Source organism: Bos mutus, chromosome 14 (genome assembly GCF_027580195.1).
Source record: "Bos mutus isolate GX-2022 chromosome 14, NWIPB_WYAK_1.1, whole genome shotgun sequence".
Lineage (NCBI taxonomy): Eukaryota > Metazoa > Chordata > Mammalia > Artiodactyla > Bovidae > Bos > Bos mutus.
The window spans coordinates 21,904,684-22,041,701 of NC_091630.1; the positions used below are offsets into that span (position 1 = coordinate 21,904,684).

The 137,018-nt window shown below is 38.5% G+C and overlaps 1 protein-coding gene across 2 annotated transcripts; it reads right to left on the reverse strand.

Annotated features, from left to right (window-relative positions):
- Positions 1-13,297: 13,297 nt before the first annotated feature.
- On the reverse strand, positions 13,298-103,312 carry LRP12 (LDL receptor related protein 12). Of its 2 annotated transcripts, XM_005894615.2 has the most exons (7): positions 103,179-103,309; positions 64,056-64,112; positions 34,595-34,730; positions 24,425-24,627; positions 22,189-23,293; positions 20,513-20,645; positions 13,298-15,601 (listed from the first exon to the last, which is right to left on the reverse strand). In XM_005894615.2, the coding sequence occupies exons 1-7, from the start codon at positions 103,255-103,257 to the stop codon at positions 14,735-14,737; spliced, it is 2,580 nt and encodes an 859-aa protein (XP_005894677.1). In that variant the 5' UTR covers positions 103,258-103,309; the 3' UTR covers positions 13,298-14,734. The 2 variants fall into 2 exon arrangements, with proteins under 2 accessions (XP_005894677.1, XP_005894678.1); XM_005894616.2 differs by lacking the exon at positions 64,056-64,112 and having other exon boundaries at positions 103,179-103,312.
- Positions 103,313-137,018: the final 33,706 nt, after the last annotated feature.

The following is a 137,018-nucleotide window of genomic DNA, read 5'->3' on the forward strand; positions in this document are numbered from 1 at the left end:
GATGCCAGCTTCTGGTGTGAGTCTGGACAAGTCACTCTCAGGCTCCTCAAATGAAACATGAGGAGCTAGGTTGACAAGAGCTTGTTAGGCTTCCCTGGTGACTCAGACAGTAAAGCATCTGCCTGCAAAGCAGGAGACCCAGGTTCGATCTCTGGGTCGGGAAGATCCCCTGGAGAAGGAAATGGCAACCCACTCCAGTAATCTTATCTGCAGAATCCCACAGACTGAGGACCTTGGCAGGGTACAGTCCAGGGGATCACAAAGAGTTGGGACACGACTGAGCAACCAAGCACACACACAATTTACTCATGTGAGACCAAACTCTAATGCCAAGTTCAAATCCTGGCCACACTTGGGCTTCAGGTTACACAAACAGATGAGCATTGACTCCTACCATCACAAAATTCCCACATCCATCACTCTTTACACCTCTAGCACTTCTGACTGGGGGCTACAAAGCTCATGCAGACTGTTAGCTAAATATTGGGGAGTCATCCGTTTTTCCTCAGATAGCTCATAGCATGAGCTTGAATAAAAAGCTCCTTCCTCTAACAAGTTAAGAAATGTGGGGGGTCCAGGTCCAACACACCAACATTGACCTGCCCTGGGGGGAAACTTGCAGGACGTGCCACTGAGATAATCCAGGATAATCTTTCCATTTCAGTAAATCCTTCACTTGGCCACCTCTGCAAAGTCCCTTTTACCATAGAAAGCAACATTCCAGGGACAAGAAGGACATCCAGGTATCTCTGGGGCACATAATTCAGCCAATGTCAGTGCCTATCATTGTCCCCCTTGAACAAAAAGATGCCACAGCTCAGAGGTTTCTTCTGCCCTTTTGCCAGCAACACTAATATGTACATCCAGAAACTCCTGCCCTTTGACCTCACTCATACAGTGCTATGGCTTCCCAGTTATTTTGAGCTTTCTTAGCAAAATATTTTTCAGCAATGTTATAATACTTAAGGAAATAAAGGAAGTGCCCCCTTGATTAGAAAGAATATGAGTGTGTGTTAGTTGCTCAGTCGTGTCTGACTCTTTGTGACCCCATGGATTGTAGCTCGTCAGGCTCCTCTGTCCATGGGATTCTCCAGGCAAGAACACTGGAGCGGGGTTCCCATTTCCTTCTCCAGAGGATCTTCCTGACCCAGGGATTAACGCTGGGTCTCCTGCATTGCAGGAAGATTCTTTACCGTCTGAGCCACCAGGAAAGAATATAATAAAGTAAGGTTAAACACCTTGTACTTTGGAGCCAGACTGCTCTAGATTTGAGTTCTGGCTTTATCATCTGTCATCTGTGGATTCTTGGTTAACCTTCTTAATTCTATGCCTCTTGATTTTTTTTTTTTTTTTGAACAGTGGTAGCAACCCATAAGGGCTGTATACTTTAAATTAGGTAGGTCATGTAAAGTCTGTAGCACTGTGCTCATCAGATGTTATTTTTAACCAACGGTTTCATTTCTATTCTAGCATTTTCTTCTTCTTAATAGTTTCACTTTAAAAAAGGTTTATTTATTTATGTTTGATTGTGCTGGGTCGCCACTGCTGCTCTGGCGTTCTCTGGTTGTGGCGAGAGGGGGCTACTGTTCCTTGCGGTGCTCGGGCTTCTCATTTCGGTGGCTTCTCTTGTTGTAGAACACAGGCTCTCAGGGTGCAGGCTTCAGTAATTGTGGGGCGTGAGCTCAGTCGTTGTGGCACATGGGCTTAGTAGCCCCTCGGCATGTGGGGTCTTCCCAGACCGGGATCAAACCCATGTCCCCTGAATTTTGATGTGTATTCTTTACCACTAGACCACCAGAGAAGCCCCATAGCTTTGCTTTTTAAAATGTGAGATCCACAATACTGATCTTGAGGAGAATTTTTTCCAGGTTTATTGAAATATAATTGACATATAACCATTGTATAAGTTTAAGGGCTACACAGAATGATTTGATGTATGTACATGTTACAGAATGTTTACCACAATAAAGTGAGTTAACGCAGCAATCACCTCCCCATTACAGCTTTGTGTATGTGTATATGGTGAGAACATTTAAAATGAACTCTCTTAGCAACTTTCAAGTGCACAGTACAGTATTGTTAACCGTGGTCACCATGCTATAGTTAATGTACATTGTCCCCAGAACTTATTCATCTTGTAACTGGAAGTTTGTACCTTTTGACTGTCTTCCCGCATTTGCAGCCCTGCTCATGGCAGCCACCCATCTGTTTTCTGTTTCTGTGAGATGCTTCGTTAGATTCTACCTATGAATGATATCATGCAGTGTTTGTCTTTCTCTGACCTGTTTTACTTAGCATAATATCCTCACAGTCCATTCATTGTGTTGCAAATGGCAGGATTTCCTTCTTTTTCATGTCATGGAATACAGTTCCATTTGTTGCCACTTCCCTGGTGGCTCAGACAGTGAAGAATCAGCCTGCAATGTGGGAGACCTGAGTTCAAGCTCTGGGTTGGGAAGATCCCCTGTAGAGGAGAATGGCAACCCATGCCAGTATTCTTGCCTGAAGAATTTCATGGACAGAAGAGTTGGACATGACTGAGAGACTTAAAAAAAAAAAAATTCCATTTGTTGTCCTGTAACAAATAGGCTGTCAGATGTTTCTCTACCAGAGACGGGTTTATTTGGGATCAAAAAGAATTGCAATTTGAGTCTCCAACCATGGTGAGCCACAGGCAAGTCTCGCAGGGTAAGGGAAGGAGAATGCTTTTGTAGACAAGAAAAGGAAGTTGGATTCAGTAAACCAAGAGTCCATGGCTTTTCACTGGCTGAGTTCTTGAAAGGAGAGGAGTCTTTACTGCCCCAGGCTCTGCTATCAGCGCAGGATGTGAGAGCTCCCTCTCTGGTTTCCCAATTCTATTTGATTGACGTTACTGCTTATTCATTTTTATACATTGAGTATATATATGCCACACACACGCGCATAAGAGGTCACAAAGAGTCAGACTTAGTATATGACACACACACACATACACACGGGTTACAAAGAGTCAGACTTAGCAGCTGAACAACGATGACAAGTATATGCCAAACTGTTCTATCCATTCGTGTGTTGATGTCTTGACTTCTGTGTCTTGACTATTATAAACAATGCTGCAATGAACACGAGGGTGTAGAAATCACTGTCTTTGAAATTTCATTTTGACAAAGTCTTTTTAAGAAGCAAGAGGAAATAATTTTTAAAAGGTATTTGGACTTTGCTACATAGACCAAATAGGGTTTGAATGTTACACTTCATATATTTATTTTCTTAACAAACAATACAGCATAGAGAGTAAAATCCATCTTTTAAAGTGTACAGTGCTATGAATTCTGAGAGAGACAGGCACTCATGTGACCATGCACCACAATCAAGATAGAAAATATTTTCATCACCCCAAAAAGTTTCCAGCGGCTTGTTTGCTGGTGAGTCCTCTCACCAGCCTTGGCCCCTGGCAACAAGGATCTGCTTTCAGTCCTTTGTATTTTGTTGACTTGAGACTTGAAAACAAAGTAAGCTGCAGGGTATCTTCTGGAAAGTTTACGGTCTTTGGTTCTGCAACTTAGTATAAAACTATTCCTATGCCCTGCTCTTGATGCTGTCAAGGTCTAAAGCTAAAGAAATTCAAGGCGACCCTTACTAGCATTTACCTCAACTTTCTGAGGAATCCTGGGGGGTCCTGGGCGTGACCTCAGTTGCGGCTGAAGCAGGGATAGTAGGTTCTGTTCTGGAGTCCTCAGGACACTGTCTCCAGTTACGTAGATGGACTGATGCCCTGGATGTTGAAGGAATCAGGGTTCAAGGAAGAGCATGAGATACAGAGAGACAGTAGTCAAGGGGCAGCTCCTTTTACCCGCACATGTTCCACCCAGGAGAAGGGGCGACAGAGGGTGAGATGGGTGGATGGTATCACTGACTCAATGGACATGGGTTTGAGCCAACTCCAGGAGATGGTGAAGGACAGGGGAGCCTGGTGTCCTGCAGTCCATGGGGTCGCAAAGAGTCGGACATGACTTAGTAACTGAACAACAACGGCAGTCCCACCCAGGCCCGTGCCCTCTGAAATAGAACCTTTCTGTGTCTGTCCTGTCTGTGCCATCTTGTTTTATACTTTATTTCTCTGATGTAACTGGAAGGGAAATTATGTTGTATGGTGAAATCTCCCTTCTATTAAAACTTTTATCTTAAAGACATCTCAGGAGAAAAGTTACTGTTTTTCAGTGAGAGATATTGAGCATCAGCCAAGGCAAACAGTGAAAATATGGTTTAAGGTCAAGGATAATACCAACTACCTATCTGTTGCATAACTGTGTACCTAAGGGCACTAATCTGTGAGTTTCTGGAAAATGAAAACTGCATGGTATTTATCTTTGTATTCCAAGACCTATCACAGACCACAGCGGTACATAAGGAGTTCACTAACTTCATTTTCACCTTGTCAACATCACATGCAAGATTCTATGCAGGACTTTTTAGTACTTGGTTTGTATCAATAAGAATTCAAAGTTCATTTGAGTGTTATGAAAGCAAGTATTCAATTATCTGTTGAAAAATAAATAACTGTAATGCTGAAATAAACCACTAAAGCGGTTTCTTGTAAAGCCCAACTATTTCTTTGGTCTGCTCAGTAATTTGCTACAAATAAACAGTAAGCCACTCCTTCCCAGGTGACTCAGATGAGAAAGAATACACCTGCAATGTGGGAGATCTGTGTTCAATCCCTGGGTTGGGAAGATGTCTTAGAGATGGGAATGGCAACCCATATTCCTGCCTGGAGAATTCATGGACAGAGGAGACTGGTGGGCTACAGTCCATGGGGTCACAAAGAGTTGGACACCACTGAGTGCCTAACACTTTCACTTCTTTCAAGCCATTCCTGGTGAGCTTTTATCTCTGTTATGGACAGCTGTTATCCTTTAAAGTTGGAAGGGCAAACAGCTTGTTATCTTGTTCTCTTGAATATGACTAATGCATCCTTGGTGGACATCTGTAATGTACAATTTCATATTACGAAATGATGACTTTCTAGAGTTATCAAATATAGTCTTCACATTATGATTTAATGTGAAGTTTTCACATTATGATTTAAAGAGCATATAGCTTGAGCATGATTACTGAGTGTACAAATATTTATGGACTATTTGTTGAATTTTAATACACTGGGCGCTGGGCTAGGCAAGGCCCTTGTATATGACATCTAATCTCTATAGAACTCCATGAGGTAGGAATATTACTGCTGTTTTACATATGTAAAAACTATGGCTCGGAGAGATTCATTGCCAAAGTAATATAGTTAGTTACTCAGATCTCAAAGCCAGTGGTACCCCCAACCACTTCATTATACTGCTAAGTAGATGAAGATGATACATTTTGTCTCTAATTTAATAAAACAACTACTTTTCTGAAAAATAAGGAAGATTATTCGTAGAGTAGTAGCTTGTGAGTGCTAAGTCGCTTCAGCTAAGTCTGACTCATTGTGACCCTATGGACTGTAGCCCGCCAGGCTCTTCTGTCCATGGGATTCTCCTGGCAAGAATACTGGAGTGGGTTGCCATGCCCTCCTCCAGGGGATCTTCCTGACCTAGGTATAGAGGTCCTATGAGAGAAATATAAATATTCAAATAAAATTTGGTACTGTAGTGAAATGGAGAAAAGTTTTTGAAAATTGCTTAATATGTTACCATAATTTTTGAATAGAAATAGCTTCTTTGTATTTCTTTTATTTATACTTGCTCAACACATGTTCTAAGTCCACAGCATGTAACCATATATTGCTTGGTCTGGGTTCAATGGAAGTTCATAATTTTGGCTTTTTTATAATAAAATAAAGAAGTCTATGCTAAAATGTCACTCTTTTGTTTAGTGAATCTACCTTTCATTGAGATATAGCCATGTAATCAAGAAAAACAGGACATATTTCTTACTATATGAAATATGCTCTTAAAACTCTACTAATATACAAAATGCATAACACTCAGTGGAGGGGAGTTTGGGAAAAAAGATCATTTTAATTTGGATAATGAGTCTGTAATAATGACAATTAAAATTTATTTCAACCTCTTATTTCTTTCGTTTAATCCTTAAGCATGTATGTTATCCCACTTTCCAGATGATACAATAAGATTTAGTGAGATCGAGTGATTCATTCAGTTCTAAAACATCTAAAGTAGCAGAACCAGGATTCAAACTGTAATGTGTCTGACTCCAAAGCCCATGCTTTCCCATTACACTCTATTATTTTCCCTTAGTAAAGCTTACATGTTCCTTTCTGGGAGGATATTAAGCTTCTTTGGGTTTTAGCCTCTCGTGAGCACATGGGAGTATTCCTTCCAAGGCACATATGCAGGTTAAGAGGCAATAGGCAGGACTGAACATACAACAATGGACTGGTTCCAAATTGGGAAAGGAGTACATCAAGGCTGTATATTGTCACCCTGCTTATTCAACTTATATGCAGAGTACATCATGAGAAACGCTGGGCTGGATGAAGCACAAGCTGGAATAAAGGTTGCTGGGAGAAATATCAATAACCTCAGATATGCAGATGACACCATCCTAATGGCAGAAAGCAAAGAGGAACTAAAGAGTCTCTTGATGAAAGTGAAAGAGAAGAGTGAAAAAGCTGGCTTGAAACTCAGCATTCAAAACCTAAGATCATGGCATCTGGTCCTATCAATTCATGGCAAATAGATGGAGAAAAATTGGAAGCAGTGACAGATTTTCTTTTCTTGGACTCCAATATCACTGTGGATGGTGACTGCAGTCATGAAATTAAAAGACACTTGCTTCTTGGAAGAAAACCAATGACAAACCTAGACAGCGTATTAAAAAGCAGAAACATTACTTTGCTGACAAAGGTCCTTACAGTCAAAACTGTGGTTTTTCTAATAGTCATGTACAGATGTGAGAGTTGGACCACAAAGAAGGCTGAGTGCCAAAGAACTGATGCTTTCAAATTGTGATGTTGGAGAAGACTCTTGAGATTCCCTTGGACAGCAAGCAGATCAAACCAGACAATCCTAAAGGAAATCAACCCTGAATATTCATTGGAAGGATTGATGCTGAAGCTGAAGTTCCAATACTTTGGCCACCTGATGTAAAGAGCCAACTCACTGGAAAAGACCCTGATGCTGGGAAAGGTTGAAGGCAAAAGGAGAAGGGGGTGGCAGAGGATGATGTGTTAGATATCTCAGTGACTCAGTGGACATGAATCTGAGCAAACTCTGGGAGACAGTGAAGGATAGGGAAGCCTGGTGTGCTGTAGTCCACAGGGTTGCAAACAGTTGGGCATGACTTAGTGACTGAACGATAACAACAAACCATGCATGCCCTAAATTAGGGCAAATTACTCTTGTCATGTTCTAGCACTGGTTTCCAAAGTTTATTAATTCTCAAACCACTTTTTTCAAACAAAAGCTTATAGGAAAGTCCAAGATATAAACAGCTGGTGCTGGAAGACATGATCATGTAGCCTCCTTTATTGTTTATGGAGCACTCACACTGCACTTCACAGTCACTATTCTAACTGGCTTTTACATACATTGTCTCACATAATCTTCCCAACCACTGTTGTTATTCTCAACTTCAGAACCTGTGGAGGAGTTAGGAATGTCATTCTCCATGGGTGAGTGAGACTCCTACCACATTTGCCTCACGGAACAGGAAGTCAAAGGAGTCAGGCCAAGGCTGGTGCAGTTGCTCAGAGACAAGTGGCCTGTTTTCTTCTTTCCCCAAACCCTCAGAAGGAGGCTTCTCTCCTTCTGGATGTTGAGTACACACATTTGCTCCAGTGAGGGGACTGAAAGTGAAGTGAAAGTTAGTTGCTCAGTCGTGTCTGATTCTCTGTGACCCCCATGGACTGTAGCCTGCCATGCTCCTCTGTCCATGGGATTCTCCAGGCAAGAATACTGAAGTGGGTTGCCATGCCCTCCTCCAGGGAGGAGGGACCCAGGGATCAAACCTGGGTCTCCTGCATTGCAGATTCTCTACCACCTGAGCCATCAGGGAAGCCACTAATTATCCTTTCTACAGGGGACTAAGTGATCTAAAATTACTGCTGTTCTAGGAGACCCCTGAAGACCCTTCTCCAGATTCAGTCACTATGGCAATTTCCTCAGATCCCAGGTTCAGCAAGGTCCTGTCTCTTGGGTCTTGGAACTCCCTTGAACTCATCACAAATGGGCTGCTACGGTTTCTTTTCCCTTTTTCTTGCTCCCATTCTGATGTTTATTCTGGGTTGCTGGTTCACGTTCATGATCCCAGGGGAAGTGGTTGCCCTCAGAAGCACCCAGGAAGCACATCTTCATGATCTTCAGAAACCATGAGTATTTCTGGACCTTTCACATACAAGATCTCATCTAATTCAAGCTTCAGAGATGTTTTCTGTTTAACATTCAATGACAGTAACAGCAAAGATGTAGTCCTTACGATAAGCCAGGCACTGCTTCAAGAGCTTTACATACAGTAATATTCCAAGAGGCCCGTCATCCCCATTGATAGATGAAGATCTAAAGCGCAGCGTGATTAAGGGACTTACTGAAGATTGCATGATAGGAAGGAGTAGGGCAGGCAATGTGGCTGTTTTTATCCACAACATTGCCTCTAAAAATAAAAAAAATATGTTAGACTCTTGCGAGTCCATGGACTGTAGCCCGACAGGCTCCTCTGTTTATGGAATTCTCCAGGCAAGAATACTGGGGTGGGTTGCCATTTCCTTCTCCAGGGGATCTTCCCAACCCAGGAACTGAACCCAGGTCTCCTGCATTGCAGGTGGAATCTTTACCGACTGAGCTATGAAGGAAGCCATAGGTTACAATAACATATAAACTTAGTTGAAAAATATTAATAACATTAACATTCATACTGCCTAAATATGCTTATCTAAATTTGCACCAGTGCTGTGGTTTCTCATCCAAATACACTAAGGCTAATTGTTGTATTTCTAATAACCAAGATATGCACGATTAATGTACTTGACATATGACAGAGGAGCTGAGTTAATGTGATATCCTTTTAGCAAATGTTTTTTTAAAACATTATTTATTCTTGGCTGCCCTGGGTGTTCTGTGCTGCACATGGGCTTTTTCTAGTTGCAGTGAGGGGAGGCTACTCTGGGTTTTGGAGTGTGGGCGTCTCACTCACTGCAGTGGCTTGTTTTGGAGCACTGGATTCAGTAGTGGTGGTGAGTGGGCTTAGTTGCCCTGCAGCATGTGGGATCTTCCTGGACCAGGGATCAGAAGCGTGTCCCTGGCACTGGCAGACTCCCAACCACTAGACCACCAGGGAAGTTCACAAGTGACCCTTACTGGGACCGTAGCACTGTTTTTCTGCTTAAGATATTAATTCTGGCAATTTGGTGTTTCTTACGCATCAGGTACTCTCCTGAGATGGATTACAGATGTCACAAATTCTTGGCTATGTCTACTATGGAGTGGAGTCTATTTGTCTTTCTGTGGAATCTGGGTTGGTTTTAGTGGTTTGTTTGACCAACAGAATACGGTAGAAGTGTTATTTTGGCCCTTCTGAGAGTAGGTCCTAAGAAGCTTGTGCAGAGATGTCCATCAGTTTTTGAACAGGGGCCCACTTGAGTAAAATGGGTCAGGCTGCGGTCCTTTTCTCCCTGGAATTCTGGAGGAAGGGTCAGGGAATGGCCAAGCAACCTGAGTGGCGAGCAGCAGGCAGGTCACCGCAGCATCGCTGGGTCTGTGGTAGAGACTCAATGAACACCTAGTGAATTCACTCTGCTCCTTTTCCCTTTATTCTAAACGTCGTATGCACTTATTTCCAGCTTAACAATGGATGACAGTGGTAAGCAGTAGTAGCAGCTGAAACCCCAACGTCTTGCTGGAAGACTCCTCTCATCACGTGCTTATGTTCTCAGTCCTAGTGAGTGACATGAGCTCAGGCGGGGCTGCGACCTCTGAGCCTGTGTGACACAGCCCTGTGGTTGCCCCTCTTCCTTCATACCAACACTGGAGCTCTGACGGACAGACTGATAAGACAGAGTACAGGGGAGAAGATCTAAATGGTACATGATATACTGAGTAATATCTAATAAAATCTACATCCTGTAAACAGGGAATGTACGTCAAAAAAAATGATCCTGGATATTAAAAGTTAAGGAAAGATAATAAACTCCCCACAGTAAATATAATACACATAACATTCTCTGATTCTGATGCCAAAAAAAAAAAAAAAAAAAAAAGAGAATAAAGCAATCAGAAAACAGTACCAATACCCACACCGAATCTGCTATTATTTGGTAAAACAAAAAACAATACATAGCAAAAAAAGGAAAAAAGGCTTCTTTTATACATCTTGTGGGTTAAGGAGGAAATAAAAACAGAACACCTGGAATATAAAAGTAATGACAACACTAATACACCTAAGTGTTTTGGCCTATTTAAGCAGTGCTCAGAATTAAGTTATGACCAATCTAGACAGCATATTAAAAAGCAGACATTACTTTGTCAACAAAGGTCCATCTAGTCAGGGCTATGGATTTTCCAGTAGTCATGTATGGATGTGAGAGTTGGACTATAAAGAAGGCTGAGTGCAGAAGAATTGATGCTTTTGAACTGTGGTGTTGGAGAAGACTCTTGAGAGTCCCTTGGATTGCAAGGAGATCCAACCAGTCCATCCTAAAAGAGATCAGTCCTGGGTGTTCATTGGAAGGACTGATGCTGAAGCTGAAACTCCAATACTTTGGCCACCTCATGCGAAGAGCTGACTCATCTGAAAAGACCCTGATGCTGGGAAAGATTGAGGGCAGGAGGAAAAGGGGACAACAGAGGATGAGATGGCTGGATGGCATCATCAACTTAATGGCCATGAGTTTAGGTAAACTCTGGTAGTTCGTGATGGACAGGGAGGCCTGGCGTGCTGCAGTTCATGGGGTTGCAAAGAGTTGGACACACTGAGTGACTGAACTGAACAGAATTAAATCTCATATTAATAATTAAGAAAATATAAAAACGATTAAATTGAATGCTAACAAGGAGTTAAAAAAACAACAACAAAATAAGGAAAGCAAAAAGTAGGACATTTATTTAAGGAAATCAATTAATTGGAAAACAGAAAAATAATAAAAGAGACACTCAAAGCATACCACTTGGGGTGAAACAAGCAAACAAAAACAGCAAATTAGGCCAACTACTAGCTATCTTAATTAAGAAAATAAGGGAGCAAGCATAATACATACTCAGGGGAAAGAGCCACACACACAAAAGAGGAAGGGGTAACTCTGCTCACCACTGGGAAATGAACTTGAAAACCTGGACAATATGGATGGTTGATGGTCCTAGCTAAGACACAGAAACTACACACACCAGTTACCATAAATACCAAAAGAGCTGTTAAAGAGCTATTTGCCAAACATTGACCAGCACCAGGTAATTTCACTGAAATCTTAAGGAAAATTCCATTGTTATGCAAACTGTTCCAGAACTCAGGAGAAAGAAAAATATTTCCAATTTACCAGCATAAAATCAATAACAAAGCTTCTTAAAAGTAGTGCTCAAAGGTGCATGCACAAACACACACATGACTAATTGCACTGATGAATACAGATGCAAATCTAAATAAAATATGGAATAATCTGGAAATACATTGAAAGAGTAATACATATGGTCAAGTAGAGTTTATTTCAGGAATTTAAGGATGGTACAAAATATATTAATAAAATTCATATTAAAAGGTCAAAGGAGAAAAATCATATGATCATCTCCATAGAAAATGAAAAGGCATGTGATAAAATTCAACATGCAACCTTGACTAATTTTTTTAAAAAACAGGGGTCAACAGATACTCCTTAATATGATTAACTAAATGTATATATCTCAACCCAGTTCATTGTAGCCAATATATTTTAACATTATTCTAGAAATACTAGACAATGCAAGCAAGACATAAAAAGAGGTATGCAAACTGGAAGACATGACTGTATAAATGGAAAACACAAAAATATTAAGTGAAGTACTATTAGAAACCATAAGAAAATCAGAGTCTGGTAGCTGAGTAGAAAACATTTTACCTTTTGTATATACTAAAATAAGACTAAATTATAAATCAAAAGGACTTCCTTAATAATGGTAACAAAAATAATAAAATTTCTTAGAACTCTTGAAGAACATTACAAGATCTCAGTAAAGTCAAACGTGAAGCATCTTCAAAGGAAACAACAAAAAGACTTGAACAAATGGGAGCCATTTTTGGATGGTTCAGACAGAATTTTTAACATGATAATGATGTCAAATTTCCCCAAGCTGATCTATAAAACTGTCAACAACAACAACAACAACAAAGTCCTATGGGTTTGTTTGGTGGAACACAAGAGTTGGTTCTAAAGTTCAACTGGAAGAATAAGCAAGAATATTGGAATAGTTAAAAATTACAGTTATTAAAACAGTGGAACACTGGTACAAAAAAAGAAAGGCAGGCCAGCTGAAGAGAATGGAATGGGAGTCTAGAGACATATCCACACAATATGAAAATCTGCGATATGATAAAAGGGTCATTTGCAAAAGTGAGGAAAGGACAGATTTAATAAACAGTCTTGCAGTCATTAGGTAGTTACCTAGGAAAAAAAAAGTGGAGCCTTAAATTCAAGACAAGATCAAGTGTTTAAACGTGAAAAGTCAAAAAACAGAAATACCCAACTTTACTTTTAACCTTCAAACAGTAGTAGATATACCTTGCCTTTGAAAATAAGTGCAGAAGAGAATGCATAGTATGTTACAATTTATATTATATCATATAGCATTTATACACATGGATACATTTATGTATGTTTATGGTATTTCTGGGGGGTATACAAGAATGTAGTGTTTGTACCTTTTTCTTTGAAAGGGAACTAAAAGATGAGTGTCAGGAGTAGGAGACAGACTTGATTTTTTTAATGTTTAAACCAAGAAGATGTATTAGTTAATTTAAACAAAGAAATTAAAAACACATGCCAGAAAACAAAAACAAAAAACCTATACATAATAGTATATAATTAGTAGGACCCAAACAAGGTTAATTTGGTAACCCAAATTCTGACAGTAAAATATTGCATAGGAGTTTAAAATGTCTGAAAATAATATAAAAAGAGAACTGCTAGAGTTACTGAATCTTCTAAGATACGTCAATTTTTTCAAGGGCAAAATAATATTCAGATCCTTAGGGATTTTTACCCTTGAGAACTGGTATAAGCTACTACTTTATGATAAGAGAGTTAAGAAAGACTATCTCCCTTTTTCTTCTAGACATACTGCATATTTCATGGCCTGAATTTGTATACACACCAAATAAAAATAAACAGCAACTTCAAGTTAAAAAGTACCTCAAGGCAATACAAAAAAAGTAATTTTAATTTTTGATACATATTAAAACATTTCAGTCAGTTCTTCCTGACAGCATAACACGACAAATACACAAGAAGGCAAACATGCTTTAAAATGACATTCAGCAAAGTATTTAAAATTTAATAAATAGCAATAATCACACACAAATACATTTTTCATACTCAATCATTAAGCTACTAAAACAGACAGCTAAAAAATAAATAAATGGGAACTGACAATAAAAAAATATGCGGGGTTTTGCAATTCACTTTACTTTAAAAAGGGAGGTGATCTGAATGACTTCTTAATTTGCTTTTCATGTAGCATGATCCTCCTCCTCATGAATAAAATATATTGAAAAAAATCACTTTCTTACAAGAATGCAGTCTTTAAATACAACAAATAAATATGAAACCAGCAAAGCAACCTCAAGTTGTAATAAAAATGCCCCCTCAACCCCCCAAAAAGCTATGGAAATATAGTCATCATGATAGCAAATAATAGTATTTAAAGTGATAGTGCTTCTGCACTAAACTCATCTGAGACCTTAATATGATTTTTAGTGCAAATCCCTAGGGTCCAATACAAGCATAACCCTGTACCAGGGAAAGACATTACCAGTTGGAACTTATCTTGTACAGTTTTTGTACACATAAAGTTCAAGATTTAATGCATAGTAGAATATCTTCATCTGCTTAATTTGTCCTTAAATAGAGATGAAAAAGAAATGACTTGGGATTTTTACCATTTGGTCTGTACCATATTAGAATATTAAAGTCAACATTAGAAAACCTATAAAAGAGTTTTGTTTTTTGCCATTAATTTATCTAACTATCTAAATTTCACATCATTGCATGTCAAACATGAGAGAAAAAATTTTAGACAAAGTTTTTTTTTCCCTTTGACAAGCTCATGTTATGATGAAATACAATAATGCTTAGACAAATGTTATATAAATAAAAATAGATGAGTATAAGGAATTTTTACTTTTTGTATCAACAATCTTAACATCTAGTATATTAACTTACGAGATGAGTTGGCAAAAGCATAAAGGGTTTAATTAAAAGAAGGTATTATTCTGAACAAAGAAATATTTTAACATAGGATAGATAAACTGACAGTCAAATGAGTTTCAGCAGCCGTATCTCTACTGCTAACCACAGTACCAGAATGAAAACAATTAGAAACAAATGGAAAAACATTACTGAACAATCTGAATACATAATGCATTTTTAGCTGCTAAAATAGTAAACTCTAAAGTTCATAGAGTTACAGTTGTTTAATTTAACCATGCAGGCTAACATATGATAATAAGAAATCACCCTGCATCTTTTTTTTTCTTTTTAAATGAAAACTAGTTTAATTGTAAAGTTACAAAACAATGAATGGATATTGCTCCAACTTGTACCCAAGCTCCCTGATGGGATCCGTACCTAACAAAGTAACAAAGCTTCATCATCACTCGTTTCAGTTTTCAGCGTTGCTTCTAAGCAAGAGTCCGGGATCTGGGCAGTGTGGACGATACCACAGCGCTCACAAGGGCCATCACGACTACTTGGCCTCACTCCAGGATTTGTTCCACTATATGGTTGTCTGAACCCTTGCCCTTGATCGGAGGCAAGATCAAGAAGCGGTCTGGAGCAGTCATTCACATCAAAGTCTGAAGCTCCTTCAGAAACTGGAATTAGCATTTCGACATCATCATCTTCTTCTCTTCCATTTACCCCATTATCAAGCTGTCTCAAAGGGCTCTGGTTCTGATTCGAAGAGCTTGATCGCCCTAATGTAAAACGTACCCAGCGTAGCCCCTGAGTCATTCGACTTAGCGCACTTGTGAGCTGGTGCCGTGCTGGACTCACACTGGGGGGTTCCACGCTGGTCACATCCCGTCCGGTCTCTGTGTGACCCCCTCGGGCGCTCTGAGTGGAGGAACTTCCACTTGCTCCCACCGTTGCTTCTACAGCTGTCGTGGGAGGGACTTTTTGGGGCAAAGGAGCTGTAACCCCACCCGACGCTCCTGCCGTATCTCTTCTCTCATTTTCTGTGTCTGTGTCGTCAGACTCCACGGAAAACAGACTTCTGTGAGTATGATTTCTTTCAGGTTCTCTGCTGGTACTCTGGCTAGGGACAACCTCATCTCCATCTGCTGAGACCAGAGCCAATGACCCTGAATGGCGTGACCTTGCAAAATTAAAAATACGATTCCAGATGTTGCTGGATCTGCCTGCCATAGGGAGTCTGATGGAAGTAAATCCAAGCTGAGACCGTACAGCCAGTCTCAGGTTTTCCAAAACAGATGCCTGCAAAAAAAAAAAAAAAAAAAAAATCTTAAGACAGCTGAAAACAAGGTATTAAAACTGTGTTGTGGGTAAAAATTCTATTACTCATTGTTAGGGTCTATGAAAGATAAATTAAATTCTCTCATTAATACAGGTTCATCCCACTCCAGAAACTAACCTATAACTGGAACCACTGTTCACTGTGTTTAAGATTTTCTTGATACTTTATATATGAACTTTAAAATGATAATGTCAATCACAACAGCAATTTTGTTTTAAAACTTCACATAGTAATCCAATCCTAGAAATGTACCAAAGATGAAAATGAAATTATTTGATACTTCTTTAGCTAGGATAATAGAAAAATCTCTACCATAATTCTCTAAATGACTTACAGGAGTGTGAAAACCAGGCTGTTTATCTGTTTGTTTAGAAGAGAACAAATCAGACTTGATTTACAAGGTCAAAACCAAGGATTTGTTGGATGAGTAGATACTGAGAATTTATTTATATTACCATAAACAGAGGAATTATTATATTTGTAATGCAGCACAGAAAACAGAAAGTCAAAGAAAATAATTTGTTTATAGCACTAGTCAATGGTATCTGATACATTTAGGTTTCTTCTCAGTCTTAAAAGATTTAAGTCTTATTGTCATGTTAAACATAAATTATAACCTTATTCTTTGAAAACTGATGATTTTTAACTAGTGCATTTGGGAGGTGACCATATTGTTCAACTGAAAGAAAAACTTACTTTTTTTGTAGATGAATGACTATCAATTATTTAAAAAAACACAAAAACCCAACAAGCTACTGTTATAAAAATAGTCTTTAAGCTCCATCTAGTGGTTATAAAAAGGAGTAATCAAACTTGGAACAAACACAGCTTTCATCAATCTGGCATTTAGTATTTTTAAAACATAGTATATCCAAGAAACAATGGTAAGTTGATATACTCCCTTTCAAATGGCAGCTTCTATCTGCCAAAATGAATGACTCTTGCCCCTCCTCCTCACAGAAGAAAAGAAGGGAAGAGAATAAGCAAAGGTGATAGTATGTTCTCCATCTCTCTCTGTGACTGGTACTGCATTTATTTGTGATTTCCATATAGACTTTTTGAACGTAATTCCTGAAATATAATTCACAGAAAGCTAAGAAGCTACTATCATAGGAATATCTCATAGTCTGGCCTTAATAAAGAACAGATTGTCAATAAGAAATCTGAATATCAGCATATGTAAATTTAGTATGCCAGTAAGATTTTTCACCAATTATGAATATAAACCAAAAGTGGTTCACATCCCTATGAACTCCACAGATCTGGTTCTCCTCATCTGGCTCAAGTTCTAAGGCTTTGTGTGAGCACTGTCATTAAATCCAGCAAGGAATACAGGCTCTTCAGCTATCCTCCCCTCTTAGGCAGCTGAGATCCACAACGCCTTCAGCACACTTCAAAGCCAACTTAAGAGTACAGTCTGCCACAGTGAGATGAAGTTCTCTACTCATTTCAAAGTCTGTTTAATTAAATGACTGCCCATTCAGTTCTACAAGGGGATCTCATGATTGTTTTAGGAATAATTTCATATACTTCTTCAGTTTATGAAGAAGAAGAAAGAAAGCATGCCTCAGAAAGGATCGCTATTTTGAATGAGATGGTAATTCAGAAAATAATTCTTTTTAAGAACTAATATAGATACTTGATACTTAATTAACAAAAGTTTCAAACTTGAGAATTTAATCTCATTAACTGAATAAAATCTAGTTTACAAACATGTTTTATTTTAAAACTTTTTTGAATCAAAATTCTCAGGGTAAATTATAACCCAAGAGGAAAGCTATTATGGGGAGTTAATGAAATTTTACCCTAAGTGAAGTCTGACCTTTGCCCTTTACTTCTGGGAAGAGATCTCAATCCCTGGAATGTCACCTTTGATGGAAGTGTCATTGCGTGGAGCCTTGGGCCAGCCAGAGAGTAACAGTGTGTTTCAGGTGGAGGCTCTGAGCCACACAAACGTGATGCAGGGTGAGGGCTTTCAATCAGCAGAATCAGTCAATCTCTGAAGGGCTAGAGACCGGGATCAGTCACGTGTGCGATGAACTGTGCCTATGTGATGGAGCTCCTATAAAATCCTTGGACACTAGGTTTGGGTGAGCTTCCCTGGATGGCAATGTTTCATGCATATTGCCATTCACTGGTGTTTAGAGAGTTACACTGTCCTGACATTACGGGGAAAAGACAATTGGAAGGGTTAATGCTTGGTATTCTCCTGAGGCTGATTTAATTTGGGTCCTTTCCCAGCAATAAAAGTTACACCATGGTATGTAACAGCTTTCAATGAGCTCTGAGGCTTTCTAGTGAATTATCAACCTGAGGATGGTTTGGGGAGCCCTTGAACTTACAATGATTATAATTGGTGTTAGAAGTGAGGGCTATCATATGTGGACTATGCTCCTTGTAACTCACAGTTGACCAAACTCTTGAAGGTACCCTCAAGGTATACTGGTGGTGGGTGACAGATGGTAGACGGGCGTGCATGGAATTAACCATTCTCTGAATTCCTCCCTAAAAAGAACCCTTCCCCATGGCAGGACCAACAATATATTATGAAAAAGCCACAATGTAGGTTCTTCCTATGTTGCACACAGAATTTTAACCAGTGGAAATTCTGAATTATTTACTTAGCAAATTATATCCAGAGAAGTTTTAAAACTATAAATTCTCACAAAGATTTCCTAAAAAGACTCAAATAAGGTGACAGATTGCAATCAGAAATCTCATTTACCAAAAAGGAAATGGACTTTCATTTTGAATGGAATTAATCACTGGGCTTCCCTGGTGGCTCAGCTGGGAAAGAAGCCGCCTGCAAAGCAGGAGACCTGGGTTTGATCCCTAGGTTGGGAAGATCCGCTGGAGAAGGAAACAGCTACCCACTCAAGTGTTCTGGCCTGGAGAATTCCATGGACTATCCCATGGAGCTGCAAAGAGTCAGACACAACTGAGCGACTTTCACTTTCAATCACTGGGAAAACAATGTCCAACAATTTTTCTTAATTCTGATACTGGGAACAATTTTTAGAATTATTTCATGATGAATTTACATTTTAAATGTATAAACCTTTATGGCCTTATGAACCCTGGCACAACTTTAAGAATTGAAAAAGAAATTTAAAAAGCAAGTGCCAGGAACTACATTCAACATCTTGTAATAACCTATTACGGAAAAAAATATGAAAAAGAATGTATATAACTATGTATATAACTGAATCACTTTGCTGTATACTGGAAACTAAGACAACACTGTAAATAAACTACACTTCAATAAAAAATTGCTAACAAAAATTTAAAGAATTCAGCAACATTAATAAAGAATGACTATATGGGAGGGGAGTTTGGGGGAGAATGGATACATAAATATATATGGTTGAATCCCTTTGCCGTCCACCTGAAACTTTCATAACATTGTTAACTGGGTATACTCCAAATAAACTAAAAAAATTTAAAAAAAAGAATGAGTCACTATTTAAAGAAAATGATATGGATTTTTAAGCACTGTAAAATTCAGCTGTGAAGAGGTTTTCTCTCAAGGCAGGTAGAAATATTAACTTCGTTTCAATGACTTATTTTAATCTTGCATGTTACTAACGTATTTCTAAGCATATCAACTTTAGTATTTATCTTAAATCTTTGAAATAGTTCAAGTAAAAAATAAGTTGTTAGACTTTACTTTTGAATTTCAGTGTACTAAATTATTCTAAACATTAGGGCTTCCCAGGTGGCGCTAGTGGTAAAGAACCCACTTGCCAATACAGGAAATATAAGAGACACGGGTTCGATTCCTGGGTAGGGAAGATCTCCTGGAGAAGGGTATGGCAACCCTCTCCACTATTCTTGCATGGAGAACCCCATGGACAGGGAAGCCTGGTGGGTTACACTCTATGGGGTCGCAAAGAGTCAGACAAGACTGAGTGACTAAGCACATCCTAAACATTAAAATCGGAGAAGGCAATGGCACCCCACTCCAGTACTCTTGCCTGGAAAATCCCACTGACAGAGGAGCCTGGAAGGCTGCAGTCCATGGGGTCGCTGAGGGTCAGGCACGACTGAGCGACTTCACTTTCACTTTTCACTTTCATGCACTGGAGAAAGAAATGGCAACCCACTCCAGTGTTCTTGCCTGGAGAATCCCAGGGATGGGGAGCCTGGTGGGCTGCCGTCTATGGGGTCGCACAGAGTCGGACATGACTGAAGTGACTTAGCAGCAGCAGCAAACATTAAAATGCTTAAGAATCACGTAACCAAATAAGAAGTAAAGAATGAAAACTATACTTTTGAATTTGTTAAAATATAAGGAAACAACTAGAGTAAACCCATGAAAAACATGGGCTTGCCCAGGTGCACTTATTTACGGATTTTTTTTCAATGGCAAATACTACAGCACCACACCATCTATAGCTGGTTGAATTTGTGGACACTGAACTCTAGACAGAAAGCTGACTATAGAGTTGTTTAGTTGCTCAGTTATGTCCAGTTCTTTTGTGACCCCATGGATTGTAGCCCACCAGGCTCCTCTGTCCATGGGATTTCTCAGGCAAGAATGCTGGAGTGGGTTACCATTTCCTTCTCCAGGGCATCTTCCCAACCCAGGGACCGAACTGCATCTCCTGCATTGGCAGGTGGATTCTTTACCACTGGGCCACCTGGGAAGCTCAACTATAAAGTTCCATGTGAATTTTCACCTGCATGGAGCACTGACGCCCCTAACCCCCACACTGCTCAGGAGGCAACCATACAATTTCAAATCTTCCATTTATTTAATTCTTGACTCAACTGCAAAAATTCTGACACAATCGAGGGTCCTTCACCATTACATATAAGTATAGACTTCATTTTAAGAGGTACTGAAACAGAAATCACAAAGTGTAACATACCTGATTAGGTGAACAAACAGGAAAATCTTCAACTGGTGGAATTAAACCCTGAGCAATCAATTGTCCATAAGAGGGAGGAGCTTCTCTTCTTAACAATTCTGCTTCCACTCTGGACAACTGTGTTTCAAATGATCTTTGAGACAAACAGAGGGATGAAAGGAGTTTAAAAAAAAAAAAGGGCAAGCCAAAACAGTAATTCTTTAATTATCAACAATTAAAACAATCTGAATTTTAATATATTTGTTCATTTGTAAAGCAGAATCAGTCAACATTTGGTGAGTATTTATACTACCCTACACTGAGAACACAGAGATGAAGCGGACAGTCCAGCCTCATGTGGTTTTACACTAGGGGCCTGGATCACTAAGTTTTAATATATTAAATATCCCTGTAAAAGATAAAACTACTAGATCTTTACCCTTCTGAGATCAGAGGGGCTTGAGGTGAAAGTATGTGAATATTCTTAGAAGATACTTTATTCGTCAAGTCCAACATATTTACCTTTTAGGTAAGGAAAACAGTGAAATGAGTTGCCAAAACCCATTCTGGAATAACCTGTTCTTAAACTCAAGACCTGTGTGTGTGTGTGTGTAATAACCTGTTCTTAAACTCAAGACCTCTGGTCTTCTGTGTGTGTGTGTGTGTGTGCGCGCGTGCGTGTGCACGCGCTAAGTCCCTTCAGTCGTGTCCGACTCTTTGCGACTCTATGGACTGTAATCCTCCATGCTCCTCAGTCCATGGGGCTTCTCCAGGCAAGAATACTGGAGTGGGCTGCCACGCCCTCCTCCAAGGGATTTTCCTACGCAGGGATCAAACCCAGGTCTCTTACATGTCCTGCACTGCAGGTGGGTTCTTTATCACTCTTTATGTTGCTTACTTGGTTTCATGTTGCAATGTAGTAAAACATTTCTGGCCACTTATGCCAAGTAAGAAGCATATGGTTGTTTTGATACTGTGCATCTGTTCTTGGCTATCTGGTATGTGACTTCTTTGTTGTATGTATTACTTGCAACTCTTCTGGGGCTGATGGTCATGGTCTCCACAGGAGCTTTCTAGAAGACCTCTCTGCCATCAACTTCTCCAGGTTTCTCCTCTGCCACGTGGAAGACGGCTCTCCCTGAGGGCCACCCTTTCACGCTGAACCATTTCTTACTTAACTGAGGTCCTCTGACTTTTATACCACTTTATTTTGTAGCTCTTACAGCATTTATATGTTTTGTCATTTAATCCTACCCACCAGTTCCTTCCTTCTAACTGTAAACTGCCTGTGAGATTACTCCTACTCATTGATCTATTCACCCATATGCTGCTTTGAACATAGAAGGCTCTCAAATGTCTGGAATTGTTGAATTAATATTTATAAAAACTCAGGTTAAAGCACCATGACCAAGAATTTCAGCTTGCAAAATTCCTATAAAACATGTTAATCTGAAAACACTACAGACTGCCTTTTCTCACCTCATTAACTCTTGTTTGTTTTTTTTAATGTGCTTATTAACCTTCTGAGTCATATGCTTTTCATAGTAATTTTATAAATCACAGACAATAGGTAGCTCTGTCTCCAATAGTGTAACAAAAATATATTGCTCATCTCCTTAAAAAATGTGTTGTAAATATCTGGGCCATGTTTTTACTGTACAGAGCATGCAACACCATAGCTCTGTCTTGATACTGACCTTCGTTCAAACATTCTCAGAGAATAAAGCTTACAGGTGCACCCCAAGGCAATGACCAGCAGCAGGCCGCAGATGAGGCTCCCGATGACGGCGGCGGTGATGACCCGGGTTGGCACGATTACCGGGCAGTTCTCCTCGTCGCTGCCGTCGCCGCAGTCGTCCTGAGAGTCACACACCCAGCTTTCAAACACACATCGGTTGTTTTTACAATGAAAATTTCCTGGCTGGCAAAAGAAGCAGTTTTTTTCATCAGAGCCATTTGGGCAGTGGTTCTGGTAGTTGCAGCGATCAGAGCGAGGGTAGCAGACGCCGTTCCGGGAACACGGGAACTCCTCCTTCTGGCATACGGTACAGTTGATCTCGTCCCGCCCGTTTGGGCAATGCCAGTAGCCATCACAGCGCTGCTGCTCGGTGTAGCAGCCCCAGTTCCCTCCGCAGGGGATCTCCCACGGCAGACAGAAGCCATCTACCTGGTAAGTAGCATTAAAGCCCCTGGCCGCATTGACTTTATCAGCGCAGAAATGGACCCTTATCTGTCCAGAAGAAGACACTACAGTGAGAGGCGCGTGAGAATCAAAAGCGGTCAACACACGCAGAAGCTTGTGCGGATTCTCCTCTAATCCATCGTATATTTTGACATAATCACCATAACCAGTACCATCAAGTTTAAAGTCTGTGAAGCGTAAGATGACTTTGCGGTGATCACCAGTGTCTATTAACCAGGTGCAATTGCTTCCAGGAGGATAAAAGTCTGGATAATTGGGAGAATTAAAAGTACCATAAAAATATTTTAACCACTGCCCACAAGTGGGCACATCACAGTCGATCTCATCTCCGAGGTCAAGGCAGTCAATGTTGCCATCGCATTTTAAAGACTCGGGAAGGCAGGTGTAGACTTTGGTAAACCGAGACAGACACTGGAACTGGTTGTAAGCACAGGGCTGGAAGGAGGCAGATGTTGGAGGATTCGCTTCTCTGGCACAGATCTCTTCATCAGAACTGTCTCCACATTCATCCATGTTGTTGCATTTCCAGGCTGCTGGTATACACTTTCCATTTCCACAGCGAAACTGGTCACAAGCACAGTTTGGTTCTTCAGATTTCCCTGGGAGGTCAGTGAGAGGAGGGAGATGGAGAGGTAAGGAGGGAAAAAAACCATATTCTTTAAAGGATATGTAACAGCAAGTGGTATTTTTATTGTAAATGTTAATTAGCTCAGGTGATAGCTGGGCTTAAGCAAAAAATTTAATTAATACTGGCTTACTGATTACTAAAACTTTTAATTAAATAATACTTATGATTTGTTCCATGAAGATCTCTACAGCTGACCTAAAGATAAAGGACTGATTCTGTTTTTGCAGAAGCTGCTTTGCTACAGAACATTTAGTAAAGTGATGTAAGATATATGCGCCAGTAGTATATATGCCTAAGAATTTTAAATACCCTACTGAATAAACGTTTTGAAATTAAGAAAAATTCCTCCATAATAATCACCTTTTCAAATCCATTTTAATATTCTTTTTTAGTTATTTATATATATTTATGTACATATACGCAATATCTTGCAAGTCCATTATCTAGACTCAAGAGTAGGGGGAAGGAAAGAGGGCAAACAGGTGACAGAAAATGCTTCAGAATCCAAGTAATTATTACAAAGATGTGCTTTTAATAAAAAAGAGAAAAAGTAGCATATGTTGCTAAAGGTGACCATGTTAATTTCAGAAAAATATAGTTATTTTCAGCAAAAATTTACGGGACTCTAATGCTCTGAGTTCTTCATATTTTTATGATCTGGTCACACTATTCAGATAAAGTTTAAGAACCAGCAAAAGAAGACTTCTGATACTACAAACTATGAAAGTAAAATTGATTGTGTCTTTTCTTTGAAGGTGTAAAGATAATGGTAACACACAAAAATACATTCTGAAATAACATGCAGGATACGGGTGAACACTTGAGGGGAAAAAAGTTCCTTTTAAAATAAATATATTCAAAATATTTAAAAAGACTGACTTTAGTGTGTAAAATTAACCATTCTATTAGGATTATACAAAATGCCTTTTGGAGACCTAACTCTAGGGCACCTGAACCTTTTGCCTCAAATTCTGCAATCTCAGCTGTCTTGGTATTTAGTCACAATAAAATGGACGTTGTTTAGAAGGCAAGTCCTGAAGTGATTGAGGAGTTAATATGATAGAATTCTGTTCCAAACCTTTCTTCTTATATAAAAACACACCTGAAAAGTATGCCAGCCTGAAACCCTTCCTAGAGATACTGTCATCGGAATGGAACCTGATCCAGACGTGGTCTTGGGAAGAAATGTACGGTGGTGGGATTGTGGAACCACAGGCTCTGTAGCTTTCAATATTCTTGTATGTTTCTATTGTCAACCAGTCCAAACTGCATCTTCTGGAGCCTTGAATATCAAAATCCTGAAAACTACAAATAAAAAGTCAGAAAAGGCTGTTGAAAGGAAATTTTGGAAAAAAATTTCATTAAAAAAAATCAAAATAACCGAGAACTTTATTATAAGCCTCTAAATATCCACTGATTCTCCTGGCTCTTCTTAGTACACAACTGTATCATCAAAAAATAATAACAATAATACTTCTCTGTTCCTAATATTTATATCTCTTTCCCAGATTCCAGAATAATACTTCTTCATAAGTAACACAAAGTTCCAAAATAATGCTAAAAAAACAGGAGATAGTTGGCACGGCACCTTTTTCTTCTCCCTGTGCGTCTTTAGGAAGGACCACTTCTAATTTCTAATACTCTAAATTGTTCTCTGTTTGGACCAGAAACACCACTCCATATTCAATGAACTGAAGGACACAGAGGAAGTCAGCCTTCCCTTAGATTAGACTGGTTAATCTGCTTGCGTAATAAAAAGTTTATAGGTTACATTTTCAGGAGAGCAAATAGCACCAACCTGAGCCAAATAAAGAAGTCAAAAACGAACAAACAAAAAACTTCAGTGACAAGTCCCTGAGTTTGGGAATACTTTTCTACATAAATGATTTATAGCCAAATGTTATTTTATAGTTTGTAAAACACGGGCACAAATAAAGGACAGAAAGGGGCTTCCCAAGTGGCTCTGTGGTAAAGAATCCACCTGTCAATGCTGGAGATGCTAGAGACGTGGGTTTGATTCCTGGGTTGGGAAGATCCCCTAGAGGAGGAAATGGCAACCCACTCCACTATTCTTGGCTGGTAAGAACGGACAGAGGAGCCTGATGGGCTATAGTCCACGTGGTCACAAAAAGTCAGACATGGCTGAGGAACCGAGCATGTACGCAGAGGACAGAACAAATAAGAAGCACATAAAAAATTAGCCAAAAAATGAGATTCCTTGCCTCTGCCTTAAGCCAAGTGATGATAAAGTTAATTATCCGAGGATTATTACACCAGGCTATTTCCTCTTTAAATATTCTGAGTAACTAGAACAAAGGCTGACACTTTGACTGCTTCCAGTTTTTCACTATTATGAACAATACTTTAAGGAATTCTCATACATGTTCTCTCCATACACACATAAGCAAGTATTTCTGTAGGACAGCTTTTTCTAGAAGTAGAATTGTTAGATCCAAGCATACAATTCCACTTTAAAGTTGATGGTGGCATTGAGAAAATGTTTATACCAACTCACAATTCCACTGAATGTGTGTGAAAAAATACCTTATACCCTACAACTCTGGCAAAAGGAAACATTTTATTTCCAAAGATTTGTTTCCAATTAGGTGCATAAAATAAATTTATCATTGTTCTAGTCTCCATTTCCTTATTTACTGAGATTGAAACACTTTTCCTATGTTTATTAGATATTTCTATTTCTTTTCCTGTGAATCACACTGTTAAACCCTTTGTACACTGAAATGTATTCTTATTCAAGAGCTCTTTATAAACATGTGGGGCTTCCCTGGTGGCTTGGACAGTAAACAATCTGCCTGCAATGCAGGAGACTCAGTTTCGATCCTTGGGTTGGGAAGATTCCCTAGAGAAGGTAATGGCTACTCACTCCAGTATTCTTACCTGGAGACTTCCATGGACGGAGGAGCCTGGCGGGCTATAGTCCATGGTGTCATGAAGAGTTGGACATAACTGATCAACTATCACTTTCACTTTTAAATGTATCTTTTTGAGGCATGTAGGTTACACAAGATGTACAACCACTCACACCCACTCTCCCCAGTAGTCGGTGCTACCTGTGGTGCTGAATTTGATGCTAAATTTAGTTGGTGCTAAAAGTATTTTGAATTTCAGCCATTACTGGGCATGAAATGGCATCTCTCATGGTTGTTTTATGTGCATTTCCTGAAAGACCAATGATGTTGAACATCTTTTCATGTGCTTATTGGACATTCTTATATCTTCTTTGAAGTGTCTGTTCAAGTCTCTTGTCCATTTAAAAAAATTTGAGCTATAAAAATTCTTTGTACATTCTGGATCCAAGTACTTTATTAGATATGTGTATTGCTAATATTTTCTCTATCCATGGGTTGCTTTTCACTTTCTTAATAGTATCTGTTACTTAGGTTTTTTTTGAAGTATGGTTGACTTACAACATTATATTAGTTTCAGGGATACAACATAGTAACTTGATATTTTTATAGCTTATCAGATCAGATCAGATCAGATCAGTTGCTTAGTCGTGTCCTACTCTTTGCGACCCCATGAATCGCAGCATGCCAGGCCTCCCTGTCCATCACCAACTCCCAGAGTTCACTCAGACTCACATCCATCGAGTCAGTGATGCCATCCAGCCATCTCATCCTCTGTCGTCCCCTTCTCCTCTTGCCCCCAATCCCTCCCAGCATCAGAGTCTTTTCCAATGAGTCAACTCTTCGCATGAGGTGGCCAAAGTACTGGAGTTTCAGCTTTAGCATCATTCCTTCCAAAGAAATCCCAGGGCTGATCTCCTTCAGGATGGACTGGTTGGATCTTCTTGCAGTCCAAGGGACTCTCAAGAGTCTTCTCCAACACCACAGTTCAAAAGCATCAATTCTTCGGCGCTCAGACTTCTTCACAGTCCAACTCTCACATCCATATATGACCACAGGAAAAACCATAGCCTTGACTAGCCCTATACTCCATATAAAATTATTATTACATATTGGCTATATTCTTCTGTGCTGTACATTACATCCTTGTAACTTTTTAATTTTATATATAGTAGTTTGTACCTCAATAGTCCTCCACTTATTTTATCCCTCTCCACTGGTAACCACTAGTTTGTTCTCTGTATTTGTGAGTATGTTTCTGTTTTGTTATATTCACTAATGTGTTTTATTTTTCAGATTCCACATAAACTAAAAATATACAGTATGTGTCTTTCTCTGTCTGACTTATTTCACTAAGCATAATATCCTGTAGGTCTATCCACACTGTTGGAAATGGCAAAATTTCATTATTTTTTATGGCTGAGAAATATTCCCACGACCATACACACACCCCAACATCATTTTTATCTATTTATCTGTATTTCATGTCTTGGCTACTGTAAATAAATGTTGCTATGAACACTGGGATGCATTTATCTATTCAAATTTTTTTTTTTCATTTTCTTTGGGTAAGAAGAGTGGAACTGCAGGGTCGTGTGGTAGTTCTGTTTTTCATTTTTTGAAGAACTTACGTGCTGTTTTCCACAGTGGCTGTGCTGAATGGGAGAAGATATTTGCAAATGACATGTCCAATAAGGGGTTAATTATCCAAAACACACAAAGAACTCATACAACTCAATATCAAAAAAACAACCCAATTAAAGTATTTGGGCAGAGGATTTGAACAGACATTTTTCCAAAGGAGATACACCGATGGCCAACAGGCTTATGAAAAGATGCTCAACATTTCTAATCATCAGGGAAATGCAACACAAAACCACAATGAGATACCGCCTCACATCTGTCAAAGTGGTTATTGTCAAAGCCGTGTTGGTCAGGATGTGGAAAAAAGGGAACCACCTTTGTGCACTGTTGGTGGAACCACATGGAAAACAGTATGGAGGTTCCTCAAAAAACTAAAAACAGACCTACCATACGATCTAGCAATTTCACTCCTAGATATTTATGGAAGAAAACAAAACATTAATTAGAAAAGATATATATACCCCTAATGTTTATGGTGGCTTGTGGAATCTCAGTTCCTTGACCAGGGATTGAACCTGGGTCATGGCAGGGAAAGCCTGGAATTCTAACCACTAAGCCACCAGGGAACTCCCAACTTTTAATCAACTAAAATGTTTAAGATTCATGAAATCAGGGACCTGACCTAGAACAAAAGAAATAATCAGTAGTTGTCTCTTCATGTATACACTATGAGGATTTTGTTTTCCAATATTCATTTAGAGTGCTTAAAACACATTTATAAGGAGAAACAGTTTTCAGTTTTTCTTTTTTTATGCTTTGTAATAGTTTATGTAACAGATTGTTTACAAATCTGCGCCTTGTGCTTCTTCACAGTAAAGACGACTTAGGGTAGAGATTTTCAATTTCTTCATGCTTTTTGGTTTAATCAGCTTTTCCTAAACTTTCAATTAGTCAATTTTGATAATTTAAATTTTCTTAGAAGTCATTTGCCCTTGAAAGTAAAATTTATCACGGCAAAGCTTCACATAGTACTTTCAAACAACTGTTTAAATTTTGGTATCTATGGTCTTTAAATTTGTTTGGATTTTCTTTGTAGGTAAGTGTAATACTGGCAAATAAGAGTTTTACGTCTTCCTTTTCATTTTTTATATCACGAATCCCTATTTGTTGGAGTGTGGTATTGACTGAGGGTTCAAGTACAAGCAGTGAAAGTATGTAACCTTGTTTTGGTCCTTTGTGTTTAACTTCAATATTAAAAGTTTGATTTTTAAAATTTTTGAACAGATACCTTTTAGCAAGTTAAGAAAATTTCTTTCTCTATTTATTTGGTATTGCCTGTAAAATTATCTGGGTGTAAAATCTTATTTTGACTGTTGATTTAATTTCTTTAATGACTATTACATTAGTTAGTTTTCTAATTCTTCTTGAATCAATTTGGTAACACACTTTCAGAAATGATTCACTTCATCTAATTTATTAAAGTATCAATATAAACCATTCACGATATTCCTTTGTGACTTAAAATCTCTATTATTGTATTTATAACTATAGACATTTTTGTATCTTTTTAAAAAGATACAGATCTCTTTCCTTGAGATCTGTCTTTGTTTATTTTACTCAGTTTTTCAGAAAACCAGTTTTTTGGTTTTTTTTCTGTTTAATTATCTTCTAATAAATAAAGATTTTTTTCTGTTTAATTTTAATTCATTTTTTCTGTTTAATTATTTTCTGGTAAATAAAGATTACCCTGTAGTTTTTATTCTAAACTCTTGAGAAAATGCTGAGCTAATATATTTTCCACTTTACTCTCCATGCATTTATTTTTAATTCAATGCACTAAAGTTGTAAATTTTTCACTAACTGCTGTTTCAACGTAGTTCAACAGTTTTAATATCTAATATTTTCATTACAGCTATTTAAAAATATTTTGAGTTCCACTGTGCCTTCCATCTTTGGTGCAGTTGTTATTTAGGAATATGTTTCTGAACATATGGGCTTTTTAATTGTTGTTTTCCAATATAACTGTGTTATGGTCAGAGAACACAATCTGAATGATGTAGTCTGGAAATACATCGAGAATTCCTTTGTTATTTAATGTATAATCAATTTTTAAATAAATGTTGCACATGTCATTAAAAGGAATGTGCATTCTCTATCCACTGAGATAGGTATAAAAATCACACACATATGTGATATATGTGTCTACTGGATCAGTATCAAATTTTCTCTATTTTTACTTACAGTTTTCCTGTTTAAATTCAGATAAATATGTTTACAAACTTCCACTGTAATTGTGGACTAGGAAAACGTGGTCAGATTATCTGCTTGGTAATTCCCTACAGTTTGCTTTTGCTTGGTTTCAGGCTGCGTTATTAGGTACAGAACATCTAACCATGATTCTATCTTCCATTTGTTATTAATATTTTGTTTTGAAGTCAATTACAACTGATTAACCCTCCTACACTAGCTCTCTTCTGATCAGTATTTCGTAGCTTATCTTTTCCTATCTTCATTATTTAGATTTTCTGTATTGGTACTCTTTTAGGTATGTTCCTAAAGCCCATTAGAGAAGGATCATACCAGTTAACCAACCAATAAACCTGACTGGATAGTCTATCTTCTAAATGTTAAGTGAGATTTGTTTTTTTTTTTTTAATTCTATTTGGGGTGGGGATAGGGTTTTCTCATTTTCCTCTTTTCCTATATTCTCCTATATTAATAGGTTTTTAAAAAAAGTTTCTTTCCCTCTGCTTTGGTCTTTGTTGTTGTTGTTTAGCTGCTATGTCATGTCCCATTCTTTTACAACTCCATGGACTATAGTCTGCCAGGCTTCTCTGTCCATGGGATTTCCCAGGCAAGAATACTGGAACAGGTTGCTAGTCCCTTCTCCAGAGGATCTTTCTGATCCAGGGATGAAACCCACGTCTCCTGCATTGGTAGGTGGATTCTTTACCACTGAGCCACCAGGGACGCTTTGGTCTAATTAAGTCCAACTACAAGTATTCAGTGTTTCTAATCCCCTTTCAAATTCTCAAATTCTGTAGAAAAATCGACAATTTTATTTTCACCCATCTGTAACTGAAATTTAACATTTCATTAACATTGCTTTACTTATGAAAATAAACATAATGAATGGATAAGAAAGCTGCGGTACATATACACAATGGAGTATTACTCAGCCATTAAAAAGAATACATTTGTATCAGTTCTAATGAGATGGATGAAACTGGAACCTATTATACAGAGTGAAGTAAGCCAGAAAGAAAAACACCAATACAGTATACTAACGCATATATATGGAATTTAGAAAGATGGTAACAATAACCCTGTGTACGAGACAGCAAAAGAGACACTGGTGTATAGATCAGTCTTATGGACTCTGTGGGAGAGGGAGAGGGTGGGGAGATTTGGGAGAATGGCATTGAAACATGTAAAAAATCATGTATGAAACGAGTCGCCAGTCCAGGTTCGATGCACGATACTGGATGCTTGGGGCTGGTGCACTGGGACGACCCAGAGGGAGGGTATGGGGAGGGAGGAGGGTTCAGGATGGGGAACACAGGTATACCTGTGGCGGATTCATTTTCGATATTTGGCAAAACTAATACAATATTGTAAAGTTTAAAAATAAAATAAAATTAAAACAAAAGAAAATAAACATACTATGAATAGTTTTTATAATGCTTCTCACACTGTCACCAGTAGAAATCATAGAAAATTTCATATTACATTTCAGTTTTAGTAGATATCTAGAGTAACTACTTACACTCAAAACCACTTTAAAATTATAGTAACTGTTAAAAGCATGGCTTGCTCACTAATTGTTAATAAACATATATGTATTTGTAAAAATATCTGATAGCTGTGTTTCAGGAATAACTGGTTTCTTTTGTAATGCTATGTGTTTTATTCTATACATTTAAAAATATTCTGGGAATGGATTTATAGGTTTCACCAAACTACCAAAGTGCTCATGGCATAAAGAAGGTTAAGGAAAAAAAACTCCAGTATATTAAAGTGTAAAACGTCTGTAGTAAATCTGTGTTCCAAGTTGCCTCCCTGGTGGCTGAGATGGCAAAGAATCTGCTGGCAATGCGGGAGATGCAGGTTCGATCCCTGTGAGAAGGGAATGGCTACCCACTCCAGTATTCTTGCCTGGAGAATTCCATGGACAGAGGAGCCTGACGGGCTATAGTCCATAGGGTCACAAAGAGTTGGACACAATTGAGTGACTAACAGTTAGATTTTGTTGGCTGTTTTGATTAATATTAAATTTTTTCATACATTCTAGAAATTTGGGGGTTGCAAGCTTCTGAGGAGGATTTTTGGTGCTGTTTTTAATTTTTTTTCCCTATATTCCCCCACAGCATCTGCTCTGTAACTTCCTCTGTTTAGGTCTCCTTTCTAAAACCAGCCCTAACGTGGCAGTTCAGAGCAGTATTACAATCGTGTCACAGAATCAGTAAGGGACTTAGTTAAATTCTCATTTATTATGGTATGTCATCCTATCTTTCTAAGCTCTCAGCTCCATGAGAGTTCAAGCAGTGGTTAGTAGAAGTCTTCTTCAGTCTCCTTTCTTAAACAAAATATCCTGACCCTAGTCCTTGGCTTCAAGCAGGGAACCAGAATCCAATCCTCTGTGGATAAGGTAGACAGAGGATAAGGTGGCCTTTGTGAATTCTAGCAGATTTCCAGGGAAAGGATAAAAATGCGTATAAACTGGTTAAATAGTTTAACCAGTTTTACAAGGAGAGTTCTAAGTATTATTTGTTTATAGCATGTAATTTTAGTTTCTTTTATCTATATTTTAATTATTTTAAACTCAGGAATGCATGTTGATTTTCATTTTACCAAAAAGTTTTAAAACCTGTGTCTAGATAATCATATACCTTTTCTCTGACTTAATATGGTAAATGAATTTAATGTTTCCTAATACTGACTAAATTGTGTGTTTAAATGAACTTCATTTGATCATGGTATAAATTTCTTTTGAACTATTTTTTAAGATATTACACCAATATTCACAAGTGAAACTTGACTTTCTTTGCATACTATGTCAATATGTCATCTTTAAAAGTTTGTTATTATCATGATAATGGTTTCAGTAAGAACTAGGACAATTACTAAAATTACTTTCTTATTTTATGAGACTGGCTGTGTAAATGCAAATTTGTTAACTCAGTTCAGAATTTAGGAAATCTTCCTTTAGGTGTGTTGGGCTCACCTCTAATACTCTGCATTTCAATACTGTGCTTGATTTTTAGTGTAGCTTTGTGACATCTCAAGGATCCAACACATGATCAGAACCAGATGGCAGTACTCCATGTCATCTCCTCTGTGCTGGCAAGAATTGCCAAGTTTTACAGAACTGAGCTGGTAGGCTGCAAATTTAATTTGCGGTTGAAATTTTAGGTTAAAAGAAGAAAAATCTCTAAAAATGCTAGTTTCATGTTTAAAAAATATTTGGAACCCCTATGGTAAAATGTTACTTTGGAAACACATTTGTACTTAAGTCATACTGTAAGTAGCAGAAAACAGACATATTGTTCAGATTCCAATGTTGGTACAGTTGCAGAAGGGTAACTTTCATGGCACATCCCACCCATGTATCAGGCAAGGGAATCGTATTTCTCACAGAGGAGTGTTACTGCTTCCACCGATGCTCAGCTTCAGTGTTCCAGAAGCTATGGCTCAGGGCAGAGAGGAACCAAAGGAAAACATACCATATGTTGCTGTTTTATGGCTTCCACAGAAAAAAGGGGACAGACAACAACTGTGTTCCTCACGTGACTGGTCCTCATGAGTTAATAAATATAAAAAAGGAAGACGGAAACGTTCAAACATAGGCTTAATTTAGAATCCCACTTTTTTGAAAATGTAAAAATGAAGGGATATGTGTCTATGTTCTACGAGGTCTCTTTTAAATCTAATGTTCCATGATTATCATCCATAAAAATGTAAATAATGAAAGACTGTCAAAGATGCCTTTGTAATACTTCTGTGATCGAAACGGCATTCTTAATTGTGTTATAGTTCTCTGTTTAGGTGCACTTTTTTCTCCCTTTCAGGCAAATTTTTTCCTCTAATAACCCCAATATAATTTCCTTAAGCAAGCAATAACTGGTTCTACTGGGTATTTCCTCCTTAGTATCTTATTCCCACAGTTTTTCTCTACAATTTTAAATGTCTTTAAAATACTCTTAATCTTCCTTATTTATATCTTATTTATTCTTAGGATTTAGAATTTACGGTTATTTTCCCTAGGATTATATTTCATTTTGTATTCTTAACAAATGATCTATTGTCTCACTGTTATGAAAAATGAGCTTTTTCTAGACACAGTATTTATCCATCATTAGCTTACGTCAAGTTTTATACACACATAACATATACAGAGGCATAGCCTACAACTATGTTTTAATTCATTAAGGTAGAGGACTCTACTTTCAAGACCAAGATTATGGGCTAGATATCCAAGTGAATTATAGTAAGTCTGTTTATTTGTCTCATTGCCAAAGATTATATTCTTGATTCTAATAAACTATTCTGCAGATATGTAGCTTTTGTTAAAAAATTGCCTAGAAGAATATGGATGGCTCAGCACAAATTCATTATCACCATTAGAAAATATTCAAAACACATGCCCTAATAGAAGGGGAAGAATGGGCCATTATTCTTCCCCTCAAGACGGTAATGATAAATACAATTTATTTTCTAAAAATCATCTTTTTATACTGCATGTTAAGTGATGATATTTGGAAAGCGGATTTATATTTTGTAATAAAACATCAAACAATAATACAAGGAGGTATCAAAATTACCTTATAGTAATGATTTCCCCTGGGTTTGCCCTTATGAACCAGCTACAGTTGATTCTGGCAGGATATTCAGAAGGCCAGCCTGGGCTCGTGATTATTCCACTCGGTGCTCGAATCTGTTCTGGAGTTTCTCCACAGGCTGGAAGATAATCAAAGCAATCTTAGAAAACTGTTGTATTTTAAATAAAGCATTAAGTAAATTAGTATTTATTAAAAAGAAACATATCAGATGTCAAATCATATACAATAAATACGGTATGGCCAACCTTAAAAACTTTCATTATTCTAATTAGATTGTTTTCTTTCCTTTTAGTCAAATTATCTTATCCTAATCAAGTATAAAGTCTTGCGGAGGTGTGGAACTTTTCAATTTGGATCTCTGCACACAATTTAAGAGTCAAGACTGCTAGCTTTAGCCATGGAGATCAACTGGTACATCCATCCATCTATCTTTTTCCCAAGATTCACCTTTTAAATTTATTATAACTACCTAAAAATCAGCTTTACTGAACTACTTTTTGGATACTTAAAAAAATCATATAAATATAGTCTTCTGAACAAAATAATTAAAGGAAAGCACATATAAACACAACAGTAAGATGCTGAGTTGTTAAAGTGGGTAGATGATTAGATAAAAGCAGCAAAACATTACTTCAAAGTAGTTCTTTAATTCATTCCAGGAATACTTCCAAACTTTATTACAAAGTCATAAATGATTCCTAAATTATTTTAAAAATAAAGGCTTGAAATAGTCAGTGATTAAAGTTATCATTATGTGGTTAGATATCTAAATATCTTAGAAGAAACGGAGAATAAATTCAAACTACTACCAGCACTTTGCCTGCATGATACTGTCACCCTGCTTATTTAACTTATATACAGAGTACATCATACAAAATGCCGGGCTGGATGAAAAACAAGCTGGAATCAAGATTGCTGGGAGAAATATCAATAACCACAGATAGGCAGATGACACCACACTTACGTAAGAAAACGAAGAACTAAAGAGCCTCTTGATGAAAGTGAAAGAGGAGAGTGAAAAAGTTGGCTTAAAACTCAACATTCAGAAAACGAAGATCATGGCATCAAGTTCCATCACTTCATGGCAAATAGATGGGGAAACAATGGAAACAGTGATAGATTTTATTTTGGGGGGCTCCAAAATCACTGCAGATGGTGACTGCAGCTGTGAAATTGAAAGATGCTTCCTCCTGGGAAGAAAAGTTTTGACCAACCTAGATAGCATATTAAAAAGCAGAGACATTACTTTGACAACAAAGGTCCGTCTAGTCAAAGCTATGGTTTTTCCAGTAGCCATGTATGGATTGTGAGAGTTGGACTATAAAGAAAGCTGAGCACCTAAGAATTGATGCTTTTGAACTATGGTGTTGGAGAAGACTCTTGAGAGTCCCTTGGACTGCAAGGATATCCAACCAGTCTATCCTAAAGGAAATCAGTCAAATATTCATTGGAAGGACTGATGCTGAAGTTGAAACTCCAATACTTTGGCCACATGATGTGAAGAACTGACTCCCTGGAAAAGACCCTGATGCTGGGAAAGATTGAAGGCAGGAGAGAAGGGGACGACAGAGGATGAGATGGTTGGATGGCATCACTGACGTGAGGGACATGAGTTTGAGCAAGCTCCAGGAGTCGATGATGGACAAGGGAAGCCTGACGTGCTGCAGTCTACGGGGTTGCAAAGTATTGGACACGACTGAGCGACTGAACTGAACTGATTCTCCCTTCATTATCTTGAACGCTCACAGTTCACATTTTAACAATCCAGAATTCAGCTAATAATCCCAGAATTTAGTCTCCCTCAAGAGTCACAGGCTAAAAAAAAGAAAAATGCAATCAATGTTTAAACCTTCAGTAAAATTTAAAATCTTGGAATCTCTTATTTGATACAACTCTGACAGACCAGACTATCTAATTTTTAAAGTAAGAGCAGATAAAAAGGAGCAAATTACAATTGGGAAAGTAGCTGCCAAAATGACCATTTTTTTTGGTGTGTCTATGTAATAGAGGTTATGGTCTGTTCAATTTAGGTTAAGTATGCTTGCTAAGGAGTAATTTTACAAAGTTTTTATCCATAATGGTCAACATATGGCAAACTATATTGCTCAGAGAGTCAATACTTATTTCAATAGAATTAGCCATTCCCTGCAGAAAACATGCAATCAAGGTTTTAAACCTCTGCAGGTTCATGCCTAAAATGCATCTAGTTTGAAATTAGGGTATACTGCCAAAGGGATCTTGTTTTTAATCACTTTTCGAACACAGAGATTCATGGCATGAAAATACAGGTATACAATACATTGATATATTATATATATATTAATTAATATATACATAATAATATATATATAATAATCTAGCATACATCTTATTGCCCACACACAAAGTTTCCACTTGTTTTTGCTTTCCCCTTACCAAAAAAATACTTTGGTATTTTACAAAAAGACTGTGTTTATCCAAATGCGATTCTATTTGGGGCTTATTAACACTGAAGTATTAATAAAGCAAGGCAAACCATTCAATATCACAGTAATCCAAGTCTATTCCCCAACCAGTAATGCTGAAGAAGCTGAACGGTTCTATGAAGACCTACAAGACCTTCTAGAACTAACACCCAAAAAAGATGTCCTTTTCATTACAGGAGACTAGAATGCAAAATCAAGAAGTCAAGAGATATCTGGAGTAACAGGCAAATTTGGCCTTGGAATACAAAATGAAGCGGGGCAAAGGCTATAACAGAGTTTTGCCAAGAGAACACACGGGTCATAGCAAACACCTTCCAACAACAAGAGAAGATTCTAAACATGGACATCACAAGATGGTCAATACCAAAATCAGACTGATTATATTCTTTGCAGCCAAAGATGGAGAAGCTCTACACAGCCGGCAAAAACAAAACTGGGAGCTGATTCTGGCTCAGATCATGAACTCTTTATTGCCAAATTCAGACTAAATTGAATGGCACCCCACTCCAGTACTCTTGCCTGGAAAATCCCATGGACGGAGGAGCCTGGTAGGCTGCAGGTCCCTGGGGTCGCTCTGAGTCGGACACGACTGAGTGACTTCACTTTCACTTTTCACTTTCATGCATTGGAGGAGGAAATGGCAACCCCCTCCAGTATTCTTGCCTGGAGAATCCCAGGGATGGAGGAGCCTGGTGGGCTGTCGCCTATGGGGTCACACAGAGTCGGACACGACTGAAGTGACTTAGCAGCAGCAGCAGGGAAAACCACTAGACCATTCAGGTATGACCTAAATCAAATCCCTTATGATTATACACTGGAAGTGAGAAATAGATTTAAAGGATTAGATTTGATAGAGTGCCTGAAGAACTATGGACAGAGGTTTGTGACACTGTATAGGAGGCAATGATCAAGATCATCCCCAAGAAAAAGAAATGCAAAAAGGCAAAATGGTTGTCTGAGGAGGCCTTACAAACAGCTGAGAAAAGAAGAGAAGTGAAAGGCAAAGGCAAAAAGGAAAGGTATACCCATTTGAATGCAGAGTTCCAAAGAATAGTGAGGAAAGACAAGAAAGTCTTCCTCAGTGATCAGTGCAGTGAAACAGAGAAAAACAACAGAATGGAAAAGACTACTGATCTCTTTAAGAAAATTAAAGATACCAAGCAGAGACATTACTTTGCCAACAAAGGTTCGTCTAGTCAAGGCTATGGTTTTTCCAGTAGTCATGTATGGATATGAGAGTTGGACTGTGAAGAGAGCTGAGTGCCAAAGAATTGATGCTTTTGAACTGTGGTGCTAGAGAAGACTCTTGAGAGTCCCTTGGACTGCAAGGAGATCCAACCAGTCCATTCTAAAAGAGATCAGCCCTGGGATTTCTTTGGAAGGACTGATGCTAAAGCTGAAACTCCAGTACTTTAGCCACCTCATGCGAAGAGTTGACTCACTGGAAAAGACTCTGATGCTGGGAGGGATTGGGGGCAGGAGGAGAAGGGGACGACAGAGGATGAGATGGCTGGATGGCATCACCGACTCGATGGATGTGAGTTTGAGTGAACTCCGGGAGTTGGTGATGGACAGGGAGGCCTGGTGTGCTGCAATTCATGGGGTTGCAAAGAGTCGGACATGACTGAGCGACTGAACTGAACTGAACTGAAGGGAACATTTAATGCAAAGATGGGCACAATAAACGACAGAAATGGTATGGACCTAACAGAAGCAGAAGCTATTAAGAGGTGGTAAGAATAGTCAGAACTATACAGAAAAGATCTTCATGACCTAGATAATCATGTTGGTGTGATCACTCATCTAGAGCCAGACATCCTTGAATGTGAAGTCAAGTGGGCTTTAGGAAGCATCACTGCGAACAAAGCTAGTGGAGGTGATGCAATTCCAGTTGAGCTATTTCAAATCCTCAAAGATGATGCTGTGAAAATGCTGCACTCAATATGCCAGCAAATTTGGAAAACTCAGCAGTGGCCACAGGACTGGAAAAGGTCAGTTTTCATTCCAATCCAAAGAAGGCAATGCCAAAGAATGTTCAAACTACTGCACAACTGCACTCATCTCACACGCAAGCAAAGTAATGCTGAAAATTCTCCAAGCCAGGCTTCAACAGTATGGGAACCGTGAACTTCCAGATGTTCAAGGTGGTTTTAGAAAAGCCAGAGGAACCAGAGATCAAACTGCCAACATCCCTGGATCATCAAAAAAGAAAGAGAGTTCCAGAAAAACATCTACTTCGGCTTTATTGACTATGCCAAAGCCTTTGACTGTGTGGATCACAATAAACTGTGGAAAATTCTGAAAGAGATGGCAATACCAGACCACCTGCCTGTCTCTTGAGAAATCTGTGTGCAGGTCAAGAAGCAACAGTTAGAACTGGCCATGGAACAACAGACTGGTTCCAAATAGGAAAAGGAGTATGTCAAGGCTGTGTATTGTGACCCTGCTTATTTAACTTATATGCAGAGTACATCATGAGAAATGCTGGGCTGGAGGAAGCACAAGCTGGAATCAAGTTTGCCTGGAGAAATATCAATAACCTCAGACGTGCAGATGACACCACCCTAATGACAGAAAGTGAAGAAGAACTAAAGAGCCTCTTGATGAAAGTGAAAGAAGAGAGTGAAAAAGCAGGCTTTAAACTCAATATTCAGAAAACTAAGATCATGGCATCTGGTCCAATCACTTCATGGCAAACAGATGGGGAAAAAATGGAAACAGTGACAGACTTTATTTTTGGGGGCTCCCAAATCACCACAGATGATGACTGCAGCCATGAAATTAAAAGATGCTTACTCCTTGGAAGGAAAGTTATGACCAACCTAGACGGCACATTAAAAAGCAGAGATATTACTTTGCCAACAAAGGTCCGTCTAGTCAAAGTTATGGTTTTTCCAGTAGTCATGAATGGATTGTGAGAGTTGGACTATAAAGAAAGCTGAGCACCCAAGAATTGATGCTTTTTAACTGTGGTGTTGGACAGGACTCTTGAGAGTCCCTTGGACTGCAAGGAGATCCAACCAGTCCATCCTAAAGGAAATCAGTCCAAAATATTCATTGGAAGGACTGATGCTGAAACTCCGATACTTTGGCCACTTGATGTGAAGAAGTGACTCCTTGGAAAAGACCCTGATGCTGGGTAAGATTGAAGGCGGTAGGAGAAGGGGACTACAGAGAATGAGATATGGTTGGAATGGAATCACCAATTCAATGGACGTTGAGTTTGAGCAAGTTCTGGGAGTTGGTGATGGACAGCAAAGACTGGCGTGCTGCAGTCCATGGGGTCACAAAGAGTTGGACACGACTGAGCAACTGAACTGAACTGACTGAATACTGAAGTGCCAGAATTTTGTTTCCATCCTTGTTCTAATGAGTTATCATCTCAGCAATTAATGAAAAGATGCTCTAAGTCATTTATAAGCCCTTTTTCCTTTCTTCACTCTCTTGCCAAAGCATTTTGTAGCAGTATATTGAAGAAATTCTTAAGTTCATGAAGATACAAACATACAAATAAACTAGCAAAAACTATTATCATGTCTCCCCCAGGATACTGTAAACTGTTCATTTTTATGAAAAGATTCATTTACGTTAAAGAGAATAATACAATTTTACGTTAAACTAACACTGTAATGGCATGTAAGTACTCAAATACTTATCAGCTGATCTAACAGTTCTGGGACACATCCAAAAACCAGGTGGGAATAACCTATGATAAAGCAAATAACTCCTAACCTTTAAATAAACTGAGCTGGAGAGACTAGTTATAGAGCAAAACAGGAAAGAATTTTATTACATTTTTGTTTTATTAGATTACGCTTAAAAAGTTTTCCCTCAAATACCTGAGAAACCCATAGGTGGTGCTCTTATACCAAAAACTAAAGAAATTATGATCTGGCATGGATGATCAAAAATACTGTTGTGAATATTTTATTTTCATACAACTGACAAAGGATAGACACAACATTCATAAATAAGAGCAGTTATTTTAATATTCAGTATTTAACATTCTAATTCACTTAATACTTCTATAACATTATTTAATATTTCTACCTGATCACAAATTAAATTTTCTCTCTTAATTGGCTATGAATATATATTTTGATTAAATTTTGCAACATGACTGAGTCTGGCATTTTGTTTTAGATTCAGCCAGTGGCTTTTTACCAACATCTTTATACATATAATACACTGGACATGCAGATTAATATACTCTAGCACAATCACAATTTATCCCTTTCTATGTATGAGGAAGAACACATTTAAATGCTCAAAGAATACGACAAACATTAGAAATCAAAAGAAAATCCCCCTCCCTTTTGAGCTTAGAGTTTGCCTATATATACCGGTAGGTTTGGAATCAGAAGACTAAGGTGCCATCCGTTCTATCTGCCACTATGGGCTCTGCCATGGTATAAACGACTAAACCTTTTAAAGACTTGGTTTCCTCATGTGTTAAAATAAGCAGTTGCTATTTGAATAATCTCTAAGGCCTATTTCAGCCCTAAATCATGCCCCTCTTTCATCATCATAACATATTTCTACTATATTTCTGATACTTATCAGGATGCATTGGTAAATTTTTTTGCTGCATCACTTTGCACTGTCTTTTTGACCCACTGAGATCACATTTTCATATTCTTACCTTAACCCCATCAAAACTGTGTTAGCAAGCAAAGGCCACCACCGAATCAAATGTCCCCTCACTCTCCATGGTGCCTGATTTCTTCAGGCCACCTGACAGTGATCTTTTTCCTCTTGGTCCCGTACTACCTTGACTTTGCTGACATCACTCTTTTAGTTCTCCTAATTCAGACTCTTCTGGGACTGTTCTCAGACTGGATCCTTCTTCCTCAGCCAGCTCCTGATATACTGATGTCATGGTTCATTCCAAAGTTTTATGCTCTTCTCTCTCTCTATGGGAGATCTCATTCATGCCTACATCTCCACCTACGATCTACAGTTGACAAGTTAAAAAATCTCTAACCCAGAGACTCTGCATAATCAAAGGTCCACTGGACATCACAAATTCAATATCATCAGAACTGTGCGTTTCTCAAATCCTTCTCTTGATTTTAAATTCTGAATTGTTATTATCATAGATATCGTAGATATTTGGGAAAAACAATAGTCATTTCACCTAATTCAAGTAAAAAGTAGACTTACTTTAAGAATATCACAGGCAATCTCACTGACTTCTTAAGTGTAGGAAATAAAACTCACAGCAACTAAAACTAGAAATCTCAAAGTCACAACCTGAGGCTGCCTTCATCACCTCTTAAAAGGCCTACTCTGTCTCCTATATGTCTGTCCCAATCTTCCAACTGGCTTTCAGAGTCTTCTACTTTTCCATTATTTTTCAGTATCTTATAATGACTTCTCATTCCCAACTTATCATAACACGTCAGTTTAAGTATCTACCATCAACTGTAATCTCATTGTTTTCTTATTTTGCTATATTTATACTATTGTTCATTTTATATTTTACCCTTTTACATATAAGATTTGAGGTGACTTACTATCACAATCAATTTGATAGTACTTTAGCATCTACTTCCTCACTTGTAAATGGGGATTAAAACACTACCTACCACATAACAGTGCTGCAAGAAATAAATACAACTATTTTGGTAAGGAGATTAGCCCACTGTTTGGATTACAGCAACCTGCTGATACATAACATCACATGATAGACCAAAGCAGACTGGTTGGCAGTAATGCCTGGAATGTCATACTGAGATGATTATTAAGGCAGTGGCCAGGCTAAATGTGAAAGAGGGCAGTGATTGTTCATTTAATGTATGCTGGGCACTACCATGTTCTGGAAAGAATGTAAAATTATGCCATAACTAACTGGGTATCTGACATGAGTTGGGATATACACTCACAAAATGTTGCTTTAGGGAATGAATTTTTGTTTGTTTGTTTTAAACAAAATTTGTATACAGTTCTGCTAGTTTAAACGTCTTTCTAGATTTTTGACTATACTCCAATCTACAATGTACCAAACCTAATCTTCTTTTACTTCCATTTTTTATACCCATATCATCTCTATTGCTTACACAGTTATTTTAGCTAATATCTGATTATTTCTTCAATAGAGTTAGTATATATATAACTGGCAAACAGAGAAATCTCATCAGTATAATGCAAAGTTGTGAAAGATCTTATTCCCAGCATGTGAATGATGTCAAGTAACCAGGAGCAGGAGAAAACCCCTAGCAAGTAACTTCTTTTATTGCAAGAAGTGCTTACTTTTACTGTTTTAAAGAACTGCTATACAGAGTGAAGTAAGCCAGAAAGAAAAACACCAATACAGTATACTAACGCATATATATGCAATTTAGAAAGATGGTAACGATAACCCTGTATGCGAGACAGCAAAAAAGACACAAATGTATAGAACAGTCTTTTAGACTCTGTGGCAGAGGGAAAGGTGGGATGATTTGGGAGAATGGCACTGAAACATGTATAATATCATATAAGAAACGAATCACCAGTCTAGGTTCGATGCAGGATACAGGATGCTTGGGGCTGGTGCACTGGGATGACCCAGAGGGATGGTATGGGGAGGGAAGTGGGAGGGGGGTTCAGGATGGGGAACACATGTACACCCGTGGCAGAGTCATGTTGATGTATGGCAAAACCAATACAATATTGTAAAGTAATTAGCCTTCAATTAAAATTAAAAAAAAAGAACTGCTAGACTTTCCTCTGTATCAAGACATCTTGGGAGGCAGCAAGTATAGATGGAGATGTGAACACCTTTCCCCACTATCAAAATAAAACAGAACACCTTAATTGATGAAGGGTATCTCTGAATTATGTTTTTAGTTTTGATTAAACTGGTCTCCATTAGAAGAAGCACGTATCTTCAACGAGGAAGTCTGAACTTCAGAGTATGTGGCTGCAAAGTATGGACCGAGTCTAGGTGTAACTGTCAGGAGATATTTGTCCTGGCATTTGGAGCAACATTTTATTTGTTAGGGCTGTACTTACAGAGTTATGTAGTTGTAAGCAATCTGTACCAAAACTACCTTTCTCATAAGCCCTGTTAGTTTAGTGTTCAGTTTTACAGAATATGAGATTTTCCAGCAACACATGGCATTTGGGCCAAGAATGACTATATTTTAGCCTTTGTTCATTTTGCTTTCTTAATATATCTCTTAATACAACAGAAGAGTCCAAAATGCACTACCTGGATGCAATCTCAAAAACGACACAACGATCTCTGTTTGTTTCCAAGGCAAACCATTCAACATCACGGTACTCCAAGCCTATGCCCCAACCAGTAACGTTGAAGAAGCTGAAGTTGAACGGTTCTATGAAGAACTACAAGATGTTTTAGAACTAACACCCAAAAAAGATGTCCTTTTCATTATAGGGGACTGGAATGCAAAAGTAGGAAGTCAAGAAACACCTGGAGTAACAGGCAAATTTGGCCTTGGAGTACAGAATGAAGCAGGGCAAAGGCTAATAGAGTTTTGCCAAGAGAACGCACTGGTCATAACAAACACCCTCTTCCAACAACACAAGAGAAGACTACACATGGACATCACCAGATGGTCAACACCGATATCAGATTGATTATATTCTTTGCAGCCAAAGATGGAGAAGCTCTATACAGTCAGCAAAAACAAGACCAGGAGCTGACTGTGGCTCAGATCATGAACTCCTTACTGCCAAATTCAGACTTAAATTGAAGAAAGTAGGGAAAACGCCAGACCATTCAGGTATGACCTAAATCAAATCCCTTATGATTATACAGTGGAAGTGAGAAATAGATTTAAGAGACTAGATCTGATAGACAGAGTGCCTGATGAACTATGGACTGAGGTTTGTGACATTGTACAGGAGACAGGGATTAAGACCATCCCCATGGAAAAGAAATGCAAAAAAGTGATATGACTGTCTGAGGAGGCCTTACAAATAGCTGTGAAAAGAAGAGAAGCGAAAAGCAAAGGAGGAAAGGAAAGATATAAGCATCTGAATGCAGAGTTCCAAAGAATAGCAAGGAGAGATAAGAAAGCCTTCCTCAGCAATCAATGCAAAGAAGTAGAGGCAAACAACAGAATGGGAAAGATTAGAGATCTCTTCAAGAAAATCAGAGATACCAAGGGAACATTTCATGCAAAGATGGGCTTGATAAAGGACAGAAATGGTATGGACCTAACAGAAGCAGAAGATATTAAGAAGAGGTGGCAAGAATACACAGAAGAACTGTACAAAAAAAATCTTCATGACCCAGATAATCACGATGGTGTGATCACTGACCTAGAGCCAGACATCCTGGAATGTGAAGTCAAGTGGGCCTTAGAAAGTATCACTATGTACAAAGCTAGTGGAGGTGATGGTATTCCAGTTGAGCTGTTTCAAATCCTGAAAGATGATGCTGTGAAAGTGCTGCACTCAATATGCCAGCAAATTTGGAAAACTCAGCAGTGGCCACGGGACTGGAAAACATCAGTTTTCATTCCAATCCCAAAGAAAGGTAATGCCAGAGAATGCTCAAACTACCGCACAATTGCACTCATCTCACATGCTAGTAAAGTAATGCTGAAAATTCTCCAAGCCAGGCTTCAGCAGTAAGTGAACCGTGAACTTCCAGATGTTCAAGCTGGTTTTAGAAAAGGCAGAGGAACCAGCGATCAAACTGCCAACATCCGTTGGATCATAGAAAAAGCAAGAGAATTCCAGAAAAACATCTATTTCTGCTTTATTGACTATGCCAAAGCCTTTGACTGTGCAGATCACAATAAACTGTGGGAAATTCTGAAAGAGATGGGAATACCAGACCACCTGACCTGCCTCTTGAGAAATCTGTATGCAGGTCAGGAAGCAACAGTTAGAACTGGACATGGAACAACAGACTGGTTCCAAATAGGAAAAGGAGTACGTCAAGGCTGTATACTGTCACCCTGCTTATTTAACTTATATCCAGAGTACATTATGAGAAACGCCGGGCTAGAAGAAACACAAGCTGGAATCAAGATTGCCAGGAGAAATATCAATAACCTCAGATATGCAGATGATACCACCCTTATGGCAGAAAGTGAAGAGGAACTCAAAAGCCTCTTGATGAAAGTGAAAGAGGAGAGTGAAAAAGTTGGCTTAAAGTTCAACATTCAGAAAGCTAAGATCATGGCATCTGGTCCCATCACTTCATGGCAAATAGATGGGGAAACAGTGGAAACAGTGAGAGACTTTATTTTTGGGGGCTCCAAAATCACTGCATATGGTGATTGCAGCTACGAAATTAAAAGACGCTTGCTCCTTGGAAGGAAAGTTATGACCAACCTAAATAGTATACTCAAAAGCAGAGACATTACTTTGCCAACAAAGGTCTGTCTAGTCAAGGCTATGGTTTTTCCAGTGGTCATGTATGGATGTGAGACTGGATGTGAAGAAAGCTGAGAGCCGAAGAATTGATGCTTGTGAACTGGGGTGCTGGAGAAGACTCTTGAGAGTCCCTTGGACTGTAAGGAGGTCCAACCTGTCCATCCTAAAGGAAATCAGTCCTGGGTGTTCATTGGAAGGACTTATGCTGAAGCTGAAACTCCAGTACTTTGGCCACCTAATGTGTAAAGCTGACTCATTTGAAAAGACCCTGATGCTGGGAGGGATTGTGGGCAGGAGGAGAAGGGGACGACAGAGGATGAGATGGCTGGATGGCATCACCATCTCGACAGACACGAGTCTGAATGAACTCTGGGAGTTGGTGATGGACAGGGAGGTCTGGCCTGCTGCGATTCATGGGGTCGCAAAGAGTCAGACGAGACTGAACTGAACTGAATAATCAGTGTCAAGTTTTTGTTCTCAGAACAGAAATACCTTAAAAAAATCTATTTAATTTACTTTAGTCAGTATCTTCAGATATAAACAAGTATTCAAGTATTTTGGGTGATGATAATATATATCTCTCGTTTTGATAGATTTCCCATAACTCAAAATAGAAGCTCCCAAATTAAGATTTCCAAATGTTCATTCAAAAAGTTAGCAACTTTCAACTCCCAGAGCGTCTTCTTCATAGAATGCAGTGATTAGAGTAAGTATTAGTCACTCATTCGTGTCCAACTCTTTGTGATCCCATGGACTGTAGCCCGCCAGGGTCCCCTGTTCATGGGATTTTCCAGGCAAGAATACTGGAGTGAGTTGCCATTTTCTTCACCAGGGATTGAACCCAGGTCCTGCACCACAGGTAGACTCTTATCGTCTGAGCCGCCAAGGAAGCCTCTGGTTATCTGATTAGTTCCCCTAAAGCCTATTTCATTTGTACATTTGGAATGAAAAAAGAAAATAGCATTATCACAATGCTAGTGGTTAAAAGGCATTAAAGGCTAAATTAAAGAATACACTTTTTAATTGATTGCATACGTTTTCAATTAAGAGAAGGAGAATTAACTGAAAAGTAAATAGGTAGAGATTCTTTGATGGCATTCTTAATAAAATTTTGATAATTTCTAGGTTTAAAATACAAAGATCTCACTGTAGAATTGAGAAAACAGGGCAAAACTAACTGAGAAACACTCAAGACTTCTTCATGCTTATTCTGATACTAGTTCAATAATCCCACAGAAAAAGCAGGTAACTATGATTTTAAAATTAGATTTGTACACCATACCTATTATCTTTAAAGTAACCATTTATAGAATAGAAACTGTGCAAACAACCACTATTTTAGAGGCCACATGGGAGAGAAGAGGACGATTTCAAAATATTTTATGGTTTTTAAGACCTGAAAAAAAGACACACGGAAAGAAATTTACAGTTCTACTTGTAAGGGAAAAAGTACAATTTCCTGTTCCACAGATGAAGAATGGGGTTTCTTTTCAAAACTGACAAGGGGTTTTGGCGCTTTGTGACTAAAGGTGATATGAAATCTTTGTGCCTTTTGTTTTAACAAATTACAAAGCTGAAATTCAAGTAAAAATCAGCTGTGCTTACTGGCCACCTTAAGTACATGAGATACATACGAAAAACACAAAAGAAAATGAAGAAAATTAATGTTCTCATGGACACTGAAGCTTTGTAAAAATGAATTATGATTATTAACTGAATTCAAGAAGCATATAAATAGTTATGAGAGCATACAAGACGTATTTCTGTTCAGTTGCTCAGCCTGTTCAACTCTTTGAGACCCCATGAACTGCAGCCTGCCAGGCTCCTCTGTCCATGGGATTTCCCAGGCAAGAACACTGGAGTACACTGCCATTTTCTTCTCCAGGGGATCTTCTCGACCCAGGGATCGAACCCACTTTTCCTGCATTGGCAGGCAGATTCTTTACCACTGAGCCACCCGGGAAGACCTTGCATACAAGACAATATAGTCCCACATGACATAGTGTGTATTTATAAACAATGTGTCATAAGGCATAGGGTATTATTAAACAGAAACAAAGGCCCACTTCTGGGCCTTATGTAAGTCAAGTTTGTTTGTTAACAAAGGGTTTCTTTCACTGAACAGAAGTGAGAACAATCAGAATAAAGAGCACATTCCAAATTAAAAGAATTTAGTGACTCAATTCTATAGATACTAGCTAAGGCAAGGTATGCTACTGCTAAAAGAAGTGATATGATACAAATACTGTGTAACATTACCTTGCTGTATACAACCTGTGGGAAGGCAAACTGGTGCAGCAAAGAGATCAGCTAAAAAGCAAGTACAGAAACTCTTCTACTTGTAAAATTTTACTTGATCAAGTTTCAGTATAAAACAAAAGCACGCTCACTCTGTTTCAAAGTATTTATAGTCAATGGTGCTCACTATCATTTGGCCATCTCATTTTTTCAGTGCATAGAGTGCTCCATAAATATTAACTTCATTATGGCTGTTGAATACAAAAGCAATTCCACATGTTGAAAATACAAATAAAAAGGGTTTGATTCCAATGGAAACAAATGAACTTAAAAAAATACCATCTCCAAAGTAAAAAAATTCACAAGCAAATGGTGACTGTTGAATGGTCATGTGTGATGAACCTATGAATGATCCTGAGGTTAATAAGTGAATCGTGCAAAACATGGCAGACATGGAAAATTAAAGTGTATACTTAGATGATTTAGCCTGGAAACCAAATGCCAACGGGTCCACTGTTAATTTAAAAGAAGGGCACCAGTTTGAAAAGTTACAGTACGGTGAAAAGTGCTAAAAATGAGATTTTCGTCACTCATCAGAAGCTTATGGTTCATAAATTCAAGATCTGTGAATATACTCAGAGTGCGGAGTGTGTGGTCAGGTCTGTAGGTCCCCTGGCTACTGATAATGTTACTCCTATCAGGTACTTCTTCTTCTCATGTCTTTTCACATTTAATGTTTAGTATTATTAGCTCTATTTAACCAATGACTATAAAATGGAGGTACAGAGAAATTAAGTAATTTTCCTAAAGTCACAAAAAATTAAATGGCCAGGTAGTAGGCTATAGAGTGGCACTCTTTTCTTTTTAAATATTTATTTATTTTGCTGCACCAGGTATTACATTAGTAGCAGCATGTGGAATTTTGGGTTGCCAGGACACACTACTGCCCACTAGGGAGCTCCCTATGCCACCTGGAAATATTACCAGGGGATGGGGGGGAACAGGCCTCAACAGAATTTCAATAAACATAAAAGTGGTCTCATTTGGTAAAAAAATATGTCTTGGTCCTATATTTACATGGAGAAAAAGGTACAGAATCTATGATAGCACAGATAAAGAGGGTATACTTAAAGTTTCTAAAGACTGATTCCTATTGGCTACAAATCTATACAGGGACTGCAGGCAGGACAAAACTGCTTCCTAGTCTCTTTGGAATTAAATAGGATTCTAGAAGTTCTTTTAATAATAGTATGTACATATATACATTAACTCCAGGTAAGCTGATTAGGATATGGGGCAGAATAGAAGCAGTAAGGGTAGGCAGTGAATGCTGAGGGAGGTATTTCAAAGGAAAGAGAAGTAGAGAAGAGGAAACCAGAGAAGGCTGGACAACTAATGGAAAGTGGTTGTGTTCTTATAGATTCTTCATATTGGACAAATAGGCAGAGTTTAGAAAGCAAGCATGTCGAGCATGAAGACCATGGATTGCTGAAAACACAGGGCAAGTAACCCATTGAGTGTCAGAATCTGCAAGATGAATGACATGTAAGCACAAGATGGCCCTTTGGCAGGATGCCCCCTGGAAGGACACAGCTCAGCTTTGCAACTCAATAGGGAACACAGAAACCCTGGTCAGGAAGAAACTCAGTTTGAAAGTCCACTTCTAAAACTTGACGGGGTTTGTTGCTCACACTTAGCGTCTTGATTTTTTTGACCTTTGTTGTCCAGACTCCTTTAATACCTGAGCTCTGTCGTAACGAAACTCAGAAGAGTCAACATTCTGAGGATGGACTGAGCTGGAAGGAGACAGGTTGGATGTAAGTAGTACCCCTTAGAATTACTTTGCATTTCATTCTAATTTTTTTGAGAGGTCAGCAAATTAACCTTTTCCCTTTAGGGAAATAATTACTAGCACTCTAATAGCAATGTTTAGTAGTCTAACATGGGAAAGCTTTTTAATTATTTAAAATGTAAGAATCAGTATAAGCAGAAAACTTTATATTAATCTATCACTCACACTTAGGATACTCTCTCATTACTCTTAGACTTGGGAATCACACATATCTTTGAAAGCAGGAACTCCTATACCCAGGATATCCTATATCCAGAATGAATAATAACTGGATATTCATTCCTCTACATTAGAGCAGATACTTAAGAATGGATACAGCAATAAACTTATTCCTGTAATTCTTAATGATTTTTTCAAGGACCAAAATATTCACTTGGTCTTTAGCTCTATTGAAGGCATTAACTTCTTGGCTTCTTAAAGGTCACTACTGTCCAGGGCTTCCCAGGTGACTCAGTGATAAAGAATCTGCCTGCAATATGGGAGACCCAGGTTTGATCCCTGGGTTGGGAAGATCCCCTGAAGGGAATGGCAACCCACTCCAGTCTTCTTGCCTGGGAAATCTCATGGACAGAGGAGCCTGGGAGACTGTAGTCCATGGCATCGCAAAACACTTAGTGACTAAACAACAGTGACAACAATGTCCAGAACAAACAAATAATAATCAGGGGTTACATGGCAGTAAAATACATTTTAAAGAGTTAAAATAGGTACAAAATGTGGGAAAATACAGAAGGAAAATTTTAAAAAAAATACAGTCTTCTTAGTTCTAAGAGGGTTACAGCACAATATAAGATCAGCAGAGTACTCTTAATGGAACTACCTAACTATTTTTATCCTAAAATTTCTAAGGGCAAGAATAATTTTGAATTTTGCTGGCAAAGCATAAGATAAAATGAATACAGAAGATTCAACCTTTTATACCTTTTTAAAAAGGCCATAAAAGGGCCATTTTTTCCTGGAAGGGTATAAAAACAAATGATACGTTACTCACATTTTCTAAATTTAAGCACTCTAGATATAAAATGCTAAGCAAGCTACTATTTGTATTTCCAGAATGGGAAAAACTACTAATTTTTGAAGTTTACTGTGATTCTTGCTGGAAACATAGAAGAAATGCAGGAATTAGCACCAGAGCAAAGATAAACTGGCCTTGAAGTTCACCATTTTATAAGTCATTGCTATCAGCCTTGATACAGTTTTTAGTATAACACATCTTCTGAGAGTATTCCAGTCTTGGTGTCCTCTGTCAAGGGTGACATCCTGAAATAAACCTAATATTCAGATTATGTTTAAGGGAGGAATAAAGAGTTTGACGGACTATGTTCTGGATATTATATTTCTATCACTGCAGCTTAAGATTAAATCACCCAACTTGTTTCAATCTGTTTGTTGTTGTTTAGTTGCTAAGTCATATCCGACTCTTGCGACCCCATGAACTGCAGCCAGCCAGGCTCCTTTGTCCATGGATTTCCCAGGCAAGAATACTGGAGTGGGTTGCCATTTTTTTCTCTTCCCGACCCAGGGATCAAAACTGTGTCTCTTTTATTGGCAGTGGATTCTTTACCACTGTGCCATCAGGGAAGTCCCATATGGGTCTGTTAATTAATGCTGCTCATCTGCTAAGTGACTGGCTTTTGCACAACAGATGCACAGTATCTTCAAATCCATGCCTTAGCAAAAGTACAAATAATTAACATGATCTCAGGTCTCCAAAATCCCTGAGGATGGTGACTGCACCCATAAAATTAAAAGAGGCTTGCTCTTTGGAAGGAAAGCCATGACAAACCTAGAGAGCTTATTAAAAAGTAGAGACATCACTTTGCTGACAAAGGTTTGTATAGTCAAAGCTATGGCTTTTCCAGTATTCAAGTAAGGATGCAAGAGTTGGACAATAAAGAAGGCTGAAAGCCAAAGAACTGATGCTTTCAAATTGTGGTGCTGAAGAAGACTCTTGAGAGTTCCTCGGACCACAGGAGATCAAATCAGTCAATCTTATAGGAAATCAACCCTGAATATTCATTGGAAGGACTGATGCTGAAGCTCCAATACTCTGGCCACCTGATACAAAGAGCTGACTCACTGGAAAAGACCCTGATACTGGGAAAGATTGAAGGCAGAAGGAGAAGGAGCCAAATGATGTGATGGTTAGACAGCAACACTAACTCAATGGACATGAATCTGAGCAAACTCTGGGAGAGAGTAGTGGACAGGGAAGCCTGGAATGCAGCAGTCCAAGAGGTCACAAAGAATCAGACATGACTTAATGAACAACACACTGAATAATTACTGTCAAAGTTTAAAAAAAATTATTCTCAAAGTTAACGGAGTAGAAAAGAAAATGTCAAATGTTTGAATGCAACTTGTTTTTTACCTTCAGCAGAGCTGGCCTGCCTGCTCACTTGAGTAGATGATCACTTCTGCCATCTACACACTGCATACTCTGTCACATTACACCCTGTTCTGTCTATGGTACTGCTACATTTAATGTTCTGCTGTTGACTTTATTAAGAACATACAATTATAAGATATAATAATCTTGCTATAAACATAATTGTTCAGTAAACATTTGACATTTATAACACATGAAATGTTATGATTAGGTAAACGCTTCACATAAAATATATTATTGTATAAAAAGTTATAGTAGATTTAATTATGCAGCATATAATATTACATATAAAAGTATATAAACATTATAATACTACCATTATATCTTTGCTAAAATTAACAGGGAATGCTCTACTCCAAAAGCTCAAGTGTTTCAAAAATAAACTCTCTGAAGGCAGGCAATGTTTGTATAGTCATTGTTTATAAACTAAACTAAACTGGTATGTTTTTGTTTTTGAAATGTACTCTGTTTTGTATTCTCCACTCACCTCACTTTCTTCATTTGAAGCACAGTTCCTTGTGTTCATACTAAGTTCTGTTTTTATATTTTGAAATCCTAAAAACTAATGTGGTGTTGTTTCCTGAACTAATTTTTTTTTTTGTTTAATATACTGTCTTGTATTCTCCACTCACTTTCTTCGAAGGACAGTTCCTTGGGTTCACACAAAGTTGTGTTTTTATATTTTGAAATCCTAAAAACTATAAAATTCATAAACTTTCCTTCCCCCTGACATTTGCAACATGAATAAAAGATACTGTATTACTCAAAAGAACTGGTGAAATTCTTTTTCATAAGTTTAGCAAGAGGTCCAGGTATTTAACTGAATAATTAAAAATAACATTAAAATAACAAGAAAGGTACAAAGAACCACTTGTACCTGTTGTTTTATTCGTGTAACTTTTCTATATTTAAAAAACAACTGTGAACTGCTATCAAATAATTATAGTTTAATGCACGGTACTGGATGCTTGGGGCTGGTGCACTGGGACGACCCAGAGGGAGGGTAGGGAGGGAGGTGGGAGGAGGGTTCAGGATGGGGAACGCGGGTATACCTGTGGCGGATTCATTTCGATATTTGGCAAAACTAATACAATACTGTAAAGTTTAAAAATAAAATAAAATTAAAAAAAATTATAGTTTAAGCTTCATTTCCTTTCAGACTTTTTTTGGGTAAGATCTGAAAATTCTAGGACAATAAAAGTATTACTAAACCAAGATGTTCTTCCAGGGAAACTTCAATATACCATATTGTAGTATTCAACCTAAAACTGGATAAAACTAAAGCTATTTTACTACAGTGCTTCATGCTATTGTAAAATGTTGCTCAATAATTTGTAAGCAAATTATTGCAACTTAGAAATAATATCTCCTAGGGACTTTCCTGGCAGTCCAGTGATTAAGATTTCACCTTCCAAGACAGGGGGCATGGGTTCAACCCCTGGTCAGAGAGCTAAGATCCCAAATGCCTCGCAACCAAAAAATCAGAACATAAGCAATATGTAACGAATTCAATACAGACTTTAAAAATGGTCCACATTTTAATTTTTTTTAAAAGTTAAAAAAAAAAGGAAAATATCTCCTACTTTAAAAGGCCTACAACTAAATTATTAGTTTTAAAAGACTTATAGGATCAGTAGCATGCTGGGCCATTGAGGACAAGAATAGGAACTGTAAAATGAAAAAACACAAAAACAAGAAAGGGTGATGATTTTAATAAAATAAAAATTCTGACAGAACATAGGAAGAATAACAGGTAACAGCTACTATTTTCTATACTCTGGTAATTCAATTAATATGAATACGTATTAGGAAAGAAACTTCCTAAGTAGATAACTCTCTGTCTCTGCTTTCTGAAACATCAGCCTTGCCTGACAAAGATTTGAAGTCAAATATAAAGAAGATTCAAGACTGGGCTAACCTGAGAGCTTTTAGCTACAGATGTTATAAGGTAGGAACATTCAGCAGCTGTATCATTGGTGAACTGGGAATAACTTATTAAATTTCATAAATAAAAACTTTCTAGCTCAGAAAGCACTTGTTCTAACATCTGCACCTATTAGCAACCAGAAAGTCTTAAATTTCAGGGTAGTTTCTGCTTAACCATTAAAGAAAGCCAATCTCATTCTTTTATTCTTTGCAATGTCAAAACTCTGAGCCATGAATCTGAAAAGAAGTAAACAGTTACATTTCTGAACAGTCTGGGGAAAATAAAAGGTTGGGACTTTAATAGAAACAAGGTAGGAAACAAGTTAAACAGGAAAAGCATGATTATATGCAGTTTAAGTGCTCTCCTTTCTTGGGGGTAGCTCTGTAAATTAGTACAATCCTTTCTGAAAGCAATCTGTCAGAAGGTTTTCAGAGTCATTAAATTCTTTATGACCTTTGATAGAGTAATCCCAATTCTAGAAATCTATGCCAAAGAAATAATCTCAGAAATTTAAAAAAGGGCTAAATATATATTAAATTGTTCCTTGCAACATAATCCAGACTAGGGAGAACCCATTGGGGAAAAGCCCAATGGTATGTTTAAGAACATTACAATATAGCCAGAGGATGGACACTTTACTATATAGGTATTAAAATAATAACTATGAAAAAAATGTATTCTATACAATGTTAAATAGAAAAGGCAGGACACACAGTTACTTATAATCCAAATGCAAATACAATTATTTTTAAGGGTATACACAGAGTACAAATGAAATAAATTATAATATTATTAGTTACTAGGAATACAAGGTTAGTGGGTGATTTTTGTAATCTTTCTGCTCTTTTTCCAATTTTTATAAATATTTAATGTAATTTATATAATGTATTAACAGAATTTAAGAAAACAAAAAATGATTTGGAAGTAATTAAGAGCAATGAGGACATAATCAAATTACATCTAGAAATATTCTTTTTAAAAAATTGAAGTACAGTTGATTTAATGATGTTAAGTTTCAGGTGTCCAGCAAAATGATTCAGTTATATATGTATATATGTGTGTGTATATATATATATATACATATATATATATATTCTTTTCTAGATTCTTTTCCATTATAGGTGAGTGCACCTAGAATTATTCTGATTCAAATACATATAGATTATATAGTAAAATTCAAAATAGATACATATTAAAAATCAAATATAGTTAATATGTATAAGTCAATCTGATCTAAAAAATGTTTCATTCTATGCAGGAGATGAACAATAAATTAGCCATTTTACAAACTTAGACATTCAAAAGAGAACAGGAGGCATTTAACTTAGGCATTTTAAAAAAAGAATATTAAAATAGCCTTCCTACTTTCTTATATACAATTAAATTACTTACAATTTCTATGATAAAATTTCATGATTTATGTATGAAATCATGTAAAAAATTCTAAAGAAAGCAAGCATACAAAAAGTAACACTTTATCCAATCATTCTTTTCCATTACACAACCATTAGATATATACTTTTTGCTAACTCCCATTTTCTCGTGACATTTCCTATAGCATAAGAACCAGCAAAAGGATAAAAACATTTCTCTTAGCAAAGATTTGAGGAAAAGGAAGATGAAAATGACCAGAATGCTAGAAATAGAAATAAATTATCTGAGGCCTAAGAACCCAAGCTATATTATTAATCATAAATTACTAATTTCCATAAAAATTCATATGAATAAACAAAACTAAGTACTTAGTATTACTCGCAACTAAGTAAAGAAAAATATTAAATCATTTACCTCTCACCAGACATTGTAACTAGGTTTTTTATAAATTCATGATCAACCTTAACGTGGTCATTATTTACCACAGGATTTACTACATTAAGAACATACTACAGGTGCACTTATCACATGTCTATCTTCTCAATTCTATGGTAAGTTGAGACAGGAATATTTTTAAAATTAATTTTATTAGAGTATAGTTGTTGTACAGTGTTGTGTTAGTTTCTGCTATATAGCAAAGTGAATCAGCTATACATAAATATATAGCTGATATATACATGTATCTCCCCTCTTTTTTGGATTTCCTTCCTATTTACCACAGAGCATTGAGTAGAGTTCCATGTGCTATACAGTAGGTTCTCATTAGTTATCTGATTTATACATATTTAGTGTATATGTCAATCCCATTTTCCTAATTTCCCCTACCCCTCCTTTCCTGTCCATATGTCCGTATGTATCCATATATCCATTCTCTACTTCTGCATCTCTATTTCTGCTTTACAAATAAGTTCACCTGCATTGTTTTTCTATATTCCACATATAAATAGTATTATATGATAATTGTTGTTCCTGTTCTGATTTACTTCACTCTATATGACAGTCTCTAGGTCTCTCCACATCTCTGTAAATTGCATCATTTCATTCCTTTTATGGCTGGGTAATATTCAGTAGTATATATGTGCCACATCTTTATACATTCTTCTGTGGATGGACGTTTAGGTGGTTTCCATGTCTTGGCTGTTGTAAACAGTGCTGCAGTGAACACTAAGGTGCATGTATCTTTTGGAATTATGGTTTTCTCCAGGTATATGCCTAGGAGTGGGATTGCTGGGTCACATGGTAGTTCTACTTTTTAGTTTAAGGACCCTCCATACTTCTCTCCATAGTGGCTGTACCAATTTACATTCCCACCAACAGTGAAAGAGGGTTCCCTTTCCTCTACACCATCTCCAGCATTTACTGTTTGTGAATTTTTTGATGGTGGTCATTCTAAATGGTGTGAGGTGATACCTCACTGTAGTTTTGATTTACATTTCTCTAATAATTGGTGATGCTGAACACCTTTTCATGTGTTTGTTGGCCATCTATCTGTATGTCTTCTTTGAAGAAGTATCTATTTAGGTCTTCTCATTTTTGATTGGGTTGTTTTTTTGATATCAAGCTGCATGAGCTGTTAGATTAATCCTTTGTTGCTTCATCTGCAAATATTTTCTCCAGTTCTGAGGGTTGTCTTTTCATTTTGTTTATGGTTTATCTTGCTGTGCAAAGGCTTCTAAGTTTCATTAAATCCGAATTGTTTCTCTGTTTTATTACTCTAGGAGGTGGGTCAAAAAAGATCTTGCTGTGATTTATCTCATAGCGTGTTCTGCCTATGTTTTCTTCTAAGAATTTTTTAGTTATCTAGCCTTACATATAGATATTTAATCCATTTTGAACTTATTTTTGTGCATGGTGTTAGGGAATGTTCTAATTGCATTCTTTTACATGTACCTGTCCAGTTTCCCAGCACCACTTATTGAAGAGACTGTCTTTTCTCCATTGCATATTCTTGCCTCCTTTGTCACAGATTAGGTGACCACAGATGCGTGGGTTATTTCTGAGCTTTCTATCTTGTTCCATTCATCTATATTTCTGTTTTTGTGCTAGGATCATGCAGCCTTGATTACTGTAGCTTTGTAGTATAGCGTAACGTCAGGGAGCCTGATTGCTCCAGCTCTGCTTTACTTTCTCAAGACTGCTTCGGCCGGGCTTCCCTGATGGTCCAGTGGTTAAGAATCCACCTTGCAATGAAACGAATACCACCAGTTTGGTCCCTGATCCAGGAAGATCCCACATGCTGCTGTGCAACTGAGCCCATCTGCCACAACTACTGAACCTGTGTGCCTAGAGCCTGCGCTCCACAACAAGCAAGGCCACCACAGTGAGAAGCCCAAGCACTGCCGCAAACAGTTCCCGCTGGAAGCAACTAGAGAAGTCCGAGGGCAGCAACAAGGACCCACCACAGCCAAAATATAAAATAAATCTTTTTTAAAAAAAGGACTGCATTGGCTATTTGAGGTCTTTTGTGTTTCTATACAAATTGTAAAATTTTTGGTCCTAATTCTGTGAAAAACGTCCTTGGTGATTTGACAGGTGATCTGACAGACAGGTACACTGAATCTGCAGATTGCTTTGGGTGGTATAGTCAATTTCACAATCCAATTCTTCCAATCCAAGAACATGGTATTTTTCTCCATCTGCTTGTGTCATCTTTGATTTCTTTCATGAATAACTTAGTCTTTTGAAAGTGAAAGTTGTTTAGTCATGTCCAACTCTTTGAAGATAGCTCTTTTGCCTCCTTAGGTAGGTTTACTCCTAGGTATTTTATTCTTTTTTTGTTGTTGCATGGTAAATGGTATAGTTTCCTTAATTTCTCTTTCCAATCTTTCATTGTTAGTGTATAAGAATGTAAGAGATTTCTGAGTATTAATTTTGTATCCTACAACTTTACCAAATTCATTGATGAGCTCTGCTGCTGCTGCTAAGTCGCTTCAGTCGTGTCCGACTCTGTGCGACCCCATAGACGGCAGCCCACCAGGCTCCCCCATCCCTGGGATTCTCCAGGCAAGAACACTGGAGTGGGGTGCCATTTCCTTCTCCAATGCATGAAAGTGAAAAGTGAAAGTGAAGTCACTCAGTCTTCTATTGGCATCTTTAGGACTTTTTATGTATAGTATCAGGCCATCTGCAAAAAGTGAGAGTTTTACTTCTTCTTTTCCAAACTGGATTCCTTTTATTTTTCTTCTCTGATTGCTGTTGCTACAAATTCCACAACTATGTTGAATCAAAGTAGTGAGACTGGATATACTTGTCTTATTCCTGATCTTAGAGGAAATGCTTTCACCACTGAGAATGTCTGCTGTGGTTTTGTCATATATGCCCTTTATTATACTGAAATAGGTTCCCTATATGCTCACTTTCTGGAGAGTTTTTTTTTTTTTAATCATAAATGGATGATGAATTTTGTCAAAAGCTTTTTCTGCATCTACTGAGAAGAATATATGTTTTTTATTCAATTTGTTAATATGGTGTATCACATTGATTCGTTTGCAGGCACTGAATAATCCTTGTACTCCTGGGATAAATCCCACTTGATCATTATTATGATCCTTTTAACATGTTGTTAGGTTTGGTTTGCTAGTATTTTGTTAAGGATTTTTGCATCTATGTTTATCAGTGATATTGCCCTGTAATTTTCTTTTTTTGTGGTATCTTTTTCTGGTTTTGGTATCAGAGTGATGGTGGCCTCGTACAATGAGGTTGGGAGTATTTATCCCTCTGCAATTTTTTGGAATTGTTTGAGAAGGATAGGTGTTAGCTCGTCTCTAAATGTTTGACAGAATTCACCTATAAAGCCATCTGGTTCTGAACTTTTGTTTCCTGGAAGATTTTTAATCACAGTTTCAATTCCATTACTTGTGACTGCTTATGCCTATGTATGTGCTCTGTTATGTAGAGCCTTTGTGACCCCATGGACTGTAGCCCACAGGGCTCTTCTGTCCATGGGATTTTTCAGGCAAGAATACAGGACCAGGTTGCCATTTTCTCCTCCAGGGGATCTTCCTGACCCAGGGATCGAATCCGGGTCTCTTATGTCTCTTGAATTGGCAGGCGGATTCTTTACCATTATCATCACCCGGGAAGCCCCTACTTGTGATTCGTCTGTCCAGATTTTCCCATCGCTTCATGTTGTCTCTGCATAGCCAACAGCAGTCCTCTCCCTAGAGTCACTTTCCTAACCCCATGTTTTAGCATTCGGCCCCACCAGCATTGGCAGCTTCTGCTCTCATGCTGGGGTGCCCAGGGTAGATTCTGGAGGAGGCTTTGGCATGGACGGGCCACATGGGCCTCAAGTGTGGTCAAAGGACTTTGGTGGTGGCAGTGCTCAGGATCCTGGAACCTGCAAGAGTGGGCAGAGGAGGCCTTGGCTTGAGCAGCAGATGAGCCTGCTCAGTTGGGAAGGAATATTTTTATTTACTCCCATCCTTCTTGGCACAAGGTACATATCAGGTGTTTAATATAAGCTGAATGAATTTAATTCATTACAGTTAGGGTGACTGTACATTCCAAATTGTCTAGGATAGTTCTGGTTTGCTTGTGGTATCAGCATATTGAAAAGAGTGTACCCTTTTGCTTTCAAAGTGTCCTGATCTGGGTAATAAATTACCTGAAAATACTAGAGCACATTAAGTTAAAATTCTTAAAAAATGTCATTAAAATTTCCAGAAAGTAAAGAATGAATGAGCTAAGGTGCTAAGCACTGTCAAATAAAGCAGCAGAGGTGAAAAGAGCAGGTGAAGAGCAGAAGCAGGCAGCTCCACAGAACACTGAGCCACCTCATCACTTTTGCTGCTTGCTGGTCCCAAGAAAGAGCAAGTCCTACATTTAGAGATTCTTCCAAAAGCTAATTTCCCATTTATAAGAGCAATAAAAGGGCTCTCATTTCAACTAGGTATACAAGGAATTCAGAAGGCTTATACTATACCAAGCATTACACCTTCTATAGCTCCATACTGACTAAAGAAAAACTGCAATGAATCTGTACATCCAAAATCACGTTTTAAGAGAGCATCCATTTATATTTTTAATGATATGATTGGGATACACTTCATCTTAATCTTCTCTTTCCACAAAAGAAAGACTTTATAAGACAAACTTTCAGGAAAAACAATAAGCCATTAATAAGGTTTCACTGGACTCTGAAATTAATTTATTGATATATAAATACATTTAATTCAAACACTCATTTTGTTACAGACTGAACTGTGTCACCCCTAAGACTCCTATGTTAAAGTCTGAACTGCCAGTACCTCAGAATGTGGCTGAATTTTGAGACAAGATCTTTAAAGAGGCAACTAAATTAAAATGAAGTCTCATGGGTGGGCCCTATCTAATGTGATGGGTGTCCCAATAAGGAGAGATCAGGACACAGATACACAGAGTGAGGACCATGAGAAGATACAGATAGAAGACAGCCATCTACAAACCAAAGAAAGGGGCCTCAGAAGAAACCAACTCTGCTAACACCTTAATTTTAGATTTTTAGAGAAAATAAACCTATGTTACAAATCCACATAACTCAGCCAACCAATATTTTCAAATATCTACTTCATATTACAAAATCATGCATGGTGGGAAAAAACCCCTTTAAAGGGAAAGAATGGTCACTGGATTTTTGTAAAACAGGGAACAAAAGTTCACTGATGCGGTTTCAGATCCCATTTGCAACTAACCTTTAAGAAACCACCACTTGTTGAGTTCTGGCATTATATCAAAGAAGAATCTTCACAATTATCCGAAAAAAGTTATGGAAATACTCCTCTCTTTTCAAATTACACATTGCTGTACTGCTGGATTGTCTTCATATTGTCAAACAAAGCAACACGTTACAAAAGGCTGAGTGCACAGATGTCAGAATCCAGGTACTCCTTTATAAGCCAATCTTTAAAAAGTTTGCAAAACTGTAAAGCAATACCATTCTTCTTACTGATGTTCTTGTTTTGGAAAATGCATTTTTAGTAAAATTATGTTATTGATGTAAAGATGCCATGGATTTACTACTTTCATATGCAAGTAAATGAAGAAGTTTTTAAACAATTTCTCAGTTTTAATTTCCAATACAGTAAATATCAGTAGCTATAGCCTATATAAACATAAGTCCTTGTTATGGGATGAATTGCATCCTTTCCAAACTCATTTGCTGAAGTCCTAACCCTCAAATGTGACTGTATTTGGAAGCCAGGCTGTAACTCATAAGGATGGGACCCTAATCCCATAGGACTAGGGTCCTTATAAAGAAGAGGGAGACACCAGAGTACCTCACTTTCTCCGAGAGCACACACAGGAAATGTCATGTGAGGACACAGTGAGAAGGCACCACCGGCAAGTCAGGAAGAAAGGTCTTATCAGAAAACTACACCACCAGCCCCTGACCTTGGACTTCTAGCCTCTAGACTGTGAGAAACTAAGTATCTATTATTTAAGCCACTCAGCCTATGGTATTTTGTTATGGTAGCTGCCTGAGTAGACTAATACATACAATCCCTGATATTGTTAAAAGTTTACAAGGGGTCCTGAGACCAAAAAATTTGAAAATCACTGAATTAGATAATAATCATTTGGCTGTGTAAATTAAACATTTGTAAACAATTTCTTACTTCATAGTGACAACTTGGAAAAGTCATCACAATTCTCAGTAGATATCCAAAGTAGAAAAAGGGAGAAAATTAAGGTCAACCCTAAATAAACCTTTTTTAACTTGATATACACAACTGTATAATATCTGAAAGCATATGAAAATGGGGAAACACACTGTAAAATAATTAACATAGGCTGCAAAGGCACCTATTTTTCACTTTCAGGAAACCAGACCTGTCAATCTGTTTGGCCTGGCACAGGCTAACTCCTTGACTACTTGTTAAGTCTATTAACTTTTTAAATATAAAATCAGATCTAAAACAAAAGAGGAAACCTTCAGTTTTGCTTAATGAGAAACAAAAAACCACAGAATTGTAAGAAAACATGAAGAAATCAAGAAGTACACTGACAAACACACCAAGTGCAATTTTTTTAACTACACAAAACTCATTAAGAATATAGGGAATAATAGTAAACTCTATTTCAGTTTATGTGAAAATCAAAGATTTTGCTCTCCAAGTAACTGTACTTGATAAGGTAAAAATGGTATCAAAGTTGTAGAACTCACCTAAGAATGAAAAAAAAAATTAACTGAATTACAGTTGATTTACAATGCTGTGTTAATTTTAGGTGATAGATTACTTTCTATTAGTTTATTAGAAGATACTGAATATAGTTCTTTGCCCTTATTGTTCATTTGTATATTTAAGAATGAACATTTTAATAGTTATGGGCCCTTAAGTAATTATTAATTAATAAAAGCATTTAAATGAGTGGGGAAAATGCATTTACCTTAGCAAGTTTCTGAATCTCATAGATGCAAAAATGTTGGGGTGCTTCTTAGTAACATATAAATTGTGCATTCAAGTACTACAGTTTCATGTATAGTAGCATTTCATCTAAAACATCAGGCAAAAATGCTAATTTCTAAGGCTCCGATGCTATGAACAGCATTCAAAATTACATTTTAATAAATTTCATTTCATATAACTTTGTATGGAAAGAAAACACAAATTCAACTTGAGCTAACTTTTCTCTTGGTTCAATGTTTGTACAGAAAAATAATTATGCAGTCCGTCTGGAAAAATATAATCAATCCACAGGCATGCAAGTATCAATTTTATCTTGTGAGAATTTCTCCATGTTCCAGTTCTTTCCTTATTACATGCTGCAAAAAGCAGTAATAATTTTTATAGCCAAATATCACTTCATAAGATACCAGGTGGCCTTCAATATTTACCATATAAGTCATGCATGAAATTTAAACATTACAAAAAATGACTTACCAGTTGACACTCCTGAAATATGCACATTTTCAGAATGTTCTGCAAGAGCACCATTTCCTAAAATTAAACATAATGAATAAACTAATTTCCAAGATAAAATTTAAAAAAATTTTTCAGATTCTCCCTCTAACAGAAAAACAGGTACTTAGAGCTACTTATAATATTCAGAAACTAAATTAAAGTCTCATAATAATCTTCAAAACAATACTATAAAGCCCCAAATCATAATCTTAGTAAGAACAACAAAATGTTTTGGAAATCACAACAAGGTAGTGTAATGTAAAGGCCAAATATATAGATGTGATTAATACAAGAAAGAATTTTCTATCAAGTGAACAGTCAAAAGAGAACTTAGTACTATTACTAGAAAAGGGACAATCATAAAGTTTTTAGAACAGCATTTCTCTAAAATCATGCTTAATCAGTTCACGATGTGCTCATTGCTATAGTCATACATGTTGGTACTTAAAAAAAAAAAGGTCTTGCATTGCACTGTCTTCTAAATCTGTCAACATTTTCTTATCAACAACTCTAACTGTCTTTAGGGGCTTCCCCTGTGGCTCAAATGGTAAAGAATCCGCCTGCAATGCAGGAGACCTGGGTTCTATCCCAGGGTTGGGAAGATCCCCTGGACAAGGGAAAGGGTACCCACTCCAATATTCTGGCCTGGAGAATTCCACGGACTGTATAATCCATGGGGTCACAAAGAGTTGGACAAGACTGAGCAACCTTCAATCAATCAATTGTCTTTAGAGTAGAGACATAATATTATCCTAAATTGGTAGCCCCTGATTTTCTATACCTCCTACCACAAAGTGGGCACATGGAAGCATTCAAATAACTGAAATTAGTTACCAAGTGTCAGCTAGAAAAACAGTGTTTAAAAAAGACTCCTTTTAAAGTAGAAACTATTTACTACTTTAAATGAGTAAACAGTGTCCCTCAGGTATTATTCTTAAAAATTTAATTTAGCAGTATTATGAAAGATTTCCATCTACCTCTACTTTTCTTGTACAAGTTGCTCATGTTTAGTTCCAAAGTTTTGTCTTTGTCTATGCATTAGGTCAATTTCCAGCTGATAAAGCATTCTCCCTAATGCAGGGCACATTCAGAAGAAGCTAGGTGGGAGAAACTTCAATGGCAAAAGCAGAATTCTCTTTGCGGGTTCAAAGAATGAAGATAATAGCAAATATTATAATTAATAGTTTATCTTTTAAACCACCACATTTCTGTGGTTGCTTGATTACTGCTTAGCATCCCCCAAGGCACTAAGGGGGATCTTCACGACCCAGATAATCACGATGTTGTGATCACTCACCTAGAGCCAGACATCCTGGAATGTGAAGTCAAGTGGGCCTTAGAAAGCATCACTACGAACAAAGCTAGTGGATGTGATGGAATTCCAGTTGAGTTATTTCAAATCCTGGAAGATGATGCTGTGAAAGTGCTAAACTCAATATGCCAGCAAATTTAGAAAACTCAGCAATGGCCACAGGACTGGAAAAGGTCAGTTTTCATTCCAATCCCAAAGAAAGGCAATGCCAAAGAATGCTTAAACTACTGCACAAGCTATGCTCAAAATTCTCCAAACCAGGCTTCAACAATACGTGAACTGTGAACTTCCAGATATTCAAGCTAGTTTTAGAAAAGGCAGAGGAACCAGAGATCAAATTGCCAACAACCGCTGGATCATCGAAAAAGCAAGATAGTTCCAGAAAAACATCTACTTCTGCTTTACTGACTATGCCAAAGCCTTTGACTATGTGGATCACAACAAACTGTGGACAATTCTGAAAGAGATGGGAATACCAGACCACCTGACCTGCCTCTTGAGAAACCTATATGCAGGTCAGGAAGCAACAGTTCGAACTGGACATGGAACAACAGACTGGCTCCAAATAGGAATAGGAGTACGTCAAGGCTGTATATTATCACCCTGCTTATTTAACTTATATGCAGAGTACATCATGAGAAATGCTGGGCTGGAGGCAGCACAAGCTGGAATCAAGACTGCTGGGAGAAATATCAATAACCTCAGATATGCAGATGACACCACCCTTATGGCAGAAAGTGAAGAAGAACTAAAGAGTCTCTTGATGAACGTGAAAGAGGAAAGTGAAAAAGTTGGCTTAGAACTCAGCATTCAGAAAACCAAGATCATGGCATCTGGTCTGGTCACTTCATGGCAAACAGACGGGGAAACAGTGAGAGACTTTATTTTTTTGGGCTCCAAAATCACGGCAGATGGTGATTGCAGCTATGAAATTAAAAGACGCTTACTCCTTGGAAGGAAAGTTATGACCAACCTAGATAGCATATTCAAAAGCAGAGACATTACTTTGCCAACAAAGGTTCGTCTAGTCAAGGCTATGGTTTTTCCTGTGGTCATGTATGGATGTGAGAGTTGGACTGTGAAGAAGGCTGAGCACCAAAGAATTGATGCTTTTGAACTGTGGTGTTGGAGAAGACTCTTGAGAGTCCCGTGGACTGCAAGGAGATCAAACCAGTCAATTCTAAAGGAAATCAACCCTGAATATTCACTGGAAGGACTGATGCTAAAGGCCCAATACTTTGGCCATTTGATGCAAAGAGCTGACTCAATGGAAAAGACCCTGATGCTGGGAAAGACTGAAGGCAAAAAGAGAAGGGGGAGCAGATAATTAGATGGTTAAATGGCATCACCAACTCAACGGATGTGAGCTTGAGCAAACTCCAGGAGATAGTGAGGACAGAGAAGCCTGTTATGCTACACTCCACGGGGCTGCAAAGAGTGAGACGTGATCTAGCAAATGAACAACAACAGTGCCAGACACACAGCACTGAACAGAAATTCATTTTTATAGCTATGTATAATATATTTTAATTATTACTGAAGAAGAATAGTGATAAAACCTTCTTAGTTCAACTACAGCCTTCAAAATGAAAAGAGATATTATATTTCCCTCCATTAAAAATGATCCAGTGGAAATGGTGGCATAGGTGTGTAAGTTGTATTTAGTACACAAATAAATCGGATCAGTTATTTATATAAGTATTGAACATTAGTACCACAGAAGCCACATTTTTCCCAGCAATATTAAATGATACAGACACAGAAATGAAACTACTAGAAAGCTCCTACATTATTTCTTTAATGTGTACAACTTATGAAAATTGGTAGCATAAACAAAACAGTAAATAAGAAAGAGATTCAATAAACAACTAACTACATTTGCTAAAGGTCAGTATAAATTGCCTAAATCTTTGCTATGTACAAGAAGATCAGCAGTACTGGCATTACAGGGAACTTATTATTAGAAAGGCAGAGTCTCAGGCCCTACCCCAGATTACTGAATGAGAATTTACATTTTAACAAGATCATTCCCCTGCTCCAGTGATTTGAACGCACATTAATATTTGAGAAGTAGGGTTTAAACCTTCTACTTCTAAAGTAGCTACAACTCCAAATTAAAGCTGTGTAATCTATGACCCTAAGATTCAAATACCCTTAAGGTAGAATATTAAATTATCCTCAGGAGAGTTTTAATATTAGATATATTTTATACATTAAATTTTTATTCTAATTCAGTAAACAGAATAAAGACAAGCAGAAGGAAAACAGTAACAATGTAGTATTCAAGACTGTGGGTTCTGGACTAGATTGCCAGGATTCTAACACCAGCTCCAATATTTACTTGCTGTGCAATTTAGGGCAAGTTACGTAACCTCTTTGTGTCTTAATTTCATCTTTAAAACAGAGCGGATAATACCTATCTTACAGGGTTTAGGAGAATTCTTTTAGTAGAAAAAAAGAGAATTTAATCTATACCCCCATTAGCATGTAAATGAACAAATTAAAAACAGCCTTACAATAAAATATTCAATAAACCAAATTAACTCTGTATGTGGTGGTGGTTTAGTCGCTAAGTCATGTCCAACTCTTGCGACTCCATGGACAGTAGCCTGCCAGGCTCCTCTGTCCATGGGATTCTCCAGGCAAGAATATTGAAGCGGGTTGCCATTTCCTTCTCCAGGGGATCTTCCAAACCAGAAATCAAACCTGGGTCTCCTGCATTGCAGGCAGATTCTTTACCAACTGAGCTACAACGGAAGCCTAATTCTACAGGTACTCTCATGAAACGATACACCCACTAAGTTAAATATGCTTCAGAATAACATTAGAATATGATCTAATTTTAATTTTTATATAGTTAATGCATATGTTTATATAAGCATAAGATACATGAATGCACGTATGTGTATATATATATACACACATACATATATATGTGTGTGTGTCTAAGGGTATACACAAACTGAAATTAAAGAGGAAGACCTGCTTTGTATACTTCAGCATTGACCGAATTTACTACAACAGGCACAGATTCCTTTTAAAAAAACTTATTAATATTATCAAAAAAATAGAAGAGAATACATATAGTTCATTTCCCATCATTCTAAATAAACAAATCTTATAAATATTGTATGAAATATTATAATTTCAGAAGTATTATTGATTTTCAAAACCAACATAACAATACTTTTAAGTCATAAAACATGATACTACCAACTTCCCATAAATTTACTCTAATTTAAAAATAATCCTATTTAAAAGCTAAAAAAAGATTATAATTTCTGGTAACATCAAATAACTAGCCCTTTTTTGAGGATTACATTATACTAGATATTTCCTACTCTAAGTATCACATGAAATAAGTGGGCTGCTTAATTGAGGTATACTTGCCATTTTTACAAAAATGCCACTTACAAAACACACGTTACAAGCTGAGAGCACTGCCCCAAATTGCTTTGTTAGTACAAAGTTCATTATATTTCCCCTAATGCCCAGCCCCCAATACCCAAGACAAGAAAACCCCATACATTTGAGGTCGTACACACACTACCTCCTCATTGCAACTACAGTGCGACCATGCAAGATATTCTCACATAAGTCACCCTTTAAAGTTGCTATATACTGCAATAATACACAGTCTGGTAAACCATTACTTCTATAGCCATACATTGTATGCGTATGTGTGCACATGCTCTGTCATGTCCAACTCTGTGCGATCCCATGGACTGTAGCCCGCCAGGCTCCTCTGTCCATGGAATTTTCCAGAGAATACTGGAGTGGGTTGCCATTTCCTCCTCCAGGGGCTATTCCTGACCCACCGATTGAACTGGTGTCTCTTGCACCTCCTGCATTGGCAGGTGGATTCTTTATTACTGGGCCACCTAGCAACTGACTAATTATTAGTTAGTGGACCAGCTAATTAGCTAGAACTTCTAGAAAACAAGAAAAAGTTTTATCATCACTTAAGGAAATAATTTTTAAGACTTAATTTTTTTTCATTCCTATGTGAACCGTGAACTTCCTGATATTCAAGCTGGTTTTAGAAAAGGCAGAGGAACCAGACATCAAATTGCCAACATCCGCTGGATCATGGAAAAAGCAAGAGAGTTCCAGAAAGGCATCTATTTCTGCTTTATTGACTATGCCAAAGCCTTTGACTGTGTGGATCACAATAAACTGTGGAAAATTCTGAAAGAGATGGGAATACCAGACCACCCGATCTGCCTCTTGAGAAATTTGTATGCAGGTCAGGAAGCAACAGTTAGAACTGGCCATGAAACAACAGACTGGTTCCAAATAGGAAAAGGAGTTCGTCAAGGCTGTATATTGTCACCCTGCTTATTTAACTTATATGCAGAGTACATCATGAGAAACGCTGGACTGGAAGAAACACAAGCTGGAATCAAGATTGCTGGGAGAAATATCAATAACCTCAGATATGTAGATGACATCACCCTTATGGCAGAAAGTGAAGAGGAACTAAAAAGCCTTTCACTTTCACTTTGATGAAAGTGAAAGTGGAGAGTGAAAAAGTTGGCTTAAAGCTCAACATTTAGAAAACGAAGATCATGGCATCCGGTCCCATCACTTCATGGGAAATAGATGGGGAAACAGTGGAAACAGTGTCAGACTTTATTTTTCTGGGCTCCAAAATCACTACAGATGGTGACCGCAGCCATGAAATTAAAAGACGCTTACTCCTTGGAAAGAAAGTTATGACCAACCTAGATAGCATATTCAAAAGCAGAGACATTACTTTGCCAACAAAGGTTCGTCTAGTCAAGGCTGTGGTTTTTCCTGTGGTCATGTATGGATGTGAGAGGTGGACTGTGAAGAAGGCTGAGCGCCGAAGAATTGATGCTTTTGAACTGTGGTGTTGGAGAAGACTCTTGAGAGTCCCTTGGACTGCAAGGAGATCCAACCAGTTCATTCTGAAGGAGATCAGCCCTGGGATTTCTTTGGAAGGAATGATGCTGAAGCTGAAACTCCAGTACTTTGGCCACCTCATGCGAAGAGTTGACTCATTGGAAAAGACTCGGATGCTGGGAGGGATTGGGGCAAGAGGAGGAAGGGGACGACAGAGGATGAGATGGCTGGATGGCATCATTGACTCGATGGACATGAGTCTGAGTGAACTCCGGGAGTTGGTGATGGACAGGGAGGCCTGGCGTGCTGCGATTCATGGGGTCACAAAGAGTCTGACATGACTGAGCGACTGATCTGATCTGATTGACCAAATTCCAAAGACAATTGGTCCCACTTATAATTCTTCTTACCAAGGTAAAATATGGTTCTGTAATGTCTGCAATACGAGAGAGAATCTTCTAAAAAGAGATACGTACTGTTTTAGGAAAAAAGACCACAGGGTGATGAATTTGAGCTCTGGAATCAGACTCTGTGGAATCAAACCTTAGTTTTACTATTTATTTTATTCATGAACCTTAATTACACAATTTCTCCTAAGATTTACTCACCTGCATAAACAGAATATTATCATTTAGAGAATGTCTTAATTTATGGTCTCTCCATCCTTGTTGCTTTGTATCTTTCTTCCTGTTTATTCTTATTCTTTTAAGAACTAAAGTTCTTAAAAAAATAGCTAATAAATACTGCTAAGATGTGATAGATACATGTCAGACACACCTTAAGGACCTCACAAGGCTTCCCTCAACTTATCCTTAAAAAAAGCACTTCACTTTAAGGCAAGAAAACCAGCTTATAGCAAGTAATTGGATGGATTAAAAATTCAAATTCAAAGTCATTAAAAAGTTTGTGCTCCTTACTTAAAAAACAAAAAGAATGTGGACGTGAATATACCTACTTGCAAAAGAAACAGTACTTAATTTCTTAACTTTCAGAATTAAAACCCACCTGCCACAACTACTCCAATTTGTATGGAAGATCACTGGTTTAAAAGTTTATGAGTAGCAGTTACAAGTCACTTATATGATCAGCATCCTACAATCTTGTTTTCACTGTGCAGTGAGAAGAAGTATCAAACATGAAAATATGTACATACATATATATATATACATCCAAAGCAAACATCATTTCTATTCTACCTAAAGAAAAATTTCAAAATTGTAAATAGGGCTTACCAAACTCTCCAAAGTATGAGCCTTCCCAACTACTCCAAAAGTTTCCTCTCTTATGATTCACTTTTCCACTCTATCTCTTCTTTCCAGAAATATTAGATTTCACTTAGAAAAGAGTCAGTTGTGTCTTTTGCCTTTGGACTTTAACATATTATTTTTTTAGGAAGGTATCTCCTGATTCCCTCATACTAGGTTAGGTCATTCTGTTAACAGGCTCCCATAGTACTGTCCGGAGAAGGCAATGGCACCCCACTCCAGTACTGTTGCCTGGAAAATCCCATGGACGGAGGAGCCTGGTAGGCTGCATTCCATGGGGTCTCGAAGAGCCAGACACAACTGAGCAACTTCACTTTCACTTTTCACTTTCATGCACTGGAGAAGGAAATGGCAACCCACTCCAGTGTTCTTGCCTGGAGAATCCCAGGGACAGGGGAGCTGGCGTCTATGGGGTTGCACAGTCAGACACGACTTAGCAGCAGCAGCATAGTACTGTCACTTTCTGAAAACTTATCACATTGTATTATCTGTGCAGTGTCTAACGCGTGACCTTAATCTAGGTGGGGGAAGGTGGGTGGGTGCTGGGACATAGCTGGGTTTGTTCTGTTTTGTAACCCAGTGACTAGCACAGAACCCAACACACAATAGGAGATACTTGGTCCAAATCTGATCAAATAAACGAATGAACAGTAGGTTGATGATATATAAGTAAAAGGCATAGTCTTTGCCACCAGAGTTGATTATCTACTGAGAAAATAATTTAAAATATATGAAACAGAAGCAAACAATATAAAACCAAAATAAAATTAGCAAGCTTCTTACTCAGGTAGGAAGCTTTGGAGGCTTTTCTACTAAAAATGGGAATGGAAGATAGGAGTACCCACAATATTAGCCATATTAACCCAGTGCAATTACACAAAAAAAGACAATTACAGGCATAAGGACTGGGAAAGAAGAGGTAAAATGACATCTATCTGTATCTGATATGATTGTATATGTACTTGAAAAACCCAAGACAGTCAAGAGCAAAATTATAAAAAAATATGATAAATTAGTAAAGTAGGAAGATATAAAATAAGCATACAAAAATAAAACATCTTTATAGAAACAAGCAACAGCCAGTCAGAAGATAGATAAGATACAATTTTTAATAGCAACAAAGACAGATTTTTAAAACCTCAAACACAGAACTCCTGCTGCTGGTCCTGATGAAGCAATGGATAATGGACCAGCTTTCTCCAGGTAGAAAGCTAATGCAATACAAGAACTCTTTTTGTTTCCCAGAGATCTTTATTTCTCAGAGATCACAGTTTTATATTGCCTGCTGTCCCATGTCTGTAAAAGTTGGAAAGAAAATTACAAAAGTTCAGACATGAGACAATAGGTAGTTCTAACCAACAAAAAGAGACAGAAATCCAAAGTGGACTTACTAATACCATTTTGATAACTGTTTTCTAGTTTTTTCAATAATTTCTTTGTTCCTTTTTTCTTCTCTTACTTTCTTCTTTGTGATCTGATGATCTTCCATGGTGGTCTGATAAGTTTTCTTTTGTGTAGCTACCATAGGTTTTTGCTTTGTGGTTCTTTTGAGACTTAACTATCTTATAACAGTCTATTTTAAGCCGTTAACTTTCAATGCATACCAAAGCTCTACATTTTTACTCCCCCCATTTTATATTTTTGATGTCACAATTTGTATCTATTCACCCTGAGGATTCATGATAAATTATTTTAGTCACAGTTACTTTTAATACTTTTGCTTTTAAACCTTCATACTGGAGTTATAAGTGATTTACTAATCACCAATACAACATTTGAGTATTCTGAATTTAACTATATATTTACCTTTACCAGTGAGATTTATACTATTATCTTTTCTTGTTCCTAATTAGCATCCTTTCATTTCAACTTGGAGAAGTTCCTTTTAACATTTCTTGTGAGGTGGTAGAGTGGTGAAGTCCTTCAGCTTTTGTTTCTCTAGAAAACTCTTTATCCCTCCTTTAATTCTGAAGAACAACTTTGCAAGGTAAACTATTCGTGGTTGGCAGTTGCTTTCTTTTTTCTTTCTTTCAGCACTCTGAATATAGCATGCTACTCCCTTTTGGCCTGCAAAGTTTCTGCTAATAGTCTTATGAGGATTTGCTTGCATGTAACAAGTTTTGTCTTGCTGCTTTTAAGATTCTCTTTCTCTTTTCACAATTTAATAATGTATATATCAGTCTGCTTGATGCTGTCCATAAGTCTCTTAAACTATCTTCACTCCTTTTCAAATTCGTTTTTTGTGTGTGTTATTCATAAAGGATGCAAAAAGCCAACCATGAGAATTTAAAAGAAGTAGTTGTTTCTAGTTAGGATGATTATTGTATTAGATGTTGTTCTCGTACCCAGATCAAATTTTTCTAAATTGTGCAAAGGGTATAGGAGAATTTGTTATGCCCTTGTAGAAGTGAATAACACTTGCCTCTGACATTTCTACTACCAATCTGTAAAGAAAATAAGGTTCTGGTAACACTGTTCTAACCAAATTCATATGGCTTGTAGATTTCTTTTCCCAGGTATTCTTATATTTTCTATGATCTTCCCTAAAGCCATTATCAGTAACTGCTGGTTTGCGGAACTCTCATCCTTCTTACCCCATTTTGGAAAATCAGAACTGCAGTTCTGTTTTCCAATCATCAGATCTTTCTTTCCTTCTCTCATTCCCTGTAAGTATTTTACCACCTGAGTCAGAACTCATTAAGTCATTTAGAGTCTCTGGATGAACTCCTATAATCTTTGTACCTGTGTCCTTCAAGAAGACTCTCACATACAATTACTCTTACCCTTTCAGTGTGAAGAGTAGTATATTTGACAGAGGGGACATAAACATCACCAGTATTACACCATCTGTCAAAGTAACAGACTTATATTCTGTTATTCTTTATTCTACAAAGAAATGTTTAAAAGGCTGCTTTGTTGTCCTTGGTATTTTTGCTGAACTCAATCTGTGTTTTCTCTTATATTACTAATAATAATGCTTTTACTTTTGGTTATTAAATATCCTTTTTATCTTGGGAACATGTTCTTAATTAGTCAAGTCATTGAGGAATCACTTAATTTCCTCAGTTTTTTCTACCATTCATTCCTTTTTGGGAGTTTGTGATTTCAATAACCAGAAATTTTTGAGATCTTAATAATCTCCCCAGACTTTCTTTCCAGATTTTCATGTTGTGGAGGCACTTTTTTTGGTCTAAATTACTTTAGAGTATTTAGGTCTTAAGCTCTGATTCTGCCTAATCTAATTTTTTTAAATATTATTTATTTATGGCTGCCCTGGGCCTTCATTGCTGCCTGTGGGCTTTCTCTAGTGGTGAGTGGGGGGCTACTCTTTGTTCTGGTGTGTGGGCTTCTCACTACGGTGGCTTCTCTTACTGCAGAGCATGGGCTCCAGGATGTGTGGGCTCTAGGGCGCAGGCTCAGCAGTGGTGGTACATGGGCTTAGCTGCCTCATGGCATGCGAGAGCTTTCCAGACTAGGGGTTAAATCCATGTCCCCTGCACTGGCAGGTGGATTCATAACCATTGGACCACCAGGGAAGTCTCCCAATCTCATTTTTTTTAAAAAGTGATTTTAATAGTCATTTCTACCTGGTCAAATAAGGTGTAGAGAAAGTACACTGTTACAGACTGAAATGTGCCACTCAAAATTAGTATGCTGAAGCCCAAATGCCTAATGTGACTATATTTGGAGATATGGCCTTGAAGGGGATAATTAAGGTTAAAGGAAGTCACAAGGGTGGGGACCTAATCTGATAAGACTGTTTCTTTAAGAAGAGATATCAGATATCTCTTTATTTGTGCAAAGAGAACAGACCATGTGAGGACACAGTGAGATGGACACTGCAAGCCAGGAACAGGAACCTCATCAGAAACCAACCCTGACAGCACCTTGACCTTGGACTTCTAGAAAATAAATTTGTGTTGTTTAAGCTACCCAGTCTCTGGTATTTTGATAAGGCAGTCCAAGCAGACTAATAAACACACTTTTCCCAGGTCATGGCTAAACAAAGATGTTTGTGAATGCCTTAAAAGTGTATAAAAAATTCAGAACATTCTTTTGAAAACAGGCTCCATAGTGTGTAACGAATATCTATAATGAGATGTTTTGTGCAAAAAAAGGTTAAGAAATCCCTTGGAGACAGAGCTTATTTTCCTGCTTTATTTAATTACTGGTATTCTAAAACTATTATTTCTATAGCTTTTTAACTGTAGGCATTCATTATGGATTTAATAGACTTTTATGAACTGGCCTGAACCTACCTGCTACTTAAAATAATAATAATGATCATTTACAACATTATTTTTTATGGAAATAAACATTCTAATTTTCAAAGCACATTAAAAGACATTTGGGAATTCATTGTTTAGGCTTCCTATATTATGTTAGTAAGATTTTATGCTGGAAATATCTTCAAATAAGGGCATGATGAACTATTAGTCAAAGAACAACAAGTTACCTGTATTCAGAGGATGACTCATATCCCTGAAAGAACATCCAAGACAGTTATGAATCCCACTGCTGAGTACCTCAGTGACCATGTTCATGCAGATGGAAATAATCTTTATTGTAAAACAGCTTCAAACATTGATGTAAGAACTCACAAAACAAACTAGAAAGGGACTCAGTTAAAGATTATATGGGTTCAAAGGTTCCTACCTGTGACTTCTACCTGTGACTACTTTGTTTCACAAGAGTAAATATGAAGGTTTGAATGGATTCAGAAATCCACGAAAAACAAGAACCTGTATTTCCAATGAGATTTACTGACATATAGTTCACACAACATGTAATTCATCGTTTAAAGTGTACCATCCGTGGTTTTTAAAATTATATTCAAAAAGTTGTGCAGCCATCACTATCTCATACCTGAATGTTTCCATCAACCTCAAAGAAAATGCGTACCTATTAACAGTTATTTCTCTTTTTGTTTTCTTCCAGCCGCTTCATTAACTAATCTAGTTTTTGTCTCTATGGGGTTTTCCTATTCCAAACATTTCATATAAATGGAACCGTATAATATGTCATCTTATGTCTCTGGTTCCTTTCATCATGCATAACGTTTTCATGGGTAATCCATGTTGTGCCACAAATCAGTAGTTCATTCTTTTTTATGGCCCAATAGTATTCCATTATATGGATAAATCACATTGGGCTAATCCATTCATCAGCTGGTAGACATCTACTTTTTGTGAATTTTGCTATGGATATATATACAAGCTTGTGTGCAGAAATGTTTTCAATTCTCCTGAGTATATTCATAGAGTGGAATTGCTGGGTCTTTTTGAAAACTCTATGCTTATCTTTCTGAGCAAATGCTGAACTTTTTTCCAAATGGCTGTTCAATTTTACATTCCCAACAGCCATGTGTAACGGTCCCAATTTCCCCATATCCTCAACAATACTTTTTTATTGTCTTTTTATTACAGTTAATTCTGGTGGGTGTGAAGTGGTATCTCACTGTGGTTTCACTTACATTTCCCTAATGAGTAATGATGTTGAGGTTCTTTTCATGTGTTTATTGGGGATGTGAATATATTCTTTGGAAAAACATCTATTCAAATCCTTTGCCCATTTCTTAATTAGCTGAATTGTGTTTTTGTTTTTGTTGAGTTGTGAGAGTTTTTACATATTGTGCATATTAATCCCTTATCAGATATGTGATTCACAAATATTTTCTCCCATTCTGTAGTTTAATTTTCCACTTTCCTGATGTAAAGATGTTTTTTGATGTTGAAATAAGTGTTTGAAGTATAGGTATTTTCTGATTTTGAGACAATCCAATTAGTCTATTTTTGTTGTTGTTGCTAGTGTTCTAGAGTCCTATCCAAGAATCCATTTTGTAATTCAAGATCACATAGATTTACTTCTGTTTATTTCTAAGCATGTCACAGTTTTAGCACTTATATTTGGTCTCTGGTATATTTTGAGTTAACTGTTGTGTACAGTGTAAAAAAAGGGTCACATTCGTTCTTTTGCATGTGGATAACCAGCTATCTCACAACTGGATGAAAATATTATTTTTCCCCAGTGAACTATCCTGGCATTTGTGTTAAATGTCAGTTGGCTATAAATTATTTACTGCTGGATTTTCAATTCTGTACCATTGATCTAAAATATCTAAAATATATATCCTTATGCTAGTACCACACACTTTTCATTACTGTAGCTTGACACTGTATTGATACTGTAGCTTCTGAAATTGGGAAGTATGAGTATTCCAATTTTGTTCTTTTTTGAGATTATTTTGGCTATTCTGAATCACTTGAATATCTAAATCAATTTATCAATAATTTAATTAATTTATTTGGCCATGTCATACAGTTTGTAGAATCTTAGTTCCCCAACCAGGGATTGAACCCAGCCCTCAGCAATGAAAGTGCAGAGTCCAAACCACTGGACCAACAGACAATTTCCTCTAAATGAATTTTAAAATCAGCTTGTCAATTCTGTAAAGACAGTTGAAATTTTAACATAGATTGTGTTGAATCTGTAGATCAACTTGGGGAGTATAAAGAATACTAATTCCTAACAAGATTAATTCTTCAGATACATAAATATGATGGACGTCTTTCCATGTACTTGTTGTTCAATCACTCAGTCGCATCCAATTCTTTGTGACCCCATGGACTGCAACACGCCAGGCTTCCCAGTCCTTCATCATCCCCTGGAGTTTGCTCAAACTCAAGTCATTGAGTCGGGGATGCCAGGCAACCATCTCATCCTCTGTCATCCCCTTCTCCTCCTGTCTTCAATCTTTCTCAGCAAAAGGGTCATTTCCAATGAGTTGGCTCTTCACATCAGGTGGTTTTGGAGCTTCAGCTTCAGCATCAGTCCTTCCAGTGAATACTCAGGATTGATTTCCTTTAGGATGGACTGGTTGGATCTCCTTGCAGTCCAAGGGGCTCTCAAGAGTCTTCTTCAATACCATAGTTCAAAAGCATCAATTCTTGGGCACTCAACCTTCTTTATGGTTCAACTCTCACATCCATACTTGACTACTGGAAAAACCATACCTTTGACTATACGGACCTTGGTCAGCAAACTGATGTTTCTGCTTTTTAGTATGCTGTCTAGGTTTGTCATTTCATCCAAGGAGCAAGCATCTTTTAATTTCACAGCTACAGTCACTGTCCACATGATTTTGGAGCCCAAGAAAATAAAGTCTGTCAGTGTTCCCATCGTTTCCCCATCTATTTGCCATGAAGTGATGGGACCAGATGCCATGACCTTCATCTTTTGAATGTTGAATTGGAAGCCAGCTTTTTCACTCTCCTCTTTAATTTTCATCAAAAGGCTCTTTAGTTCCTCTTTGCTTTCTGCCATAAGGGTGGTGTCATCTGCATATCTGAGGTTATTGATATTTTTCCCAGTAATCTTGGTTCCAGCTTGTGCTTTATCCAGCCCAGCATTTCACAGATGAACTCTGTATATAAGTTAAATAAGCAGGGTGACAATATACAGCCTTTACATACTGTTTTCCCCATTTTGAACCAGTCCATTGTTCCATGTCCACTTCTAACTGTTGCTTCTTGATCTGCATACAGATTTCTCAGGAGGCAGGTAAGGTGGTGTGGCATTCCCATCTCTTTAAGAATTTTCCAGTTTGCTGTGATCCACACAGTCAAAGGCTTTACATTGTCAGTGAAGCAGAAGTAGATATTCTTCTGGAATTCTCTTGCTTTTTCTATGATCCAAAGTATGTTGGCACTTTGATCTCTGGCTCCTCTGCCTTTTCTAAACCCAGCTTGAACATCTGGCTGTTCTTGGTTCACGTACTGTTGAAGCCTAGCTTAGAGAATTTTGAGCATTACTTTGCTAGCATGTGAAATGAGTCCAATTATGCAGTAGTTTGAACATTCTCTGGCATTCCCCTTCCTTGGGACTGGAATGAAAAGTGACCTTTTCCATTTACTAGATATTCTTTAATTTTTCCCACAATATTTGGTAGTTTCTGGGTATTAGTTTTACATTTTGTTACATTTATTCTGAAGTATTTTATTCTTCTTCATGCTATTGCTAATCAAATTTTCTTAAGTTGATTTTCAATTGTTCATTGCTAGTGTGTAAGAATCATTTTTCTTATATTCTGCAATCTTGCTGAATTTATTAGCTCTCATGGGCATTTATGAATTCCTTAGGATTTTTATACACAAGTATGTCATATCTATAGACAGAGATAGCTTTACTTCTTCCCTTCTAATTAAGATGCCTTTTTCCCTTGCCTATTTCTCCTGCCTAGAACCTCCAATATGACGATGAACAGAAGTAGTGAGAGCAGATGAACATCTTTGTCTTGCTCCTGGTCTTAGAGAGAATATTTCAGTCTTTTACTGTTAAGTATGATGTTAGCTGTGGGTTTTTCATAAATGCTGTTTTTCAGGCTGAGGAAGTTCCTTTTCATTTCTAATTTTTCTTAGTATTTTTATTATAAAATGGTATGGTTAGTGTCAATTGCTTGTGTCTACTGAGATGACTCTGTGATTTTTGTCCTTTATTCTATCAACATGGTATATCACATGGATCGTCCTATGTTGAACCTCACATTCCTGGGAAGAATTCATTTGGTAACAGTTTACAATCCTATTTATACATTGCTGGATTTGGTTCACGAGCACTTTGTTAAGAAGACTTTTGCATCTACATAAGTAAGGAAAGTTGGTCTGTAGTTTCCTTTTTCTGGTATCAAGGAAGTACTGGCCTCAAAGAATGACTTGGGATGAGTTTTTAAAGGATATATATACATTCACATACACACTGTGTGCTGCTACTTATGTATTTTACTCGCATTTAAGGAAACAAGTATATTGCTTTTGCTTCTAATTTTTCTTCTTGGTTTACTAAACTTCATATTTTATTACTGAACTATGTAGTTTGTTGATTACATTATAATGCTTCTGCAAAGTGCCTAGTGGTTTGTTTTACTCAAATGATGTATCAAGCACAGTACCCAGACAGATAAATCCAGTACATGGTCACCTTAGTACAGGAGTAAAGTGCAACAAATAAAGGTGTTTTTTCTTTCTTTCTTCCTGATTTTCCAACAGGAAAAATCTTTTGCAATGTGGGGATGGCCTATGAATGGAGTTGGGAAGGGACAAATATAAAATAAAATATTGATAAAAATGTTGGATTTTTGATGTCAACTCTATTTTAATAGTTGATGAAGTTGAAGTATAGACAGAAGGGAAAGGCAGTTATATTTTTAAAAGCAACTTTGTTGAGCATAATTTACACATAAAAGATTCACTAATTCCAAAGTATATAGTTCAATGAGTTCTAACAAGCATATATGGTACTGCAATCACTACCACGATCAATGGATCACATCTCCATTACCCTAATAGGCTCTCTGGTGAATCCCTTTTCTACACTCTACACCCAGACAATGTATGGTCACAGGCATTTAGAAGGTCATCATTTCTAAGTATTAGGCATTGCACTGAACCCAATACACTATGTAACCTTCCTCCTAAAACTTTAAGGATACTGTTATCCCCATATTAAGGATGAGGAAACTGACTCAGCTCAGGTAAACTGTGCAAGTTTCTTTAAACCAGTAGATGGTAGAGACTCACAGCCAGGACTACATTAATTCCAATGTTAAAAATAGAGTTTTAATTAAAAAATACTGAATTTTATTGACTTCCCTTGAAGAAAAAATTGTAACTGTCTACAAGTATTCATGCATACAAATCTACTGACCTTGTTTCCTTCAGTAGAAGTATGCATTTTTTTTTTTTTTTAAGATACCCAACAACCCCATTACTTTCTATTGCCATCTGGCATTGATCCTACACCGTCTAAGTTAACTTGTGTTACTTTCTTGGTCTTTGTCAACACTTGAAATTGTGACCTCTGGTGCATTTTGTGAGTCCAAGTTATATGCCGAGAAAAATGTATGTTAAGATACAAAGAAAACCTACTAACAGTGATTACTTTACTCCCTTAACCGCAGCCCCAAAGTAGAAAGAAGGGGGGACAGAGATAATTGGCTTTCATTCTTGATACATTTCTATAATGTTTGACTTATTAAAGCATATATTACTTTTGTATTTTAACTCATGTGTATTGATACTATGAACTAAAATGTTACCTTCTGAAAAAAATTAATACAACATAAAATTCTACAGTTATGGTTTCAAGTTTTTTCTTCATAAAAATAATTAAAAACAATTACAGATGGTATCTTTTTTCTTAATATTATTGACAAAACAGTACAAGAACTACCTGAAATATATTCATTGTTCTCTTCCATAGCAACAGGTCACTTTGAAAAATGTTCTTATATATGAGATTCAGTAATTAGAAGATGGATATGTGCCTGCAACTTTTCTTATTCTTGCTGATGTCACTAACAGCACTATGGCATTTATGCACAGACTAAAGCACACAAATAGAAACAGCGTTGCTTCTGCAATGATAACAAAGATAAATGATTCTTAATGTATTTGTATCAGACTGCAGGAAAAGAGCCTTTTAAAGGAAAATTATACAGGAAGCAGAATTTTAAAACCAGTAACCATCTAAATTTTTAAAGTATACTTTTAACAACATTTAAAAGAAATCACTAAATTGTTAAAATCATTGGGGATACTATTTGTAGACTTAGGTTTTTCTTGACATTCACCAGCTGTTTTTTTGTTTTTCCACATCAAATGACCACACTGTTCTTTTTCCTATCTTTATTATTTATGAGGGACCTCCCTGGTGGCTCAGTGGTAAAGAATCCGCCTGCCAATGCAGGAGACATGGGTTCAATCCCTGGGTCAGGAAGATCCCCTGGAGAAGGAAATGGCAACCTACTCCAGTATTCCTGTCTGGGAAATCTCGCGGACACAGGAGCCTAGTGGGCTACAACCATAGGGTCGCAGAGTCGGACATGATTTGGCAACTAAAGAACAATTATCTATGAAGGATGAGATGGCAGGTTATTTGTTTCTCCTAGCAATGTCTAAAGCCAGAGAACATTTCACTGGGAGGGAAGATTGTTCTCAAGTTTATGAGAGGCTCTATCATGGGATCCAAAGAACCCAAAGGAACAGTTAGCCTAAAAGCAGATAGTGGATCCTGCAATCTCATTAGCCCCATTTCTTTCCTTCCCCTTAAGATCCTGCTCGCTGGTTCATTTGTTTCCTCTTGATTTATTCTCATCCATAAAAGAAAAACTTTTTTTGCCAGTACATCTTCTTGTTTCTTCTTTCCTATCCTGGTCTTTACTTTCTCAGTCAAAAACTCTTTGAAACAGTCTACTTTAATGGAGCTTCCATACCCATCATTTGCTCCTGAACCTGCTAGTTTTTACCCTCAGTGCATGTCTGAAACTCATGTGGCAAAGATTACGAAAGATCTACGTTTTGTAACTAAACACAATCCTCAAAAACATCAGCACTGGACCCAGTTTCCTGATATTGGAGAAAATCATGTAATCACAAGGAATTATGTCACAATATAGTCATGGTTTCATCTTAATTGGATATTTATTACTGGAGTATAACTTTATAAAAAAGCTTCATTGAGCTCTATCTCTAATTCGCTCAAAAACTACATTAGTCCTTTATTCTCTCTGAGCCTTCAAACAACTTCCTTGACCAATAAATACTCTTAGTAAATTATCTCCCTAATCCCTCAGAGATCTTTTGACATAGTATCCTTTCCTTTTCTAGAAACTCTTCAGCATGTATGTTTAAAGGTTTGAGTCCTCCACACTGCTCTCTCTCAAAATTTTACCCATAATAAGAATCATTTTCTTGAGGTGCAAATTCTTGACACCAACCTCCCCCAACATTCACTGGACACTTACTGTCAGTCACTGCGGTTGTTGCTTTTCATATACTATTACTGATCTTTACAGCATCAGTGTAAAATAGATACTATGCCATGTTACATGCAGAGAAATTTAGATTCAAAAGAGGTTAAAAGACTTGCTCAAAGCCACACAACTGGTTAGTAGCACTGCCAGGATTTAGGCAGATTTGTCTAGCTCAAAGGCCTTACTCTTAAAATAAAAACAGCAGCAACTAATGAGTTTGGAATACGTGCCAGATGATGGTCTAAGCAATTTCCATGCTTCAGCACATTTAATCTTCATAACCACCCTATGAAGGAGCTGCTGTTATTATTTTCACCCTAAAAGTTGTCTTTTAACTTCCCACTAAACAAGAATTCAGTACTACCTTAATATTACCTAGCTATCTCAAATTCACTATGTCTGAGATGGAACTCTTTTTTATCTGCCTTCAATCTTCTTCTCTGGTATTCCTTACCTAGGTGAATGACAACATCTCCCACTGTCCAGAGAAACCTGGATTTCTTCTTCACCAAATCTTTCTTTCCCTTTGCACTATATAGTCAGTTCTCATGATTCCTTCCTTTCTGTCACTGATACTTCTTTCTAGTTTCACTGCATTAAACCTAAGCTCCACAAGAACAGAAGTGCAGGATAATGCCTGGCTCACAGCAGACATTTGATAAATATTTGCTGAATGTATGAATAAATGAATTAGCTTGCAAGCTTTGTACTTCCGGTCTTGCAGCCTCTGATCCATTCTTCATAGTGCTACTAGAGATCTTTGGAAAAGGCATATCTAACATGAATCTTCAGCTTATAAATCTGTAACTGGTTCAACTCCTTGTATGTATTAAGCAGCCTCTGAGGCCCACTATCATCTGGCTTTTCTGTATCTCTTCACCCTTAACTTTTAATACTCTTGGTCTGCTTTTACTTCATACATATAAATTCTGGTTTCGACACAGCTTATATACAGTTTTGGAAACTGATAGTTTTGAACATGATGCAGTCTCTGCCCAACAGTCCAGCACACTGCCACCAGCACATATCAACAGTTTCACTGAAGATTCATATCAGATATGCCTTTTCCAAAGGTATTATAGACTCCTTCAACTCCATTCTGCAAACAGAACTCCATCCATCTCAGGCGAGTTAGGAGTCCTTCTTGATGTTTTCACAGGATATCTTGATATTGAACTATGAGCACATCTTACACCCAAAATTTTGAGTGTCCTGAGGCGAAGAAAGTCTTATCCCTCCTTTCTTTCTTCTTTTTCTTTCTTTTTCACTCTTTCTCCCTGCTTCCTATTTCCCAAAACCTATCTCTTAGTTTCTGACAGAGTGAAATTTCAGTAGCTATTCATCTAAAGAATCAAAATTCCAGATTTTGAAATTAAGCATGGAACACCCCTTGTACAAATAGCCATTTGGTTTTCATGTTGTAGTTTGCTCAGAGAGTAAGAGTAAAGAAGGAAAAGGACAAAGAAATATAGCGGAAGACAGGCTTTTTTTTTTTCATTGTGAATGAAGTTAGAAAGAGATGAAAGGAAAGAGAGATTTTGGATGTAACTGTCCACTTGGACAACAGGCTTTAGAAAGCTATTTCTTATAACTGTACTTCAAAATGGAAAATATTAGCAAATGACTACTCAAAGCTCTTGAGCAGCTTCTGTCTTCAGATTGTAAAGGGTATTAGCATTAGCAAATTGCAGGTCGGCAAGAGAGGACATCAAGTCAAAAGCATGATGCTTTTACCATTTTTGATCTCCAATGACTCCTGAGTTCTTAACAGCTTAGAGACCATCAATCTAATAGATATATTTAAAGAATTCTCTTTTTTCCTCTGAGCAAGTGTCTAGCTTCTCACCCACATCTACCAGAGCTCATCTCATAACTTATCTATTCTTTCACAGAATCTTAAAATAGTAACTTGCAGTTTATCCTGTCAACTAGGCATTTTCCCATAGACGTATCCTATATGAATTGGAAGATTATTCTTTTTACGTATCTTTAAACAATTATGCAATGTAAATATATCTATTCTTGTTCCTTGGTTACTGATGTCTATAGATATAATGGAATAGGAGAAAATCAAGTTGCACTTATATTGATAAGGATTCCAAGAGATGAGGGAATTTAGAAAAAGACAGGTCAGTAGTCGTTAAAAGCAACCCAGAAGACCATATACTAAAATCTATTATAGAAAGTATATTATAGAATGATGATATGGTAGAAAGTATATGAGTCTTGATATGAAAGAGTCTTGAGTTTGAGTTTCTTTTGGTACTTCCTTTCTTCTTTTTGGGAAGTATGTTGAAATATATTCCATATATCATTTCACTTCTACTGTGAAGAAGGCTGAGTGCCGAAGAATTGATGCTTTTGAACTGTGGTGTTGCAGAAGACTCTTGAGAGTCCCTTGGACTGCAAGGAGATCCAACCAGTCCATTCTGAAGGAGATGAGCCCTAGGATTTCTTTGGAAGGAATGATGCTAAAGCTGAAACTCCAGTACTCTGGCCACCTCATGCGAAGAGTTGACTCATTGGAAAAGACTCTGATGCTGGGAGGAATTGGGGGCAGGAGGAGAAGGGGACGATAGAGGATGAGATGGCTGGATGGCATCGCTGACTCGATGGACGTGAGTCTCAGTGAACTCTGGGAGTTGGTGATGGACAGGGAGGCCTGGCGTGCTGCGATTCATGGGGTTGCAAAGAGTCGGACACGACTGAGCGACTGATCTGATCTGATACATCAATATGCATTTCTAAAAATATAAACAGTCTCTTACCAACTACCATGCTCTTATTTTAACAAAATTAATAATAATTCTTGTTATCACTGAATACAGCCAGGTCATAATCCGGTTTCCCTGGCTGTCTCATTAATGTATTCTTACTGCTGGCTTATTTCGAGCAGGATCCAAACATCTCCACATTTCATTTGTGAGTGTGTTTCAGTCTCTTAACCCACAGTGATACTCCCTTACTTTCCATGCCACTGACTTGTTACAGAAACCGGATCAGTTGTCCTGCTACAGGCTCATATTCTGTGGTGTCACTTCCTTTTGGTGTCACTTAACTTTGTTCATCTACCTCAAGCGCCAGACAACTTTTTCTGTAAGGAAGGCGAGATAAGTATTTTTAGGCTCTGTGGCCATACAGTCTTTGTCACAACTACTCAACTCTGTCACTACAGCAGGAAAGGAGCCGAAGACAAGACTTAAACGCATCAGAGTGGCTGTATTTCAATACAACATTATGAAAAAAACAAAAACAAAAAACATGCAGTGGGCTGGATTTGGCTCAAAGGCCATAATTTGCTAACCCCTGCTGCAGAAGCCTGATTTCACGCAGGTTCAACATTTTTGGCTGGAATTCTCCTTCAGAGAGGGTGCTATTTGCTCACACTGTCTGCCTACAGACTTCTCATCAGTCTGAGATTAATCAACAGGTCCAGGTAGGGCAGCCTGATGCTTCCACTGTAACGTTCCCACATGACATTTGTCTAATAGTTGCATTTACTGATGATCACAGCCTGAATATATTATTTCATTAGGGTGGAAAAATGATTTTCTAATCCTGCCATTCTTTACACATTCATTAGCTCAATTTTTATAAAGAACTTTCCCTCAACGAATGCTATTCGCTTACCCTGAAACTGTTCATACAGAAAAAAAAGGAGGACAAACGCTTAATTCTTTGCTTATAATTGCTTATTTTCAGAGTATGGAGTTAACGCCCTATTTATTACCTCTGGTATCTGGTAACTTGTACTGTTGTGTGTCTTATTACGAGTCTGTTGTTATGAACCAAGGAGTTTTCTATATTCAATCAGCTGTCTTTATTACTCTTTTTGATACTTAAGTTCGCTCATCTTTGGTCAATGGAGTGTCTTTACATTGGTCCCTGTGTCCTTTTAGCATGAACCACTAACTAGTCTTTGAGAGTTTTCTTGCTTTTTTGATATACAGAACGTCCCAGGCTCATCTCTTGGCATTTTCTGCCCCAGAATGAAATCAGCCACTCTTCCATAATCCCTGGATCCTTTCAGTTAGGAATTATTTACCATGATAGAATTCTAGTCGTGGTCCAATGCTACTCTGCTGGCATTACAACGTTTCACTGATAATAAAAAAATATAATCTTGAATTCATGGGCAGAAGCTTAAAGTAGTATACTCCTTCTGGGAAAACAAACCCTATCTCTAATTGGTTGACTTTAAGAAATTATTTAATTCCTCTATGGCTGAGTTTTCTATAAAATGGAGTTTAAATTGGGTCCATCTTACAGTATTAGTATAAAGATTAAATAATTTTACATCTATGGCATTAAAAGCCATGGTTCAGTCAGTCAGTTCAGTTCTCAGTCGTGTCCAATTCTTTGCGACCCCGTGGACTGCAGGACGCCAGGCCTCCCTGTCCATCACCAACTCCCAGAGTTTACTCAAACTCATGCCCATAGAGCCAGTGATGCCATCCAACCATCTCATCCTCTGTCGTCCCCTTCTCCTCCTGCCTTGATCTTTCCCAGCATCAGGGTCTTTTCAATGAGTCAGCTCTTCGCATCAGGGGGCCAAAGTATTGGAGTTTCAGCTTCAACATCAGTCCTTCCAATGAATATTCAGGACTGATTTCCTTTAGGATGGACTGGTTGGATCTCCTTGCAGTCCAAGGGTCTCTCAAGAGTCTTCTCCAACAGCACAGTTCAAAAGCATCAATTCTTCAGTGCTCAGCCATGGTTCAGCCATGGTTAGCATATGGTAAAAACTCAGTAACAATCAGGTACTATTTTTAATGAGAACTTTGAAAATACTACAACCTTTGACCCAATAATTCTACTTTTATGGCTTAACCATTAAGAAAATAATTTAAAAATTAAGATAAATTTAAAGCATGTCAATTACAGTATTTATAAATGTGAACAAAACTGTAAACAATCTAACATTCAACATTAGGGAAATAGTCTATGAAGAAAAAGTGATATGGAAAAGCCCATGATATATGTCAAGTAATACCAATAAACTCATCAGCCAAAGATACCATTTCTGCCAGTCAAGTATGAATGCTGATTTCCTTGCACCCTAAACACATTTTGATTTTTATGTCTTGAACATTTGAACACTTATGTATTGAACATTTTGAACACTTAACAGAACACTCTGAATTTTACATATTTACTAAATTAGCATGTGGTATTTATTTATACTTCTCCGTGAAGTTAATTTTTGTTTCTAATTTTAATAGCCATCCAATTACTATTTCTATAAATTATCTCTTGTCCATCTACTGAGGAAGAAATAAAATTAATATTGTATATAGAAAGTATTTGCATAAGTTATTTAATATGCTCACAACAAACCTTGAGGGTATAGGCATAAAATCCAATAATCCAACATCTTGCCATTTAGTGATCTCAATTAATAGCAAACTTAAATTAATTCAGAAAACACTAATGATCTGGCATCTGTGGCTCATCTATAAGCATCACAAACAGATGAGTTCTAGTAATAAATTTAAAAAAGCAAATATATCAGGAATTAATCGGTTTGTATACAAACTGCATTGAATTTAGGGAAGTCTCAGAGTAGAACTCCAAAGCAGCAGCATAGTGTAAAGGTTAAGAGCACCAACTCTTGAGCTATACTACCTGGGTTCAAATCCAAGCTCTTCTACTTATTAATTATGTGATCTTGCTGAAATAGTTCTCTGTGTCTCTGGTTCCTTATATGTGAAATGCAAAAAATAATAGCATCTAAGCTGACAGGGTTGTTATGAGAAGTGAGTGAGTGTATGTGCATACATATACAAACACAGTGATTAGAATATTGCCTGGTATGCAGTAACTGCTATATGTTTGCTATTGTTACAAATATATACCGAGTTTATAAATCTTTCCCTCCTTGTCTCCTACTAGTTCATATAGCAGAGCTTGCTATTCAAATATTGTATTGTTTTGTGACTTTTTCAACATACTCCTACTTTAACTAGCTATGTACAATTTAGTTAATCAAGATACAATTCTTTTTAAAATACTTCTGATGACATGCCAGACACAATATCTAAAAGAAAACTCTAATTTTCAGAAAGAAGAACAAAGCTGGAGGCATCACATTCCCTGATTTCAAACTATATTACAAAGATATATTAATTAAAACAGACACATGGATCAATGGAATGAAATAGAGCCCAGAAATAAACCCATGCATGTACAATCAATTAATTTGCAACAAAAGAGCCAATAATATACAATGGGAAAAGGACAGTCTCTTCAATCAAGGTGTTGGGAAAACTGAACAGCCACATGCAAAAAAATAAAAATGGACCTCTATCCTTACACTATATGCAAAAATTAATTCAAAATGAATTAAAGATTTGAAGATAAGACCTGAAACCATAAAACTTCTGGAAGAAAATACAGGCACTAAGCTCCTTGACACATCTTGGTGACAATTTTTTTAATCTTGCACCAAAGGAAAAGTAACAAAAGCAAAAATAAAGAAGTAGGACTATATCAAATTAAAAGCTTCTGCACAGCAAAGGAAATCATCAATAAAATGAAAAAGGAACCTACTGAATGGGAGAAAATATTTGCAAATACATATTTGATATGCTAAGTCACTTCAGTCATTTCCGACTCTGTGCGACTCCATAGACGGCAGCCCACCAGGATCCCCCGTCCCTGGGATTCTCCAGGCAAGAACTCTGGAGTGGGCTGCCATTTCCTTCTCCAATGCATGAAAGTGAAAAGTGAAAGTGAAGTCGCTCAGTTGTGTTCGACTCTTAGCGACCCCATGGATTGCAGCCTAATAGGCTCCTCCGTCCATGGGATTTTTCAAGCAAGAGTTCTGGAGTGGGGTGCCATTGCCTTCTCTGACATATTTGATAAGGTGCCAATATCCAAAATATATAAAAAGCTCAAACAACTCAACAACAACAACAACAAAAACTCCAAACACTCAGATTACAAAATGGGCAGAGAATTTGAGTAGATATTTTATACAGATGGCCAAGAGGTACATGACAAGATACTTAACCTCATTAATCATCAGAGAAATGCAAATAAAAAACCACATTGAGATACACCGCATACCCATCAGCATTATTATTATCAAAAAGACTAGAAATAACACATGTAGGTGAGAAAGTGGAGAAAGAAATCTCTAGTGTGGTGTTGGTAGAAATGTAATTTAGTGCACACTATGGAAAACAGTATGGAGGTTCCTCAAAAAGTTAAAATTAGAACTACCATATGATCTACTCAATTCCATTTCTGGGCATTTATCTGAAAAAAGTGAAAACACTAACTCTAAAATATATATGAACTACTTACTATGTTCACTGCAGTATCTACAATATTCAAGCTATGGAAACATCTAAATATCTATCAATAAATAAATGGATAAAGAAATTGTGATATATATGACAGAATATTATTCAGCAAGAAAAAATGAAATATTGCCTTTAATGAAACATGGGCGGCATTATGTTAAGTGAAAGAGGTCAGACAAAGACAAATACCATATGATATCTCTCGTAAGTAGAATCTAGATACATGTGTGTGTGTGTGCATGTGTGTATTTCCAAGCTCACAGATATCAAGAATAAAACCATCAATATAGACCATATCACAACACTATAGAAGTCTTTAATCTCCTGCAACAGTGCTTTTCAAACCTGAATATAAAAGAAATTACCTGGGGATCTTGTTAAAATGGAGAGTCTAATTCAGTATCTAGGGCAGGGCCTGAGATTCTGCATTTATAACAAGCCTCTTAGATGGTACCAATGCAGCTGGTTCAAGAACAATGCTATTGGGGGTCATGAACAAGCTTTAAGGAGTTCTGGAATCACATAATATCACATACGACATTTTCTATGAATGTGCATATGTGGATTAGTTTCTAAGAAAAGGACCTACATACAGTTCTTACCATCTTCTCAGGAGCAGGGGTGCAAGCAGGAGAAGGGGAAAGGTAGACAGTAGAAAGTCTCTACCTTTTGTGGGAGAGTGGAAAAGACAAAAATCAGTTTCACAGCTAACTGAAAAAAAACCATCACATTGTAAACAGGAAAGATGATTTGTAAAGGCAACTATTTTACATATGTATGACCAGACAAGTATAACTTTTAAGACTAAGCTGAGGAATTAGACATTTCTATATTATAAACAACTATACTGTAGAAAGTTACAAGTGAGAAGACTAAATTGAAGAATCTTTAAATTCTAGAATAAAAAGACAAAGATAAAAAACTAAAGGACAAAAAAGAAAGCCAGGACACACATAGAAAATATTTTTGAGAGCACATTACTTGTAACTTTAAGGCAAATATGGAAATAAAGTTGAAATTATAATATTCTAGGAAAATATGACCTAGTATTTTTAACAAAATTGACTCAAAGAGGTAGAAACTGAAAAAATATATTCTCCAGAAGTACCATGCCCTTATAGTTGCAGAGTACAGTTCTAAAAAGAATTTATAAAAAAAATAACTTCTATTATTTAAAATTCTGTTGTAGCTAGCCCCCTACTTAGGTCAGGGAAACAAAAGAATAATTTTTTTAAAAAAGTAAACAAAATAAATAAAAAGTGGGAATAAATTATGTATCTTATTTTGAATTCTCTGTAACACACCCACATACTTCAATCAAGTCAAGCACTCAGTTCCTTGTTGTAACGTAGTGGGAAAAGTAATGTGGAGCTGAATCCACTTCAGACTGAATTTATGCAATTTTACCTACATTCACTCACATTTTTCACACGGCCTCTAAATACAACCATTTCATCTGGTGCTCAAAAAACTTCTGTACCAGTGCCAGAGAGAAAACTGGATGTTTTGCACTTAAGGAAAGTATGCTATTCGGCACCCAATATTGTAAAACATGTATAGTATACCTGAAGATGATTTCAGGGAGTTTTAAAAGACCTGCACTTTAGACTTACTCACTGACATTAGAACCTAAAGTCTGTGCGGTGATTCTACTAGAGCAGCACAAACAGTAGGCTCTCATTCCATCTTCCACCCTCGGTACCAGCGTGGATACTCTTACGTACAAGTAATCACGTGAGGGACACAAGGTCATGGCTTACACAGTTCTATGGCTGTTACCTTTTGAGCAAATAAGTCTGGTCTTAAAGTATAATCATCCCCAACAGACTAGAAGTGCCCCTCTGGCAGAACACAGTGGTCCTATCCCTGGATTTGAGCTCAGTCTTCATTCAGCATCTCCATTTTACTCCACAGACCCCCACCTTCAGGTGGAATTCTTCTTCTTGTGGAACCAGTCCATCTCCAACAAAGTATCTTACTTGCTTCTTTGGTCATAAGGCTCATTCATAAGAAGAGGCTGACCTCTCACAGGCTCATCTCTATTGCTTAGTAAAACAAAAGTCTATCTGCACTAGGAATAAAAACATTTCTCCTGTCAGCAGAACACGGTTGTTCATTTTTGCTTTCTTATTGTAACTGTAGCTATACAGGTCGTAAACTCTTATTCTTCCTCCCTAATTGCAACTGAAACACCACACTGTTCCTGACAGCTGAAATCAATTTTAAAAGGTGTAATCTGTTATAAGTGGATCTAAAAGAATAGATTAACAGATGTGAAAAAATGAAAAATGGCCAAAGGAGAGAGAAAGTCAGCTTACAGGAGAAAGAAAAGGGGTGGAGGGAGTTAGAAAGTTGGCAGTAACTATAAACTGACTTCATAGATACAAACACAAAGCCTTAAAAAATTAGTAAATGTATTCCAGCAGATTAAAAGATAATACACCATTACCAACTTGTCCTGGTCTATCTCATAAATGCAAAAGGAGTTCAACATTGAACTATTGAACCTCAGTAGTTCACATGAATGTAATTTACTCCATTCATGGATAAACAAATTCATTTATTCAACAAGTACTGTCCTGTATTGTTAGGTATAATTTCTGGCCCTTATAAATAACTTAAGATCATTTCAGAAATAACAACTCTTAAGTGCCAAAATTAAATGTCTATTCCCAGAAACTTATTTTATATAGGAACTCATGTAGTAGCTCCAATTTGATTAAGAGTTTATAAAAAACCTATAGCAAACATCACGTTTAATGTTTTGGAAAAAAGGTGGGGGATGGGAACCATTAACACTAAAGACTGAACAGATCTCAACCACAGAGTAAGGACCTTCTTTGCATCCTGATTCAAACGGTTTCTGAAACTTCATATTACAACTAGAGCAATCTACATATATGGCTAGACATGTGTGTGCATGCTCAATTGCGTCAGTCATGTCTGACTCTTTGTGACGCTATGGACTATATCCTGCTAGGCTCCTCTGTCCATGAGGATTCTCCAGGCAAGAATACTGGAGTGGGTTGCTATCACCTCCTCCAGGGGATCTTCCCAACCGAGGGATCGAACCAAGTCTCTTATGTCTCCTAAACTGTCAGGCAGGTTCTTTACCACTAGCACCACCTGGGAAGACCATATCGCTAGATATGTACTGACAGGAATTGTGAACTTTTTAATTAGTTAGTAGTATTGGGCCTAAGATTTTTACTGAATTTGGGAGCCTCCACATCTTAGATACATACTGAAATATTATTAAGACTAGATATTTGGGATCTGCTTCAAAATCATTTGGGTTTAGGGAGTAGGTGGAGGAGGGCATAAAACAAGACTGGCCATATAATGATAATTTGTTGAAGCTGGATGTTGGGTATATCAGGTTAATTATACTAGTGCTCTACTTTTGAATACATATGAAATTTTTCAGAGTTTCAAAATTGTTTTTAATTATCAAACACATGGGGGGAAAATCAAACAAAAAAGAACAAAAACTAAATGCAAACACTAAAGAGAATCTACCTTACCAGAAAATCTTCTATGGATATTATTATATAGCATTACTCTATTTTTTAAGATATTAATAACTTTTATTTGAAATATACATAAAAAAATGTACAAACTGCAAGTTTATAGTTCCATGAGTTATGATCTAAAAAACCTGCATCTGTGTAAACCACCATATAGGTCAAGAAATAAATTTAGGCAGCACCCCAGAAGCTTCCTTGGTACCCATCTCAATCACTACCCACCTCTGCCCAACTCCAAGAGGCAACTACTCTCCTACATTAGTCTAACTTCTAACACTGCAATCATACAGGAGCCATAATCGTGTGTTTACCTTCTTTTAATCAACATGTGAAATTAACCCACCCTACCTGCAGCAGTGATTTGGTTCTTTTCCTTCTTTTTAAAACTTTGTTTTTTTCTACTTGTTCTTGTAATGAGAGCAAGCTGTTCTCAAAGTGCAGTCAGTGGACTCTTGGAAATTTTCAAGACCCTTTCAGAGTTTAGCAGAACACAGAGAGTTCACTAATTTGATTTCAGATTCCACACTGCAACTAAACTTTAAAAAGCTACTACTTCTCAAGTCTTGGTGCAGCATCAAAGAATATTCACATTTATCTGAAAAAGCTACTAAAATTCTTCTCACACAGTTATCTATGTGAAGCCAGCTATTCTTCCTATACCTCAAGCAAAACATGTCACAACAGACTGACTGCAGAGGCAGACATGAGAAATCAGCTGTCTTCTATTAAGCCAGACATTACAGTGATTTGCAAAAATGTATAGCAACGCCATTCTTCTTATTTAACTTTTTTAGGAGAAATTTTAGTTGTCATTTTACATATTTTTAAATCGTATGCCACTTAAGGTCACACGTAATGGGGTTTCTTTTTCAACTTTATCATATTATTTTAAAACATCTATTTCTGTCATATAAAAAATATTCTTTGAGTCCTCAGTAATTGTGGAGCCCTCAGGTGGGAGTGGAGAACTTCCCTGGTGGCGCAGACGGTAAAATGTCTGCCTACAATGTGGGAGATCTGGGTTCGATCCCTGGGTCGGGAAGATACTCTGGAGAAGGAAATGGCAATCTACTCCAGTATTCTTGCCTGGAAAATCCCATGGATGGGAGCTATAGTCCGTTGGGTCGCAAAGAGTCAGACACGACTGAGTGACTTTACTTACAGGTGGGAGTGGGAGCCAAGAGCAGCAGCAGCAAGGACATCTCCCCTGCCCACCCCATGTTAAAAAATAAAATAATTGTGGAGCCCCAAGTCTGAAAAGTTTAAACTGCTGGTGTACAGTTTTCCCTTATGTGAATATACTGCATACCATAATTTATTCATCCATTCTATTGCTGATGGACATATGGGCTGTTTCTAGTCTGGAATTAAAACAAGTAAGGATGCTATGAATATCCTCGAACATGTCTTCTGATGCACGTGACATCCTTGAATCTATTGAGTTTATATCAGGAGCAGAACTGCTGGATCACAGGGCTTGTTTATAATAGATACTGTTTTCAAAGTGGCTATTAAGCATTTGAATGTGGTTAATCTAATTGAGATGAGCTATAAGAATAAAATTTACACTAGATTGTAAAGACTTAGTATGAAAAACATAATGCAGAATATCTCATTAATAATTTTATATCAATTACACATCAAAATATTTTAGATCTATTAAATACATTAACATTGATCTCCTTTTTTTTTTTAATGTTGATAGTAGAAAGTTTAAAACCATGTGTATGACTTACACTTGAAGCTCACATGATACATCTGTTAGGCAGCGCTGCTCCAGGGGGAAATACAGAGAAGTAAAACAGGAAAATACCAAATTTGCATATATTAAGAACAATCTGAGAAGCTTAGGTAACGGGCACCTAGTTTGGAGCAACCAAGAGAGATCTCCTAAAGGAGAGAACACCAAAAAGCAAGCCGAAGGATAGCAGTAGTCCGTGTAGAGAAGAAAGTGGTGGAGGAAGGCGGATAAAACCAGGCAAAGAGCAGTGTGTGCAAAGGCCAGGAGACAGAGACCCGCGTTCAGTGAGTGCTCAGTATAGCGCAGCAGCAACACCGTGGTGGGGAGGGGCCTGGTGGAGGAAGCGACAGGAGACAACAAAGGGAGAATCTGCTGGGTCCTGAAGGGCCTAGTGATGCTCCTATTTTAAGAAAAGGGAACTACTAGTAGGTTTTAAGCAAGAAAGTTACGTAATCATATCCTCACTTTAGAAGAGTCCCTCTGTGGCTGCTCTGTGTGATATGAGTGAATCAGGATAAGACTCAAGACTAGCCGGGACTGTTACAATAATGGAGATTAAAGGATAACGGGTCTCTATGTAAAGAGAACAGCAGTAAAGAGAACAGCAGTAAAGAGATGTGAACCTTAGGCAAAATCACTGTTCTCAAAGCTTCAGTTTCTTCTAATCATACCCACCTCAGAGTTATTTTGAGGATTTAAACGAGGCATCTTTTTGCAAAGGACTTCTGTATTCTAACTCTCTTTAAAAGGTTTTGGTGTCATTGGAACAGGCAATAATAAATCCAAGAATCTGAATTCTATTTCAGAATATGCCAGACAAAAAGATTCATGTCTTCTCCAACTTACTAAAACCTAAAAGATAGCTTAACAATCAATGAATTAAGTCAGCTAATTACATTTGAATGGTACATTCCAACTATGACACATCCCACTGTGCTCCATTTAACATGAAAAGATTAGCACCACGTCCCAGCTCTAAAAACTGAAATGGAAGTGTATTCAAGGGAAGTATCAAGTTACTTTTACGCAGTGGTGAAAACACGAATGCACAACAATTTCATGTCTTTACCAAAGTAATACTAGCAGGGAAATGAGTTATCAAATATTTAAGAAGAAAACTATTTGGTCTCAGTTATCAAATATTCAAGAACTAACAAACTATTCAGTAGGTTTCAATTATTTTGAAGCTGTGGAACCTTCTAAAGTTATATCTTCTGTAAATAAACTATTCAGTCTAGGGAGGGGAAGGTAAAAGGTAATTTTATTTTTCCAAAAACTCTTAAGTTATCTGATCCACCAATGTATTCTTGACTCTCCTAAGATAAACAACAATCTTTAATTGATCACTTAGTAGAAAGCATTAAACTTGGGCAAAAAGACCTTGAAATCTAACATTTGTTCTGTCCTTTATTTTCTGCCTGAAACACTTTTAAAACACTGTAGGAAGTTTTGTTCTGCACTTACTTCATCAACAAAAGTGACACTCCTTAGAACTGAGTTCTCCATAGAAGACTTCTTAAGCTTCTCCCCTTTTAACTTTAATCTAAGCCCACTCCCAGGGTCTGTGTTGCACGACTATTCACAATATACCTTCTTGCACTGGATGTTTTTAGCCTTCTCTTTTCTAGATTAAAAAACAGAAACATAACTTCCTAGGGTCTACACTGATTTACTGAATTATGGAAACAGAAATGACCCTCAACCTCTCAGCTCTTTTCTTCACTCTCACCAGATGATCTCATGTTCCGTTAATTCTCCATCATCCTACCTCCAAACCTATGGACCCCTTCCCTCTTTCGGCAAGAGAGAAAGTACCCCTTTCTTCCTTATCAAAAGGCAATCCATACTCTTCCTTCTATCCACCGCTACCACCTCAGTCCAAGCTCCTGTGTCTCTCAGCCAAAACCTATCATCCTTCCTCTGCCCTTGCCTACTTCTCAACAATTCACACAGTGGCAAAAGCGACTGCTTCAAAACATAAATCACATTATGTCACTTAAACTGTGTCAATAAGTTACACTTAAAACAAGCCCAAACTCTCTATGTTGGTTTCCAACACCCTGAGCTCCGGCCTGAGAATCTAGACTCACCTCATCACTCTTACGACCACCGTGTTCCAGCTACTGATTTTGTTTCTTTACCTGAAACACACCAGCTCTTGCACAGCTCTTCCACATCAGCTCTTTTCCAGGTCTGGATCTTTCATGGGTTGTTTCCCTGTGCAAAACTCTCCTATCCCAATCATAACATGGTTAGCTATCCTTCATGTCTCCTAGTCTCTACAATGAAGCCTTCCTCTAACTACTCTGTGTCTGTTATTCACTGTCTCTGACCCTTGTTTGCTTTTGTTGAAGAGCACACAAGTTATTCACTAGACTATAAGCTCCACGAGGACAGAAACCATGTTCACCAGGTTGTATTGTCTTACCTACTGCAAGTAAGTACTCCACGAATATTTGCTAAATGAATGAGTGAGTGAAGAGACAGACAGGATTAAGCTTCACTCTTGGTTCTATTGTTTCCTAGTCGTATGAGCTTAGACAAGGCACAACTTCTCTGAGACTCTACTGAAATAAAAAGAAATAATACCTTGTAGGATTTCTAAATGAGACCTAAGGAAGATTAACGGGCATTGAATGAAGACCAAGCACAGTATCTGAACTTAATTTAGTAGATGTTAGTTTCCTTCCCTTCCTTCTATAGTTTAGAGAATAAGAACTCCCTAAGCTAATTCTGTATTGAAACTAAAGAGACAGACAGACAATCTATCTACATATACATCTACCATTGCACCTACTTAAAAAGACTAATGACATGCATTTGAACAGACAGACCGGTAACTTGTATTTGTAGGATCTAGTCTTGCACCTCAGAAAATGAGGATTAAGTAGGATACATCTTACTCACCCCTGTCACAAAGGGCAGGGTGGGGTGAGGAGAAAATGAAGAGAAATTAAGAAACTGGAAGGAAAAGTAATCTGAGAAATTGGAAATCATTAATTCAACCTCAACTCCTAAGCTTAGAACAACCTTCAATTACCTATAAAGACTTGCAGCTGGAACAGGATTAGAACTCATTCTAAAATAAAACATTTTCTATTTAAATCTACATAAATCTTGTCTATATTAAATGTATCTTTACCTTTCATTTCCTTTTTACCTTTCATTCTTTTAACTGTAAATTCACTGATATGACAAAAGAATAAACAACAAAGAAACCCCAAATATAAAAACACTTCAGAGAAACAAAAACAGTATTAAGCAATTAATTTAGTTTTATTCAACATTTTATGTAATCAAGCTTGACTTTCTTAGAAGTAACTGGAATCCAGTTTAGATTTTTTTTTCTTATGTTCTAGTTATTTCTACAATCTTTCTAAAATTGGAACTTCTCATCTATCCTTAAACTGGAAATTTATAAAATGCTGCAGAAAGTTTCATAAAATTCACTGGGGAAGACTCACCCATTGGACATAAACTGCAAGATATGTTATGTTCCCACAACATCTAGAACAGCAGTGCGTACAGAAAGAACTTTTGACTACAATGAGCTGAAAATCAGTTTAAAGATAACATTTTGTCACAAGTCAGTCAGTATATATTAGGAAGAGTTCTCACTGCTCTCAAAGGTTCTAGGAGCAAGTAACTGAAGACTTAACCACCTACAACTCTTCAAGGCTACCGTAAAATGATATACAAATACAACAAACACTTTAAGTTACATTTTAAGGCTTCTCACAGGGCAGAATTTTACAAACTAAGAATTGTATTCTGTAAGTGGGTCCAAGCCAGTAAATGAAGAAAGGAAGCAGGACAGAAGGGAGGTGGAATAGACTAGAAAACATCAGCGAGAATCTCAGGTGGTACCAACAAGTATTATTTCATGAACTTTGTTTTGTTCTGGGAGTAATAAAAAAATGCAATATTTTAGATATTTTATGGTTTTATTTTTATTTTAGGTTTGAGTAGGGGGAAAAAAAGATTAGAAAACATTGATCTGGGAGACAAACAGAAGTGGAAAAGGAAAAGTAATGGAACTGCCACAGTTACCAAATTATGGCTAGATTGTATTGACCAGGAGACAGTCAGGGAAACCTCCATGCATTCTAACAGTCAGATGTCCCCATGTGAGATATGGAGAAAACACCTTCTCCCCTTACAGGCAGCCTAACAGAGTAAAAAGCCGACTCACTGGAAAAGACTCTGAAGCTGGGAAAGATAGAAAGCAGAAGAAGAGGGAGACAGAGGATTAGACGGTTGGATGGCATCACCAATTCAATGCACATGAGTTTGAGCAAATCTGGGAGATAGTAAAGGACAGGGAAGCCTGGGATGCTGCAGTCCGTGGGGCTGCAAAGAGTTGGACACGACTGAGCGACTGAACAACACAGTGCCCAGCAAAGCTCACAGCTGCCCTCACTAACTGTTCTTATTCCTACAAACTTCCAACGGCAGAGGTCAACCTTTACCTTCTCCTGCCAGGAACATTCAGTGCAGTTAAGATACAGCAGCTCGTGAAGATAATTATCGGTCTTTGAACAACTACTCCTATAAAACATTAACTGTATTCCATATCATAATCAAGAGTTTCAAATGAGGCGTGGGCATTCAGAAAAGTAACTTGGAAGGGAAACAGTCATACTATTCCACTGAAACAGTCACATTTAATAGTTACAGGGTCCATGAAATTGGTCATGTGAAGAAACTAAACACCAAAACACAGATAATTTTTTAAGGCATTTGAAATGTTTCAAAGATTCATGGCACAACCTGGAGCCATTTACGACTACATTTTAATAGACAAGAAAGAGTCACTCTGTGAAGAGCAAGTATTGGAACTGCCCCAATAGCCAATCCACCTGTATTCCACCCCCGCCCCTCCCAACACACTGGGTCTAAGTTAAGCGTTACTCCAAATATTCAGTTGCATTAACAGAGGTTTCTCATTATTTTTGAAGCCACTTTTTGGAAAACACATGTTTTGATGTAGACAAGGGACAGCTCCATAAACTACAGGGTGTATTTGTTCCATAGGCTCAGAACAGGTACTTCTCAGGATGCATCCACTACTCGTCACAATGACTGGACACACAAGTAAAACCTCACTACTATATGAACGCACACCCCCTCCCACGCTACTGTTTCAGCTTTTTTCCTCTAATACAAATCCACAGAGGACTGAAGAGACAGAAGAGGACAAAAAGTGTAGCAATAAAGAGATTTTCCCCAACTGCAATGAAGGCGTGAAGGGCTCCTTTAATCTCTGCTTATAGTTTAGTGTTCCGCCTGGCTCACTACCTCCTTTTTCTTTATACTTTGAAACTTGCTGTGTAGCTTGGTATATCAACCCTTCGCATAATCACTCGCTAGTTTTATAATCTGATGCCACACTGTTGGAAAAAGGAGCTTCAGTCTTTGTCTACTAACAATTTCTCACTAAACACAAATTCCCCAAACATAAATATCTGATAAGCACCTACTATAAAGTCATTCTTGTGCACCAGGACAAAATTATGGGGTTCACAGCCTCTTATCCCTAAAGGCCAAAAGACTTTTCGTTCAAATATTAATGGCATAGCTTTTAATGAAAGCAGAGCTAAGAGAACCTGTTTGTTTATCCATTTTGATCAGACAACACTGCCTCAATTCTGATTACAGTGGAGGACAAAGCTGGACACTCTTAATCACACTAACGATGCCTCTCTCTTTCTTCTCTCTCCTGGACCATTACACCAAACCCAGTGCAGAACTACACCCACCTTCAGGCTAGAAGAAACACAGAATAGCTTATTGATCTCTGGTGTAGACCCAAACCCACAAGTCACCAGGCAAGTAGGGATCACAGCCACTTGATGCAACTAACAATCAAAAGTTTTGCACTGGGTTTTCTGGTCACAAATAAGCACACCATTGGCAATGACCACATCAAATGTGGACCAACTCCCCCCAAACAAAAATAATAATATATTAACCAGCTCAGGGAGCAGCGATGCATTGTGAACAGTACAGGAAAACTACAATTTCTTGGTTGTTAGTAAAGGTCCATTTCAGTTCACTAAATTCTTCATTTCCTGTCATTTCTCAGGTTTTTAAAAGTTACGGTCACATTCAATCCTATAGATAAGTGCTTTCAAAAGAGATAATGCTCCCTTGTAAATTACATGGGGAATTAAACGTTTGTGGCAATTTTTAGAAGTAAAATTTATCTAAGAATGGCAACTTCCAATTATTTCCCTCTGAAGAAATCAAACCACAACTGCCCAAAGTAAAGGTTAACGGTGTTCTCTGAAACAACGATTCAGTGTTTTTAACTGAAGGAACTAAGAACAGTCAAGTCAGAAGTGGAACTCAAAGTCTATTAAGCAATGAATGTTCTTTCCAGTGAATTCCATGTAGCTCTTGTTCTGACCCTTGTGTAATACATAAAGCTTGGTCCTCGCTCATAGCCTCAGCCTTCTCTTAACCTCAAAGGCATATATACGTAATAATAACCCACCGACTGGAATAAAGCAACAGTGACATTAGCGGACAACGATGGATGAGGCGACAAACGAACCGGGAGTCAGCACAGACATGTACGCCCCAAGAGGGAGAGACTGAGGGAGAACTGGATGGAAACTATTTTCTGGCCTTCTCCCGCGCGTTGCTCCAGAGTAAGGGGCAGGATCTTGCATGCCCGGGGATCAGCAGAGCCTCGGCCCCCGAGGTGCAGGGATGGAAAGAAAATAGCGGGCTGCTTCACCAGCGAGTTGGGGAAGGCGGGGAGTCAGTGCGGTGGGAATTGCACTGCGGACAGAACTTCCTGGCCCCGGGAGGGTCGAGGCGGGCTGGACCGTCCCGGCCGGCGGCGGGGGGCGACCTCCCTTTCTCTCTACCCCACACCGTACATCTTTGTCGTGTGTAGAGTGTGCAAGGGGCGACGAGTTCCCAAGGAGCCGAAGCCGGGGCCCTCCAGCCCGGATCGGAAGTCTGCCCGCCACCCTCGAGCTTCTCCGGGGGTTGGGGGGCTCCCCCCAGCTCCGGGACGCGCAAGCCGCTCTGCAACACCCCCGAGGGTCTGGAGGCGGACGAGCAGACCCACAGCATCTCCGTGTCGGGGGGGGACACCTCTCCCGCTGCATCCATCCCTCACCGGGTCTTTTGTCCCGTCGGCAGCCGGGTTCTCTAGCCGACTCCTCGGAGAGCCCCTGTCCTGGAGGCCTCGGGGATCCGGGTCGCCCCAGCTTTTTTTTTTGTCAGAGGGGTTGAGGGGGAAGCGGAAACGCGGACACTTACCGTACACCCCGGCGAGGAAAAGCAAGACCAGCGCAGATCTCCACCGCGGAGACTCTTTTGTGTTCCAGCGACGGGCCATAACCACGGCAGATGGAGGGAGCGAGGAGGAGGAGGAGGAGCCGGGGCCAGAAGCCGCCGCCGCCGCCGAGCCCCCGGCGGCTCCCTGCGCTCTCCGCGGCGGCGGGAGGGGGAGGGGCCGGGCCGCCGCCGCCGCCCGCGCGCGCTCCCTCCCTCCGGCCCCCTCCTCAGCAGCTCGCCGGCTCCCCCCGCCCCACCCTCCCGGGGTCCGCGCGAGAGCCCTCCGCCTCCGCGGGACACCCCTCCCGGGGCAGGGGTAGCCGGCACCGGAGCGAGGCGAGGCGAGGCGAGGCGAGCGGGCGGCAGACGCGCGACTCCGGCCTCGCCTCACGCCGCACAGGCTGGCCCGCGCCCGCCGCCACCCGCCAGACAGCGCGAGCCGGCACCCGCGCCCATCCGTGCGATCGGCGATCCCCTGGCCCGCCTGCCTTGGTCCCCGCCCCCTCTCCCCCCGCCGGACTTTCTCCGTCTCCGGGGCCGCGTTCTCCGCGACGGGAGCCGGAGGAGCAAGGCAGCGCCAATCGATGAGTGAGCGCGAGAACGCCGGCCGCCGGGTTCCCCCGGCTGGGGGGAAGGAGTGGGGCTGAGGTGGTGGGGTTGGAGGGGGCCGGCTTCGGAGCTCCGCCGCCGCCTGAGGCCTCTGGGCAGCTTCACGCGGGGTGGTGTGAGGGCGAGCTGGGAGGCGGGGGGTGGCCGCCTGAGCGACGAGAGTGGGTGTCCCAGAAGCTGGGAACTTGCGAGTTGCTCTTCCCTACCCCTCCCTACCTCCACTTAATACCGGCGCGGAGCCCGGAGTAGGTGGGTGCAGGTTAGTGCGGGGACCCGGGCCGCCGGGTCGCTGTGGATGCTGCCGGGGACCTGGGGCCGGACGCCCACGCTCAAGGTGCCCGGGAATAAGCTGGGCAAGGCTGGAGTACCCAGCACTTCCAGACTGGTGTGGAAGCGGTGTGACCATCCCGCGGGGGAGTTGGAGCTGGGCCTGGGATGCTCAGCCTGAGCCGACCTTGGGGGCCGGCAAGTGGGAGAGGGGTTCACTAGGCAATCTGTCATTTCCCTGGGCATCTTCCCCCATCCCAAGTGTGACTCCATCACCGTAGCACTTTCCACATACATTTGTTGTGACTCTGGCACGTCAGACCTCCCGCCTTGTATTTTTAAAGTGTTTATCTACACGTCTTATCTCCCTTAGTAGATTATCACTGGCCTTTACACGCACTCTCCGGGCTGTTGAAGGAAGACCTACCATGCTCCGTGCTGTCCAATTGACATTGATTATCTCTTTTTAATCCCTAACAACCTTGTGAGATAAGTGTTATACATATTTTATAGATAAGAAAACGCGACTCAGGTTAAATTATCCAAAAGAGTGTAACAAACGAATGTTTTGAAACAGTATTTCTCATCCCTAATTCAAGGCTGCTTCCTCTCTACTGCAACGTACTCTGTAGCACAATGCTTAGTGCATAGCAGGTAAATACTAAGATTTAAGATGAATTTCTTTGAAGGGATATTTAGTCTTTCTGTCCCCTACCGTTTTGACCCCTTTTAGATTTTTTTCCTGGAAATGGTATTCCAAACGGTGAGAAAATTTATTAACAATGCAAAACCCAGTAATAACAAATCTTGTATTATCTGGCAAAGCAAACACAATCTAGATCTCAAAAAATGTTTCTCGCACTCTTGTTGGAGAAAAAAGGAGCAGCTTCAGTGTTCCTCATTTAACAACCAGCGATTGTCTTTCCTAGTTTTAGGAGTGGAGACTCTACTGGCTTGATTCTTGAGATCTCCTTCCAGAAATTGTGATGCAGACCGCTGTGTTTAGAACAGGTCACAAACTAAATGAAAAGACTGCATGGTACTGCCTCTCTGCCCTTTTCCTCCCAGTCAAGGAATCCTATCTCCCAGACAAGACTCACAATGCTCTCCTCCTTCACTCTTCCTTCACCCACTCTCACCTTTGCACTTTCTCAGCCCCCCACCCCCCACCCCCCAGACCTGTCTTCTGACAGGTACTAAGTTCTCAAACCTTTTGGTCTCAGGGCCCCTTTTGTGTGTGTATGTGTGAGTTGCTCAGTCATGTCCCATTCTTTGCAACCCCATGGACTGTATTCTGCCAGGCTACTCTGCCTATAGAATTCTCCAGACAGGAATACTGGAGTGGGTTGCCATTTTTCTCTCGAGGGGATCATCCTGATCCAGGGATTGAACCTGTGTCTCCTGCATTGCAGGTGGATTCTTTACCATCTGAACCACCAGGGAAGCCCCAGGGCCCCTTTAAAAACACTTCAAATTTGCTAAAAACTCCAAAGAGCTTTTGTTAGGTGGGTCACATCTACTGATATTTCAGTTCAGTTTAGTCTCTCAGTTGTGTCTGACTCTTTGGCAACCTCATGGACGGCAGCACTCCAAGCCTCCCTGTCCATGCCAACTCCCAGAGCTTACTCAAACTCATGTCCATTGAGTTGGTGATGCCATCTCATCCTCTGTAGTCCCCTTCTCCTGCCTTCAATCTTTCCCAGCATCAGGGTCTTTTCCAGTGAGTCAGTTCTTCGCATCAGGTGGCCAAAGTGTTGGAGTTTCAGCTTCAGTATCAGTCCTTCCAGTGAATATTCAGGACTGATTTCCTTTAGGATGGACTGGTTGGATCTCCTTGCAGTCCAACGGACTCTCAAGAGTCTTCTCTAACACCACAGTTCAAAAACATCAATTCTTTGGCACTCAGCTTTCTTTATATAAGTCCAACTTTCACATTCATACATGACTACTGGAAAAACCATAGCTTTGACTAGATAAACCTTTGTTGGCAAAGTAATGTCTCTGCTTTTCAATATGTTGTCTAGGTTGGTCATAACTTTCCTTCCAAGGAGTAAGTGTCTTTTAATTTCATGGCTGCAATCACCATGTGCAGTGATTTTGGAGCCCCCAAAAATAAAGTCAGCCACTGTTTCCACTGTTTCACCATCTATTTGCTGTGAAGTGATGGGACCAGATGCCATGATCTTAGTTTTCTGAATGTTGAGTTTTAAGCCAACTTTTTCACTCTCCTCTTTCACTTTCATCAAGAGGCTCTTTAGTTCTTCGCTTTGTGCCATAAGGGTGGTGTCATCTGCATATCTCAGGTTATTGGTATTTCTCCCGGCAGTCTTGATTGCAGCTTGTGCTTCATCCAGCCCAGTGTTTTCATGATGTCCTCTGCATATAAATTAAATATGATATTTACCATTTCAAAATTAAAACCATTTTAAAATATGTATAAATTCACTTAAAAAGTGTGTTACAGGTTAACTCTTTTCCAGAACAAAATCTTTAGTAAAAAGTGTGTCATTGTTTCCATCTTTATAAATCTCATTTTCATATCTGTTTCTGAATCCAGTCTGTTGCAAGATGTTCCTTTGGTTAAAGTGTATGAGGAAAATCCAGATTCACACAGATATGTGATTGGCGAAGAGAGGATCGTTTGAAAACTGTTGATCTAGGTGTCTAACTTACTATATTCAAAAATCTAAGTATTTTGGTTCTCATTGGAAAAAATACAATAAATATTCATTCTAAGGGTATTAGCAGCTGAGCACTTAACTGTTCATCAACTAAGCGTATTTATGGTTCAAGAGGGAACATTTTATTTCTACCAAATCTAATCCTAATTGATCATCAGACGTGTGTTTCTCAGCCAGCCCACGCCTCAGGCTCATGCTCTCTTGTCTTGAGTTTTTGCGACCCCATGGACTGTAGCCCGCCAGGCTCCTCTGTCCCTGGCATTCTCCAGGCAAGAATACTGGAGTGGGTTTGATTTAACTCAGGGATTGAACCTGTGTCTCCTGCTTAGCTGATGGATTCTTTACCACCAAGCCACTTGGGAAGCCTGGGCCCGGGCCTGCTGCTGCTGCTGCTAAGTCACTTCAGTCGTGTCCGACTCTGTGCAACCCCATAGACGGCAGCCCAACAGGCCCCCCGTCCCTGGGATTCTCCAGGCAAGAACACTGGAGTGGGTTGCCATTTCCTTCTCCAGTGCATGAAAGTGAAAAGTGAAAGTGAAGTTGCTTAGTCGTATCTGACTCTTTTCGACCCTATGGACTGCAGCCTACCAGGCTCCTCCATCCGTGGGATTTTCCAGGCAAGAGTACTGGAGTGGGGAGCCATTGCCTTCTCCAAGGCCTGGGCCTAGTATTCAGTATTACCTTTTTCTCACCATGTCTATTGAGCTGAGAAACTAGATGTTTCTACTTCTAAGCTAATATGGAAAAACCCAAACAAATTTTGGACCACACCAATACATCAAATAATCCATATATGAGAAAGCACTTAGAAATCTATAAAAACTATATAAATTGGTCAGTACTGGTAACAGTTCTGTTGCAGTTGGAGTACTGATTTAACTTGGCCAGCATTCTAATCTACACCCTATAAAGCACAAAGCATGCTCCTGAGACTCTTAGTGGTTCTTAGTCTCAGTCCCTGAGTCCATAGATGTGTTTCAAGGATCCTGAAATTGTATGAAATTTTGTGCTCATATATTTTTATAGGCAGAAGATTTGTTATTTTCAGCAGTTTCTTGAAGGACTTTGTCAATCATTTTTAAAAATGTTTAAGAAAAATTGAATGAAGCAGCTACTTGAGTTGCTTCTTAATCCTTTTCTAAATGGTTCTCAGGCTCCTCGAGGACATGCATTTGGGAGTGGAGAAGTACGTGGACTATGGACTTTTCCCCTTGACTATTCTGAAAAGAGTCATGCTTTTCCACTTTGTGGAGATGTGCCCGTAAATAATCCTTTTGTTTTGATTTTGCACTTCTCTTTTCCTCCTTTTCTAGCTATCACTGTATATGATGGTTTAATTTTTACTCTTGTCACTAATAAAAAACTGTTTCCTTCTTGGTGTAGACCTTGCTTCATTTAGTAGCCTTTAAGAACCTCATCAACACCCAGTGAGGTTAGACTGGGAAATTAAGTCTACCACTGTGCGCATCATCTTTTATTGGAAAGAAAATTGATGGTAGTAGTTTTTCTACTTGGCATGCTGCCAGGCAATGCTGAATCTCTTAACTCCCCCACAAAGGAATATTATGTTTACAAAAGAAAAACAAACTTGATAAACACATACAAATAACTAAAAGGGAAAGAAAAGAATTTTAAAGATTGAAGTTAAATGAGAGATCTTTACAAGCAAATTGTAATTTCCATTGGAATTGAATAATAGAGGGTAGCAAATGAGATCCATCAATCTAGGCAACTTCTATACCAGTTCCCTAGCACATTTATTGTGTTTATTATTTATTGTGTTCTATGCTCTGACAGCAGACCCAGCATTGTACCAAGTAGTCAAAGACATAATCCTGGCTCTAAATTAAATATCTCCAGTCCACACAGATTTAGTTTTACCTTCAGAAGCTCAACTTCTTAATTGTAAAACCTGATTGCAAAGCATGCATGAATTTACAGGGCTAATAACATCTATCTCTTGTAGCCATATGAAAGAGTTGCCCCTACCAAGAAAAAAGGAGGGAAAGGAAAATTGACTGTAGACATTGGTATTTATAGACAGATAGTCTGAGTGTTTTTGCTATTTAACTCTGAGGTTTCAAATGTACATAACTGTATTTTTAAAGTTTTTCCCATTATTGATTGAGAACATGAACCAGAAGTGCTGGTAGGATGGAATCTTCTTTATATGAGTCCATCAGAAGTGAATTTAGCAATAGTGATGACAACCCAAGGAATTTTATATTGCTAATTTCAGGCATATATAACTTAACTGTTTGTACTCTGCCCAAGTGGAAAAAGGATTTGAGGTTCCCAATGTATTTGGCAATATAGAATTAATATATTGTAGTTATTAAAAATATAGGCCTTTAGAGTTTAACAGAGGTGAGTTTGACCTAGGCGATTAACTGTGGTCAAGTAACCTAACCTTTTGTACTTCGTATTACTACCAAAAAACAGGAACATATGGGGGCCTCATTAGGTTATTTGCATGCCTAAAATAAGGTAAGAATAATTGCTAACATGTATTAATTACTTTCCCTGGAGGAGGGCATGGCAACCCACTCCAGGATTCTTTCCTGGAGAATCCCATGGATAGAGGAGCCTGGCAGGCTACAGTCCATAGGGTCACACGAAGTCAGACATGGCTAAAGCAACTTGGCGCACACACACGTTGAGTACTTACAGCATGCTACACATTCAGTCCTCAAACAATCCTATGATGTCCATACTATTATTATCTTCACTTGTCAGCTGAACAAACAGGCAGAGAGAGGTTCAGTAGTTTTCTCAAGAACACACAGATAATAACTGTTCAGTGTTCAGACTCAGGCAGTCTGACTTCAAACACATACTTTAATCATTCTACCACATTTTATGTAAAGTACTTAAGACAATGCCAGGAACTTAGTAGGTGCTCAATAAATGGCACCACTGTTATTAAACACATAAATGACATAAGCAAAACAATTTTTATTCTTTAATCTCTTATGTTTAAAATGCAGTATACGTAGTAGTTTTCTGTCTTCCTTTTATTTCCTGGAAGTAGCTGATACTACTCTGAGTTTGGTTTAAATTAGACATAAGCCTTTAAAGTTTTATTTCCTTGAGTTTTTGGAAAACATGAAGCAAGCATCAGTTAGATGAAACATAAGTCTGGCTTTTTGCTGCTTGTACTAAGAAATTTTTTTTTTTGGTGACCTTGTAGTCATTATTTATAGTTTCCTTTGAAGATCAGAGAACCTTAGGTTGCTTATTGCCCTAATCTTCAGAGACGATCTATGACAGATTTTTCTGATCCCAAAGAATACATCAAATCACATGAAACTGCTGTTATCGGGCCATGAAAACAGAGGTCATTTCTACTAAAGAATGGATTACTCCAGCTTCATCATGAAAAGAATATTCGCCTTGGAAATACCCAGACGGGTTTGCATTTTGAGTATGTACCAGCTGTGATGGAAAAGAACAGTCTAATCCTTTCGATTTCTGTAGTCTACTGCTTCACTTGCACACCAGGGGATGTGAAAGAAACGGTGTCAAAAAACATTTCAATATAAAAGTTTTATTCTCATACTCAATAAAACGAATTAACTGAAATAAAAAAAAAAGTTAAACGCTTCAGAATATTATGTCAGTTGGTTCTAGTCACCAGGCACTTAACTCTAGTCACCACAACCTTTTTCCATGTTGTGGCTAGCTCTGCTTAAGTGTAGATACTCCTGAGATGGAAACTCCAATTTACAAATACTCATATGTACAAAATCATATAAAATACTTTAGCTCTTTCAATGTATGATTTAAGGGCAATTACTGGCAGTTGGCAGGTAGAGACCTAGTTAATGGCAGCCACTTCAGCTGACCTGTGAATGTGAAAAAGGACACAGTCCCAGAGCAGCTGTGCTGACGGGGCTTGCTCTGGATCAGACTCCCAGCAGTGCTAACCTTCAGGACTCCAGGGACCAAGGCATGTGGGAGGATGCTGTCTTCCAACAAGTCTGTTCTCTGTGTTGTTCATCCTCATCAGGACAGTTGACTGAGCCCCTCAGGAGACTCCTGGTACAGGTTTCAGACCTCTTCTGGCAAACCACTTAATGCGTACCCCTCATTCACTCAGAATGGAGACCTAGGTCAGTCTATGAAGATGGGAGAATTCACTAATCCCATCGGTGACCCCTGGACTGGTGCATTTGCTAACCTAAAGAGTAGAACCAGCATCTTCAGATTCTCCCATCTTCACCGAGGGTGATGGACAAAGGAAAGAAGAGAAAGCTGCAGTGAGATGGGGTCTTTTATAAGTTTTGTTCACTGCATCTTCAGCATCTCAAAGAGGGCCTGTCTCCCAGTAGATGCTCAGGAAACATTCGTAGAGTGAAAGAATAGGGAGTTCAGAAATGAAACAGATCCCTGGCAGGTAAGGAGAGGCAAAACTGTTGGGCAGTGTAACATCGAGGAGAAAGGACCCATGCTCTTCCTGTCATTGCTGCCAAGTGGTCTGTGGAGAAGGCAGCCTGCTTTGGAGCTCAGGCGAAAATGGAGTGAAACATCAAGTCTTGGTCTTTTAGGAAAAGCCGATAAACCTTGTTTGGAAGATGAGGCCCATTTCACCTTGTGTGCTGAGACAAGATGTTACTTTATGAGGTTTTAAAAAATCTCATGAAGTGAGAGGGACTTCCCTGGTGGTCCAGTGGTTAAGGGGACATGGGTTCGATCCCTCTTCCGGGAAGATTCCACGTGCTGCAGGGCAACAAAGCCCACGTGTCACAATACTGAAGCCCATGCTCCCAAGAGCCCATGTTCTGCAATAAAAGAAGCCACCGCAATGAGAAGCCTGCCCACCACAACTAGAGAGCAGCCCCCACTCCCCACAACTAGAGAAAGCCTGCCCCTGCCTGCGGCAATGAGCACCCAGCGCAGCCAAAAAAAATAATAATTGATTAAAATTTATTATTAATTTAAAAACCTTAATGAGGAGGTAAAAAACCATCTTCTGGTGTTGAAGCCAGTTTCCTATAATTTTATTTCCAGTGTTTAATATTTCCATTATACTGTAGGTTAAATGGACTTTTATGGCCTCAGCTGGCCTTGTATGATCTATAAGTTGGGCACTATTTATTTTATTGATTATTAAAATAAACAGGACCTTTATTCTCTAAACCAACAGAAACCCTTAGAAAAGAAGACTTTTTAAAGCATTCTCCTTCAGAGGACTGTGAATTAATGCCTTGCTTCGGGTGTGTAGAGAAATTCCAATTCCATTGTCTATGAAGTTAAACTGTTCCTTAACGTCAGTCTAAGAGGTGATGAAAACAACGTCCAATGTGAAGTCAGGATCAGAGGGCAGAGAAGGAAACCCAGGTAGCCAGTATGAATTCAAGATTTGTTTAATGTATTTTGAATTTCTGGGTTATTAGTCATTCCCATATTAAAATGTAAGTACAAAGAGTACTTTCCAACTTCCAAATTCTGAAATATTGTTTCTCATTTGTTATCATCAATATGGCCTTCCCTCCATTTATATATATTTGTTTAAGTTGATTGTTTGGAAAAATAAAATCAATTCTATCAAAATTAACAAGAATATTGTTGAAATTGTAGTAAGAATTCACTTTATATTTTTGAATACTTGAGATATGTAAAGACTGTAAAATGTAGCTCATATAACCTAATTCAGTCACTTAAAGGTAGAGATCTTAGTCTGGCAGACCAGTTATTACAGATACAAGGGAACTTGTAATCTAGTGAAGAAACAGATACATCAATAAATATAAGCAACACTCGTTCATTCAACAAATATTTATTGAGCACCTACTATGTGTCAGTAATTTTTTTCAGATGTTGGAGCTGCTCAGTGAGTGAACATGGTGACTCCCATGGCAGGGGTACATGTACATAAGATATACCAGAACCACAGGGAAAATCAGACAGGGCCTCACAATGGAAAAAAATTTGATTTGAGAAGCAAAATATAAGTAGGAGACTGACAATAAAAAAGGAGGGAGAAGGCAATGGCACCGCACTCCAGTACTCTTGCCTGGAAAATCCCATGGACAGAGGAGCCTGGTAGGCTGCAGTCCATGGGGTCACAAAGAGTCAGACATGACTGAGCGACTTCCCTTTCACTTTTCACTTTCACGCATTGGAGAAGGAAATGGCAACCCACTCCAGTGTTCTTGCTTGGAGAATCCCAGGGACGGGGGAGCCTGGTGGGCTGCCGTCCATTGGGTCGCACAGAGTCAGACACGACTGAAGCGACTTAGCAGCAGCAGCAGGCATCAGAAATGATTCTCAAGAAAGAACCTTCGAAGTAAATCTGTTTTGAAGCCAGACGTGGTTTCTCTTCCAGAAGGATGGGAGATAAAATGTTAAACATCCTTGGTGGATGTTTGAGGGTGAGATGTCAGTGGATGGTGGACAGAATTGGGGCCAAGGAGGATTTCCAGATGTCCCTCTAAGATGACCTCTTACCTTGAAGCAACCCCTGCCTAAGGTAGAAGATACAGCAGCTCTAGCATGACTGATTTTTCCTCCTAGAACCATACTAAACCTTTAAAGACTGAAAGGTCACAAACATTTATTATATCAGTGATGTTCTTTTTGGAAATTATATTTTTGGCTGATAGTATTTCAATGTACTTAGTTGCTAACATAATAGCCAAGGCACACATATCCTTTGTCTTGTTTAATGCCAATTACTCTGTCACTGTTTTGCTCGGAGCTATTGGAATAACGTCAAATGTGGTTTGGGACAGACAAGTTCAAGTCCACAGGGGCCATATTTCCATGTCCACTGAATCAGCTGTTTCCTACTGAATTTTTTTACAACAATATTAATGACTGACTTCTGTAGAGCCAAGTAGCTTGATCATGCTTTTAATTTAATTCAGTTGTTTAAGAAAGGAAAACAACTGCATTAATCATTTTTAAGATTCAGTTTATGCATATGATATGGATACCATGTTTCCTGAAAGTGTTTTTGCTGAAGTCGTTTGATTCGGAAAAAAAAAAAAGTGAGTGAGTGAAAAATTTAATTGTTATGAACTTCGTTTCTAAAAGTAAAGATATATGATGAGAGAATTTGCTTGTTCTGATATATAACTGAAAACTATGTTAACTTTTGCTCAGAATAACATTTAAAATGTGTTATGCTTTCATGAGTATGTTTGTATCTCATGTCAATTAAGTACTCTTAATCCCTTATTTATATTTAAGCCTCAGGTAACAAAGTTTCTAACAAATGCATTGTGTAAATGTATTCTCTTACCAAGAAAGAAGAGGAAGTGGACAAGTTCATACATCTCACCAGCAAAGGCCCAGTATCAGAGGCCAGAAAGTTTACACAAGCCTCTTGAGGGACAGGAAGCAGTAGATTAACAATGCTTTCCATTTAAGTTCAACATTTGTTCTTAAGAAAAGCAGATGGAAGATCGTCAACACGTTCCTTAGTTGTGATAATAACTACAGTATTTAAGGAAGAAGACTCTCTAAGTAATAGAAGCATTACCTCAAAGGAATGGTGAGAAACTGATCATGAGGAAAAGAAAGAACTAGGTTAGGATATGTAGGAATAGAAATAATCCACTCAGGACCTGGTGTGATTTTATTTTCTCTGAGGTGCTGTCAAGGACCATTAAATAGAAGAGGCATTTATAGGATCATAAGACTGTCAGAGCTGAAAGGGTCATCTCTAGTCCAATCTCCTAATTTTACAGGTGAGAAACCCAGGCTCATTTATGCAAGGGTGATAGTACACTGTGAATTCTGATTCTGCTAGAAGACAGGCAACCTGGGAGTAATGAGACCCAGAGCTAGACTGAGAAACTTCGGTGGAGATGGGGGAGAAAAGAGGAATTGGCTTCCAGAAAGGAAGTGCAATCTCATGGGAAAGATGTGGGATATGAAGGGTATAGCAACAGAAACAATGTCGTATCTTGGAAAAGTAGCATCGGCTGGAAGGGCTGAGGCAGCAGGAATATTTCAACAGATGGAGAACACATAGCTGGTACTGGGAGGCCAGCAGTTGGGACTGGAAAATCCGAGGAGATAGTGAATCCTGAGCAGGTAACTCACGCCTTAGTTAGTCATCTTCAATCCAGAGGCAGGCATCCCATCTCTGGAAAGAAAAGAAGGCTCAAACTTCCATGTGTAAAATAAATAGCTAGTGGTAACCGTCTGGATGGCCCAGGGAGGTCAGCTGGGTGCTCTGTGATGACCTAGAGGGGTGGGATGAAGGTGGGGTAGGAGGGAGGTCCAGGAGGGATGGGATATATGTGTGCATGCGTGCATGCCCGGTCACGTCCAGCTCTTTGCAACCCCAAGGACCGTAGCCTGCCAGGGTCCTTTCTCCATGGATTTTCCCTGCAAGAATACTGGAGTGGGTTGCCATTTCCTCCTCCAGGGGATCTTCCTGACTCAGGGATCAAACCCATGTCTCCTGCATCTCCTGCATTGATATCTTTACCACTGAGCCACCTGGGAAGCCCCAGATATATGTATACAGGTAGCTGATGCACTTCATTGTACAACAGAAACTAACACAACACAACATTCTAAAGCAATTCTATTCCAATTAACCAAAAAAAAAAAAAAAAAAAGGAAAGAAAAGAAGCTTCACAAGAGCAAGAAGAGGGCTTCAATCAATCCCAGAAAGATACCTAACTGGGATGCCAATTAGGCTAAAAATATATAATCAGCATTGAATTAACAGAATGTTCAAGATGTGTATTTGTAGCTTTAGAGCAAGAGAGGTTGTTAGTAGAGGGCGCAGGGTGAGAGCTAATAGAGGCTAAAGAGGCAAATGGTGTGTAACAGGATGCTAGGGTATGACTCCCTACATTCCTTTTAAGGAAGGATTTTTCTAAAAAAACCCACTAGTTTGTGGGAATCTAGGGGTTCCAGCTGTGAGGGAAAGAGAGCTTCAAGTCCCATGAAAATATACTTAGTCACTTCTAACATTGCAGACCCAATGTCACGGAGAACACTTTTCTGCTTTATCTCGTAACTTTTCACATTTAGTAACTGAATCTAATTTAGAGATTTAACTTGAGCAGTTTGTTTTCTTTTTTCTTTTATAAATAAGTTAAATGTTTTCTATTTATTTTAATTTTTGTCCACACCCCATGTCATGCAGGACCTTAGCCCCCAACCAGGGATTGAACCCTCATCCCCTGAGTTGGAAGGTGGAGACTTAATCACTGGACTATTGGCAAAGTCCCAGCAATTCTCAGTAGAACTTACATCTGTATTGTAAGAATGGAGAATTAGAGGAAAATTTGTCCTTTCCTTCCTCATTAATAATACTGATTATTCTCATGCATGCATCTAATAATAGAACTTTGAATTGTGGCTCTTGTTTTGTTTCTAGCAAAAAAGAGAAAAGTAAAGAACAATGTAATTAGAACATCTTGCAAAATTTCAGAAGAGTGGGATAATCCATGTTGTTGAAAAGTAATATAATTCAGGTCAGCATTTACCCACCATGTGAAGGATCATTGAACTGGAGGTTAACATGGTACAATGGTTTACATGATATGTCAACTTGTCTAGGTTATGGGGCCAAATTTGGTGTCTGCTTAGTTGAAATCCAGACCAGATTCTTCTGTGAAGAAGTGTTTGGTACGTAATTAATATTTATATCAGTAGACTTTGCATAAAGCAGATTATCTTCCATAATATGAATGGGCGGTGTCCCATTAGTTAAAGGTCTTAGGAGCAGAAACTGAGGTTTCCTGAAGAAGGAATTCTCCTTAAGACTGCAACATAGAAATTCTGCCCGAGCTTTAATCCTGCTACCCTGTGGAATTTTGACTGTAACATCAACTCTTGCCTGAATTTCCAGCCCACAGGCCAACTCTACAAATTTTGAATGTATCAGGCCCCCACAATCACCTGAGACAATTCTTTAAAATATTTATGTATCTATCTATCTATCAAAATTGATGCTTTCAAACTGTGGTGCTGGAGAAGACTCTTTCAAGTCCCTTGGATAGCAAGGAGGTCAAACCAGTCAATCCTAAAGGAAATCAGCCTTGAATATTCATTGGAAGAACCGATGCTGAAGCTGAAGCTCCAAGAATTTGGCTACCTGATGCGAAGAACCGACTCATTAGAAAAGACCCTGATGCTGGGAAGGATGGAAGGCAGGAGAAGGGGTTGACAGAGGATGAGATGGTTGGATGGCATCATCAACTTGATGGACATGAATTTGAGCAAACTCTGGGAGATAGTGAAGGACAAGGAAGCCTGGTGTGCTGCAGTCCATTGGGTTGCAAAGAATCAGACATGACTGAGCAGCTGAACAATAACAACAATCTGTCTATCATTCTACTGGTTCTGTTTCTCTGGAGAACCGTGACATAGCCTGTTCTCACACTAAGAGTCAAATTCAGAAAAATCTTCAGTATCTCAAAATTTGATAGCTTGGTCTGGTTAGGCTGATAGCATTTGGATTTTTTTTGAAAGTGTTATCAGGAAAACAATACATCTCAAAACATTGTACTTTCAATTTCTCATGCCAAGACTTGATTAATTTCATCCAAATTTGAATCACAATAAATTTTGCATTTGCTGAATCTCTGCCATTTTTCCTTTCAGAAGCTCTTCAAGCCAAGTTTCAGTGGGGACATGTGAAAATATCTGTAAGGCCCTGGCAAATAGCAGAGTCTAAGGATGTGAAGGGCACTTTGATGAGCAGCCTAGATCATCATGAATTAATTGTTGCCAAGTATTTATTAAAAAACGGTGTCAAGTTAAGCAATTGATTTATTGTTTGTTGTCAAGCACAAAATGTTTAATTCAACTAGGGATTTAACAAAATCCTTTTTACTCATATGTTTATGATTTCTTAAAAGTTGATGTAACCTAAAATGATCTAACTTACTGGTCTTGCGAATGTAGTACAGAAAAATTAAATGAATTTGAAGTGATTTATTTTCAACCAGCAGCCAGAGCGAAATTTTAAAAACAAGCTGGACATGTTACATCGACATCCATAATGTCCAAAGACTTCCTAAGAAAAAGCTAAAGTCCTTTCGAGTTATGCAACTTGCTACTTGATCTGCATCTTCCCCTTTGGTTACACATTGATATCATCTCCTTCCACTGTCTTTCTGGCTCAGTCTGCTCCAGCCTGTTCCACCCGCCTCCTTGATGTTCCTTGAACAAGCCAGTAACTCTCTGACCTCAGGACAGAAATGAGTACCATTAACAAAATGATCAGAAGAGCCCAGTCATGCATAAAAGGTATACATAATTGATGCACTCCAGATGGCAGGCCACTAAGTAGCGGAGGTGGCAGGAGCATCAGAATCAAAGAAGTCTATCAACAGATTTTGAAAACCCTAATTTGTAGGAAGACTGTAGGAAGTTTTGGGGATGATAGGAAACAAAGCTAAACAAGACAGGTCAACAAACATACTGAGCACTTGCAACGTGTCAAATACTTTAAGTTCTGGACATAAAACAATGGACAAAAAGGACCTCATCCCTGTTCTTATGGAATGTAGATTTTAGTGGAGGAGGACACACAACAAAACAAATAAGTAAACAGGTATGTGAGATCATAAAGTAGGAAGGAAGGGTGGGATAAGCACTGTCAGAGTCAGGGAAGGGTGGGGAGGGGAATGTTTGGTTTTATATAATGAAAGCCCTACAGAGAAGGTAGGGAAATAAAAAGAGGTAAGAGAGTGAGCCGTGTGGATACACGAGGCCAGAGTGAAAGGGATGGAGTTGTAAACTTGTGGGTCAGGAGACTGAGCGACATCACCAAGGGAGTGAGAATAGATAAGGAAGAGAGGGGTCCTTCTCATTTTAGAGAAGATGAGGAACCAGCAAAAGAAAATTGAGAAAGAGGCGCCTTCTCAAGAAAACCAGGGGAGGAGCCAAGATGGCGGAGGAGTAGGACAGGGAGAACACTTTCCCCACAAATTCATCAAAAAGAGCATTTAAACGTCGAGTAAATTCCACAAAACAACTTCTGAATGCCGGCAGAGGACATCAGGCACCCAGAAAAGCAATCCAACTCTTGAAAGGAGGTAGGAAAAAATATAAAAGACAAAAAAAAAAGAGACAAAGAGGGAGGGACGGAGCTCCGTCCCGGGAAGGAGTCTTAAAAAGAGAGAAGTTTCCAAACACCAGGAAACCTTCTCACTGCGAATCTGTGCCGAGCTTTGGAAGCACAGAGGGCAACATAACAGGAAGAAAAAAATAAATAAACAATTAAAACTCAAGATTGCGAGTCCTACGGTAACTCCCCAGTGGAGAAGCAGCGCAGGCGCCTGCAGGCGCCGTTAACAAGCGGGGGCTGGGCAGGGGGCGCAGCGCGGGCTGCATCGCTTAGAGTAAGAATCTGGCCTGAATACCTGAGCACTATCTAAGCGAAATAATTTGGGCTAACAAACCAGACTGTGGGATATCTACTACGCGAAAAGCCAGCCCCAACCTAAGACCGCCAGGCCAGCGCAGACGGAACAAAGAATTGAACAGAGATAGCCGGCTGCAGACCCCCCTCCGGTGATAGGCAGCCAGAGCCGGAAGGGGGCAATCGCAGCCCCAGAGAGACATTATCTATAAAACTGTAAGCAGGCTTCTTTGCTAACTAAAACTTCTTGGGGGTCTGGACGGTTAACATCTGCCTAAGAAGGTGCGCGGTTTTTTGCGCCCAGATAACCGAGTGGCGGGGAGGCGATAAGTCGCAGCATTGGCGCTCGCCAAACACCTCATCACTTGAGCTGCTCGGACCTGGGAAGAGCACAATACTCAGGCCCAACTGAGTCTGCGCCTCTGAGGACTATCCGAGTGCCTGAACCTGAGCGGCTTGGACCTGGGAGGTACATGCAACCCAGGGCCAGCCTCGGATTGTTCCCGGCGGAACAACCTAGAGCCCGAGCAGTGTGGGCAGGGAGGCTACACGCGCAGTGAGCGGGGGCAGACCCAGTGTGGCTGAGGCACTGCGAGCGCACGCCAGTGTTATTTGCTTGCAGCATCCCTCCCTCCCTCCCCACAGCGCGACTGAACAAAGAGAAGAAATACAGTTCCACCCATCAGAACACTGACACAAGCTTCCCTAACCAGGAAACCTTGACAAGCCACCTGTACAAACCCACACACAGTGAGGAATAGCCACAATAAAGAGAACTCCACAAACTGCCAGAATACAGAAAGGACACCCCATACTCAGCAATTTAAACAAGATGAAGAGACAGAGGAATAGCCAGCAGATAAAGGAACAGGATAAATGCCCACCAAACCAAACAAAAGAGGAAGAGATAGGGAATCTACCTGATAAAGAATTCGAATAATGATAGTGAAATTGATCCAAAATCTAGAAATTAAAATGGAATCACAGATAAATAGCTTGGAGACAAGGATTGAGAAGATGCAAGAAAGGTTTAACAAGGACCTAGAAGAAATAAAAAAAGAGTCAATATACAATGAATAATGCAATAAATGAAATTAAAAACACTCTGGAGGCAACAAATAGTAGAATAACAGAGGCAGAAGATAGGATTAGTGAATTAGAAGATAGAATGGTAGAAATAAATGAATCAGAGAGAATAAAAGAAAAACGAATTAAAAGAAATGAGGACAATCTCAGAGACCTCCAGGACAATATTAAACGCTACAACATTGAATCATAGGGGTTCCAGAAGAAGAAGACAAAAAGAAAGACCATGAGAAAATACTTGAGGAGATAATAGTTGAAAACTTCCTAAACTGGGGAAGGAAATAATCACCCAAGTCCAAGAAACCCAGAGAATCCCAAACAGGAGGATAAACCCAAGTGAAACACCCCAAGACACATATTACTCAAATTAACAAAGATCAAACACAAAGAACAAATATTAAAAGCAGCAAGGGAAAAACAACAAATAACACACAAGGGAATTCCCATAAGGATAACAGCTGATCTTTCAATAGAAACTCTTCAAGCCAGGAGGGAATGGCAAGACATACTTAAAATGATGAAAGAAAATAACCTACAGCCCAGATTATTGTACCCAGCAAGGATTTCATTCAAGTATGAAGGAGAAATCAAAAGCTTCTCAGATAAGCAAAAGCTGAGAGAATTCTGCACCACCAAACCAGCTCTACAACAAATACTAAAGGATATTCTCTAGACAGGAAACACAAAAATGGTGTATAAATTGAACCCCAAACAATAAAGTAAATGGCAACGGGATCATACTTATCAGTAATTACCTTAAACGTAAATGGGTTGAATGCCCCAACCAAAAGACAAAGACTGGCTGAATGGATACAAAAACAAGACCCTACATATGTTGTCTACAGGAGACCCACCTCAAAACAGGGGACACATACAGACTGAAAGTGAAGGGCTGGAAAAGATTTTCCATGCAAATAGGGACCAAAAGAAAGCAGGAGTAGCAATACTCATATCAGATAAAATAGACTTTAAAACAAAGGCTGTGAAAAGAGACAAAGAAGGTCACTACATAATGATCAAAGGATCAATCCAAGAAGAAGATATAACAATTATAAATATATATGCACCCAACACGGGAGCACCGCAGTATGTAAGACAAATGCTAACAAGTATGAAAGGAGAAATTAACAATAACACAATAATAGTGGGAGACTTTAATACCCCACTCACACCTATGGATAGATCAACTAAACAGAAAATTAATAAGGAAACACAAACTTTAAACGATACAATAGACCAGTTAGACCTAATTGATATCTATAGGACATTTCATCCCAAAACAATGAATTTCACCTTTTCTCAAGCGCACATGGAACCTTCTCCAGGATAGATCACATCCTGGGCCATAAAGCTAGCCTTGGTAAATTCAAAAAAATAGAAATCATTCCAAGCATCTTTTCTGACCACAATGCAGTAAGATTAGATCTCAATTACAGGAGAAAAACTATTAAAAATTCCAACATATGGAGGCTGAACAACACGCTGCTGAATAACCAACAAATCACAGAAGAAATCAAAAAGAAATCAAAATTTGCATAGAAACGAATGAAAATGAAAACACAACAACCCAAAACCTGTGGGACACAGTAAAAGCAGTCCTAAGGGGAAAGTTCATAGCAATACAGGCACACCTCAAGAAACAAGAAAAAGTCAAATAAATAACCTAACTCTACACCTCAAACAACTAGAAAAGGAAGAAATGAAGAACCCCAGGGTTAGTAGAAGGAAAGAAATCTTAAAAATTAGAGCAGAAATAAATGCAAAAAGAAACAAAAGAGACCATAGCAAAAATCAACAAAGCCAAAAGCTGGTTCTTTGAAAGGATAAATAAAATTGACAAACCATTAGCCAGACTCATCAAGAAACAAAGGAGAAAAATCAAATCAATAAAATTAGAAATGACAGTGGAGAGATCACAACAGACAATATAGAAATACAAAGGATCATAAGAGACTATTATCAACAATTATATGCCAATAAAATGGACAACGAGGAAGAAATGGACAAATTCTTAGAAAAGTACAACTTTCCAAAACTCGACCAGGAAGAAATAGAAAACCTTAACAGACCCATCACAAGCATGGAAATTGAAACTGTAATCAAAAATCTTCCAGCAAACAAAAGCCCAGGTCCAGACGGCTTCACAGCTGAATTCTACCAAAAATTTAGAGAAGAGCTAACACCTATCCTGCTCAAACTCTTCCAGAAAATTGCAGAGGAAGGTAAACTTCCAAACTCATTCTATGAGGCCACCATCACCCTAATACCAAAACCTGACAAAGATGCCACAAAAAAAGAAAACTATAGGCCAATATCACTGATGAACATAGATGCAAAAATCCTAAACAAAATTCTAGCAATCAGAATCCAACAACACATTAAAAAGATCATACACCATGACCAAGTGGGCTTTATCCCAGGGATGCAAGGATTCTTCAATATCCGCAAATCAATCAATGTAATACACCACATTAACAAATTGAAAAACAAAAACCATATGATTATCTCAATAGATGCAGAGAAAGCCTTTGACAAATTCAACACCCATTTATGATAAAAACTCTCCAGAAAGCAGGAATAGAAGGAACATACCTCAACATAATAAAAGCTATATATGACAAACCCACAGCAAACATTATCCTCAATGGTGAAAAATTGAAAGCATTTCCTCTAAAGTCAGGAACAAGACAAGGGTGCCCACTTTCACCATTACTATTCAACATAGTTTTGGAAGTTTTGGCCACAGCAATCAGAGCAGAAAAAGAAATAAAAGGAATCCAAATTGAAAAGAAGAAGTAAAACTCTCACTATTTGCAGATGACATGATCCTCTACATAGAAAACCCTAAAGACTCCACCAGAAAATTACTAGAAATAATCAATGACTACAGTAAAGTTGCAGGATATAAAATCAACACACAGAAATCCCTTGCATTCCTATACACTAATAATGAGAAAACAGAAAGAGAAATTAAGGAAACAATTCCATTCACCATTGCAACGAAGAGAATAAAATACTTAGGAATATATCTACCTAAAGAAACTAAAGACCTATATATACAAAACTATAAAACACTGGTGAAAGAAATCAAAGAGGACACTAATAGATGGAGAAATATACCATGTTCATGGATTGGAAGAATCAATATAGTGAAAATGAGTATACTACCCAAAGCAATTTATAGATTCAATGCAATCCCTATCAAGCTACCAACAGTATTCTTCACAGAGCTAGAATAAATAATTTCACAATTTGTATGGAAATACAAAAAACCTCGAATAGCCAAAGCGATCTTGAGAAAGAAAAATGGAACTGGAGGAATCAACCTACCTGACTTCAGGCTCTACTACAAAGCCACAGTTATCAAGACAGTATGGTACTGGCACAAAGACAGAAATATAGATCAATGGAACAAAATAGAAAGCCCAGAGATAAATCCACGCACATATGGACACCTTATCTTTGACAAAGGAGGCAAGAATATACAGTGGATTAAAGACAATCTCTTTAACAAGTGGTGCTGGGAAATCTGGTCAACCACTTGTAAAAAGAATGAAACTAGAACACTTTCTAACACCATATACAAAAATAAACTCAAAATGGATTAAAGATCTCAACATAAGACCAGAAACTATAAAACTCCTAGAGGAGAACATAGGCAAAACACTCTCTGACATACATCACAGCAGGATCCTCTATGACCCACCTCCCAGAATATTGGAAATAAAAGCAAAAATAAACAAATGGGACCTAATTAAACTTAAAAGCTTCTGCACATCAAAGGAAACTATTAGCAAGGTGAAAAGACAGCCTTCAGAATGGGAGAAAATAATAGCAAATGAAGCAACCGACAAACAACTAATCTCAAAAATATACAAGCAACTCCTACAGCTCAACTCCAGAAAAATAAATGACCCAATCAAAAAATGGGCCAAAGATCTAAATAGACATTTCTCCAAAGAAGACATACAGATGGCTAACAAACACTTGAAAAGATGCTCAACATCACTCTTTATCAGAGAAATGCAAATCAAAACCACTATGAGGTACCATTTCACACCAGTCAGAATGGCTGCGATCCAAAAGTCTACAAATAATAAATGCTGGAGAGGGTGTGGAGAAAAGGGAACCCTCTTACACTGTTGGTGGGAATGCAAATTAGTACAGCCACTATGGAGAACAGTGTGGAGATTCCTTAAAAACTGGAAATAGAACTGCCTTATGATCCAGCAATCCCACTGCTGGGCATACACATTGAGGAAACCAGAAGGAAAGAGACACGTGTACCCCAATGTTCATCGCAGCACTGTTTATAATAGCCAGGACATGGAAGCAACCTAGATGTCCATCAGCAGATGAATGGATAAGAAAGCTGTGGTACATATACACAATGGAGTATTACTCAGCCATTAAAAAGAATACATTTGAATCAGTTCTAATGAGGTGGATGAAACTGGAGACTATTATACAGAGTGAAGTAAGCCAGAAGGAAAAACATAAATACAGTATACTAACGCATGTATATGGAATTTAGAAAGATGGTAACGATAACCCTGTGTACGAGACAGCAAAAGAGACACTGATGTATAGAACAGTCTTATGGACTCTGTGGGAGAGGGTGGGAAGATTTGGGAGAATGTCATTGAAACATGTGAAATGTCATGTATGAAACGAGATGCCAGTCCAGGTTCAGTGCGATGCTGGATGCTTGGGGCTGGTGCGCTGGGAAGGCCCAGGGGATGGTATGGGGAGGGGAGGAGGAGGGTTCAGGATGGGGAGCATGTGATTTTTTAAAAATAAAATTTAAAAAAAAAAATGAAAAAAAAAAAAAACCAGGAGAATGCCCGTATCCTGGAAACCAAGAGGAAGTGTTTCAAGTTGGAGAGAACAATTAACTGTGACAAAAGCTGCTGCTGTTGCTGCTGCTAAGTCGCTTCAGTCGTGTCCAACTCTGTGCGACCCCATAGAAGGCAGCCCACCAGGCTCCACCGTCCCTGGGATTCTCCAGGCAAGAACACTGGAGTGGGTTGCCATTTCCTTCTCCAATGCATGAAAGTGAAAAAATAAAGTGAAGTCGCTTAGTCGTATCTGACTCCTAGCGACCCCATGGACTGCAGCCTACCAGGCTCCTCCGTTCATGGGATTTTCCAGGCAAGAGTACTGGAGTGGGGTGCCATTGCCTTCTCCGGACAAAAGCTGCTAGCTAAGTCAATTAAAATGAGGGCTGAGTCTTGAATGTTAGATTTACAACATGGAGGACTTCAGTGACCTTGAAAGGATTAGATTCAGTGGAGTGGTGGGGTGAATTTCTAACTTATCTTGTGACTAGGGAGTGGGAAAGAGGCTGTCTGTTGAAAGAAATGCATTATTGAGATATATTGAAATGGTTATCTGAAGTGGTTGGTCTTAAACAAAATTCAGTTCAGTTCAGTCGCTCAGTTGTGTCCGACTCTTTGCGACCCCATGAATCGCAGCACACCAGGCCTCCCTGTCCATCCCATCTCCCCGAGTTCACTCAAACTCACGTTCATCGAGTCGGTAATGCCATCCAGCCATCTCATCCTCTGTCATCCCTTTTTCCTCCTGCCCCTAATCCCTCCCAGCATTAAATGTGATCTAATCAGGTACCCCAAGCTGGGCACAAGTTCTCCATGGCAATAGATAATATTTATGAGATTTTACCAATAGGAAGAGAGAGAGAGGGTGGCAGAGAGAGATTATATTTTAAGAAATTGGCTAATGCTTATGTGACTGTGGGCCTGACATGTTTGAAAGTCTGAGATCTGCAGGGCAGGCTGGCAGGTTGGAGACCCAGGAAGAGTTGGGGAAGCACCTTGAGTTTCAAAGGTAGTCCAGAGGCAGAATTCCTTCTTCCTGGAGAAACTTTATCATTGCTCTTAAGACCTTCAACTGATTGGTTGAGACCCACCCACAGTATGGAGGGTAATCTGCTTTACTCAAAGTCTACTGCCTTAAATATTAATATTAGTCTCACCTCAAAAAAACCTTCACAGCAACATTTAGACTGGTTGAGCAACTATCTGGGTGCCAGAGCCTAGGCAAGTTGACACATCACAGTGGTATAGGCTAGATTAGCCAAACTGACCATCGTGGATTAACCATATTTACTAAATTAACCATCACAGTGGTACAGCCTGAAGAATGTGAAAGTGTTAGTCACCCAGTCCTGTCCAACTCTTGTGACCCCATGGACTGTAGCCTACCAGATTCCTCTGTCCTTAGAATTCTCAAGGGAAGAATACTAGAGTGGATAGCCATTTCCTTCTCCAAGGGATCTTCCCAACCCAGGGACTGAACATAAGTTCAGTTCAGTTCAGTCACTCAGTCATGTCCGACTCTTTGCGACCCCATGAATTGCAGCATGCCAGGCCACCCTGTCCATCACCAACTCCCGGAGTTCACTCAAACTCACGTCCATCGGGTCGGTGATGCCATCCAGCCATCTCATCCTCTGTCATCCCCTTCTCCTCCTGCCCCCAATCCCTCCCAGCATCAGAGTCTTTTCTAATGAGTCAACTCTTCACATGAGGTGGCCAAAGTACTGGAGTTTCAGCTTTAGCATCATTCCCTCCAAAGAAATCCCAGGGCTGATCTCCTTCAGAATGGACTGGTTGGATCTCCTTGCAGTCCAAGGGACTCTCAAGAGTCTTCTCCAACTTCACAGTTCGAAAGTATCAATTCTTCGGCGCTCAGCTTTCTTCACAGTCCAACTCTCACATCCATACGTGACTACTGGAAAAACCATAGCCTTGACTAGATGAACCTTTGTTGGCAAAGTAATGTCTTTGCTTTTGAATATGCTATCTAGGTTGGTCATAACTTTCCTTCCAAGGAGTAAGCATCTTTTAATTTCATGGCTTCGATCACCATCTGCAGTGATTTTGGAGCCCAGAAAAATAAAGTCTGACACTGTTTCCACTGTTTCCCCATCTATTTCCCACGAAGTGATGGGACCAGATGCCATGATCTTCGTTTTCTGAATGTTGAGCTTTAAGCCAACTTTTTCACTCTCCTCTTTCACTTTCATCAAGAGGCTTTTGAGTTCCTCTTCACTTCCTGCCATACGGGTGGTGTCATCTGCATATCTGAGGTTACTGATATTTCTCCCGGCAGTCTTGATTCCAACTTGTGTTTCTTCCAGTCCAGCGTTTCTCATGATGTACTCTGCATAGAAATTAAATAAGCAGGGTGACAATATACAGCCTTGACGTACTCCTTTTCCTATTTGGAACCAGTCTGTTGTTCCATGTCCAGTTCTAACTGTTGCTTTCTGAGCTGCATATAGGTTTATCAAGAGGCAGGTCAGGTGGTCTGGTATTCCCATCTCTTTCAGAATTTTCCACAGTTTATTGTGATCCACACCCTAAGGGACTGAACATAGGTCTCCTTTATTGCAGTCAAACTCTTTACTGTCTGAGCCACCAAATGAGAATCAAAGTTAGAAGAAAATGAAATGGAGGAGAAAGAAAGAATGTTGTGGAAGCTTGAGTTGGGAGCCAGGAGGAACACCCATCCTATGTTCAGTTTAACTTAATACCAGAGAATTTTATTGTCTTTGTATATAGGAATGAAGATTGGGTTTAGAATCAGGAGCAAAGTTAGCCTATCAGATAATTATAACATGGTCTTTAATTGTTAGAGTACAGGGGGCATGATAGCTGTGGTCATTGATGTTCTAGTCATGTTTATTGAATATATTTGTCTAATAATTATAACACTCATTTTTCCTTATAGTACATATAATACATTAAACAAGATGTATATCACATGTTATAGAACAAATGCATCCTCTATGCTTCTTTTAACTGAAGATGTGTATTTTTTGTATTTTCCCTACTTCTTGTTTCTAAAATATAAAAATAACTGTAGGAAGCTGTCTTGTGGCACTGAACACTGGGTGTTTGAATTTAATAATAGCAACAATGGAGATGATTATGAGCAGTTTTCCTATGTCACGATAAATGTCATCATGGACAGAGAGATGTGTCATTTCTAAAGTGAGATCCTACTTCTGTCACCTTTAGTAGAGCAAATAGGACTAGTACATCACTATACAACCTTCACTGTAGCCTAGCGTGTCAGACCAGGCCAAAAGAAGGTACCACCCTGACGTTTTTTCAATTGCATTATGCTACATACATATTTCCCTTTTTAGCTTTGGATAGTAAATATGTTTGTTAGGATTACAGTGAGAGTCATTCTTTAAGTCTGATTTTCTTAGAAATAAATATATGCATAACTTACCAGGTGCTATTTGGCAAACCTACCAAGCAGAAGATTGTGCTTATAAGACCAATGAACACTCTTCATTTTGTAAATTTTGCTGGCATAGTCATTATTTTGTGATGATAAGAGTTTTGTTCCATTTCATTGTTGTTTTTTTTTTTTTCCTGTTTCTTTAGGATATGCTTTCTTATTACTCTTCCTGCTAAGGCTTGAGATAGGCTCTTCACAAATCTCTGAATACTACTCTCTTATAAGTACTATTTGAGTAACAATTTGTTTTTGCAAGTTAGTTTTTCATAATTACTCATAATAACCATCTTTTTGTAAATACTCGTGCTGCTCTTTATGCCTGCTATTGCCAATATTTATAATTTTGAATTTTGCAATTAGGGTAACTAAAGCTCAGAGAGGTGGGGTCACTTACGTCAGATGTCACAGCCAAGAGATAGGAAGGCATGGTGTTGAACTCTGAACCCCTTTCTCTTTCAACTCTGTCATGCTACATGCACTAATTCATTTTATCTTTTCAATACTGGCAAGAACTGACATTTTTAAAAACAATTACCGTGTATCTATTTCATATATTTGGCATGTAGTATCCCATTTAATCCTTAAACAGCTTTACGAGATAGGTAATATTATAATACTACCTTTAGTTTTTTGTAAAAAAAGAAATGGAAACACAGCAAGGTTAAATAATGCTCCAAAATCAAACAACCTGGTAGAAGTTGGATAAGTAAGGGAGATGTCTTTACAATTCCCATTTCATGGATGAAGAAACTGAGATTCAGACTGGACCAAGATTTGTTCATATTTACGAAGCTGGTTAAGTGGCAAAATTGGGTCTTATAGGTTCAAGTTTCATGGTTTTAACAGTAGTAGAAAAATTACTTCTTAAAAAGTAGAGTTCTTAATGGTTTTTGAAATATATGAGAGCTGTGTGGTAAGAACTCTACTGTCTATAAAAGTTAAAGGAAGTGAATGCAAGTGAGGGCTGCAGAAGAAGCCCATTAAAAACCTGAAAACCCATTTCATACCATGAAGGGTAACTGCGGACTGCTGAGAAACAGTAATAAAAGGCAGTCCAACCAAGCGTGCCGAAATCATAAATTGGGTTGCTCTCTGGAAACAAATGTCACTAGCAATTGCAAAGGTATTTTTTAATCTGTGAAATAAGTATAATCTTTTAAGTCTGTATCGTTCTTGGTCTCTTTTCCCCATGTTCAATAGATAAATCATTTTGGTCAGGATGACTTCATTGACACAATGCTAGGAAGTTTGTGACCCAAAGTTATAAGTTTGGAAGAAGCTGAAAAAAGTGTCCCTTTATGGACTCCAAATTCTTCCTAGCTCTTTTCAAGAAGGAGTATAACTCTTTACTATCAACAGTATGTTTTAGCAATAAAAGAATTATTCTTTAGGCACTTGATCTGAGTCCTGGTTACTTGGGTAATGTGTTGTTTCCTGTAGCTGTGGTCCAGGCTGCTAGAAACTCTACCCTCACTCGTGCACATGTGACATGGAACAACAGCAAAAGTTGAGACAGACAAAACAAACAACAAAAAGTGAATACTCTTTCAGGAGTTCAGATTTCAGTCTTCAAAATCGCCAAATAGCCAAATGTGTGTGAAAAAAAAACAAACAACAAAAAAAATTGCCAAATAGCATAATCAATTTTTTAAAGGACTATCAGTTTGGTAAAATATTAATACAGTTACTCATCCGAAGGATTCCATGTTGCTGAATTTATAATTGTGTATTACCGAGTGACAACGTATATGACACAGAGTGTATTTTAATGTTACTGATCTTTTTACTTCTTTGTAGAATCAATTATGCAAAATTAAAAATATAAACATAAGAAAGCTGAACAAAGTTTGTCTTGTTGATGTCTTCTAAGCTTTTCAAAACGTGCATATGTGTTTTTGTGTTAGTATAACAAAAATTTAAAGGCTGTTTTGGTTCTTAATGTTGTTCTTATGATAGGACAATTTATTTTTAGTAAGATTATTCGTCTTGTAAATTCACCTCTTCATTTTATCAAACATGCTAATAAGACATGTTTTATGTGTGATTTTTAGTGCATGTGTATAGGAAACAAAGCACACTAACTGGAATATTTAGCCATTTAAAAGTATTTTAAAAGTTTACTAAGCTTCTGACAAGATGTTATAGCCCACTTCTTCAGAGTGTGAGGAGGATCAGTGTTGGAATTTTAAGGGTTAAATGTCAAAGTGGAGGAAGAGAGGCCCATTGACACCAAGAAAGTGTATCCAGAAACAGTCCAGGAGCTTATCATTAAAACAAAACAAAACGAAGTCACCAAAGAATGAGGACCATATTTTAAAATCACAATGAGATTATTTAAATATACTGAAGAATAACCAAGTATATCAGAAAATTCTCTGCACAGAGCAAAATTCACGGTGGAATTCCCAAGGAAAAAGTAGTGACAGTAATGTACTAATGCCTTTAAAAAATTTGTGAGAAAAGTGAACGTGATGAAGTTTTAGGGTTTGAAACATATGAAACATTTCTTCAGGTGGTGAACTGTTGAACCGGTTAAGACAAATCCCTGAGGAAAAAAGTGGCTGATGACCTAGTGGGGTCAGGGGTGAGATAATAATGGGAGTATGAACAGCAACCACCTAGTATGTGCCAGACGCTGAGCAAACTGTCTGATACCTTGGCTTTGGTTTTCACCAACACCCTTGCAGTTTCCAGGAGCTCGATCCATAAGCAAAGGCTTGGGAGTCTGACAATAGGGCTCTTGTGATGACTCCACACTTATCCTGGGGGTTTGACCAGTTCCTGGAATGTTCTGTCTGGTTCTGATAGATCTACTCTAGCTTTTTCTACTTTTGAAACATTCCTCCTTGGATCATATAATCTTTTATTTCTCAAGGAACTGTAGCTGACAGTAAACTGCATCTGCAAGTAGCTCCTTTTTTTTTTTTTCCTTCCAGTTTTATTGAGATATGACTGACATACAGCACTGTGTGAGTTTGAGGTGTACAAACATAATGATTTGACTTACATGCATCATGAGCTGATTATCACAGTATGTTTGGTGAATATCCATCTTCTCATGTATATATGAAAGAAAAGCAAAAGAATTTTTCCTTATGATGAGAACTCAGGGTTTACTCTCTTAACTTTTATGTATAACATACAGCAGTGTTAATTATATTAATCATTTGTATTTTATATCCCTAGTACTTATTCATCCAATAACTAAATTTATATCTACTTTTGAGCAACTTCATCTAATTCCCATATCCCCTGCTTCTGATACCCATGATCCCGATCTCTTTTTCTATGAGTTTGTTCGCTTGTTTGTTGAAGTGTAATTGGCCTGCACTATGTTAGTTCCTGGCGCACAGCATTGTGATTAGATATTTCTATTCTTTGAAAAATGATCCCCACTGCAAGTAGCTCCTTGTTAATCTTGGGACCCCCATTTCTGGCTCTGGTTTGTTATTCTTGGCAAATTTCAGTGAATTCTTCCTCACTTAGCTGCTCTCTCCCTTTGTGTATAGGATGTGGTGCATGTCCTCCTGGAATTACTCTGAGGATGAATTAAAAGTCCAGGCAAGAAATGAGTGAGAGCCTCAGACTAGACTGAGGGAGGAAGAAAAAGCTAAGTGAGGCAAGGTCATGAGTGCTGAGTAACATTTCTGCAGAGTCCTAGCATGAACTTGATTCCAGACCAGGGACCCCTTGAAAAGCAGAAAGTGCCCATGTAAAATCATGTTGCCCCTGCTCTTTGCTGTCTGCACTCTTATGCACCAGCATTGCTTTGGTGACTCAGGGCCCACGGGTGTGTAACTGTAGCTGGAGGGAGCACTCAGAGGCTGGAGGGAGCATTCTGAGGCTGGAGGGAGCACTCAGAGACTGGAGGGAGCACTCAGAGGTCAGCATGGTATTCCTACATGGGGGAGCACCAGAGGGATGAAGTTAATAGAAGGGCCTTCCTGAATTGTTCAGCAAATCTCCAGGCAATCATCAAAACCCCACGCTTTCCATCTGCCTTGGAAAATATTATTCAATGAAAATTTAATATTTCATTATGGTTATAGTTAGGATTATAGTTTAAAGGCAGAACTGAATTTTGAGTAGGGATGGGTGTTGATGTAGTGAATTTTTAATGTGCTGTATTATTGCCATTTTTAGACAAGAAGGGCTGTCTTTGGAGAGAGTTTTATTCTCCTGACAATGTAAGGGCTATTCACTCATTCAGCAAGCTTATCCTGTTGTTGTCAGTGTGTTTGTGCTGGGAGCAGAGAGATGAATAAGTTCTGGTCCTGACATCAAAGAACTTAAAGTTAGGGACACTTAGAATCCTGTAGAATCATTTTACGTTTCAATAAAGTGTTTGGAGTGGCACGGTAGATGTCTGCATAGAATGTGATGGGAGCATAAAGATGAGTCATCAATTTTTATGGGGTTGCTAGAAATCCCCCTGGAAAAGGTTATCTTCAAAACATGCCTGAAAAATGAGTAAATGCTCTGTGGGTAAAGGACTGAGACACTCCAGGCCAAGGCATGTAGGTGAGCAGACACAGAAGTGTAAAGACATAGGGCTTAGAGGAACTGCGCTTTGAGAAAAAACTTTCTGACCATAACATGGTAGATGAATAAACAAGATGTTAGATTGGAGACAGAGAGAACCTTAGAGTACTGTTCCTGTGGGACTGAAGAAGGCAGTATCCACAAGGATGGAAAGAAGGAGACAGATTGGAAAAATGATTTTAAAAATATAGAGTCAACAGGACTTGGCTGTGGGCTGGAATAAAGGACAAGGGGGCATCTAAACTGATTCCTGGTTTCCTGGTTTGAATGACCAGATAAAGTACCAGCCATTCGCTAACCTGGGGAAAAGCTCAGAAGAGGACCAAACAGCCTGTAGATTAGACATGATTTTGAGATGTCTGTGAGTAATCTAGGCAGTAAAATAGGTATTTCTGGACCACAGGAGAGAGGTCTGATGTAAAGGCATGGATTTGGGTGTTACTAGCATGTATGTGTCAAGCTGTTGTAGCTCCAGGAATTGATAAGATCACTAGGAAGGAAGTTAATACTGGAAAACCACAGAGAAGTTGTCTCTGGCAATTACTACCATTAGCAGACTGGAGAGGAAACAGATCTGTCATATAAACCAAGAGGGGTAGTAAGATTAGTAGCATGCAACTCGAGAGAGCTATTTCCAGTTGACCAAAGGAAGAGTTCGGAGAAGGCAATGGCACCCCACTCCAGTACTCTTGCCTGGAGAATCCCATGGATGGAGGAGCCTGGTGGGCTGCAGTCCATGGGGTCGCTAAGAGTCGGACACGACTGAGCGACTTCCCTTTCACTTTTCACTTTCACGCATTGGAGAAGGAAATGGCAACCCACTCCAGTGTTCTTGCCTAGAGAATCCCAGGGATGGGGGAGCCTGGTGGGCTTCCGTCTATGGGGTTGCACAGAGTCGGACACAACTGAAGTGACTTAGCAGCAGCAGCAGCAGCAGCAAAGGAAGAGTTATTCCATGCAGGAGGATGTCAAGTGATAGGAAGATGTCAAGTGACGCACAGAGGTCAAGAGTTCCAATAAAAAGAGATCAGTGTGTTAGGATGTCAAAGATGACCTATGCCAGAACAGAGTCATGGGGGCCAGGAAGGGCACAGTCTTAACTACAGTTCACTGAAGAATCAATAAGAGAAGAAAAACTATTATTTGGCAAAGCTTGCTGAGAGGGGATGGAGACTATTGGTGGGGAATTAAAAGCCATGGAGTGTTTTCAAACAGGAACTGGAGCTGGTTTAGCCTTCTGGAAGGAGTATAGGAAGGAACAAAATGTTGAAATATGGGAGAAAGAGGAAATACCTTCACAGCTAGCCACCAGAGGGGATGGGAAGACATGGATTCAGGAACCCAGGTGGAGAGGTCAGCCCAGACCAAGGAAGAAGGATACTTGTTTCTTTGAGAATTTGGGAGAGAAGGTGAGATTTGGCACAACCACCATTCTTCCAAGTAACCTTTAAAGCATCCTGCAAAGCATTCTAGTCTGCCTTTTCCTGACTGTTTTCTGAGGATAGAGTGATTGGAATGTTTCTTGAGGTTTTCATTATTCTTCAGATATTTAGTCAAATATTGGTGCTTGTTTATTAGTCATGTTTTCATGTGTTTGATTTTTGTGAAGATGCAGTCTTTCTGGCACAAGCGTTTGCAAATTAAGTGCTGTTAAATTCACAAGAGCTGAAAAACCCTGATTGCCAGCCTTAATTATCAGCCTGAATTCTCTCTGTTGTGTGAGTGTTGGTGTCATAAGGCAAATCCCAAATGTCTGCTCAGAGAAGTTCTTCTGTTATAGTCTTAAGAGCTATTAATATAAAAACTAAAGCTACTCCCCTTATGTAATTTTCTGTGATGCTTTCCTGAAAACCAAACCCTTAGTTTCTGGTTGCCTGTACTTGTCTGTCTCTCTCCTCCCTTGGTTCCTTTTCTCTCTCCTTACCTCCCTCCCTCTCTCCCTTTCTCCCTCCCTCCCCTCCTCTCTCATCCCCTCCCTCCCCTCCTTTCCTACCTCCCGGTCCTTCTTTTCCCTTCCTTCTTTTCTTTATTCCTTTACAAGTCACTGATTTCTCTCTGTTTTACATGTTATAAATAATTCTACAATAAGTAAACTATTGCCAGTTCCTTCTTTCAGACCTTCAGCATTTCTTGCTTTCATTGTGGCAAAAATCTCCTAACTGGTACTGCTGCCACAAGTCTTAATCCTCTCTAATCAACCTTCCATATGTCCACCATCTTTATTTTTTAAAAAACACTTTTAAAAACTCTTGTCTGCCGCATGGAAACTGCTTGTGTCCTTGACAGTCATAGTTGAGTAAAATGGAGACAGCGAAAGCCAGAAGGACTGGGTTGATGACTTGTCTTACTTTAGAGCCTAATATGACTTCTATTGACAACAGTATGAAGACCAAATTTTCACTGAAGGATTTTTATAATCCCTAGCTCCAACTTACTTTGTAAGACTTGACCCCCTTAGATTATCGTACCTTTTCCATATGTGTGTATGACTGACATTCTGCACATTTGCTGTCCTGCAGTCTATGGGGTTGCACAGAGTTGGACATGACTGAAGTGACTTAGCAGCAGCAGCAGCAGTAGTTTATTTTCCCAGAATATTCCATGTTCTTTCTCACTCTCATGTTCCATTTTTCTGAAATGCCTCCCATCCTTTTCCACGTTTAAGAATCAAATAAAAAATTCCTGCTTATTCTTTGAGGCCCAGTTTAAATATCTTATCATCTTAGTCCATGGTCATAATTTGCATCCTATTATATTGGAAATGGTTATTAACTACATGACTGTTCTTGCCTGGAGAATTCCATGGACAGAGGAGCCTGGCGGGCTATAGTCCATGGGGTCGCACAGAGTTGGACATGACTGAAGTGACTGAGCAAGCACACATGTTGTCATCATGGGATGTGGCAGTACTTATTTCAAAGAAAACTAAATATGGTTAGGAGAGGGATCCTTGTGGTTTCCACCTTGTCTTATTCTCAAGATAAAAACATCTGCTGACTCCATTTGAAGGAAGTGAGCTCTTATCTCAGGGTATCATTGTCTTTGTTTACTTGTCTACTTCTCTTGCTAATTAATTTTTGTATTCCAGCACTTAGCTCATAGGAAACAGAAACAAATGTAGAAGGACTAACATTTAACTGCACAAACAGGTGATCCCTAAGGATTAGCTTTGCTCTTGGATGGCAAGAGATAAGGAGGAGTCTAGATCAGCTATCTCTAATAAGCAATAAAACCTTAAAGTTTTAAAGTTATTGCAAGATGTTGAGTAATATGGAGAAGTGAGTGGTTTCTCACGCTAGTCAAACTTCACCATTGACCTAATTTTTAGTAAAGAGCACATGTGGGGCTTCCTTAGTAGCTCAGATGGTAAAGAATCCACCTGCAATGCAGGAGACCCGGGTTTGATCCCTGGGTCAGGAAGATCCCCTGGAGAAGGAAATGGCAACCCACTCCAGTACTCTTGCCTGGAGAATTCTATGGATGGAGGATCCTGGTGGGCTACAGTCCATGGGATCGCAAAGAGTCAGACACAACTGTGTGACTTTCACTTTCACTTTTTCACATGTGGTTTCAGGGCTCACAGGGCAAGCACAGTTCAGCAATTTTGGAAAGAGTAAGAGTCCTGTAAAAGATTCTGGGTCTGTTCAGCCTACTATGAGAAGAACTGCTCTCTTAACCATATGTTTTAAAGTCTTTTAAAACAGATACCACTTAGCAAGTATGTATATGTGTGTATGAGTGTTTGTGTGAGGGCTGCTAGCAATAGTTTCATTCACTAAAAGAAGATTGGCTATAATTTTTAGCCTTGGTTGTTTTTTAACTGACATGGTGAAAAACTACTCGACATAGCTCAGAAACCAAATAGGCAAAAGTGAGTGTTTATGACAGTTGTTTTTTGGCAGTAATAATAACACCTAGTATTTCTTAAGCACTTATTATGGATCTGTGACTATTTTTTGTTGTGGATAAAGCTATAGAGTAAATCTGTTTCAAAGGAATAAAAAAATTATTTTAGAATGC

Bases quoted from the DNA above. Each gene is read 5' to 3' on its own strand.
- LRP12 (XM_005894615.2), bottom strand. From the start codon at position 103,257: ATGGCCCGTCGCTGGAACACAAAAGAGTCTCCGCGGTGGAGATCTGCG. The intron at 64,113-103,178 runs GTAAGTGTCCGC...GTTTAATTTTAG, and splicing joins TTTCCTCGCCGGGGTGTACG to GAAATGGTGCTCTTGCAGAA. The intron at 23,294-24,424 runs GTGTGTTTTTAT...CTGACCTCCCAG, and splicing joins CAGGCTGGCATACTTTTCAG to GGAAATCTGAAGAACCAAAC.